Source organism: Phoenix dactylifera, chromosome 4 (genome assembly GCF_009389715.1).
Source record: "Phoenix dactylifera cultivar Barhee BC4 chromosome 4, palm_55x_up_171113_PBpolish2nd_filt_p, whole genome shotgun sequence".
NCBI lineage: Eukaryota > Viridiplantae > Streptophyta > Magnoliopsida > Arecales > Arecaceae > Phoenix > Phoenix dactylifera.
Genome location: NC_052395.1, coordinates 25,823,946 through 25,967,481, shown reverse-complemented (window position 1 = coordinate 25,967,481; position 143,536 = coordinate 25,823,946). Strand labels below are relative to the sequence as shown.

Genomic DNA, 143,536 nt, shown 5'->3' with positions numbered 1-143,536 from the left:
ACCAGGAGAGGAAGCTACCAACGTTACCTTGTTCGGTGGAAAGGTCGACCCGAATCAGATGTGTCGTGGATTTCGCGAGCTGAGTTGCAGCGCCTTGACCCGGACCTTCTGGAGCAGTACGACAGCCGACCCGATTTACACTCGACGGGGTCGAGTTTTTCTCACCTGGGAGGAGTTGATGGGGACATCAGCTAGGTCCCCATTTTATTTGCATATTTGCTTATTGTTATTTCTGGGTTTATTTGTGTTTTAGGATTTATTTGGGGTTTATTTTATTCTGGGCTTATTTGCATTTTAGGGCTTATTTGTGGGGAATTATTTTATGTAAGGGGTTTATTTTAATTGTTCTTATGGGGCCCTATTTAAAGGGAACTTTATGTTGATTAGGGTTTTAATGAAGAATTAAAGATTTCTTTCCCCCACGTTTCCTCTTCTTCTCTTCTCCTCCCTTCTCCTTCTTCTCTTCTTCTTCCTCCTTCTCTTCCCCTCTTCTCCTTCTTCCATTTAAAATTTGGTCCGGCATCATGAAGCTTTTATTGTTATAATAGTAGTTGGCTGTCTTAATGTCACTCATCATGCTTCCTTAAGCATGTCCTTTTTTTTCTTGAGAAGTGTAGTTTTCCTTCATATTTTTGGCAAAATGTTTCTTTTTCTTGATGTGCTCTTACTTACCTTTTTCCACCGATGAATTTTTCATTTACTTGATAGTAACTGTATTAAGGAAAACATTTGATTGGCCAGGGCAAATGAAAATTATGTATTATATGTTGTGCCAATGCATTTGATTGAGTGTGACATGTAATGAGATATTCTAGGATTGATGATATATTGTAGAAAATTAATGCAGAAAATTATGGAGGACTTGATGTTGACTTATGTATTATATGCTGTGTTATCTCCTTGATGTCATATCCACCTCTTGAGATAACATTATATACATTGTAGATTTTTTTCTTGGTTATCTATGAGTTCACTAAGAAGACATTATAGAATGATACTTACCATTGTAGGATGCTCCGATCTGTCATTCTGTATATCTACTGTTTCTTTGTGGTTCTTTAAAGGTAAGTGCACTATTATCCATTGCTGGGTTGCTTCAGTGACTTTATGATGAACCATGGAACCAGCTGTAGTTCCAGGAGAGCAGAAAATTGGGTGGCAGGTTTGGTCTTCAAGTGATTTTAGAATGTCCAATAAGGAAACCATTTTCTATTGGCACAATGGGTTGCCACAATGTTATGTCCGAATAATTGTTATTGATCAATGTTTCATTTTTAATATCTTTCATATTATTGCTCTTTCTTGGTTTCTGGAGTGTATACTGAGATGAAACAAATATTTCTCAGGAGATTCTATTTCATCACGCTCTCCAAATGTATCTAAACCTCCACAACTGTCGCCTTTAACAATTTTAGGTCTGCAACTACCTGCACGCCCATTAAAACAGATTAGCTTTTTCAGTGGCAAGAAGGAGGTTCAGAGCTCTGCAACTGTTCTTGGTTATGTTGCACATGTAAGTTTTCGTTTCTTTTCTTTTTGAAAAATTTACGTAGCTGACATGGCCTGACAACTGAATATGCATTTGTCTTCTGCTCATCTCTCTTAAATTTGAGTTCAAGTTGTATTAAAGTTCATGTGATTTTGAAATTTTGCATGTAGTTGTGTAGCAAAACACGTCATGCTCAAGAGTCTCACTTTGTAGAGCTATCATGGTAAGCAGGTAGAGATATCAGGGTCGGCTTGTTATTTATTTTCTTCCTTGCTTTGCAGGCTGTATTGCTTATTGCATCGTACCTTGATGTTCCTCTACGATATCCTTTGCGCTTGGGAGGCTCACGTTCATATATTCATGACTATGCTCCTTCAGTTGAGTCTATATCATCAGATTTGTCAGCAAATCCAATTCTTATGGGCATGAATGTAAAGCCTACAGAATTTCCACTCTTTCTGGAAGGCCAAGATTCTACAAGAGCAGCATATGCAATATTTTTGTTGAATAAGGTTCATCTTCTATGCTTTATTGTGCTTCTGTCTCTCTGTTTAAGGTAGAAGTTGGCATCAATATGTATCTCCATATGTTGCTACCAATAGGTTTGTCTAAATCTAACAAGTATTGGAAGTCAGATGGTTCACTTTGACTGACAGATGTTACTTCTTATCATTGCCTACATATTTGCTTATCTGGACTCTCTGGGATATCTGCTTTTAATTAAAGTATAATAATCACAAAGCCAATCAGTTGCTCACTTTTCTAATGAAACAAGAGAGGATATTTTAAGTTCTCTTTGTTCAAGAATAGCATGAACTTGTTTGCATGTCTTGCATGATTGCTGCTTCAAACAAAAAATGCTGTTAGTAATATAAGGAAGCAGGTGAGAATGAAACATCAGAAAAAGCCAGAAAACACAAAGGAGGATATGCTATGACCCAAACGGGCTGGCCGGGCTCGGGATCGGGCCGGGCTGGGGATCGGGCCGGGCTCGGGATCGGGCTGGCCCAAACGAGCTGGCCCAAACGGGCCGGCCCAGGTTAGGGCCCAACTGAGCCGGCCCAAATGGGCTCGGACCGGGCTCGGGCCGGGCTCGGGCCTTGTTCCTTAAAAATTTTTCGGGCCCCGGCCCGGCCCGAAGCCCGGAAAAAAAATTCGGGCCGGGCTTGGGTAGGGGTTTGGCCCGACCCGGCCCGGCCCACTTCCAGCCCTACCTCCGACCGCTACCAATCAGACCTTCTGATCTCTGATGATAAATCCTGCAACTTTGCTGCCTCAAATTTTGCTAACATTATTATCAAAGTTTACCTAAACAAGCCAGAAAATAAGAGTTCTTAGGATATGGATATGGTCCTAAGTGTTGTAAAAGCAGAACGGGAGTCCCAAATTTCCTCCGCCACAACCTGCATTCCCAAAAAATCATGAAAACCTCGACAGACCTACATCCTCCCAACGGTCAAATCCCTTATTCCGAACCCGAACCCGAATCCGAACCCAAACCCAACCCACCACTCCTTGCCTCTTCCCCACTTCCTCTCTTCCAGCCAACCAAGCCAAAGACACGGAACAAAAAGCGCAAACAGCCCCGACCCAAGCACAGAGAAACTCGCACCCATTGCACCCCCCCTCCTCAACGCTCAACTTTCACAAAGAGAATGGGAGGTCTCCGAAAGCTCTAACACCATGTCCTACTCCAATCTCACAGCGTGGGCATCCCCCAAACCCTCTATTCTCCCCGATTTCGATTCCCTTTCTTCCCGCTCCCTCATCGCCCCCTCCCGCTTCTTCCTGGCGTCCCCTTCGCCCTCCTCGCACCGCGTGCCGTCGAGCTCCCCGCACTGCGGCCTCCGCGAGCTCCGCGAGCGGATCGACTCCGTGAAGAACACTCAGAAGATCACCGAGGCCATGAAGCTCGTCGCCGCCGCCAAGGTCCGCCGCGCCCAGGAGGCCGTCGTCAGCGGCCGCCCCTTCTCCGAGACCCTCGTCGAGGTCCTCTACAACATCAACGAGCAGCTCCAGAACGAGGACATCGACGTCCCCCTCACCAAGGTCCGCCCCGTCAAGAAGATCGCCCTCGTCGTCGTCACCGGCGACCGCGGCCTCTGCGGCGGCTTCAACAACAACATCATCAAGAAGGCCGAGTCCCGCATCGCCGATCTCAAGCAGCTCGGCCTCGACTACACCGTCATCAGCGTCGGCAAGAAGGGCAACAGCTACTTCCAGCGCCGCCCCTACATCCCCGTCGACCGCTTCCTCGAGGGCGGCAGTCTCCCCACCACCAAAGAAGCTCATGCCATCGCCGATGACGTATTCTCCCTCTTCGTTAGCGAGGAGGTCGACAAGGTGGAGCTCCTCTATACTAAATTCGTCTCCCTCGTCAAGTCCGACCCTGTGATCCACACCCTCCCCCCCCTCCCCGAAGGGCAAAATTTGCGATGTCAATAGCGTGTGCATCGATGCCGCCGAGGACGAGCTCTTCCGGCTCACCACCAAGGAGGGGAAGCTGACGGTCGAGCGCGAGACTGTTCGCACCCCAACACCGGCCTTCTCGCCCATCCTTCAATTCGAGCAGGACCCAGTTCAAATACTTGATGCGCTGCTGCCACTGTACCTCAACAGCCAGATTCTCAGGGCCTTGCAGGAGTCGCTGGCGAGCGAGCTTGCCGCGAGGATGAGCGCCATGAGCAATGCGACCGACAATGCCATTGAGCTGAAGCGGAGCCTGTCGATGACCTACAACAGGGAGCGGCAGGCCAAAATTACTGGGGAGATCTTGGAGATTGTTGCTGGTGCCGAGGCCCTCACATAGTTTGGTTTGGCTTCTGGGATTCTTCTTTTGGCTCTTCTTTTGTTTCCGCTGCTAAGTCTTATTTTTGGCGGGCATTCTCAAATTCATTCCTCTAAGCCTGTTTTAAAAATGATTATATGTGATGGTAGAAGTTGAGAGGACAAGAATTGTGGATTCTAATGGAGATTGCATCATCCAAGTATCATTGTATTCTCTTCTATTTCTTTTTCATATTTTGTCTATATCTTTAATACATGGTTACAGTTTTGTAGGCTCCTTGGATTTGTTGATTATGTCAGTCATCACGTATCGATAAGTTACAAGAATGTTCCATGATTTAACTTAATTGGTGGTGAATTTAGACTGTCTGACATTGTTGAGCCTTCAATGTGATGCAGGCCTGTGATTCCGAAGCACTGTCAGTTTTCACCATTCCTTTATGCTTTTCTTTTATTTTGAACAGGTATATCTTTGCCCTGTGAACATATATTATAATTTTTAATATGCAATTACCAACTAGAAACCAACACTTGCTCTGATATTTTATATCTGAGATTGATTTCTTTTTTTTATCTGTAATGGTTCTTTCTGGGAGTTCTATTCAGACTGTCATTGCCTATAGAACTTGAATCGATGTTCTATCTATTATATAGTCAATATCACAATATCATGGAACCTAAGTTACTTGAAAATAGATTCCAATCTGAAACTAAAGTTGGGCTTCAGATTTCAGGCGGAGTTGCAAGGATTTATGATCAAATTATGGAAGAACACTGCTTCTACATCCATGACTGCATAGGAACAAAAAAGAAGAAAGGGAGTCCCGACTTGTTTGTAAGGTGAAACTAGGAGAGCATACTGACAATTTCTATTAAATTTTTGTGGTTTATGATGAGGATTGGGAAGGACAGATTTAGCTAAATTGCATGGGTAGATGTAAATTTACATAATACCTGTCCTTGACTATGGATTGGGCTTCTCTTTTGGTACCAACAGCCTAAAATAAGAAGGCTGGATTACAGCTCTTCTTGGTAGTGGTATTTTTTCTCATATTACATGATAAAACAACATGTGAAAGAACTATGAAACAAGGAAACCATACAAGGTTGGAAGGACTTTAGCCAGAGACGTGGAATAAAACTGGTGCAATAATATTGTAAGTTGATAAGTTACAAAGGGGTTTTGTGTTTTTTTTAAAAATAAATTTCATAAGAGCTAATTTTATCCATTTTCCACAGCCATTTTCTAAACTTCTTTGCAATTTAGCTTTGATCTGTTGCTCTTTGTCTTATTCTGTTTTAATTATCTTGTCTAGTGTGAAGAGGAACAGGATATCATAAAACATGACTGGAAAAGCGAAAAAAGGAACTAACTTGTCTGAATATTAAAGGGGTTTGCAAATTGTGGTTATTTTGAAAATCTCAAATCATCTTACATGGCTTATTGCCTACTTGTAATCCAACAGAACATGGCAGCAATTATCTTTTCTGCATAGTTTCTCAGATTAGCTGCAGAATTTGCTTGAAACGGATAATAAAAGAGCTAACATTTTAGAGCCAATATAGAATATGCATGTAACATGCGAGAAATTTTCTTCCACACTGTCAGTCAGCACTTGCATGGAGAAAGTAAAAGATGCTGTATTGAATCCTAATATTTGAAGTAGAAAATTTTCCCATTTGTTATCTGTGAGGAACCCTCATTGGAGTAAGCATTCGATAAACCCCCAGGATTGGAGTAATCATTCAACACAAACATGAGGATCTCTCCTCAGCTTTGGTCAGGGGGTTGCTAATTTTGCACCTCCATTTGTGCCCACAGAATAAATTTAATGAAGGATTATACAGAAGGATATAATTATACTTTTGGTTGCTTATTCCAAAATAATGAACAGATACTTGTTAACACTGAAAAAGGGGTGATGTAAGGGAACAATTGGAACTTGGTCTGCTGTTTGTTTATTTATTGTATTTACATTTTCTGCAAGGTTCTCATTGTCCTAGCATTTGATATAATATCTGTCAAAATTCTTTCCCTTAAGGACAAGAAAACCTTGCTGAGTATTTTCTATGCTCTGCTTTTGTCCAGTCACCTCCTATATATCATACTATTGTTGTACTTAAATTTTCTAGTGAAATTATGAGGTCCTGTGTATTGGGAAGAAATTTTAGTTTTCCAGCCATATATATATTGTTTCACAAGTTCACATGATGATATATGGAGCTATCGGCAAGGTACATACAACTGATGTCCTCGTATATTTTTCTTTTTTGGAAAGCTGAATTATTAGTTAATGTAGTGATAATGCATATTCTTAAGTTCCCTGATTGTCAATTTCTGGAAGGTTTTGTTGGGGGGAAAATGTAAGTTGTCACGCTTGCATGAACATCCAAGCAGACCCTCCGACCTGGAGGCGTCCGAGCGGACCCTCCAATCTGGAGACGCCCGAGCAGACCCTCCGACCTGGAGGCGTTCGAGCAGACCCTCCGACCTGGAGGCGACTGAGCAAACCCTCCGACCTGGAGATTCGGAGGCGCCCGAGTGGCCTCTCCGACCTAGAGGCGCCCAAGTGGCCTCTCCGACCTGGAAGCGTCCGAGCAGCCCTACCGACCCAAAGACGCCCGACTCGTGCGCTGTGGTCACATCCCTCCGCAGCGCGACCGAAAAACTACGCCTTGCCTTTGTCAACAATCGATGCGTATGACTCCTATAAGTATTCGGTTTACTCAACAATCAAAGCGTATGGCCCCTGCAGGCACTCAGCTTACTCAACAATTAAAGCGTATGGCTTCTGCTGTCTATGGACATCAAGCCCCTTACGGCAAACCTGCTCGGCTACAAATGATGGCATGACTCCACGATGATTTGAAAGCTTCGGCCTGATCTCCTACAGTAACAGCATTGATTCACATGATCGAGTATTAATTTCTACCGCATGTCCAATCGTACGACAGACTGTTTGTCCCGTCACATCATAGGTAACCCAGCCCCCCTCTATAAAAGGGGAACTTCTCCATTTTAAAGGGGGCTGTGAGATTGAAACTCTGAATATTCACTACTCCTTCCGTTCATACACTTGCTCCCTCGGACTTAAGCATCGGAGGGCCAGCGCCGGAAACCCCGACCACCGGCTTCTTGCAGGTCTCCTGGAGGACGTTGCGCGCCGCCAGACCGCCACCCGCCATTCCCGCATCGGAGCTCCTCCTCCTCAGCCGACGGCCGCCCTCGGGTCCAATTTTCAGCAACAGTTGGCGCTAGAGGAAGGGCCCGAGTTGTGGCCATGAAGTTGAGAAGCAAAGGAGCCTCCAATGCCTCCCGGCGTCTCGCGCCAAGTCCTGGAGACTCAGTCCAGAACTCACCACCAAGGGCTCCGGCGGATCCAGTCCCCCAAGTCCAACCAGAGCAGTTCAACCTGCTTGTTCAACAAGTCCAAGCACTCACTGCGGCCGTTCAAGACCTACAGCAAGTAGAAGACCAACCTCTACTCCCTCCTCACGAGCATGAGTCCTCAGGACGCCGCTCACGACGTCATTCCTTTGTGAAGCGTCGCCACCACCGAAGCTCCCACTGGGCTCGACCCCCAAGCCGGGAGGGCTTGTCGCGCATCTATTATCCTGAGAGCTCGCGCCGAAGCCTGACGCCTCGAGTACGGCAGCACCCATCTGAGGTGGGGTCTGCCTTATGCCGAGCTGCAACAGGAGTTCCACTCGAGCTCGGCAGAAAAGTCGAGAAACTCGAGCGGCAGATCGAGGCGCTCCACAGTCAGAAGGCAAGGCATGAAGATGACTTTGAGTTCACCACCAAGTCATCTTTCTCTCGCCAGATCGAAGATGAGCCGGTCCCACCGAGGTTCAAAATGCCTCAGATAGAGCCCTACAACGGGACCACCGACTCCCTTGACCACTTGGAGACCTACCGAGCCCTTATGGCACTGCAAGGGTCCTCGGAGGCCGTGCTCTGCAAGGCCTTCCCTGCAACCCTCCGAGGAGTGGCTCGGCTTTGGTTCTCCGGTCTGAAGCCGAGCATTGTGTCCTCCTTTGAGCAGCTCGGCAGGCAGTTCGCTGCCAACTTTGCTGCCAGCCGACGCCAGCGCCGAACATCGGATTCTCTCCTCAATATCAAGCAAAAGGAAGGAGAGTCCCTTAAAGACTACATCGACCGTTTCACCGCTGCAACATGGGAGGTTCGCGATCTCGACTAGTCAATTGCAATGTTAGCATTGAAGACCGGAGCTCGGTTCTACAAATTTCTCTTCTCGATAGAGAAGAACTTCCCTGCCGACTTTGTTGAAATGTTGGTCCGAGCTCGCAAGTACGCCAAGGCTGAGGAAGCCATGGCCTCTCGGCGGGAAGCAGCCGAACAACCTGCCAAGATGCAGAAGAAGCACCTCGAGGAGCGCTCCCAACTAAGCAGCAGATCCCCCTAGCGCGAGGAGAATCCTCCTCGGCCCAAAATTCCAGCTCGACAGAGGTTTTCCCTCCAAAAATTTGAGGAATACACTCCCCTCACATCCACCCGAGCTGAGATCCTCATGGAGATTGAGGGTCGGAGCTACCTCCGACCTCCACCAAAAACATGGCCGTCAGAGTTGCAGAAGCACTCGAAGAAGTATTGCCGCTTCCACCGAAATCACGGCCACGACACGGAAGATTGCTACCGGCTCCGTGACGAGATCGAGGCACTTATCCGCCGAGGTCAGCTGGGTCGGTTCGTCCGTGATCAAGCTAAAAGGAGGGAGCCAGAGGAACAGGACCCAGAGCCCTTTTATGAAGACCTAAAGGGGTGTTGATACCCCCCTCATGGCCACGCTGTAGTTATTGCAAAGTCTGACGTAAAAGGGTTTGTGGATAATAAAAGCACTACGGACATCTTGTTTCATGATGCCTTCCAATGGTTGTAAAGCAACTGGAGAAGATGAGCAACCCTCTGGCCGGCTTCACAGAAGGTCTCGTACCGGCGAAAGGGGTTAACGGCCTGCTAATCACGGCTGCGCGCGCCCCCCGAGAGAGTGCTGTGAAGCTAAACCTTCTCGTAGTCCCGGTCGGCTCGGCCTTCAATGCTATTATTGGCCGACTAGGTGCTCCCCGAGCTGTGGTCCCTATCTGCCACCACCTCGTGCAGTTCTCCGCTGGCCGAGCACATAAGGCTGCCGAGCTCAGAAGCCCGAGCGCAAAACACCTCCCCCAGAAATTCGAGCCAAAGAAAGCTGGTGCTAAGCCAAGTCCTAAGGGATTTCGAAGTTCGAGAGCTATCAAAATATCTCCAAAAGGTACAGGATGCCACTTTGGCTTTAAATAATTTTAATATTTTAACTATCTCTAGGTCGGAGAATGCAAAAGACGACCTCCGGATATCTACATCTCCAATGTCACCCCGATCTGAGTGGGGGCGCACAATCGCCAACGGACAAGGTCCGTCGTCTCCGGATATCTATATCTCCAACGTCGCCCCGATCTGAGTGGGGGCGCACGGTCGCCAACGGACAAGGTCCGTCGTCTTCGGATATCTACATCTCCAACGTCGCCCCGATCTGAGTGGGGGCGCACAGTCGCCAAAGAAGACCGCTGAGTCGACCTGAAGTACTTAACTCCAACTGCATAAGAGGTACACCCTACTTGGCACGTACATCTTCATAGATATTTGGCTATATTACAGGACGATCGACGACTAGACTACTTCCTTCGCCCGAGCCAAAAAGCAGCTCGAACTCGGAAGTCGGGGGTAGTGTTGGGGGAAAAATGTAAGTCGTCACGCTTGCATGAACATCCGAGCAGACCCTCCGACCTAGAGGCGTCCGACCGGACCCTCCGATCTGGAGGCGACCGAGCGGATCCTCCCACCTGGAGGTGACCGAGCGGACCCTCCCACCTGGAGGCGTTCGAGCGGACCCTCCCATCTGGAGGCATCCGAGCGGACCCTCCGACCTGGAGGCATCCGAGCGGACCCTCCGACCTGGAGGCGACCGAGCAGATCCTTCGATCAGGAGACCCGGAGGCGCCCGAGTGGCCTCTCCGACCTGGAAGTGTCCGAGCAGCCCTACCGACCCAAAGACGCCCGACTCGCGCGCTGTGGTCACATCCCCCCGCAGTGCGACCAAAAAACTACGCCTTGCCTTCGTCAACAATCAATGCGTATGACTCCTATAGGCATTCGGTTTACTCAACAATCAAAGCATATGGCCCTTGCAGGCACTCATCTTACTCAACAATTAAAGCGTATGGCTTCTGCTGTCTACGGACATCAAGCCTCTTACAGCAAACCTGCTCGGCGACGAATGATGGCATGACTCCACGATGATTTGAAAGCTTCGGCCTGATCTCCTACAGTAACAGCATTGATTCACACGATCGAGCATTAATTTCTACCGCATGCCCAATCGTACGACAGACCGTTTGCACCGTCACATCACAGGTAACCCAGCCCCCCTCTATAAAAGGGGAACTTCTCCATTTTAAAGGAGGCTGGGAGATTGAAACTCTGAATATTCACTACTCCTCCCGTTCATACACTTGCCTCCTCTGACTTAAGCATCGGAGGGCCGATGCCGGAAACCCCGGCCACCGGCTTCTTGCAGGTCTTCCGGAGGACGTTGCGCGCCACCAGATCGCCACCCGCCATTCCCGCACCGGAGCTCCTCCTTTTCAGTCGACGGCCGCCTTCGGGTCCAATTTCCAGCAACAGGTTTAACAACCAAATGGATGCAATTCACTGGCTGCATGGTAACCTTAAGGTAGATGCTATTACTGCATCATATGAACATCCACAGCTCCTTGGACCTCTTCATATAAAACCAAAGACTACTATATTAGGAAAGTGTTGGTATTGATATCTTTGTTAAATTCTGGTGGCTCCCTGGCTTTGTTGGTGCTCCAAATTTTCCTTTTGAAATAACTGTCAACACAACATTTTTGCAGTCATTAGAATTCCTTTTCACCAAATTGGGCAGTCCCAAGGAACTGTATCTGGCTGCAAAATAATTGGCTATTGCAAAATTCAATACAAAATAATATCAAAAGTCTTCATCAGCATACCTTTCTCCCATCTTCACATGACTACTACCACTGGCAGCATTTTTTGGTCTAGAACGAACACAATCAGGACGAAGAAGAATGGAACTCTTTTGGTGGCTGTAATAAATATTTTTAGGCTTTGTCGAAAACGTCCCATTGGAATCACCTATTGCATGTTATGAATTAGCTGCATCAATCCTATTGGATGAGAGCCCTCCTCTTCTAACATACAGGTCACTAAGATAAGAACGCCCATCTCATGCCATGTTTCTATCATCAATTCAAAGCCCTTACATTCCAAGATCAAAACCAGGCAAGAAGGTATAATATTCAGTTCATGCTTACAGGCCAATGATAACAGTTTCTCAAGGATCACATTTATTGCAGAACAATTGCTTGTAGTCTGCAAAGCAAGCACTATGAATGCTTAATTGATGTCGAGAAAATTGATCTATCTCAACAAGTCTTCCTTCAGAAACTGGAACAGTTGTCTTGCAAATGCCAGAGTACAAAGAATGTTCTCATAGATTTGTTTCCGATTTTATGTGGAACCTACCTTTGCTGCTGTACGAATAGCATATGAAGAAGGAAATATAACAACAAATGTCTAGGTTGATATTGAGCTTTTCTCCTTACGCGTTAGGTACTGAAGCTTTTTCCAGAATGCTATATACTCATATATTGGGCAAATCAACCTAAAACCGTGTCAGCCCCATGCTATTGTTAAGTAGATGGTGTAGGTAGGCGACTGATGAGTTATTGCAGACAAATTGTTGTGATGTTATATATATATTAAAAATTAGATGGTTGATATAGTACAGATACATTTAAATAAAATTAAAAATAGAAAATTATAAAGCGCTTGCACAATTCTTTTTCTTTAATCCATATAGCTTTTTTTAAATGATCGACCATATATAAAACCCTCCATTACCTATAAACTTACTTGATCTCAAAAGCTACATTACTATTCACCATGGTTAAGATGTTTCCAAACAAGTGGTGGCCCACCCATGCCGCCGGTGCCTCCAGCTTTTAGCCAATCATCGTAGCTTTTATCATCATTACGTGTCGAGCATGGCCCAAACCGGCCAGCCGAATCACCCAAAATCCAAAAGTCACACGGTTCGTCTCCACCAAAGTCTAAAACCACCAAACAAAATTTTACTGCGACCCATTGGTCATGGAGGACGATCCAGAGGCATCATCCCGTGCTCGACTCGGCTCTCTTTCCCGAGCACCGTTCACCGTATACACATTCCCAGGGAAAAAAAAGAGAGCAGCGGGCCCCACCACATCACTACTCTCGGGTGTTCCCCGTTCGTCATGAAACATCCGATCAGGCCTTCTGGAACACTCCAGGATCCTGCTGTATCTATCCGGCCCGAACGGGCGAACGGCAGACCATGATGCCTTTTCCCGCAACCCTCCTTCATTACGGTTGTATGTCATCACGCCCATCTCTCTCGCTCCACTCCTATCTCCCGTCGCCCTCTCCGATGGTCCAATCCTCATCAAGAAGACGACGACGAGTCTCAGTAACAGAAATCGCGCAGTCCAACATCACCGCCATCTCGTTCTAGAAAGAAGCGGTCGCGTTCTCGCCTTCCTCCTCATCTTCTTATCTTGATGTCACTCAATGATGTATAAAGCCATCTCCCCTTCGTCTGGACTCCTCAGGCTGGCTTCTTCTGGGATTAGGTTTTCCTCCTCCTCCTCCTCCTCCTCCAATTGTCCTCTTGTCTCCAGAGCTTTTGCTTCTTCTTCTCGCTTCTCGGGAACTTCTTCGTCTTCTTTGCTCGGCTCGAGGTCGATCGGATTCTCGAGATCCTGCTCTTCTTTACCCCGGCCTCTCGTTAGGTCGTTCGGCACTTGGCGGCACGGGAGTTGGAGGTCGCCGGTGAGTCTTAGGGCCCAGATCAGGAGCTCGGCGGCCGTGATCGAACGGTTCCGGAGGAAAATGGCCACCATGGGTATAATATTCGATTCTTGAATGCTTTTTTTTGATGAAAAGTCGATTCTTTATTCGTTTCTCTCTTTCTTTTCTAAGCTTCTGATCTTGTTGGAGGTCAATGTCTTGGCTGTTCTGGAATTTTTAGTCTTTTATACTCGTTATTCTAAGCCGGTGACGAGAATATTCGATTCTTTTTTTTCTTTTTTTTTGGGGGCGGGGGGTGGATTGGGCTTTCTGATTTTATTGGAGGTCAATTTCTTTGCTGTTTTGGAATTTCTGGAGGTTTTTGCTGGAGTTTACGGTGGAAAAACCACAGACTGGATGAGTATTTTGATTTCTGTATTTCTTTGTAAGAATCCGCCTTTTTTAAGAATTCCTTTTCAAGATTCTACCAGAATATAATGCTTTTATTTTATTTTTGATTAAAAAAAAGCATATAACGGCCTAAAGATTTTAATTTATTCCTCTGAGGAGTTCCGAAATTTTAATTCACATCTAAACATTGATAATTTATCATACAGAACATATCATGATTCAAGGACTCCTAGAATTGAATCTTGAATACTTTGTTTGTATCTAAGTCTGGGCATTTTTGGTTTGGATGGTAAAGTATCTGTATTCCTTTTAAGTTCTTGAGTTACTTTAAATGGTATGGATTATGTATGATGACCGCTTATATGCTTTTCTGATTGCTTGTATGTGAATATTCAGCTACTGAGAATCCGTTCAAGAACATACTGACTAGCCTTCCAAAGCCTGGGGGTGGCGAATTTGGGAAATTCTACAGCTTACCCGCACTTAGTGATCCAAGAATCGGTAATGCATCTGCTAATATCTCTCTTGGAACCGCTTTTGTCATGAAAAAAAACCCCCTCCTGGATCAGTTATTCTACTACATGAAAACATGTTGTCAGGAACATTGGTTTTACTATCAAGTTGCCTGACCCAATGTAGATTACGCAATGCACTTTGATCTGCATGGTTTTTTTGGCAGCTCCACATCCAATATGGCATATGAATGCAAGAACTGAGGCCATGAATGATTCTGTTGTTTTTCTTTTCTTTCCTGAAACTTTTATTTGATTACCATTCAGTAGCACTGCAGAGCTTAGTTTTTGAATTGTGAGGCTGCTGTTCCTGCTGCTAGTGTAGTTCATTCTGTGGCTAGGGGCTGAGTTGAGGAAGTGAGAATTTAGAAGATCCTATTTGGTGTGATTTTGGTTGTTGACACATATTGCATATGTGTGTGTGTGTGTGTGTGTCTATCTATCTATCTATCTATCTATCTATCTATATCTATCTGTCTATATATGCATACACATATACATATGCATATATATGCATGCACATATACATATATACACATATACATATATATATATGTATGCATACACATATACATATATCTACATGTACATATATACATATACATGTGTGTATATATCTATACCTATATATATTCATACATGTATATACATCTACGTAAACATGTATGCGTATACCCATATACATATATATATACACACACATACATACATATATATCTATATGTATGTATATAGATGTATAGAAATATATATCTATATGTATGTATATAGATGTATAGAAATATGTATATATATGCATACATACATAGATGTATAGATGTATGTATATGCATACATACATACATATGCATACATACATTCATACATACATACATACATACATCCATATATATATATATATTTTTTTTTTTTTTCGTTTGCAAATGAATGGATGGAAAAATGCTTGTGGAAGCTGATGCGATGCTATATGTTACTGAGAATGCTTAGTGCATTAGTGGAGATTTGAAGCTTATATAGTTAATGAAACTTTACTTGTTGCTTATTATGAAAAGAAAACAGAGAAAAAAAGGTTATGCTATGGGAACTTTCTTTTCCCAATATGCAAGTGATTTTTGAAGAGAAGTGCATTGACCATTTTTCTTTTTATGCATTGCAGATAAGCTGCCATACTCTATCCGGATTCTTCTTGAATCAGCAATTCGTAATTGCGATAACTTCCAAGTCACGAAGAATGATGTTGAGAAAATTATCGATTGGGAGAATACATCCCCAAAACAAGTCGAGATACCATTCAAGCCTGCTCGTGTTCTTTTGCAGGTTGATCCACGTGACTCATCTACATTATGCTGTCCCTAAAGGGCCTTATTTTTCTTGCTATTAATCAAATTTTTTTGTGCAGGATTTTACTGGTGTTCCAGCTGTTGTTGACCTTGCTTGCATGCGTGATGCTATGAACAAGCTGGGAAGCGATTCTAATAAGATCAATCCATTGGTGTGTTAGGTTTCTGTGCCCCACTGCCCCCGCCCTCCAAAAAAAAAAAGAACCAGCCTCTGTTACACCCCCTGCTGATATTTTTTTTATGTCTCGATTCTATCTAATGGTTTAGCTAATTCTTTCGTTTTTAGGAGAGATAAACATTTATGAGCAAGGCATCCATAAATTCTGTGAACTTTTAGATCACATTAGTAGCACCAATATGTGAATCATCCTTTCATGCTGGATGTGAGCCATTTATATTTTTAACTCCTTGTTCTCCTCCATACAGGTTCCTGTAGATCTTGTTATCGATCACTCGGTACAGGTAGATGTGGCAAAGTCAGAGAATGCTGTTCAGGCGAACATGGAACTTGAATTCCAAAGGAATAAGGAGAGATTCAGCTTTCTTAAATGGGGATCTACTGCTTTTCATAATATGCTCGTTGTTCCTCCAGGTTCTGGTATTGTACACCAGGTAAGAGTTTTAAACTATCTTAGAAGCTGTGGTGCTTTCCTCCTGTATTAAGTTTATTCCATATCAATCTTAAACTGATGTTGTAAGCATCATGAATCATGATTATTATGGTTTTTTTGTATTAGTTTTATCTGAAGGTGCGGTGAAAAAAAAATTCAGGTTAATCTGGAATACCTTGGCCGAGTTGTCTTCAACAGTGATGGCATTCTGTACCCTGATAGTGTGGTTGGAACTGATTCGCATACAACTATGATTGATGGATTAGGCGTTGCTGGCTGGGGAGTTGGAGGAATTGAAGCTGAGGCTACAATGCTTGGTCAGGTAAAGACGTAAAGTATCATAGAATAGGTCCCTTTATTCTCTTTAAAGGACTGATTGGTTAACCGGTATCTGTTCTGGATGAAAGTTATTATGTGGATTTAAAGTGTACTGATCGCTAGAGTAGCTTTCTTTTTAAATCTATTATGGTTAACGGTTTGGAAGACAAATGCCCCTTTTGCCTGTTTTCCACTTAAACTGCATATGGATGATATTCAGTCACTGCATATTTCAAGACCTAGAATTGTTCCTATAATTTCAAACTCTGTTGCCATACAATGCTATGTACATAAGTTACGCATCTGATATATGTTTTATATTTTAATTTTGAATATTCATTCTATGAAAAAAAATAGATTTAATTACTCGGAAGCTCCACAGTTTTTTTATAGTTATTCTTATCTTTTTGCCTCTCGTGGTCATTTATACTTAAACCTTTTTTCTTCTTTTTTAGATATGATTTCAGTGCTAACACATTGATATGTTTGTGACTACTAGTGCCAGTCTATGCATTATAAGGCATTGTTTGATATATTTATTCCCTAAATTTAAAGTTCTATTTTTTTGCTGAGAAATTGAGAGTAAAGGCGGTTTGTTGGAGAATTAAAAGGAAAAATCAGGGCGAGGAAGTAAGAAGAAAATAAACTCTACATTTTCTCTAGGAGGCCTAAAATATTTCTTATTTGGAAAACAGCAATTTTGGAGAAAATAACATATAGTTTAGTGGTTCAATACTTCAATCTTACCATATCTTAAAAATTTTCTCTGCAACTTTCTCTATGATCTTCTTAGTTCATCCAAAGAAGATTCCAAGTTTTGTTTTTCTTTTTTCTGCTGGTTCACTTTTCTGTTATTCCATTCTATCAGCAAGCGAACAAAGCTTGAGTCCTCGTCTAAATCTTTTTTCCCTTTATTTTTGTTAATTACACAAGTACATTCTTTAGAATAGTTTAGAACCAAGACCACCAAAACTACCAAATGCTTGAACCCATTATTCTTGCCATTCAAGCAGTCGTGGAAGCTGATAGTCTTCCAATGCTGCTTCCCTTTGTTTTTTGTGCTTCCTTTTCTGCCACAGGTTCTTATTGGTTCTTACTCTGCCTCTATTTGACCAAGGGAGGATATGATGAATAAAAGAGGGGAAATGGATATTTATGGGTCACCACCAAGCTTTCATATGATAACTAGAATCCAGGTTTCATTGACTGCAGTTGTATATTGTTCAGGCTTTTAGCCTATGCTTAGCTTCTTAAAAGGTGGCACTATTATGTCAATTTAATCCTTTTAAAACAGGCCTTCATTCTTAAGCAGTTATTGGTGATCTTCTCTTTTGCTAATCTTCTTCAGTACCTTAGAAGACAACCAGTTGATCAATTAAAGTTACAATTTGATTGTTAACTCCATTTCTAGCTTAATCTCAGACTAACTTCAATATGCAGTAGATTATTCCATAAGGAGTTCTTTTACTACACATACTACGAAGACATTTTCTGAAAACAACAGCAGCAGAAAAGGCAGCAAACCACGAAAACTCCCCACCTGACCCAAAAAAGGTGGGGTGGTGGGGGAGGGGGCAGGGGGTGGGTTGGCGAGTTACAGATCGATTTACCTCTTTAGGCCAACCTCTTTTAACTAATTGCCAATGGGAAACCAAGAATTATTTTGACAAATTGGATAGGTTAGGGTTTTCTGGCTGGGCTCTTGTTTGGGCTGCTTTCCTTTGACAAAGTGTACCCAAACGATTTCCTGGCAGACCTTGTTTGTCTTTCATTAATCTTTTTTTAATATGAATAAGTCAAGGTCTTTTTTGCTTGGAATGCAAGGTGAGGCTTTAATCTACCTCCATCTAACTGTATTTACCTATCTTTTTGAATAAGGTCTCTGGTGCTACCTCCCTCCTTTCATGGGAGACTTGAGTATTTACAAGTCAGTGAACATACTGTTTGCAATTTACATGCAAACTATTGGAGATTTGGAGTCTTTTTTTTGTGTGGCAATGCGAAATTTCTTTATAGATTAAGAATACAACTATTCTGCTAATTAACAACTATTCTGCAAATTAATTATTTTTTTGTGTTCAGATGTATTTTATTTGGCACTATATTTTGGCATTAAATTTATGCAATAGTTAGCACTTTTTTTCAAGAGCACTATTATTAATTTTTTACATTGTGCTGAAAACATCAAAAATCTTCACATTAGAAGGAAATTTATCAAATTAACTGATTAAGCAACATTTTAAAATAACCTTTCCATAGAGATAATTTGCTTGTTTCCTTGTTTCATAATTTACTCCATGCTCGTGCTTCTTCACTGGAATATTAAAACAAGATTTAGTTCTATGTTTGTAGTTTGTTTTAAGTGGCTAATGCTTTATTTATCTGATTTGGCAGCCCATGAGCATGGTTTTACCTGGTGTTGTGGGGTTCAAGTTGTCTGGGAAATTACACGATGGGGTCACAGCAACTGACCTAGTATTGACTGTAACACAAATGCTGAGAAAGCATGGTGTCGTCGGCAAGTTTGTTGAGTTCTACGGTAGATATCATTTCTTACTCATCGATTTATTAGCACTAATTCAGCACCATCCTTTTCTGAATCCTAAAACCTCATTATATAGGTGAGGGTATGGGTGAGTTATCATTGGCTGACAGGGCAACAATCGCTAATATGTCTCCTGAGTATGGAGCAACCATGGGTTTCTTTCCTGTAGATCATGTCACTCTGCAATATCTCAAACTGACAGGAAGAAGTGATGAAACTGTGAGTATTTCAAAGTTCTTGGTGGAACCTGGTGTATTTCTTCTGATTTACTGCACTGTCAGTTTTTACTCAACGCTTGTGATAAAGAGGAAATTGCTTGTCTTTCCATTTTCACAACTTTTTGGAAAATATTCTGGGTGAAAAAAAGAAACAAAGAAGTGCAGAGAAATTCCTGCATGTTTTATGGTCTATTACATCCTTGTTAATCTAGTTTTGTTATTGTGTGCATCAAAGAAGTTAAATATCTTTAACCAAATTTTCTATATTTTTTGGTGGGAGTTTTCCATTATTTTGTAGCAAGTTCTGAATATAGAACCATCTAAGCGAGGCTGGTTTACTAAATAGAAACCTTTTCTTTCAATTAATGTATATAGGTAGCAATGATTGAGTCCTATCTGCGAGCTAACAAGATGTTTGTTGATTATAGTGAGGTAAGCCTTTCTTTTTAAGAAATTATACATATAAGTTTTAAGAGTTGCATGACTGATGTGTTTTTTGCGAGTCAGCCTCAAGTAGAAAGAGTTTATTCATCTTATCTAGAGTTGGACCTCACAGATGTTGAGCCCTGTGTTTCAGGTCCAAAGAGGTAATCTGCATGCATAGTATTTCCTGCTGTCAATAGTTCATCTATAGTTTCGTTCCTGATTTGTCTCTGAAGTTTCTTCTACTAATATCTATGACAGACCGCACGACCGAGTTCCTCTGAAAGAAATGAAGGCAGACTGGCATTCTTGTCTCGACAATAAAGTTGGATTCAAGGTGATGAGTGTGAACTACATTGTAGATTGTTTTCTTCCAACTGCAGCTAGGGTTTCTATCCATACCAGAATCTGTAGTTCTATACAAATTGAGTATACCAATCATGGTATGCTGTACCGGTCAGTATCGGGCATACTGTTCCCGTACCGATGGGTACCGGTATCGGTACGCCAATGTTCCCGTACCGACACTCGGTACGCCTATACTAGTGCGGCGTTGGTACGGGGTTCGGTACTGGTACGGCGAATTTTGATACCAATGATAATTTTTATGCTGGAAGTCTTGTACATATAGATTAATGCATTATGCGGCCTTGACCACTACTTCATGTAGTCTTTGTTACACATCGGCTGCTTATAATTTCGCTAGGTTTCATGCTATCGGCCGATTTTAGCATATAATCCTAAATTCCTAATTGTTGCACCACATCTAATGATATTCTGTACTTTTTTAAATCAATTTTGTAGATATAAACCTGGAACTCAGATTGAATTTTATGCCTTATCATAATTTTAACATGGTACATATTGAAGTCAGATTGTCGACTCATATGCAATGCTAAGGAACTTGGGTGCATGTTTACTTGATTTTAGTTCAGTTGTAATCCATGTGGTTTACATATCGTAGTCACTGAGCACTTTGACTTTGTTATTGTCAGGGCTTTGCCGTGCCAAAAGATTCACAGGACAAAGTTGTGAAGTTCTCTTTTCATGGACAACCTGCAGAGCTCAGACATGGTAGTGTTGTTATAGCAGCTATTACGAGCTGCACAAACACCTCCAATCCCAGTGTCATGCTGGGTGCTGGTCTTGTTGCAAAGAAAGCTTGTGAATTGGGTCTTGAGGTTTGTTCTTATACCCAAATATATCATGGCCCAGGGCAAACCTGTTTTTCTTTGGTTTTGAGTTTTGCCTTCCTACTTTTTCGGTGTATTATTGACAAACTAAACATAGTTAACAGGTTAAGCCATGGATAAAAACAAGTCTTGCCCCAGGATCTGGAGTTGTTACCAAGTATTTGCTCAAGAGGTATATGGATTTGTAATGTAAAAACAACTCTTAAATTGCCATTTTCTGTCATATTACTCTTGTTATTCCATTAATACTTCACTTCTATTATTGAAGAGAATCTGAAATGTGGTTATTGTTTTTCCTAGTGGACTGCAAAACTATTTAAATCAACAAGGTTTCCATATAGTTGGATACGGCTGCACTACTTGTATAGGAAACTCTGGAGATCTTGATGAGTCTGTTGCTGCTGCTGTCTCTGAAAATGGTAGCACTATATTTTGCCTTTACTTTCATTACTACTTTTGTCACTATTTATTTCTTTTTCTCTACATGAATACACTACATTGTATATATTTTATGTGAATCTTATATTGATTTTCTTTGTATTGTTGTCACAGATATTGTTGCTGCTGCAGTGCTTTCTGGAAATCGGAACTTTGAGGGCCGAGTGCATCCCCTAACTCGAGCTAATTATCTTGCTTCACCTCCACTTGTTGTAGCATATGCTCTTGCAGGCACGGTAAGTAAATATTGGTGTTTGTGTTTGTGTCATCAACAATACTGGGAAAGCAGTTGGCTCGAAAGTGTTAGCATGTATTAGAAAAGATTCAGAAATATAAAAGTAACACAAGAAAGTGATCAAGAAACTGTTTCGATATGCATCCAAGAAACTGAACAATTTTTGTTCTTGACCATTTAATGTAAAGAAAGTGCTTGGATTAGCCTTACTTTCATATATAATGTACATATCCAAGTGCTAACATTATATGTTTAGTGCTATCATTTCATACCAAAATAGTGATGCTGCTTTTGTTTTCAGAATTTCAATAATTGTTGCTTGTTGAATACGTATGCTTAAAGGTCTTTTGTCAGCTGATAAAGCCTTATGGACTTCAAAAATGGTAGCAGCTATAATTAGTGAAATATAAGATTGTTCATTTGTTACTTCAACTGCAGGGCATTAACATCAAGAATAATGAAAAAATATTATAACATGGCAGGCAGGATGTCATCATGTAAACAATTCCAACAAAATAAGGTTTTGTTGTCTGGCTTTTGTTGTCAAATACATATATCCGAGTCAAACTTCAAAGTTAGCACAGGGTTACAGGATTGTTTGACATTCTGTAAAGTTTTTAAGACCATTAAACAAACTCCAAGAACAACAAAAACCAACTTCTGATTTGATTATGGTGAGATTTTTTTAGTGACCAGATTGGAGGTGCCATTCAAAGAGTCTAACTATATGTTGATCAGTGAAAAAAAATGCAATTCTGTCACCAAAAAAATGCAATTTGATGTTATAATGAGTATCCAAAATTCTGAATTGCTCAACATGCATTAGACTTATGGGTACATGTGAACTAGGGCTGGAAGTGGGTCGGGCCGGGCTGGGCTATGCCCTTACTTGAACCCACCTGAATTTTCTTTTCGGGCTTCAGCCCGAAAATTTTGGATAATCCAAGCTCGAGCCCAGGCCTGAGCCCGACCCGAATTACCCATTTGGGCCAAAAATAGGTCTGGCTTGAACCCGATTGAAGCTTAATATTTCATAATATTGCTTCACAAATAAATGAGCTAGTTAAAAATTAGGCTCTCTCCTATAACACAAGTAAATGATACATGATACATTATTCTTAGCTAAACCCATTTTAATTTGTTCTTTACTTCCTCATTATTCTCTCTAAATAACAGCACACAAAAACAACTTGATTCGGGCCTGAATTCAAGCCTCGTTTTGGGCATTGTTCGGGCTTGGGCTTGGGCCGGGCCAATGACATACTCGGGAATGAGCTTTACATTTAAGCCCAAATTCGGTCTAAACTCTTTTGGGCCAAGCCCAAAGCCCGGCCGATGGGCCTCGGCCCGGCCCAAGCCCATTTCCAGCCCTAATGTGAATGTTGCTTATTCTAGCTGGACAAAGAGATCAAGTACTCTGCTTTTATGCAATAATATATTTCTTACTCCTATGGAGAAAGAAAACTTGTATCTGCAAAATAGAAATGTAGCAACTGAATATTAAGTTTTTAGTGGATTGGGCCAGGTGGTAGTAGCTATTACTAAATCTTTTTTAATTGATTAATACTACTTTTGTTGTCTTGGCTAGTTTGCACTAACTGAATATTAAGTTTTTAGTGGATCGTGCGGGTGGTAGTTGCGTATGTCTAAAATTTAATTGAGGAATACTGCTTTTGTTGTCTTGGCTAATTTGCACTAAAAGATGCACATATATTTAAAGAGCATCTATTACTAAATCTTTTTGTTATAGTATATCAATAGTTTCTCCTATATTTTACCTCTCCTGGTTTCAGTTTCATGCATTTACTTGAGATGCTCACTTGCATTAAGTTAGGATGTTTGAGACAGATAAAAGTGGCACGGACACTTTATGATTCAAATAAATGCAGAAAGTCACTATGCTATGTGGGCTTATCTTGTGCTGATTCATATCTGTTGTTTCCAGTTCTTTTTTTCTTATTATTCACATATGCTGATCATAATACTTCGAATTGCAAAACATGTGGTTGGTATACCTATAATTTACACAATAGATAGGTTCCTATTCATGAAAACCACATTTATGAACAAAATATATTCTTTAACACTGTTACATTACGTGATACCAATCATGATTTTTTTTTTTTAAAGTGAACTGAATCTCTTGACAGTGAAGCTAACGATTAAATAAATAAGGTGTTCTACATATACGAATGTGTTTCATTTAACTTACATTATGATATCATTTATAGGTTGACATTGATTTCGAGAAGGAGCCAATTGGAATAGGAAAGGATGGGAAGAGTGTGTACTTCAAGGACATATGGCCATCCACTGAAGAAATTGCAGAGGTAATACTGTAAATCTTGAAGATATTTGTTAGCTTAGAACTGTCATATATGTTCCATACTCTTTTCTAAATGGGACACTAAAGACTTCTTATGTGTTGAAAACTCTCAAGGAATCATATACTCTCTCTTTCTTTCTCTCTCTCTTTTCCCCTTTTTCATTTGGGCAAGAACTGTGTCAACCTTTACATCCGCCTTCTCTTTTGGTGGGTAATATGAGGCCATAGGTGATTGGAACCCTAATGGCTGGATGCAAAGAAGGCCCATATGGCCGTACAGCCCATATTTCATCCATATTGCAGGTTTCACTGCCTGTGGCAATTTGTTGTGTACTACAGTTAGAAATAAAAAACTTGGATGCACATCCTGATGATTCAAATCCTAGATCTCCACCACTAGGAGGGTAACCAAGATTTGCCGGTTGGTACCATTCCATACCGGTGTCTAACCGGTACGCAGTCTTATACCATACGGACATTTGATATGCCTCGCCATCTCGTATTGTACCATGTACCGATATTGTAATAGGATGGTACCATTTTGGGGTCCGATTCCGAGACGATGAACCTTGAGGGTAACAAATCATTTGTCTTCAATGCTGCACCACTAGTGCACTTTTTGTATATGCTTTTCTTTTCCTCTAATATACACCTGTAGTTTAGAAAGAACACCACCTTTGTTCATCAACCATTTCAAATTTAAAATAATCACTAACCAAAAATGTGTTACCATTCAGGTTGTTCAATCAAGTGTGTTGCCAGACATGTTTAAGAGCACTTATGAGGCAATCACAAAGGGCAATCCAATGTGGAACCAACTATCGGTCCCAGCCACAAATTTATACTCATGGGACCCTAATTCTACCTACATTCATGAGCCCCCCTACTTCAAAAATATGACAATGACTCCACCTGGACCTCATGGGGTGAAAAATGCATACTGCTTACTGAACTTCGGTGACAGCATTACAACAGACCACATTTCACCAGCAGGGAGCATCCACAAGGACAGCCCAGCTGCAAAATACCTACTTGAGCGTGGTGTGGACCGCAAAGACTTCAATTCATATGGCAGTCGCCGTGGCAATGATGAAGTAATGGCAAGGGGAACCTTTGCTAACATTCGCCTTGTAAATAAACTCTTGAAGGGAGAAGTGGGCCCAAAGACAATTCACATTCCGACAGGGGAGAAACTTTATGTGTTTGATGTGGCAATGGTAAGTTTTTGGTACTGACTACTGAGCTTTTCCATTGGAGCATGTTCTGTTCATGTAATATTTGTATTCTTAGATGATTAGATTGGATATCCTGTGGTTTTTGATATGACAAGGACCATTGCCCATATCATTTCTAACACCAGTAGAATAATGGAGGGTTCTAGCTGTAAAAAATTGCATAGTCACAAGATTTCTGAATTGGTTCCACAAATATAGATGCTTCATTGGCAGATGTCAGACTATCCGTAAAGTTGACTGAAATTTACTGTTGCCTGTATTACTACATTGTGATGATTGGTTCTAGACCATTTTCCTTATTTCTTCTTTAATCTTTTGTGGTTTGTCTGGCAATCATTTGGTTTTGGGATGTCAAGGCTTAATTTAATGTTTGGTCTTTACTCCATCAAGCCAAGCATGCAGAAGTGGGAATTTCTGCTGGGGCTCCAATTATGTTTTGCTAGGAAATATTTTTTGGGTGTGTAGACTTCTTGCTTTTGCTGAAATTTTTGTTTTTCCAACTTTTCTAATGTTTGGTTCTAGTGCACTAACAATGATGTAAATGAACCTGTTAATGAGAGAATATTTCAATAATTTTCATATTTGGAAATAAAGTGTGAGATAGTTTCGAGCAACGTATGTCATACTGTATTGAATCATGCGGTACGGAACGTACCGCACCATATCGATTTGGAGCCGTATGTGGTACGGAGGGCATACTGACACTCGGTATGCCGAATCGGATGACACCAGAATGGGGCATACCATCCGTGGTACGAGGGGTATATCGAACTCGGTACGCCGAGCCGGGCTTTATATTGGGCATACCGACACAGTAATAGGGTGGCACGGTATGAGGCCTGGTACCGAGATGGCAGACCTTGGTTTCGAGCTATAGAAAGCATGTCATGTTCCACGTCCTTGATGGATGATTTTGTTTGGATCCTACAGCCTCATTAATCATCTATCATATTACAGCATCAACCAATTAACATCTGGGTTGGATGCTAGATTTATTTGTGATAACTTGCTTCACAGTGTAGGAACAGAACTTGATCTCCCTTTTTTATGTCATGCTGAACATCTTTTCCAGAGATATAAGGCTGATGGACATGACACCATAGTTTTGGCTGGAGCAGAATATGGGAGTGGTAGCTCTCGGGACTGGGCTGCCAAGGGCCCTATGCTGTTGGTTTGTCTCTCTTTAAAATTCAGTGTTTTCTTGTATGTTAGCAGGTTGTTCATTCTTATTTCTCGTGATTCTCCTGTAATGTTGTCTTCTTTTCCATATCAGGGTGTGAAAGCTGTGATTGCTAAAAGCTTTGAGAGAATCCACCGTAGCAATTTAGTTGGCATGGGTGTTATCCCACTGTGTTTTAAACCTGGTCAGGATGCTGACTCACTAGGTCTGACAGGTCATGAGCGGTATACAATTGACCTTCCGAGCAACATACATGAAATACGACCAGGTCAGGATGTTACTGTTGTCACAGATGCTGGGAAATCTTTCACCTGTACAGTACGTTTTGACACAGAGGTAATTGATCATCCTGTTGCATAGATACTAAATTACATGCTTAAATTGCACAGCCAATTAATTTTGATTTTACTTGCTAATATATTTCTGTCGGCCTTTTGTAATTAATTAACCGTTACAAAATAAACCTTGCTGTTCTCCCACGCATTATACACCTTAAATAAGCTCTAATAAGTATCAAAACTGTTAAAAACCCTAAGTCTAAAAGTGTTCTTGTTTAAGAATCGCACAATTGTTATCACAATATAGAAAATTTTCTCTTTTGATATAATGATCCAAGACTATGTGCACATTACATGTTGGATCTATTCAGCTTGATAGAACTAGATGTGTCCTTAGTAGCTGGAACCTTTTATATTTGGTGCCATACCTGCTTTGGGATTTTTACATTATCTTTTTCCTGCTATTCCTTTTATAGGCGCTTTCTTGTTCCTCCTCTTGTTCCGAAAATTTTTTCTTCTCTTGAGAGCGCTATTCCATGCTTCTGCACCAGAATATTCTTCACTATGACCAGGGATTTTTTTCCCCCAAGATTAACATGAGCCATGATTATGGCCAGCCTCATGAGGTTTGCTTTAATGGGGTAACGTTTCTCCACCTTTCCCATCTAGGGTCATGCTTCATTGGATTGGTTCGAATTCTTTCTGGCAACTTTTTAAAGGTCCCTCTCTTTCCTCCCGCCCCCTAGGTTTGAATTCTTTGCTCTTTTAAAGGTCTCTATCTTCTCTCTTTCCCATCTAGGGTCATGCTTCATTGGATTGGTTTGAATTCTTTCTGGTTACCTCCCTCCCTCCCTCCACACCCCCCCCCCCCCTTCTTCCCCTTTTCTCTTCAATCGAGACAGGTTTTGAATTTACTAAAAAACTGGATACTTTTAGATTAAATCCTCGGTGTTTTCTGTGTTTTCTGTGTCCCCGCACGGGTGTGTGTGTGTGTACATGCATGCATATCTTCTTTATCACTATCTGCTACCTTGTGATCTTTCTTTTCTTCTCTCTTTGTGGATATGAAGAAGGGAAGCTGGTTGGGACTTCGCCACCTTGAGCATCAGAATCCAGATAAATTCTTTGTGATCTGAAACCTATCAATTGTAGATTTGGTTTTGATGGTTAGTAGTGTTTTAAAAAGCAGTTCGAATATGTGGGCGATCAAGGGACCACATAATAACCTATCAATTGTAGATTTGGTTTTGATGGTTAGTAGTGTTTTAAAAGCAGTTGGAATATGTGGGCGATCAAGGGACCACATAATGCATATGCAATATGCAGGCTATATATATGGATGCATATATAGGTCCTATTTCTAACTATTTAAAAATAATATAGTATATTAAGTACAATAAGAAACAAGAATAATGATAACAATTTTTATGGATGGATAATTGCAATTACAACTAATAATTAGTGCTTATTTCTTAGTATGCAACACCCAATAGCCATAAATATAGCATATTCAATATTTTAACACTATTAATATCTAATAGCAATTAATATCCATCAGCTTGAAGCTGCTGCACCTGCATGGCCCAGATAAGAATAGGCCATATATGTAGCTGCTAAGTGGCCTCAAATATGCAACCATATGATGCTAATATAGGCCAGGTATACGGGTACGCAATGCTAAGTTGACCATCTTTTATGGTCTATATGCAGTATGATCACATACATTACTGCATATAGGCAGTGTGGCCTGGTCAAGGAACTACTTATACATATGCACAAATGCGGCAGTATCCACCACATTTTTAAACACCAATGGTTAGATCTGTAAGGAGCCAGGCATCTCCACCATTCGACTTGTTGCTGTAATCTATTTTAATGCCATATCTACTACCCAGCTTGTTGCGTCATCTATCTTCATGCCATATAAAATCAAAACCATACTAATGGGAAGCGTGCTTTCCATATAAATCAGTGTTGGAGACGCCATTACAATTCAATCCTTCCAGAAGGCAGGACAGGTGGAAAACATGAAAGAACGTGTATGGAATAGCTGTGGAATTTAGTGTAAATTGGTTTCTTAGCTGATTCCTTGAGCTTGCTGTGTGTTTCCTGCATATTTTTAGCTGTCATTTTTTCCCCTTCTATGAGACATCTCTCACTTCTATTTCCATGTCCCGTATTTTACGCATCCATTTTTCTTCAATGGCTACTTTTTTTTCTCTTTTTGTGGGAGGGGGGTGTTGAATTATTACCTGTCAAAAATCCCTTGCTTATTTTTCCTTCAAAGTGTTGATAGTTTAGATATGCCCTTTAAAAGACTGAAATCTGTATGTATATCCTTCGGGTCATGTTACAGTCACTTCATCATTCTAACCTTAGTTTAGCTAGGTTAAAAGTGAACTTGATGTGTGCCCTTTAAAAGACTGAAATCTGTATGTATGTCCTTCGGGTCATGTTACAGTCACTTCATCATTCTAACCTTAGTTTAGCTAGGTTAAAAGTTAACTTGATTTGTCCATTCACTGTTTTTATGCTATATATAAGTTTTGGAAACTTCAGGACAAATATGTGTTTGTGCCAATAGTATATATTTCCTTTTACACCTTTTGAACATTCCTATGAAGCATTTTTTTGTGAAGAGTACGGAAAAAAAAGGAAAAGAAACTTTAGGGGTATAATGGCAATGTAATATGATAATTTTTTATTAGTGAAAGGGTTTCCGATAGTACATATTTTTTTTCCACTTTTTGAAGGAAGCAATTAAGTGCTTTTTTTGAGGAGTATAAGGGGGTATAATAACAACGGAATATGATAATGTTAGTGTTAATGAAGGGGATTCATCAAACCACCCAAGCATGTATGCAAGTTTCGAATTTTTGGAGGGCCACATGTACAAGTCACTTTCTATGCTGAATATCAATAAGCAATTTCAAAGGGTTGTTGCAACAATTCCTTTTTCTGGTGTCACCGGATTGAATATTCTTTTCATGTATTTTGTAATTACTAGATTTCTAAAGAAATTATTGGACATTTTATATTCAGAAGTTCTATCTTTGTACGTATAAACAAGTGTGCCTACAGTGTTGAGTTAGGTAAAGTTGGAGAACATTCATTCTGTTATGGCTATGTGCTTTATTTTCTTTCCAAGAAAAGGTGCAATTAGCTTCATTCTGTTACAAAAAAATAGTAGTGCAACTACTACTAATTGCATGTGACAGTAATGGAAGCACTGTGCTATGCTGTGTCCATAAAAAAAGAAAAAAGAAAGAGTGAAGATCTATTATCAACTATGGTCATGAGTATCCTCAATATCATTAGTCATTAACTGAAACTTATAACCTTTATTGATGTTGGCCCTGCAGGTTGAGCTGGCTTACTTCAACCATGGTGGTATTCTTCCATATGTTATTAGAAATCTGATCAATTCTGAGAGCTGAGCAAAACATCTAGAGAGTTGACTTGAGGTGTTGGTATGCTGGGAGCAGCTCTTACCTTTGTTCTTGCAGGACTGTAATCTTGTTGTGAGGTGCGGTTGGTTGTTTCTGGCAGGAATTAGTTTTAGTAATAAAGTGATGTGCCAAATAAATTTTCCTGATATGCCTCACTGAAGCGGATAAAATCATAGGCCAATGATAGATACTTCAGTTTAATGAAAATATATTTTTGAAGTATGTTAATGTGTGTTGTTTTGTGGTAACTTGGTGGTGCGTTTGTGGATAAATGCTGATAATATGTTGGAATTATATGTTTTTTCTGCTGACAATATATTTTCTAACACAATGCTGTTAAGTATGTCTAATGCTGTGAGTCATGATGAAAAATGGCTTGGAAATCTCTTGCAATGTTGCAAAATCATGGTATCCCCTATCCACGTAATGAAGGTTCATGTGCTTGGCTGTTGTGCCTGTTGTAGGCCAAATTTTGATTGGAGATTAGCAATGGTGATATCTCCAGGTGTGCATTACATCAGTCATTACGTTCTCTCCTAGGCTGTGTCTGGTTCACTGATGGCGCACAAACTGGATTAATGGGGTCAAGTGTAATGCATGAGTAAAGAAATGGAGGGAGACGGTAGAATAAAGCTATTCCATTTCATCAGAGGCCTCCTGTTTTGTCTGGGTGAAGTGGATAAATACTGGAGTATTAACTGTGTGTTGATTTTTTTTTTAAAAATGTATCTCTTTTCCCTCTAAACTCTAGTTTGAGTGTAAGAATGATTGCCTGGCGGAATAGATTGGATTAAAGTTGTTTATTTTGCATAAACATTTAACAGCAAGGTACAGTAAAGATGTAAGCCTGAAAAGTTGATTGAAGTCCCCTTCAAATTAGTAATCTGCTTTATTAGCGGTGACCTAGGGCCATTATGATGAGCAAGTATTTTAGAGAATTGTTGAGAGATGTTGAAGCCTTTTTTCACATACAAGAGTCTGTGAAGAATTAATATTACTGATCAATTGATAAACGTGCTTGAGTGCTAAACCAATCTTCCTGGAATGAGCTAGTCTTGTCTAGCGGCGTGATGGAAATGCTTGAAGCATGGTCATTAAACCCGGACTGAACATCAACTTGGCTAAGGTTCCTGGTCGCCAGCTAACTGGTTCGATTAGTCTACCTTGGTCAATAGTATTTTTGGATCCTCAGAAAATTGGATTGTGCTCGTGATGGGATCATTTGCATGCAAGTTGCTCTTGCATGCAGAGATTTAAAGAGCATTCTTTTTTTTTTCTTGTGTTTTTGTTCTACTTTAACTAGATTACTATTTCTACAGGTATGACCAGATGTAACATATCTCCAAGTGAATATTTCCTTTGTCACTAATAAAGGAACAATTTAGTCCAGCCATATAATGGAACTAGAGAAAAACTCGAGTTGATTATGTGTGCTTAATTTTGCCACTTGAAAGCAAACTCGACACTGGACAATAAGAATCCTAGTTACAAAAAAAAGAACAATAGGAATCTTGATTTTTTCGGTCCTTTCCTTCTGATCCTATTTAAGATATATTGCAGCATATTTGTTGAACAAATTGCATGTTGCTCTATAAGAAGTAGAAGGAAAAATGCTAGTGTTGCTGGAAACTGGACCCGGGGGTGACCACTGGCTGAGGAGGAGGAGCTCCGGTGGGTGGTGCGTCGGCGGGCTGCGTCCTCTGGGGGACCTGCAAAATGCCGATGGCCAGGATTTCCGGCACCGGCCATTCGATGCTTAAGTTAGAGGGGGCTTTTGTGGAGAAAAAGAGAGTCTGTATGCAAGAATTAAAGTCAGAAGTCCCCCTCTCCCCTTTAGAGGAAGAAGTTTCTTTTTTATAGAAGGGGTGCCAGCGTTACCTGTGATGTGACTGGGCGAATTAATGGGTTACCGTCATGATTGGCGTGATCGTGTGAATTCCTTCTTAAAGTTGCTATGGGTGACTGGACGGAGTTGAGCAAGTCAATGAGTTACCGTGGATGGCCTGAGATTTTGAGTTGGCTGGAGGTCCGTAGAGATCGTGTGCATTTAATTGCTGACAATTGCTCAGGCGGAGATCGCGGGATTGGATCCCGGATGAGGAGGAGAGGTCTGCTTCAATCTTTGACTGGGTCTTCTTCGGACTTAAGATCGGTCGGGCTCAGCTTAGCCGAGATCAAGGCTGCAAGGCTGTGAGCTCTGAGGTCGGGCGCCTTGAGGTCGGGTGCCTCTAAGGTCGGCCGTCTTTAGGTCGGGCGCTCTGAAGTCGGGTGCCTTGAGGTCGGGCGCCTGAGGGTTGCTGCCGTGGCGCCCGTCATCACGTGCCGGCGATGCATCCACGTATTTTGAGACAATCCATTTTTCCTCTAACAGCTAGAATTTGAATTCTAGTGAAGCATGACTTTTATCTCTCTCTTCCATGGCTTGATTCACTGTTGCACTCCATCAAGAATGGAAACACTTCCAACTCTCTTGTCAAGTGAAAAGATGTTCGGTTCCTGCCTTAATGGTACCATGCTTCAGGTTTTGGTTCAAACCGAGAGATGATAGGCACAATTTATTAGATTTGCTTTTTTTTTTTCTCTCTGAGAGAAATGAGATTTCATGTAGTTCACACATATGACACTACTATTGCCTCAAAACCCTGCAGTGCAAGTTAAGGTGTGCCGAAAGGATGCTTTGGGGATGAGATTTTCTATGCTCTAACACCACATGATAAATTTTGATTGGATTACCGTACTTCAAACGTATATAAACCCAAGTATTTTCCTACAACATAAGCAGATTAAAACACATATTGGGATTCATGTATATATTACATGTGGTTGGTTAGACCTTCACAGCGTATAATCTTTTTTGACGCATGTACAGAATCAGATATTGTTGGTAACTCATGCACTTTGTGGCATTGCCTCATTATGTTTGTGCAAAAACTTCATTGATTCAACCACTACGAGTAGAGCCGAACATTGTAGATACCACACTCTTGACCCCCTGCGTGCCTTCTGGGGTTGTCATCTAATGAGATGCCCCTAAGCTTGGGTCAAATGCATCCTTAAGACCTCGATCATTACAAGCTATGCACTCTGACATGGTTCTTTTTCTACCCATTCTGGTTGTTCAAATGCTAGGACTTCGATGTCCGGATCCTCTGATGCCAAGTTCATGTCATCCACATGCTTTGAATTGAAAATTCTGGTTTTCCTGCTCCTTTGGTTCTGAAGGCAACTCCTTTACCTCTCGAACACTCCGACACTGCAGTCTTGGCATCAAGTTCAATTTTCGAATTTTAACATCCTCGGTACTATTTGCTATCTTGCAGAATACAATAGCAACATTTTAGTTCTCAAATGCTAGAAATTGGGCATCCGGGGGTTTGATGCTAGGATTTTAGCATTAAGAACGACACTCGAACGCTATTTTTTTGGGCATCAGAGGCCTTTTTATTGCCATGTGCTTCATGTATGCCGAAATTTTGAATCTGAATGGTAGATAAGTGGAGCTTATTCACATTGTATCCTCTACTTGGAAATAAATTCCTTCCTAAAGAGTGGGTGAGAGTATCTGGCTGTACTCATGTGAGAACTATATAAAATGCCGTTTTTACCAAAAAAAAAAAAAAGTCGGTGAGCTATGGGAAGGCCCTCGCATGGGCTATGGTGTCGAGAAGAGCAGAGGATTCCTGATGCCTCTCTCGATATGCAAGCGAGCATCAGGAAGACGAGAGATTGAGGGGAAGTGCTACTTCGTTTTTTCTTCTTCACGACTTGGCTCCCTCCTCCCCCTTCTCATCCTCTCTCCTTCTCTCCCTCACTTTTTCTCTTTTTGATTTCAATTTTGATTTCATACATACATTGTAGTTAATCCTTACGTAACACAACAAGGCGTTCACCTCCATTTTTTTTTTTTTTGGATTTTATTAGAGGGAGGAACGGTGGCCTCCACTTCTTCCCTCCCATCAATTCCCCTATCATCATTTATGATACGGTCAGTAAAGAGAATTGTATTTCCATTTGTTTTTACAATGTACATGAGCAGCCTTTATATAGACTACTTGGCTGACGAAATTTGGTAAGGCCAACAGTTTGGCACAATCAATCACAAATCAATCAAGATGAAGTTTAGTAAGGCCGACTAAGTTTGGCATAATCAATCAATCAATAGACCTAATCTGTCATATGATTTTAACAGACCCGATGCTGGAACCAATTATCACATGATCGGCAACCAAGCTCCATCAAGAGTGGAGAGCGACTCACCATGCTCTAAAAACATGCATTCATCAAAAGTTCTCGACACAACATCCAGAACAATTAAATATACAAGGTTTTCATGTTGTAGGTCGCCAAAGTCGGAGAAAATTGAAATAAAGTACATTACATAATGTGGCAAGAACTGTTAGATTTTTATTAAATAATGATTAAAAGTTTTCATACTTAAAATATATATATTATATATATATATGTTAATAAGGGAGTTTGGCTTGGTGGTTGGTGTGTTGTTTGGGTGGGGATGAGATAACAGGTTCGATTCCCATTCCCTCCTTTTTATTTCTATTACGTAAAGCTTGGTTTTCTTGTGCTCGTTGGGATGTTCCCTCGTTGTCCGAGCCGAGCTCGGTTCTCTTGTGCTCGTTGGGCCTGTGCTTGTCCGAGCCGAGGTTCTCTGCAGCCGAGCTGGGCATGTGCTTGTCCGAGCCGAGGTTCTCTGCAGCCGAGCTTGTCCGAGCCGAGGTTCTCTGCAGCCGAGCTGTGCCTGTGCTTGTCCGAGCGAAGGTTCTTTGCGCATGTGCTTGTGCTCGCTGGGCCCTGCCCCTGCTCGTCCGAGGTTCTGTGTGCCTGTGCTCGTCCGACCCACCTCAACTGAAGCGCGAAGAGCCGAGGCCGAGGTCGGACCACAGGTGTGATGAGCCCAGAGGAGCCGAGGTCGGACAACGGGTACGATGAGCCAAGAGGTGCGTGGGCCGTGCCTCGCACCCATAGCACGAGGAGCCACGTCGCTTCCTCGTTAGCACCTCTTCGCAACCGACCTCGCATCCGCTGGCCATACTCCCAGTGTTTTTTCAAACTTTCTTACCGGTTTTGACCGTTGGATCGGTTTTGGGTCGCGTCTGTCCCGAAGAAGTCTATAAATAGACCTCTTCGGATTAGACAGGATATATAAAAAATTGAAAACAGAGAACTTCTATTCTCCCGGTTTTGCTGTTTTTCTTTCAATCAACGGGCTTGCTGCATACTGATTCTGGGTTCGAAGGCTTCTTTGATCCGTGCAAATCATTGAGGCAGAAGGAACAGTGCGAGAGGCTGTTGTATCTCAGGAGTAGAACGCCATCTAAGCCTAGTGCACTGTAAGGCGGCGAAATCTACTTCAAGGAAAGTGACCAACATACCACGCCTCAGCATCTCGGGTTCCATTTTTCCACTTTCTCTATTTATTTTCTCTAAGCCTATTTCTGCCTATTATTTATTGAAGTAGAGTATTATAAATTTAAAATTTTCTGGGACAGTATATTCCCAACATTCTTGAAGTAGATTTTCTCCTACATATAATAGGCTAGTACTTAGAGTTACCCCAATGGCCAATGCAAGTGACCCGGTTCCTCCTGAAAAATTTAATGGAAATAACTTTAAGCGTTGGAGACAGAAGATGGAAATCTTCTTAACCGCACTTGGGTTATTTTCCATAATCTTTGACTCTCCTCCAAATGAGGAAGAGAATGAACCAGCTAGAACTTGTAATTTGGAGAAATTTAAGAAGAAAGACTACCTGTGTAGGGGAAGGATTCTGTCCTATCTTACTGATCCCCTTTTTGATGTCTACTGCACTTTTAAAACCTCCAAGGAGATTTGGGATGATCTTAATAAGAAATATGGTATCCAAGATGCCGGAATGGACAAGTATGCTGCTAGTCAATTCCTGTCTTATAAGATGGTTGACACCAAGCCCGTAGTTGACCAAGCCCATGAGTTAACAGTGATTTATCATGAATTAGGCTTAAGGGGAATGGGAATAACTGAGAGCCTTCAAGTTGCTTGTACCATTGACAAGCTCCCACCTTCTTGGAAAGACTTTGGGTTATCCCTGAAACATAAAACCGAGGATATGACAATGAAAACTCTATTGTCTGCCATTAGGATCCAAGAACAACACCTTGAGAAAGATAATGAGCAACTCATGAATCCTGAGCTTCTAACCAAGGTGAACTTTGTAGAAGGCCAAAATAAGACCCATAAGTTCAAGAACTCCAAATTTAAAAAGGGTGGACCTAGAAACAAAAGAAAACCTATGAAGCCAAAACATCATATCAATAAGAATGATCGGAAGCCGATTTGCTACAATTGTGGAAAACTCGGTCATATGGCTCGAGTATGCCGGATGAAGAAGAAGAAGTATCAGAACTATGAACATGCGCCTTCTCAACCTGCAAATCCACAAACCAACATGGTGCTATCCAGTATTGGTCCTACTAGTACTGATGATCGGTATGTAACTTTAAGTCCAGAATTAAATTTGGCAATTTGCTCTACCGATTGGTTAGTGGATACAGGTGCGAATGTTCATATGTGTACTGATCATACCCTTTTTACTACTTATCAGGTCCGGAGTGGCCTAACAGTAACTATGGGGAACTCCACCTCGGCACGAGTGCTTGGAATTGGAAAAGTACTTCTAAGGCTTACGTCTGGAAATGTGCTTACACTATTTAATGTGTACCATGTGCCCGATGGAAGGAAGAATCTGATCAGTGGATCTCTTCTAAATAGGAGTGGTTATTCTTTGTTATTTCAATCTAAGAAAGTGATTATAACAAAGAATGGAACATTTGTAGGCAAAGGCTATGAGTGTGATGGCTTGTATGTAATAAATAATGTATCTTTGGATTTTCCTTCTGATAACAATAATAAAATTGTGCTTTCAATATGTTCTTCATCTCTTTGGCATGCTAGATTAGGACATGTGAATAATAATACTATTAAAAGAATGATTAGCTCTGGTTTATTGCCTAATGTTTCATTAAATGAAAAGGAAAGGTGTCAAATTTGTGTTCAATCTAAACAACCTAGAAAACCATTTAAAATAGTAAATAGAAATTCAACTTTATTAGAATTAATACATTCAGATGTATGTGATCTAAATGGAACTTTGACTAAAGGGGGTAGAAGGTATTTCATTACCTTCATAGATGATTATTCTAAGTATTGTCAAGTTTATTTAATGAAATCTAAAGATGAAGCATTTGAGATGTTTAAGACTTATAAATCTTTAGTAGAAAATCAACTTGACAAGAGAATAAAGATTCTCAGGTCAGATAGAGGAGGAGAATACACCTCTAATGACTTGAATGAATTCTGTAGAGTTAATGGAATTCTACATGAAGTTACACCTCCCTATTCACCTCAGTCTAATGGAGTGGCTGAAAGGAAAAATAGGACTCTGCAAGATATGGTAAGATCTTTGCTTGCCAACTCAGGTTTACCTGAGGTTTGGTGGGGGGAAGCAATGCTTACTGCATGTTTTCTGCTTAATAGGGTTCTATTTAAAGGTTCTAATAAATCTCCTTATGAACTTTGGAAAGGAAGAAAACCTAACCTAAATTTTGTAAAAGTTTGGGGTTGTTTGGCTAAGGTTAATATTCCTTTAATCAAGAAAAGAAAATTAGGACCTAATACTTTTGATGCTGTGTTTCTTGGTTATTCTCTTAATAGTGTTACTTATAGGTTCTTAGTCATTAGTTCTGATATTAATGGCATAGATAAGAATACTATAATTGAATCTAAAGATGCTTCTTTCTTTGAAGACATTTTTCCATTTAAGGATAAAATAGAAAAACATTTAATAGATAGATCTAATGATGCATCTTGTAGTTCGCCATCTAATTCTCTAATTATTCCTAATAATGAAAATGAAAATGAACTTAATGATATTAATGAACTTGGTAAAGGAAAAAGAATTAGGAAAAAGAAAGATTTTGGATCTGATTTCTATATCTTTATGGTTGAAAATGATCCTAAAACTTATAAAGATGCTATGAACTCATTAGATTCTATGTTTTGGAAGGAAGCTATTAATAGTGAAATGAATTCACTTATGACTAATAAAACATGGTTTTTAACTGACTTACCACCTGGTAGTAAGGCTATAGGTTGTAAATGGATATTTAAGAAGAAATTAAGACCTGATGGTTCTATTGAAAAATATAAAGCAAGATTAGTTGCTAAGGGCTTTTCTCAGAAAGAGGGTATTGACTACTTTGATACATATTCTCCTGTGACTAGGATAACCACAATTCGTACTTTAATTGCACTGGCTTCAATCCATAATTTGATAATTCATCAAATGGATGTCAAGACTGCCTTCCTTCATGGTGATTTAGAGGAAGAGATCTATATGGATCAGCCAGGGGGATATGTGGCTCAAGGACAGGAAAGAAAAGTTTGTAGGTTAGTCAAATCCCTCTATGGTTTAAAACAAGCTCCTAAGCAATGGCATAGGAAATTTGATAAAATAATTGTTTCTTATGGCTTTAAAGCAAATGAATCAGATAAGTGCTTATATTCAAAGTTAGAAAATGATTCATGTATTATCTTGTGTTTATATGTTGATGATATTTTAATTTTTGGTACTGATATGAATATGGTGACTGATATCAAAACTTTCTTTTCTAATAATTTTGATATGAAAGATTTAGGTCAGGCAGAGGTAATTCTTGGTAACAGGATTACCAGAATACCTGATGGTATAATCTTTGATCAATCACAATATATTGAGAAAATATTGAAGAAATTTGATAAGTACAACTGTAAACCAGTGAGTACACCTTATGAGCATGGTTTGAACTTGAAGTGCAATAAAGGTGATCCAGTGGCCCAAGAGAAATTTGCTCAAATTATTGGGACACTGATGTATGTTGCAAATACAAGTAGACCTGACATTTCTTATGCTATAGGAAAGCTCAGTAGGTTTAATAGTTGCCCTAGTCTTAGTCACTGGGAAGCACTGGATAGAGTACTTAGATACTTGAGAGGTACCATGTATTATGGTTTACATTACTCAAGATTTCCCACTGTACTTGAAGGATACAGTGATGCTAGTTGGATCACTGATTCAGTGAACCGAAAAGGAACTAGTGGATACATATTCATGTTGGGTGGTGCAGCTGTTGCTTGGAGATCATCCAAACAAACTGTGATCACAAGATCCACTATGGAGGCTGAGATTGTAGCCTTAGATTCTGCAAGTCAAGAAGCAGAATGGTTTAAGAATCTTATGTCTGAAATACCTATTATGGAAAAGCCTATACCTGCTATCTCTTTGTTATGTGATAATGAAGCTGCAATTAATACTTGTAGAAATACTGAGTATAACAAGAGAAACAGAAGACACATTAGTGTGAGACATAAGACTATTAGATACCTAATTAAAAATGGTATCATAACTTTGGAATTTGTTGGATCTAAAGATAACCTAGCAGATCCTTTAACTAAAGGACTGGCTAGAAGCAAAGTCATAGAAACATCAAAGGGGATGGGATTGAAACCCATAAGGAATCATTGACAATGGCAACCCAACCTATTCTGACTGGAGATCCCAAGACGAAAGGTTCAACGGGAAAAACAAGTTGTTTAATGATTAGTTAGCACTATAATAAAATGACTTTATGTCATTTGGTCTCTCCCTGTGATGTGAGTGCTAAATACAGCAGAGGTATACGGAAGAGTTTAAAACTCTGAACGAGTCCGAGACTATGGCAAGGTGCTGTGCTGCGAGCACCTTTGGAGGACTCACCTATGTGAGTGTGACTGTGTGGCCGTAGTCTATGGGGATAAGGGTTTAACCCCTAGAGCACTCATGAAACTGAGATATTGGTGCATAAGGCTAGAAAAAGCACCACCTATGATGAACCCAGTATTTGCATTTGTCATGGGTGAAGTATATAGAAATCTGAACCAAAGGATTTGGTTCAAAGCTTTTTAGCTACCACTATACCTTTCAGATGAAAATATACTTTCACTAGGTAAAGGTTCAAAGCCGCAAGCTACCTTTATTGAAGTCGTGACATAAACAAGCCCGATTTGACTATTTTTTATTTTTGAAAACATTTTAATCAGGTAGGGGAATGTTAGATTTTTATTAAATAATGATTAAAAGTTTTCATACTTAAAATATATATATTATATATATATGTTAATAAGGGAGTTTGGCTTGGTGGTTGGTGTGTTGTTTGGGTGGGGATGAGATAACAGGTTCGATTCCCATTCCCTCCTTTTTATTTCTATTACGTAAAGCTTGGTTTTCTTGTGCTCGTTGGGATGTTCCCTCCTTGTCTGAGCCGAGCTCGGTTCTCTTGTGCTCGTTGGGCCTGTGCTTGTCCGAGCCGAGGTTCTCTGCAGCCGAGCTTGTCCGAGCCGAGGTTCTCTGCAGCCGAGCTGTGCCTGTGCTTGTCCGAGCGAAGGTTCTTTGCGCATGTGCTTGTGCTCGCTGGGCCCTGCCCCTGCTCGTCCGAGGTTCTGTGTGCCTGTGCTCGTCCGACCCACCTCAACTGAAGCGCGAAGAGCCGAGGCCGAGGTCGGACCACAGGTGTGATGAGCCCAGAGGAGCCGAGGTCGGACAACGGGTACGATGAGCCAAGAGGTGCGTGGGCCGTGCCTCGCACCCATAGCACGAGGAGCCACGTCGCTTCCTCGTTAGCACCTCTTCGCAACCGACCTCGCATCCGCTGGCCATACTCCCAGTGTTTTTTCAAACTTTCTTACCGGTTTTGACCGTTGGATTGGTTTTGGGTCGCGTCTGTCCCGAAGAAGTCTATAAATAGACCTCTTCGGATTAGACAGGATATATAAAAAATTGAAAACAGAGAACTTCTATTCTCCCGGTTTTGCTGTTTTTCTTTCAATCAACGGGCTTGCTGCATACTGATTCTGGGTTCGAAGGCTTCTTTGATCCGTGCAAATCATTGAGGCAGAAGGAACAGTGCGAGAGGCTGTTGTATCTCAGGAGTAGAACGCCATCTAAGCCTAGTGCACTGTAAGGCGGCGAAATCTACTTCAAGGAAAGTGACCAACATACCACGCCTCAGCATCTCGGGTTCCATTTTTCCACTTTCTCTATTTATTTTCTCTAAGCCTATTTCTGCCTATTATTTATTGAAGTAGAGTATTATAAATTTAAAATTTTCTGGGACAGTATATTCCCAACAAGAACTTTGCAGATACAGCCAGTAGAGATAGAGCCGAGCATCAACTTTGTCGGCATTTCTCGATTCTTAAATAGAATTAAGTGTTATTGGATAAACATGCTGCTCATGTTGATGGCTTGTGAATTTTGAGAAAACTGAAATAAAGTACGCAACATTAGCAAGTCACTATAATTTGGTACATTCAGAATAGTCCCTGGTGCTTAAACAAGAACTAGAGTTGTTGTACAACTTTTTTTTTTTTTTTCATGCTGTTAGTTGGTGAAATTCGAGAAAGCCAAAATGAAGTACAGAATGTTAGATGATTTTTATTATCCAATATTTTTTCTACTTTTGTTTTAGATGATTTCAAGTGTTTTTCTAGCTGATGCTTTATATTTAACAGAATATTGGATCAAGCTGCAAAAGTTCATAAACCGAAGCTGATGCTTTTTCTTCGAACACCAAGCGAATTAATTCCATTAAGGAATCCTACCGTGAATATTCTTTGCACGATTCTTTTTCCTTGTTGCCGCCCTTTTTGTAGCTTAAATTTTTCTCGGCCGAACCAAGAGTATTTGTTCCAAGACAAATTCTGTGTGTTTGCCTTGGAACTAAACTTAGTTTAGACTTCAGAAGCTCCTGAGAGCGCAAATTTGAAAACTCAGCATATTCCACCTTGTTGGCTAAACATTGAGCATCATGTCAATTTATTGAGGAACTGAAATATATTGATTAGAGTTAAATTTGAGAAGCCAATAATGAATTTTCTTCGATAGCCCGCTCTTGCACAACAGCTAGAAGGAAAAAAATCAAGATGCATGAGGGAATGTCAACAAAGAATAGCACTTTGTTTCTACTGATGACGCATCATGTAACAAATCATTTATCAGGTACTTGATCCAAGGAATCAAATTTATATAGCCAAACTATGGCCAATAAAAATACAAAACAATGGACAATGTACAAATTTTCTGATGTAAATTAGATACCTCAATGGTCGATTATACAACATCATAGTACTAACAACATTAATTGGGTAAGTTATTTCCGCGTGACATCAGTGTGAGCTTCAATTACACTTTCTCTTTCAATGAGGGAGCTAACAATGGTGTTATATGTGTACTCATCAGGAGACACTCCTCTAAGAACCATATAATCATGCAACTCAATGACTTCATTCGCTTCGCAGTTCCTACTGAATGCGGTAATGACAATCGTGTAAGTAATTTGATCTGGAAGCAGACCCTTATCAAACATCACTTTCAAAAGCTCTTTTGCCTGCTGAAAGCATCCAATCTTACAGAGAAAATTTATTAACACATTAAAAGTGACTGTATTAAACACAATGCCCTGCCTCCTCATTTCATGACATAAAGCTAATGCATCTTCAAATCTCTGGCTGCTGAGATATGCACTAAGCAGAGTGTTACAAGTTAATACATCAAACATTAGACCTGCTTTTCTCAATTCTTCAACCACCAACCCTGCAATATCCACAGATTCCTCTTTGCACAAACCATGAACAATTGAATTGTATGTGATGAGATTAGGCCCTTGTCCTTCCTTCACCATTGCATCATATACTTGAAGAGCATCAATCACTCTTTTTTCTTTGCAGTATCCATCTATGAGAGTACTATATGTAACAACATCAGCAGCCAGACCACATGTAATCATACATCCCAATAGGTTTTTTGCTTCATTGATTTTCTCATGCTTACATAAATAGTTGATAAGGCTATTGTAGGGAACCACATCCTTAACAAGATTCTCCTCTCTAAATTGGTTATAATAATCCACAGCATCTTGCACATATCCATTCTGGCAATAACCGTCGATGAGAATTGAGTATGTGAACTTATCAGGAGAGACACGCCTATCTCTCATGTCGGACAACAAGAAACGAGCCTCTTCCACATATCCCTGCTTGAAGAGCCAATTCATAAGCGAATTATACATGACAGCGTTAGGCGTCAAGCCTTTCTCCAGCATCTCATTAAACAATCCTAAAGCCTCTTCCATCTTCCCTTCCCTTGCATACCCATTGAGCAGAGTTGCAAAAGTTTCAACATTGGGCTCTATCCTTTTTCCCACCATGTCTTTCTTAACCACTTGCTCTGCAAACGGCATCTTCCCGACCTTACAAAGGCCATTAATGAGGCAATTATAAGTAACACAATTAGGCTCGATCCTCTTCCCTGAAACAACCCAAATCTTCTTCATAAGCTTGAAACCAAGATCGACATCGCCGTTTCTACAACACCCATCAACAAGCATGTTGAAGGTAACTATGTTGGGCAAAACCCCTCTTTTAAGCATTCGGTAGAACACCGAAAAGGCTTGCGATGTTCTGCGCTCCCTACAGAGGGCATAGACAACCAAATTGAAAGTGTTCACGTTCTCAACATACCCACAAGCCAGCATTTCCTCATACATCTTCCAGAACCCATTGCCATCTTGTTTCACCACCAAAAGATGATTCAGAAAGTTATTCCAAGCATGAATCGAAATCCAGAAATCCTTCTCTCTCAGCTTTTCAATCACCAAGTAAGCATTTCTTGTCGCGCCAATCTGAGTGCAAGCCCGAACCAGGGCATCGTATACCGCTGGGCTGGGATCGCAACTGGTGTCTAAAGCATTCAAGAATTCCAGCACCGCGACACCCCTTTGCTGCATCAAATGCTTCATGAGTGACAGGGCTTCTTCGAACATCCTCGCGGGGACTAAGACATGAATCAAAGCGGAATAGGTCTCCAAACAAAGAGAGGAGGACTTCTTTAGCTGCTGTTGCTCTGCCCAGTTGAAGAATTCCAGGGCCAACTGCGGCGAGCCTCGGGAGCGAAGGATAACCCGGCGGACTAACCGGCCGGTGAGAACCGCTGAGAATCGCTGCAAGAAGCCCCACCTCCTGTGCCTTAGATTCAAACAGATGGCTTCTAAGATGACTCCCTCTCCCCCCTCTCCGGCGGGAGGAGGAGGAGGCGGCGGCGGCCGTTTCGGGATCTGGGAATGGAGAGCTTTTCTTTGGATAGCTTGAGATGTTTTCTTTCTAAGGAAATGGAGTCGTGCAGAAGCAAACATAGAGGAGCATCCTCGGTGTTGTTTATTCCCGAAGGGGGCTTTTGGTGGAGAGAAACCTTTGGCTTCGGAAGGGTTGGGGTTTTTCACCAAGGGTTTTAGGGGTGCAGAGAAGGTGGTTCGGATTGAATCTTTCGCACGAAGGAGTGATTCTCTTTCTTTTGAGACATCAACCGTTGGATGGTGCAATATCCTTTCCAGATCTGTGCAGGCAGACGGAAGATGAAGATTGGCGTGCTTTAAAAGCTGTGTAATACGCGATCCGAAGGTTGACGTCGCCAGAAAAAAAAAAGGCCAACCTGAACCCGGAGAGAAGAGGTGGCCGATGGGATCCCTGGTTCATACCAGGCTCGATTCTAACTGGATCGTGGTTGTATCCTTTGCGCGTAAAAAGGATGCGCTTCCTTCGTGCCTGACAACCGTTGGATCATCCACCGCTGGCTTTGCCATCTGTGCAGGATGGCCATGAGGGTTCGGAGCGCTTTGAGAGCTGTGACCTTAGTCTTAACTTTGGTTTATTCCCATCCACCAAAAAAAAAAAAAAAAAAAAAAATCCTCTGATCTACGGAATGCACCGCGCTAGCATGGCGTGGAAGAGATTTCCCCAACCTTGATTTATTGTGGTGACAGTAAAATAATATAGTCGAATTCTAGGATGGAGTCCAAAATCTAGAGTTGGAATTATAACAGTAGAGATAAAGATGTATCGCATATAGGTTACTTGATATATTTCAACTAGCAATTGACATGGTTATAATCTCGCTAATTGTGTTACTGCCCTTGGCCAAAGATCTATGGGGATGCCAATCATCTTGAGTTTGAGAGGCCTAGATTTTTTTTCTTATAATTATTTTATTCTATACTTTGAAGCATGGTTCGTCGTACCAGTCCGAACCAAACAGTACGGAGCGTACCGTACCAGTTCGGTACTGATACCTGATATGGATGGCAAACTGATGCTCGGTGTACCAAAAAAAATTCATTTTGTACCATATTAATACTGTGTTAGTGTGGCACCAGCACGGGATCCGCTACTGAGATGACAAATCTTTCAAGACTTCTTTCCTCTTTTTTGTATCTACTTTACCATGAACATGAATCAAGAGAAATCTAAAGCCCATCTGGCCCTAGTTAATTCAAAATCATAAAATAAAGCCAGGTTTCAGCTGGAATCTCTCCCGTTCAAGTTCTCCAAAAATAAATTGCAAATTTTTCATATAACGAAGCGAGAAACCAACAATTGACTTGTATGTACTACATATTACGGGCTAATGTCCATTAAAATTCTCATTGACCAATACTAATACTAGGGCTTAATCTCAACAAAGATTTTAGAATACTCCACGTTGTGAACGTAGAATGAAAGAACCAATGATGACCTCTACGGAACACAACTTATGAGATACTTGTTGGCCGAGTCCCACCTTATGTGAGGTGGGACCCAACAATTTAAATATAAAAAAAGAAAAAAAAGGGAAACAAAAAAGAGGAAAGAGAGAGGTTAGGGTTTATTATTCTATTAGAGAGTAGATGAGAAGAAAAAGAGGGCAGCCGTCTTGGTGAAGTGCTTGTGGAATCCATCTTAAGGAGGAGGTGAAGATCTTATTCAAGACATCTCAAGAAAAAGAAGAACCTTGTGCAAACCTACATTCGGTGAGATTGTTCTCATTTTATTATTGGAGCCTAAACTCTTTTTCATATAAACTCTTTGTTTGTGATCCAAGGAAGAGATCCTTGATGTATGTGATCCTCTAGCTTAGCCTAGAGAAGATACTTCGTAAGCTCATTATTGTTGATAGTGGAGGTTTGTGGTAGACTTAGGTCCGGTGGTTTTTTTCTCACATTGGAGGGTTTTCTACCTAAAAATTATTGTGTATTGCTTGTGGTTTCTTGTGGTTTGATGTTTTGGTAGTTCTTACATTGATTAATTATTGTGGTATTCTCATTCTACTCACACAAAGATAGAAAATTTTTTTTATCTAGAGAAGGGTCTTTCTTTACAAGTGGTATCAGAGTAAGGTTTTGTGCCTACAAGGTGTTTGATAAAATTCTTGTGTGACTCGAATGGAGGATTCTATGGGAGGCATGATCAAATTGACAACTTCCAACTATGCCATTTGGAAACCTAGGATGGAGGATATCCTTTATTGTAAGGATTTGTATGAACCTATCCATGGAGATGAGGCTAGGCCAAAAGAGAAGATCGACAAGGAATAGGAGATAATGAATAGAAAGACAGTTGCACAAATTAGACAATGGGTTGATCAAATCGTGTTTCATCATGTTGCTCAAGAAACCAATGCCTTCTCTTTGTGGAAGAAATTAGAGATCATGTATGAGAGAAAAACTGTACAGAATAAAGCCTCTTTAATTAGGAGGCTTGTCAACTTGAAGTACAAAGATGGAAGAACTGTGACAGAGCACTTGAATGACTTTCAAGGGCTGGTGAATCAATTGACTACTATGAAGCTTGTCCTAAATGAAGAGTTGCAGGCTTTGTTACTTCTTAGTTCTTTGCCAGACAGTTGGGAGACTCTTGTAGTGTCTCTAAGCAATTCTGCACCTGACGGCAAGGTCACTTTGGATATGATAAAGGATAGCATGCTAAATGAAGAGGTTAGAAGAAAGAAACAGGGAATATCTCCTAAAGCTGAGGCTCTTGTGACAGAAAGAAGAGGTAGAAGCAAAAGCAAGCATCCTTACAATAGAGATAAATCCAGGGGCAGGTTAAAGTCAAGAAAAGGCATAAAATGCTATCATTGTGGCAAACTAGGACACATGAAAAGAGAGTGCAGAGCATTGAAAAGAGAGCAGAACACAGAAAAAGGTGAAGCAAAGACAGAGGAAAAGGATGTTACATCAGTTGCAGCTGATGCATATGTCATTATTGTTAGTGATGATTATGTCAACCTTGCATATAAAGATAGTAACTGGGTGATCGATTCCGGTGCTTCTTTTCATATCACTCCACATGGTGGTTTCTTCACATCCTATACTTTCGGTGATTTTGGTTGTGTTAGGATGGAAAATGATGGTTTATCCAAAATTGTTGGCATGGAGAATGTATGTTTAGAGACCAATACAGGATGCAAGTTGCTACTCAAAGATGTTAGACATGTTCCGGACATCCGCCTCAATTTAATCTCCATTGGCAAGCTTGATGATGAAGGTTATAGCAATCATTTTGGTGAAGAAAATGGAAGCTCACAAAAGGCTCTTTGTTGATAGCAAGAGGAAAAAAAAATAATACTCTCTACATGATGCAAGCAAAGCTAAATAAAGGAGAGGTGAATGCAATTGATGATGATTTCTTTATAAAGCTTTGGTACAAAAGGCTTGGGCACATGAGTGAGAAAGGACTTCAAATTTTAGCCAAGAAGGAGTTGCTACCAAATACCAAATGTGTGTCTTTGAAAACTTGCGTTGATTGTTTAGCCGGAAAACAACATAGAGTTGCATTTCATAAAACACCTATATCTAGAAAAATTAATATTCTAGATTTGATACATAATGATGTATGCATGATGGATAGTAGAGCTCTTGGTGGTGCACTTTATTTTGTTACTTTTATTGATGATCATTCTAAAAAGGTATGAGCTTTTGCTTTGAAATCCAAGGATCAAGTCTTGGATATATTTAAACACTTTTATGTCATGGTTGAAAAAAAGACAGGCAAGAAGCTAAAGTGCATCAGGGCAGATAATGGAGGTGAGTACAGAGGGCCATTTGAAAAATATTGCAAAGACTATGGCATCAAGCTCCAAAAGACAGTTTCTAAAACATCGCAAGAAAATGGAGTTGCAGAGAGAATGAATAGGACAACTGTAGAGAGAATCAGATGTATGCTCTCTCATGCAAAGTTGTCAAAACCATTTTGGGGTGAAGCTATGAGGACTGCAGTGGATCTGATCAACCTTTCTCCGTCGGCTCCTTTAGATGGTGATGTGCCAGAAAGAGTTTGGACAGGAAAAGATGTATCCTACAGTCATTTGAAGGTGTTTGGATGTAAGATATTGGTTCACATTCTAAAAGATGAAAGGTCTAAGCTTGATGGAAAGTCTAAAGAATATATTTTTTTAGGTTATGGCCATGAAGAATTTAGATACAGGTTGTGGGATCCAAAAGATAAAAAGGTGATCAGAAGTAGAGATGTTGTCTTCTTTGAAGATCAGTTTATTGAAGACTTTGGAAAGTAAGAGAAGCTGAAGTATTTGAACAGTTCTCCAATTAATCTTGATCCAGTTCCTCCACCAATGGTACATGATGATGATAGGAGAGATGTGCAGGATGACAGTGACCATAGTGATACAGGTGCTAGTGAGGGTTCTACAGGTGATAATGGTCATAGTGAAGCTTCAGAACATGGTGAGCTATCAAGTTAGTCTGAAATGACAGTACCAGATGTCAGAAAGTCTACTAGACAGCACAGAGCATCATCTAGATATCCTGCTTCAGAGTATGTTCTTCTTACAGATGAGGGGGAGCCAGAATGCATCCAAGAAGTGCAGAATCATAAGGACAAGGATAAATGGTTTCAAGCTATGCAAGAGGAAATGAAATCCTTATGAAAATCATACTTTTGATTTAGTGAAGCTTCCTAAGGGTAAGAGACCACTCAAGAACAAATAGGTATACAGATTAAAGGAGGATGAGAGCGGCTTAAAACCCAAGTATAAAGCAAGACTAGTTATCAAGGGCTTTGGTCAGAAGAAAGATATAGATTTTGATGAAATTTTTGCTCTGGTTGTGAAAATGTCATCTCTTCGGATTATATTGGGTTTGGCAGCTAGTATGGACTTTGAGATTGAACAGCTTGATGTGAAGACAGCTTTCTTGCATAGAGACCTAGAGGAAGAAATTTATATGGAGCAATGATGCGGAACAGGATCAATGCATGCGATCTAAAAATTTCTTTTTTTTTTTTTTTTGTCAAACAGCTTTTGTCCTTCATTCATAATATCAAGCCCTTTTTATAGGCATTACAAGGACTCATTTTTGATTTTTACAGCATTCATTCGGGATTCAATTCCTAGATTACTCTTTGGTTTTCAAAGCACAGTTGGCAGCGTTGCATGGGAGAACTCAATGGGGATGGGTGACTTGCTGGAAGTGCCTCGGAAAGGGGAAGAGTAGTCTTTGGAATCAGCTTGCTTGGGAGTTCTTTGATGTTGGAACCTTGGAAATCTTTGGAAAGAGGTGGATCTGTAGGCAGTTTCCAAGAGATCGCAGGATGCAATCGGAAAGGAAGAAGATCAGGAAACTTCCTTCAGCTGGTTTGCTGCTTCGGGAGGAGGTGAGCCACGATGGAGACTTTGAGGAAGTGGAGAACTTGCTGACGGAGAACCGGTGGACACCTTGGAAAGGAGGAAACGGCTGTTGGCTTCTTCGATTGGGATTTCAAAGAAGAAGTGGCTGGGAAGAGCCGGCTGTGGGGAGGAATCAATGCTTTGAAGTGTTGGGAAGAACCACCTGTGGGAAGAATACCTTGGGAAGAAGCTAGTTGCACATCTTGTGATGGGATTTTAATGAAGACATGGCTGACTTTGGGAAGAGCCACCTGGGGAGAAGACTTGGAGCTTGAAATGCCTGGGGAAGAAGCCTCCTTGGAACCGGTTGTGTGGGAAGATGAGTACGGTGCTTTGGAAAAAACAGGGGAGCTGATGGTTGTTTTGAGAAGGAACCGGTTGGGAAGATGACCAGTTCCTCTCTTTTTTCTTTTTTTTCTTTTTTTTCCGGGAATCAACTTCATATGTAGACATGGACTTTTGGACTTGACATAAATTTTTTGACTGGACTCACATTGGGTGATTGGACTGACATGCACTGATGGAACTGACTTAAATAAATAACTAGAGAAAAAAAAAACTGGACGACTCAAGAAATGTGGACTAGCAGTCAAGCCAAAGTGATGCTGGCTCATTGGTGTCCCCACCAAGCAATCTGAGGGGTTTAAAACTAAGGGCAAAGAATATCTTGTTTGCAAGTTAAAGAAAAGCTTATATGGGCTTAAACAAGCACCAAGGCAATGGTATAAAAAGTTTGATTCTTTCATGATGGGCCACGGCTACAAGAGGACAAAATCCGATCATTGCGTCTATGTGCAAAGATTTAGTGATGGTAAGTTTATCATTCTATTGCTTTATGTAGATGATATGTTGATTATTGGCCGTGATACTAACAAAATTAATAGGTTGAAGAAAGACTTAAGCAAGTCTTTTGCCATGAAAGATATGGGGCCCATAAAGCAAATGCTTGGCATAAGAATTTCTCGTGATAGAAAGATCAAGAAGCTTTGGCTATCACAAGAAAGGTATATTGAAAGGATGCTTGAGCGGTTTAATATGGAAAAGGCTAAACTGATTTCCTCTCCACTTGCAAATCATTTTAAACTCACAAACAAGCAATATCCTACAATTGAAAGGGAGAAAGAGGAGATGCAAAAGATTTCCTATGCTTCAGCAGTAGGAAGTTTGATATATGCCATGGTGTGTACAAGACCAGACATAGCTTATGCAGTTGGTATTGTGAGTAGATTTCTCTCGAATCCTGGCAAAGAACATTGGGCTGCAGTCAGATGGATACTTAGATATCTTAGAGGTACTTCCAAAGCTTGCTTATGTTTTGAAAATGGAAAAACTATGCTAGAGGGATTCACAGATGCAGATATGGTTGGTGATATTGATACTCGAAAGTCTACATCAGGATACATGATGACTTTTGCAGAGGAAGTTGTTTCATGGCAGTCCAATTGCAGAAATGTGTTGCTTTGTCCACTATAGAGGCCGAATATATTGCGGTGACAGAGGCATGTAAGGAAATGTTGTGGATGAAAAGATTCCTCCAAAAATTGGGCTTGAAACAAGAAAAATATACTCTCTTTTGTGATAATCAGAGTGCCATCCATCTTAGCAAGAATCCTAGCTTTCATTCCAGGTCGAAGCATATTGATGTGAGGTATCATTGGATTCAGGATGTGTTGGAAGAAAAGCTTTTACATCTAGAGAAAATCCATACCGATGAAAATGGGTCGGATATGATGACTAAAATTTTGTCTAAGAATAAACATGATATTTGTATGCTTAAGGTAAGCTTGGTGGAGCCTCACACATAAGGTGGGAGGGGGAGAATTGTTGGCCGAGTCCCACCTTATGTGAGGTGGGACCCAACAATTTAAATTAAAAAAAAGAAAAAAAAGGGAAACAAAAAAGAGGAAGAGAGAGGTTAAGGTTTATTATTCTATTAGAGAGTGGATGAGAAGAAAAAGAGGGCAACCGTTTTGGTGAAGTGCTTGTGGAATCCATCTCAAGAAGGAGGTGAAGATCTTATTCAAGACATCTCAAGAGGAAGAAAAATCTTGCATAAACCTACACTCGGTGAGATTGTTCTCATTTTATTATTGGAGCCGAAACTCTTTTTCATATAAACTCTTTATTTGTGATCCAAGGAAGAGATCCTTGATGTATGTGATCCTCTGGCTTAGCCTAGAGAAGATATTTTGTAAGCCCATTATTGTTGATAGTGGAGGTTTGTGGTGGACTTAGGTCCGGTAGTTTTTTCCCTCACATTGAAGGGTTTTCCACCTAAAAATTCTTGTCTCTTGCTTGTGGTTTCTTATGGTTTGATTTTTTGGTAGCTCTTATATTGATTAATTATTGTGGTATTCTCATTCTATTCACACAAAGATAGGAAAGTTTTTTTTATTTAGAGAAGGGTCTTTCCTAACAATACTGACCACCAAAATTCCGAGGAAAACTTGAGGCTTAAAACAGTCACAATTAATCTCTAATGGTCTTGGGCGAATATCTCATTGTAGATATCACAAAGGAGATAACTTTGGAGCTCCAGATCAAGAGAAGAAGAATATGATCAAGTTCTCGTTTTTTTTGATCCTGCAGCACTCAAAGGAGGCTAGGATTCTTGGTCTTTTTTTGTTTTTTTGGTGCAAGTGACAAAGATGATAAGAAATAGAAGAACAAACACTGAGCAAACTACTCAGGAGAACCAAAAATAAGTAAATCCCATGGCTTCTATTTGAAGTAGGACAATTAAGTCCCTAGAGTAAACACGATGAGAGCCTGTTCCCGCCAGAGTAAACATGATGAATCTGAGGGCTTGTTTGGTTCGCGGGAAGCACTTTTCCTCCTAAAAATATGATTCCTATGAAGAAGATTTCTAATAATAGAATGCCTGAGAATGTATTTTTGGAATGTTTGGTTAAACATGGAAAAGTGATAGATTTTCAGAGTGCTTATGTTTGGTTGACCATTCACTTTCCTGAAAAAGTTATGTGTAATTCTTATTATACCCTTAATAAAAATTGGGTCTTTAATACCTCTTTAATGCTGAAGGGCCTTTTTGGGAAAAAAATAAAGATGGAGTGATTCCCGCCTCATGGAAAAGTTACTTTTCCATGTTTCTCATGGGAAAGACTTTTTCATGAAATGTGGGAATCATATTCCCATGGGAATACAACATTTCCATCTCTTTCTTTTGAAAACTCTAACTAAACAAGAGGCATCTCATTATTTTTCCGTTGACAACACTTTCCTCCCTTCTTTTTCCGTGAACCAAACGAGCCCTGAAATCTAGGGCAGTGTTTCTTAATAGACTTTGCTTGAAAATAAAAAAGTTGGAATATAATCAAATTATATTGAATTGAAGTATTACATTTTATTAATTCAAATCAAAATTAAATGAACTTTCTAATTTACTAAGAGCGGTTTGATAGTTTGAGGCAAAAGATTATTTTCTCTTTCTCTAGAATTTTTTTATACTGAAGAAATTCTAGTTTTACTGTTGAAGCTGGTTTCTAATTTACCAAGGCTTTAGCCTTGGTAAAAAGCTGAGCTCTCTCCACAGGGTAACATATGGAGAGAGCATTCGTCCACAGTGTTTTATTATGATCACTCTTTTGGCCTCGGTGACTCATCCAAGGCCTTGCCGGATGCTCGGAGCCAAGTCTTGCTTCTTTCATTAATCAATTCACTTTATCCATCATCTTTGATTACTTCAAGGTAAAAATTTTCCAAACACACTCCAATATCACGGTTTATAGTTTTGTTTTAGTGCTCCGGAATGCAAGATTGTGGGTCTTGGTCTCGATAAAATTTTCATAGAGAAAATTAGCACTATTTTCCTTTAGTATAACCAAGCCATGAAAGTAATTCATGCTTTTGAATTATCTACCTACGAAAAAAGTTTCTAATATCTTTATTATTGGCTCAATAAAAAATGCCCATACATAGGTGAAAAATATGGGCAGACAGTAACTTCAGAAGGGCAATGACCAAATGACTAGACAATAGACACTATCAAGAGTTTTGCTTGGAAAAAATTAGTTCTTTTACTTTGCGATGTTTGCTGATTTGGATTTCGGCTTTGTGATTTTTTTTTAAAAAAAATTTGGAGAAAAGAAAATTGTGTCTGCTATTTGTATATTGCTATTTGATTTTGTGGGGTTTTTTTTGTGTGTGTGTGTGTCTAAAGTCTATGACTTCTGCGAGCATGACCCTAGCGTTCTCAGTCTCCTAAACTATTTTGGTGTGTTTCAAGTTTGTTGCGTTGGAGAGAGAATAATTCTTCTTCTTTCATCAGATACTTGATGAGAAATATTCTCCATAAGGAAGCTGTTGGTTTCATAAAGTTAGCATTCGGATATGCTGTTGCTCTTTCTCCTTATCATTGATATTTCTATTTGTTATCAAATCCATAACCAAATAGGCAACTAAAAACTAAGGATCCAAATCTTAGGTTGGGGGGTTGTGCAAGTCTTTCAATTTTCAAAAGAGCTAGCCCCAAAATCCTGCCTGAAAAATTGTGAAGATTGGCCTGCAGGTTGATAAAAATCTCTTGATCTGATACAGTGACAAGTAAGGCTACAAATGGGTCGAGTCGACCCATGACCTGACCTGACCTTTGTAGATCCGATCCGATCCGAATTGTAGGATCCACAGGTCTGGATCGGGTCCTAAAATTAGACTCGAATCATTTTCTGAGTTGGGTCTGAATTTACCGAATGGACCCCATCCGATCCGAACAGACCCAAAGAGAGAGAGAAAGAGAGAGAGAGGAAAAGCAAAAAAGTGTCTTTTTTCTTTTTTTGTGTGTATGGGTCATGGTACTATTGGTCATTTTTAAGTAAATTTATGGCGGGTTTTCAAGGCAGACAGAAAGGAGATATGGGTTTCTTAGGAGCTTGTTAGCTTGCTCCCATGGCCTTATTATTCTCTAAGGGATGGGAAATACTAGCCAATGAGGAGGAAAAGCTTTGTACCAAAATAATAAAAAAACAAAAAAGAAGGAGGAGGAGGACGAGGAGGAGGAAAATCCCCAAGAGGAGTAGGGTTCAAGCATGGAAGGATAGCAACAAGCATAGGTTTACAGAATCCAAAGGAACCTCGGCCCGTCAGGATTCTCTCTCGATCTATTACACTGTTGATACATCTGGTGTCTCGGTAGCTGGTTTTTTTCTTTTTCTTTTTTCCCTTCTGTTTTTAGTTTTTGTTTCTTTTAACTTTTGAAGGGAGAAAGTGAGGGAACACTGAACTAAATATGGGTCATGTGCCAGTTTTCTGCAATGGAATTGGATTTTGGAAGAAGGTATGGGATTTTTTTTGTCCTCCCGAGAGGGGAGAAGGGAGACACTACGTTCCGTCCAATCAGTCATGTAGATAAAAAATAGTGTGATATAAAATTTGGCTTGTAGACCGACTTAGTGAGCCATGGGTCATCTGTTCTGAACGTCAATTGCAAGTCTTTCCAGCCATGGGTCACCCAGCACCTTCTAATTATGATATGACTCAATTAGATTTGCCCAAATTTTTTTCCAAAAGCACACAGAAAGCTGTGACGTATGACCCGAACTCGATTCGGATCTGGATCTGACTCGAATCCTATTCGAATTCAAATCCGACTCAGATTCAATTCAATCCGATCCGATTTTCAACCGAGCTAGATTCGAATTCAAAATTAAAACTCAAACAAAAAATTGGATCGAGTTGGAGACACTCAGAATCCAACCAGATCCAATCCATTTGCGCCTTAGGTGACAAAAGGGCTAGCCTTAAAAAACAAGCTACAAGAGCAGCCCTGAGTAGCCCTGTAGATGATTTAGAGCAAGCTTCCTTTTTATCCCCCGGAAAGATATCAACGTTACAGCATATAAATTCTGACAAAAGTTACGTTTTGTCACTTCTACATTAACATGCACTAATCCTCAACCTCCATTTTCAACACTGAGTCAAACTAAAATTTATTACATTCATTCTTAGAAGAAATCTTGAACCTTATCCACGGCTACATCCAATCCAACCAATTCTAGAAGTCTTATCGACAAAGTCATACCCGTCAAACTTGGTTTTTGCTAGGAAGTACAAGAGCGAATCTATCACGCCACTTATCACGCCACTGTCGACGAGCCAGCAGTTAGATTGTAAAATCCCTTGGTCACATAACATTTAAAATCTAATAACAACCATCTAAAGGATAAGCAATCTAGTTAATTTGAGAAAAGTAATGGTGTAATTTCCATTTCCCCGTCCTTGTGATGCAGTGCGATGCCACTCCAAGCCAAAATGGCACACCAGGAGGAGCAGTAGAAGACTGTAGTTACCAAAATAACCACCCAGTTCCAACTACCTATCAAACTCCAAGGGCTTCTTTTGGCCAGCAGCTACCAGTCTCCCCTCCCATTCCCACCATCCATTCTTCTACCCACCCTCCACTTTCAGTCCCTGCACTTAAGTATTACTTAAAGAGCTGCTAAACCTCGATGAGCCCCCACACATCATTGCATCCTCTTCCAAGGCCGCCTCCTGCAAGGAAGCAGGGACCGCAGTGTTGGCTCTGAAGGGATTGCTGTTGGAGTCTCCTGCACTAGTTGAAGGATGGGCGACTTGGATCAATCATCTGAGGATGTCTCTGTAGATTCCAGAGGTACCATTTTTGCAACTGGTGTGTCTTTTCTCCTCTTAAAAGGAAGCCCCCACTTCTTGGTTTCCCTTCATTTCCTTGATCCCCTATTTGTTTGGGTTTGCTGTCCTCTTCCTGACACTCTGGATGTTTGCTTCAGATGGGAACAGTCAGGATATCAAGGTGGACTTCACAGAGGATGAGGAGACACTGATTGCCAGGATGTATGGTTTGCTTGGAGATAGGTTTGTGGACGCTCGCTCTGTTTAAGTTTGTCATCTAAGGGCTCTCTTGTTGACTGACCTTGTGGATATCCTTTTGACTTAGGTGGTCTCTGATTGCTGGAAGGATTCCCGGAAGAACAGCTGAAGAGATTGAGAAGTACTGGACCTCCAGATACTCGAACAGCGAATAACGATGGGCACTTCCTTCTGGACTACTTCTCAGAGGGTAAGGGCAGTTCTTTGTGTACTACTTCGGAGGGCAAGCAATTTTGGATGGTGGCCTGCTTCTGTGTCTCAGGAATTTCAGCTTGCATTCATGTCTGTGTAAAGTAGTTCTTGGGTCATTTCTGGTGTTGTTGTTTATTGCTATTTCAGTTGCTAAGAGAGAAGGAAATATCTTGTCTCCATGTTACTATTTTGTACAACAATCCTTCATATGTTGGTCTGGTCTGTAATAGAGAAATTAATGGAGTGCCATGGATTGCCACTGAATTCTATAGCTTTGAGATGGACTCATGCCATCCTACTGGAATCTTATTTGTCTCCAGCACTTCATGCACAACATGTGGATGCAACTATGCCTCAAGACAGAGGGCATTAAAAAAATGAAGAAGGAGATATTTCTCTCTCCTGTCATTATACCTAAACTGTTGTACTCTACAGCTAATTCGATACTATGTTTCCAATAGGGCCCTAATTCGATATTTTAATCCTATAACTTGCATTATCAGGATAGCAAGCAGGTAGATGGCAACAGGCTGAAAAGGGATTCTTTTTGTTCATATCGCAGATAATTAGACAGCGACACACTTGAGATATTAAGAAAATTGATCACTGCTTATCTGCTTCATTTCCACATTGATTCTTGAAGAGTTTTGAGGGTTAAAGAAATGTTAAGAAGCTCTAGAAGTGCAATTAGTCAAACATTGTGCCTGGGCAAGGAATATCATACGTAATCCAGTCTTTACTTTTGGACACCACATACATAGCAACCAGGTGTTGGAACAGTTAGTATTGTATGCCATTGGAAACTGCAAGGGTGTGGCCAGATTTTGCAGAAAATGATGTCAAACAATTAATTAGTCTGTCTGCAATTTAAACTTTTTTTCAAAGAAAATTAGCTCAAATAATTGAGTTTTGTTTGAAGATCAAGTCATCTGAGGTTTGCCAGTTGATTATATTAGGTTTATGTGTCTGAAATCCATTTTACCTGTATCATGTGGTTGAAATTGAGATCCATTTCCTCCCTTCTTAAAAAAAATGAAAGTGAGATTCATTTTTCTATTAGCAATTTCATACATTCAATTAAATGTGATCCTTATCAAGATGACATGGTGGTAGACAGGATGAAATCATTCTTTGCAACTTGTATTTGGGCTGCATAATATGAGAATTAACTGATAACTTTTTGAGAGAGCTTTCATTTAAGCTTTATGGGACACCTTAGTTGACTAGCTAGATTTTTCAGTAGAGCCCTTTTTTCTAGAGAGAGGATTTATTTGCATAATCCTAATTGCAAAAATTTCCTGGAACTTCTTGTTTGTGGATATAGTAATCCTGAAGCTATCAATATGTAGCCGCTCACAATAGCTATTAACCTGATCATTCTTCCTCGATGTGGAAACTTCCGGTGTGGGCATTCAGCATCTCAATTTTGGTGTATTGTCTCAATTATCATGGATTTTGGTTCAGCAGGGTGTCACCTGTGGAAGATATATGAGAATAGTTTGGGTATACCTATTAGTAGATTGAGTACTGAAGGCCTTTGTTGCATTAGCCTACAAGAATGGGATATGATCACTGCGAACTTAGATATCGTAAAGAAAAATCTCAAGGATTAATTGACACTAAATGTGCACTATGCTGCTCGTGACCTAGTGATAAGGATGCTGTCGCATTCAGTAACCATAGGACCTTACAAGATTCATTTGTTGTATATGAGCTCTGATATCTATCTACTGTAAAGATATACTTTAAATATTGATACTAAATGTGTACTAAGCTGCTCATGACCTAGTGATAAGGATGCTGTCGCATTCAGCAACCATACGACCGAGTGTTACGAGATTTGTTTGTTGTATATGAGCTCTGATATCTATCTATTGTAAAGATATATCTTAAATATTAATGCATACCAAGCCCTCACCAAGCATTATCAAAAGGGCCATTAATCCTATATATCTTAGGCTTCACAGTCCTGAATATCATAGGGGTTTAATAATGCAATAGATATCCCAAAGTAGATATAACACAAAAATGTTGCTTGGCTGGAGACTCCGCTAGAAACAGGCATCAAACAAGCCTTTCTTGGAGTAGTTTGACAGGAAAAAGAAAGATGTACCTGATAATAGCTTCATTTCCTACTCACAATGTGATAGTCAATGAGTGTTAGCCCAATCCTATGTGATACTCAATTGCTATATGGGATGGGAAGTTGAGTATGGAATAGAGTGGTGAGAGTTAAGTGGTAGAATCGAGACTGTTACTCAGTTATTATCACCTCCGCCTTGAGAAGACTCTTGGGACGTTCCGCCAACAACCAAGTTGTTCTGTAACCACTCCCAGCTAACAAATGAGCTGTTTCGAGTTGTTCTAACTTACCTTGATCTCAAGAATATACTAAACTATCCTTGTAATCAGTTACAAAACTCTCCAATATAAATATATCTCCTGTAACTCACCAGGTGTGGGACAGTGAGAGTTTCAGTAAAGCTACTGGTCATATCCTCTATGGGGACATTTGGTATGGGGTGATCGTCCTAGGATCAAGGATGATGTGCGTGGAGGTGATGAGATCACCGCGTTTGGTTGCACCATGATGATCCTACATGGTGGTGATCTTAAATCACCTTCACTCCTCAAATCACCCCCCAGCTCAGTGATGGGATACCCGTCCTTGAGGTCAGAAATTCAAGATCATCCCAGAACAGTGATCCTGGGTTGAAAGTTAAAGACAAAAATACCCCTCCAGTTAGCAGAAAAATTGATATATCAATATACCATCAATATATTAAGTCAATATTATATATATATATATTATGTTGATATTATATATTATATTAATGATATATATTATATTATAATATATTACTAATCATATTATTATCCTATTATTATTGAAGGATAATTTTAAATTCTAGTAGAAATATATTATTATTTTTTATATTTATATAATGAAAATATTTAATATATAACTATATTACTTCTATTTACCTTATTTTTCTAATCAAAATAATTATTAGTATTAAAAAAATCTATTATAACTATAAATAAAAATATTAATTCTATAATGAAAAGTAACATATTCTTATAAGATTAATAATTTATAGGAGTAATAAATATATTTTTATAGAATATATTAATAATTAATATATTGATAAATATATTAATATTTTATTATAATATATTTTATATGATTAATAAATATATGATAAGAGTTACTAAAAGTAGAATATGTGACAAAATTATGGAGTTATTATAGAAAATAGTATATTGACTTAAATTTTTAATTCACGAGAATTAAAAATACATAAAAAAATCTATCTAAGATATATCAAGGGCATTTGTGGTATTATGTGGTCAGTGATCTTGGATCCCCGTACCATACCAAACAAGTTACTCATGGATATCCGGAGATTTTTAATCACTGAACCATGGTCTACCAAACACATTGATCTTAGATCACCGGGGATCAAATCACCCCAACATTCGAATCACCAGAGATCTTAGATCACCGTGGTGATCCTGTTGGGGTTACCAAACACCCCCTATATGGTATCAGAGCTACCTTATCTCCATCGAGTTTTTTTTTTCTTTCTAAATCCGTCTGTGCCATGGCTGCTTCCTCCACTACTACCTTCCCGCTGGTCAATCAGTCCAACTCTTTTTCTATTGAGAACTCCTTAGTTGCCATTAACGTCTCCACTCAAATGACAGCTCGGCTCAACCCAACTATTTTTTCCTCCTGGAGTGCTCAGTTCAAGTCCCTTCTCCTTGGCTATAATCTCTATGGTTATGTTGATGGCACTATCACTAGTTCTTCTATCTCTTATGGTCCTTTCTCAACCTCCCTCCAACCAACCAGTTCTTCTTCTTCCCACTGGTTCTGCCAGGACAAACTAATACTGAGTGCTATACTGGCTTCTGTTTCGGATGCTGTCTTACCCCTCATACCGTCCTCTAAAATAGCAAGAGAAGCATGGAGCAAGTTGAACAAGCTTTATGCCAGCCGCTCCCGCACTCGTGTCATGCAACTTAAGGAGGAGTTAACTCTTCTTTAACGAGGTAACCAGAGTGTCACTGACTTTTTACAGTATGTCAAGACACGTGCAGATGAACTTGCCCTCATCGATTCTCCTCTATCTGATGATGACATCACTCTCTACGTTTTACATGGGCTTGGTGCTGAATATCGGGATATCGCTGCTCCCATTCGAGCACGAGAATCTCCCCTATCATTTGAGGAGCTTCACGATTTGCTGGTCAGTCATGAGGCCTACTTAAAATGACTTGAGACTTCTTCTCAGCAGCTGGTTGCCACTGCCAACACCACTCAACGCATGCAGGCCGTCATCGGGATAGCGCTACTCTAAACACCAACCATTGGATCACAAAAGTGACTCCAAGAACAAGTATTCCAGGCCTCGCTATGCTCCTAAATGCCAACTATGTGATCGTGTTGGTCACACTGCAAAACACTATTCCCAACTGCAATTTTCTGAACCAACTGCCAACTGCACTTCTACAACTTCATCAAATGACAAGTGCTGGCTTGTTGACTTGGCGACCTCCCACAACATCACTTCCAAGTTATCCAATCTTCACCTTCATTCTGAATATAATGGCACTGATGAAGTCGTCATTGGTGATGGCTCTGGGTTGCCTGTGACACATACTAGTTTGCTATCTCTTCCCTTTTCTGGCTGTATATTTCATATAAATGATACTCTGTGTTCCAAATCTTCAGAAGAATCTCATTTCTGTTCATCAATTTACCAAGGACAATAATGTTTTCATGGAATTTCATCCATCATATTTTCTTGTAAAGGACCGGAGAACGGGGAAGCTTCTTCTACAAGGGCCGTGTGAGCATGGTGTCTATCCTCTTCCGAACATGTGTGACCTCCAGCCATCTCCACAGAAACTTGCGTTTGTTCATAAGAAAGTTTCATTCGCTGGTTGGCACAACCGTCTTGGTCATCCATCTTCAAAAACTGTTTCTCGTCTTGTTTCTTCTCTTTCACTTCCTGTTAATAGTTCTATGCCGAGCTCCAGACTTTGTAACTCGTGTGCTGTCAATAAAAGCCCATAAACTACCTTTTAACTCCCATGGTTTGACGAGCACTGCTCCCCTTAAGCTCCTCTACACTGATGTTTGGGGTCCGTCTCCCTTTGCTAGTGTAGATGGCCATAAATATTATATCATCTTTATCGACCATTTCACCCGATATGTGTGGTTCTTTCCTATTAAACAAAAATCTAAAGTTCGAACTTTATTTCTCCAGTTTTACTGCATGATTACAACCCCTTTTAATACACGAGTTCGTGGGATATACTCTGACAATGGTGGTAAGTTCGTAGCCCTACAAACGTATCTATTCAACCATGGCATCAGCCATTACACGTTGGCTCCACACACTCCGCAACAAAATGGTATCTCTGAATGTCGCCATCGTCATGTGGTTGAAACTAAACTCACCCTTCTCACTCATGCCTCTCTTCCGCAAGCTTTCTGGTCGTATGCATTCTCTGCTGCTACTTATCTTATTAACCAGATGCCTACTCCATTACTTCAGTATAAATCCACGTTTCAAGCTCTGCTTGGCATGCAGCTGAATTATCTCAAGCTCCGGACCTTTGGTTGTCTTTGTTACCCATGGCTCAAGCCTTACATCACTCATAAATTACAACCAAAGTCCCTTCCATGTCTTTTTGTTGGTTATTCCACAAGTCAAAGTGCTTACTTGTGTCTTCACCTTCCAACAAATCGACTATATATCTCCCATCATGTCCAGTTTGATGAGTCTGTTTTCCCATATATTGAGTATTCTACATCACGTTCTCTGCCGCAGTCTCCAACTGGGTCTTGTTTGTCTCCTACATCCCCAATAACCCTTGTGTCGATGGACGTCTCCACTGTTAATCCACCCATGCAAGCAGGCTCTTCAGGTGATTCCTCCCCGTCTACTTCGGCTGCATCCCCTGGATTGTCCACCTCTACATCTGCTACACCTTCTGCTACTCGCAACGAGGGACACCCTTCGGCAACTGTGCTAGCCCGCCACCATAACATGATCACTTGTTTGATGAATAACATCTACAAGCCTAAATAGTTGTTTGCCGCAACTAAGTATCCGCTCCCACAAACCATCGAACCAACATGTGTCAGTCAGGCTCTTAAAGACCCTCGCTGGCGTGCTGCCATGTTTGAGGAATTCACTGCTCTCCTTCAACATGGGACCTGGGACCTTGTTCCTCCTAGTTCTGGTCAGAATCTTGTGGGAAGCAAATGGGTGTTATGGGTGAAACAGAACTCAAATGGCTCCATCAGTCAATTCAAGGCTCGCCTGGTCGCCAAAGGTTTTCATCAACGGCCCGGTGTTGATTACTCCGAGACGTTCAGCCCTGTGGTTAAATCTACCACCATTTGACTAATCTTATCTCTTGCAGTTATAAAGGGTTGGTGTCTTCACAAGTTAGATATAAACAATGCCTTCCTCTATGGCATACTTGATGAATCTGTGTTCATGAAATAGCCACCCGGTTTTGAGGATCCTTCTAAACCTCATTTAATCTGTAAGCTACAGAAGAGCATCGATGGCCTCAAGCAAGCTCCGAGATCCTGGTATCGATCCCTTCGAGAGGTTCTTCTCAGTCATGGTTTTCAGTCCTCCTGTACAGACACTTCTTTATTCATCTGTCACTCTGATGATATCACTTGCTACTACCTTATCTACGTGGATGATATTATCATCATTGGCAGTCACTCCTCTTTTGTTTCACAACTTATTACTCACTGAGCAAACGATACTGTTGAAAATTGTGTCCTAAAAGACAATCGTCAGCCTGTTGATAATTGAATTATATATGAATTAATAAAATTAATAAAAGTTTTTTGGCAATGTTTCATTACATATTTTGCATCTTCGTGAACTCAAGTAATGTAATGAAGTCCTTAGGACTCTATTAAACGATAAAGGAGGATTTATCTACGAGTTCTTAAACTAGTTCGTGACCAAATGATATGCTATCACTAGGACAATAGCATTATCAAGAATAGATCGTTGTGTGCCATATACATTGGTTGTCCTCTTAACCAAGAAGTGTAGAGACACTGATATGTCACACAGGTAAAGTATAGGAGTACACTTCACTGAACGTGACTAGTTTCGGAACGCTCTGCTATCAAGAGATTTTTCGAGTGCATATAGATATATGATCCCTCAGACCTGAAATCACCACGGTGACTTGCAAGCAACTCATTATACTTTGGTACCAGACTATCTGAATTTCTAATTCAATGATGGAAGGCTATTGGGTGCAGTCAAGTACTTGTGAAGTCGATGCGTGAGTCAAGATGGAATTGACCCCTCCTGGTGATAGGAGATAATGCCCTTGTGTTCAATTTAGCAAAATCTTGGCTAGGGTAATCCTTGTGAGGAGTCATAGGATTTGTAAAGTTGAAACACATTTTGGATGCACTGATTAAAGAGTTGACAGAACTCTGAAGTCATCCTAGGCATTTGGAGTCATAGGGATTAATTATACGGTAACCATAGTCCAAGAATTCTAGAATATTGCTTTGCAATTAGTCGGCCTATCCGGACGTCGGGTACCATTGCTAGATGGTCACTTCGATTAGTACAAGAAGTCGTTCTTGTGCTACTGGCTTAGGTTCGAACCTATGGGGTCACACGCATTGAAGTTTCAAGGTTAATCAATGGCTGATCGACAATTAAGAATCGTCTAGGGGTACATCGGTCAATCTGATTGACAAATTACCTTAAGCAAAAGTTGCAGTAAAATAATTATTGAATTACTGAAGGATTAATTAGCAATTAGATTGTTAATGAATTCAATTGATTAAATGATTGAGCTTAGGTTAAGCAAAATTGAATAAGATTCAATTTGGGCTACATCAGGATTTGACCTAATTGGATTGGGTTCGATCCGAGTTGATTAGACTCGATCCAATTAATCGAACTTGATCCAATTGGATTGGGCTGGACCCGATCCTATTAAAATTCCTTATTTGATAAGGATTCTAAGTTCAAAAATTCAGAAATTGATAAGAAGAAGAATCCCTAAATTTTAGGACCCTAACTTTCTTTTTTGGAGAAGAAAGACACCTCATCCTTATCCCTAAAATTAGTGGCACCTCTCCTCTTTATTTTTGGCCAATTTTTGGCATGAGGAAATAGGAGGTGTGGAGCTATTTTCTGAATAAATATGGTGCCTCAAACCTTCCTAAAGAGATTAGGATGAAATCCCAAATTTGTAGGGATATATGGCACAAAAAGAGAAGGTGGTGAGCGGCTGAAGTTGGGGCGCATGAACCCCTAATTTTTAGGAATTCAAAGTGCACCAAAAAGAGGGATAATCATCTCCATATATGGAGTAAAGCAAGCTTCTCGGAGTTGGAACATACGTTTTGATAAACTGATCAGAACGTATGGCTTCATTAAGAATGAAGAAGAACCTTGCATATATAAATGGGCTAACAGTTCAGTGATTGTATTTTTTGTTTTGTATGTGGATGATATTCTCTTAATCGGGAATGACATCCCTGCATTACAAGGAATAAAAGTTTGGCTATCATCACAATTCTCCATGAAGGATTGGGAGAAGCATCCTACATCCTAGGGATGAAGATCTATAGAGATAGATCTAAAAGGTTACTTGGGTTGTCCCAATCTACGTACATAGATACCGTGCTGAAAAGGTTCAGAATGATGAATTCCAAGAAAGGCTATCTTTCGATGGGCTATGAAATTCAGCTTTCTAAAAAGGATTGTCCGACAACTCCTCAAGAAAGAGAGACTATGAATAGAATTTCATATGCTTCGGCAGTGGAATCTATTATGTACGCAATGACATGCACCAGACCAGACGTAGCATACTCATTAGGGGTAGTGAGTAGATACCAGTCTGATCCAGGTAGCATCCACTAGAAGGTTATAAAAATCATTCGTAAGTATTTAAGAAATACTAAGGACCAGTAGCTTGTCTATGGAGATACTGACTTGAAATTAGTGGGATACACTGATTCCAGTTTTCAGTCAGATCAGGATGATAGCAAAAGTGTGTCGGGTTACATCTTTATCCTTAAAGGTGGTGCTGTCTGTTGGAAAAGCTTCAAGCAACATATTGTGGCTAATTCAGTGTGCGAGGCAGAGTACATTGCTGCATCCGATGCCGCCAAGGAAGCTGTATGGATGTGAAAGTTCATCACTGAGCTTGGAGTGGCACCTTCCATTGATGGTCCAATTTCACTATTTTGTGATAGCACTGGAGCCATTGCTCAAGCGAAGGAACCAAAAGCATATCAGCGGACCAAGCACATTCTGCGACGATATCATCTTGTTTGAAAGATAGTAGAACGAGGTGAATAGATCTTCAGAAGATCGATGGAAAGAAAAATCTGGCCGATCCATTTACTAAAGTCCTCGGCACCAAAGAGTTCAAAGATTAGAAGTCAAAGATGGGTATACGATAGTGTACCAATTGGCTTTAGTCCAAGTAGGAGTTGTTGGAAATTGTGTCCTGAAAGACAATCGTCAGCCTATTGATGATTGAATTGTATATGAATTAATAAAATTAATAAAAGTTATTTGATAATGTTTCATTGCATATTTTGCATCTTCGTGAACTCAAATAATGTAATGAAGTCCTTAGGACTCTATTAAACAATAAAGTAGGATTTATCTATGAGTCCTTAAACTAGTTCGCGACCAAATGATATGCTATCGCTAGGACAATAGCATTATTAAGAATAGGTCGTTGTGTGCCATATACGTTGGTTGTCCTCTTAACCAAGGAGTATAGAGACATTGATATGTCACACAGGTGAAGTATAGGAGTACACTTCACTGAACGTGACTAGTTCCGGAATGCTCTGCTGTCAAGAGATTTTTCAAGTGGATATGGGAATAAGTATCCCTCAGACCTGAGATCACCACGGTGACTTGGAAGCAACTCACTGTATTTTGGTACCGAACTATCTAAATTTCTAATTCAGTGATGGAAGGCTACTGGGTACAGTCAAGTACTTGCGAAGTCGGTGCATGAGTCAAGATGGAATTGAACCCTCATGGTGATACGAGATAATGCCCTTATGTTCAATTTAGCAAAACCTTGGCCAGGGTAATCCTTATGAGGAGTCATAGGATTTGTAAAGTTGAAACACATTTTGGATGCACTAATTAAAGAGTTAACAGAACTTTGAAGTCATCCTAGGCATTTGGAATCATGGGGATTAATTATACGGTAACCATAATCCAAGGGTTCCAGAATATTGCTTTGCAATTATTCTGCCTATCCGGATGTCGGATACCATTGCTAGATGGTCACTTCGATTAGTACAGGAAGTCGTTCTTGTGCTACTGGCTTAGGTTCGAGCCTATGGGGTCACACGCATAGAAGTTTTTAGGTTAATCAAATGGCTGATTGATGATTAAGAATCTTATAGGGGTACATCGGTCAATCCGATTGACAAATTACCCTAAGCAAAAGTTGCAGTAAAATAATTATTTAATTATTGAAGGATTAATTAGCAATTAGATTGCTAATGAACTCAATTGATTGAATGATTGAACTTAGGTTAAGCAAAATTGAATAAGATTCAATTTGGGCTAAATCAGGGTTTGACTTAATTGGATTGGGTTCGACCCGAGTTGATTAGGCTCGATCCAATTAGATTGGACTTGACCCGAGCCTATTAAAATTTTTTATTTGATAAGTATTCTAAGTTCAAAAATTCAGAAATTGATAAAAAGAAGAATCCCTAAATTTTAGAACCCTAACTTTCTTTCTTGGAGAAGAAAGACACCTCATCCTTATCCCTAAAATTAGTAGCACATCTCCTCTTTATTTTTGGCCAATTTTTGGCATGGGGAAAGAGGAGGCGTGGGGTTATTTTTTGAATAAATATGGCGCCTCAAACATTCTTAAAGAGATTAGGATGAAATCCCTAATTTATAGGGATGTATGGCGCAAAAAGAGAAGGTGGCGTGCGGCTGAAGCTGGGGCGCATGAACCCCTGATTTTTAGGGATTCAAAGTGTACCAAAAAGAGGGATAATCATCTCCTCTTAGCTGCCGTATTTCACAGAATTTTTGAAATTTTTATCAGCCAGAATTCGTTGGCTAAATAAGGTGTGAGGCGTGGGGGTCTTTTGGCTATAAAAGGACCCCTATGCCTAGGGTTTGGGTGTGAGAATTTTTTAAGAGACCTAGAGGTTCTAAAAAATTCTGAAACCAGCTGCCTTCCCTCTTCTCCTTCCTTTCCTTTATCTCCATCCTTCGTTCCTTCGAAGAAAAATCAAAAGTTGTGTGCTTCGAAGGAGAAAGGATCAGCCATTGCAGCACCTCTGTGCGAGCTAGCACTCTCGCGGAAGAAGATCTTTTTAGAGCTTCGCGTGGACCATCCGTAGAGGCCGGATGCATGTGCGGCTACACAAGGTGATCAAAGCATCATCAAAGTTCTTAAAGTAAAAAGGTATCAGATCTGATCTCATTAGAAATTAGGATTAGAAATCAACTAGGTTGCTGAAATTCTGCATGACTACATGTTAGACATAGAATCATGCATACTTGTTTAGGATAAATGTTTAAAATTCTGGATCTATTTTTGTTGTAGATATTTGATCTCTAACATATAGAAATTAAATAGTTTAATTCATGCTTATGCTGTAAAATTTTTAAAAAATATATGCATGCGACCACTAGGGTTCCCAACAAATTCTCTCTAAAAGACCTGGGCAATCTTCACTACTTCCTAGGCATCGAAGTAATTCCAACAGCCCAGGGTCTCTTTCTTTCCCAGTACAAGTATGTGCGCGATCTTCTGGATCGCACTAACATGGATGGAGTGAAGACAGTTCAGACTCACCAGCACTTCGCTCGTTCTTCATGATGGTTCCCCCCCCCCCCCCAGCCGATGCCACTGCCTATCGCTAGGTCATTGGTGGCCTTCAGTACCTGAGTCTCACTAGACCTGATATAGTTTTTGCTGTCAATCGACTTTCTCAATTCATGCATCGGCCCACAACCAACCACTGGACTGCTGTAAAACGACTACTTCAGTACCTTAAGCATACGATATTTGATGGTCTACTTCTTCGCAAGAACAATCCTCTAGAGCTCTGCACTTACACTGATGCTGATTGGGCTGGGGACCATGACACTCGCGTATCTACCACAACCTTCATCACATTTCTTAGACAGAATCCCATTTCCTAGATGGCTCACAAGCAACGTGCTGTCTCCCGCTCATCCACGGAAGCTGAATTCCGTGCCATGGCAGCTGCAACTTCTGAAACAATTTGGCTTCGGTCACTTCTTTCAAAACTTGGTATTTCGCTTTCCAGTCCTCCCAAGCTATACTGTGACAACATTGGGGCTAATCACTTATTCTCAACCCGATGCAGCACTCTCGCATGAAGCATCTTGAGATCGACTTGCTCTTTGTTCGCGATCTCGTGCAGAAAGGCAAGGTTAGCGTTCATCATGTTCATACTCTAGATCAGCTTGCTGATCTGCTGACAAAACCACTGGCTCGGCATCGTTTTCAACTGCTCAAAAGCAAGATAGGCCTTGCAAATGGTGCGTCCATCTTGAGGGGGCATATCGAGACTATTACTCAGTTACTATCACCTCCGCCTTGAGAAAACTCTTGGAACGTTCCGCCAACAACCAAGTTGTTATGTAACTATTCCCAGCTAACAAATAAGCTGTTTCGAGTTGTTCTAACTTACCTTGATCTCAGGAACATACTAAACTATCCTTGTAATCAGTTACGAAACTCTCCAATATAAATATATCTCCTGTAAGTTATGAGGTGTGGGACAGTAAGAGTTCAGTAAAGCTACTGATTATATCCCCTATAGGTAGTACTCCAAGAAAATGCAATGCAGCCACTCTGGTATCAAAAAGAAGCTCTAAACAACTATCCAACCATGCTGCACAAGAGGGTTGATGCTTTATGTCATAACCTTGCTATACATTGAATCAGCCCTATGAACTGTATCAATCCTTTTATGTCATGTGGGCCACCACTTCTATGTAGCTTGTGTTTTGCAATGAGGGGTGTTTATAAATTGCTTTTCTTACGAAGTAATTTAGCTATACCTTCCAACCGATTGCTATTTTATGTTTCATTCTTATTGATTCTCGATTTTGATTTCTAATTACCATTTTATATTAAATTTTTGTCATGTTTATAAGTTTGCATAAAATATGGATGCTATGTAAATAACAAACAAAGTGCATATAAAACCTAGGCTTAATGTATTGGACAAATATAAAATAGCTGTTAATATGCGAAACAAGTGTTTGGGCATTTTTTATCTCTCAAAAAAGAAAAATAAATTGAAGAAAGGGAGGTTTGACTCCTTGATCGACAACCATTACATATTTAGTTTTTTTTAATAAAATATTATATTCGATACCAATGTATACCATACCGTACAAAACTAGACAGTACGAGATGTACCGATGTACGGTATTGGGCATACCGATGCTTGGCTGTCGAATCGGTCACATATTGATACAGTAATAGAATGACACTTATATGGAGTCCGATATCCAAACGGCATACCATATTCGATGTTTTGATTTCAATAGGTATTTTATGTTTAATCTTTATTCATGTCCATTGGTGCAGACAAGACATGAATAATTATATATACAAATTCAAAAAACTTAAATATTTTATGCAAATTACTGGCTTAACTACGTATGGAGGCTAAAAATAAAAAAAAATATATATTTTAATGGCTGTAAGCCTAACAAAGAATTAGAAAGCTGAAAACTTAACGGTGGTTGTTGCTAAGTTTCCCTTCGCTTCACCGGCTTGGATCCGAATCAAGACTCACGCTATTGTAGCTATAAAGCCCTTTGGCGGCGGAGATAGAAAGAGAGAGGCAGGGGATGGAGTTCGAGAAAAGGAAGGCGCAAGCCCTGGCCGCCATGGCGGCGCCGCGGCCGGACAAGTCCCCCAAGGGCACGGTGGACGCCCCCATCGTCCCCCTGCTTGACGCTATCAATCGCCACCCCTCCTTCTTCACCACCAGCTCCTGCTCCGGCCGCATTTCGATCCTCGCACACCGAACCAACCCGCCCCCTTCTTCCGCCGACGCGACCGCGGGAAACCCTAAACTCGAGGCTGCGGCGCCCAAGAAGAAGAAGAAGGCCGGCGGAGGTGGTTGGCTTTTCGTCTCGCACGACTCCGCCGACCCGGAGGCCATCGTCGACCTCCTCTTCGGCGACCGCCGGGATTCCGAGGGAGGGGATCTGGTGTTCCGGTTCGAGCCCCTCATCGTGGCCGTCGAGTGCCGGGACCTCGCCTCGGCGCAGTCGCTCGTCTCTACTGCTATTTCTTGCGGGTTTAGAGAGTCCGGTGAGTGACGCTTCTTCTTTCTTTCCTTTCAAAATTGCATATTTCTTTGTGAGACTTCTTGATTTATCTATTTGGTTCCGATTTCCTGGAGGTTTAGAGAGTCGGGTGAGTGATATCCCCCCCTCTCCTTCCAACATTGTATCTTTCTTGGTGGCTATCTCGTTTTTGATCTTTATTATTGCAAATTAATTGGAAAAAAAGGTAGGAGAATAAAAGAGTTTTTAGAAGAAAGATTTAGTTGGGATTAAGCAAATTCTCGGCCACAATGATATTTGGAAAAAAATTCATGCAAAGAATAATTTTTCTTCTTTCTGCAAAAGGATGTAATTTTTCTTAATTACAGAACTTAATTTCAAAACCGTATCTTGGATCCTTTTTGTAGCTTTCATATAGAAGAAAGCATCTTCCCTAACAAATGTTTTCCTTTGGACTGAAACCCAACCGCTGCTACTTGAATACAAAGTAACAAAAGATATTTCAAAATTTAAAAGTGGCTTGCATCAGACTCTTGGTGCAAATTTGAACGTTGTATCGACGCAAAAAAAGGCAACCCTCCTAGCTAAATCTTCAGTTTTGCATGTGGACAGCGGCTGTTGCAGCTATCAGTTACGTTGATTACATTTTTTTGCCAACTGTTCATGGTGTTCAGCAATTGTGCAATATGTCTTTTGTCCAAACTCTGATTTGCTGGATTCCTGATATCTTGATGAGCTTACTCCCATAAGATTCTTGATAGTACTTGATTCTTCCTGAAATTTTTGGGCAGATTGGTCCCTGCTTCATTGACTTGTTCTTGTGCTTGTGCTGTGCTTCAGTTTCTTCTCACTTTTCTTTTTCTCAACTAGTATTGTTGAGGTCGGAGTTCCTCCGACTTCTGACCTTAGCCCCCACCGAACTGGAACAGGAAAAAAGACTGCATTCCCACGGAAAGTATTGTCTGCTTTGGGGATCGGTGGCTCCGGGCCCAGTGGGCTCGCTGAAGGGTGCCACCCCTCACGGTTTTGTTCTTTAAAAGGCGCCTTCTGAGAGAAGGGTAATCGAGCCCTCTATTTAAGGCACAGATCTTTTCGCTATTTAGTCGATGTGGGACTAAATCCGAGATCCTTTATTCCCACAACATCAGCCCCCCCCCCAGCGGAAAGGTCTGTGCCGAGGTCAAGGGTCCCTACCTGGCGCGCCATTGTTGAGGTAGGAGTTCCTCCGACTTCAGACCTTAGCTCCCACCGAACTGGAACAGGAAAAAAAACCGCGTCCCCACAGAAGGTATTGTCTGCTTTGGGAATCGGTGGCTCCGGGCCCAGTGGGCTCATTGGAAGGCGCCACCCCTCACGGTTTTGTCCTTTAAAAGGCGCCTTCTAAGGGAAGGGTAATCGAGCCCTCCATTTAAGGCACAGACCTTTTCGCTATTTAGTCGATGTGGGACTAAGTCCGAGATCCTTTATTCCCACAACAAGTATACTTCAATTTTTGTAATATACGGTTATCTATTTTAAATTTGGATTCTTCATTCTTATATAGTAGTTTAAAATGTAAGAGTTATTTTTACAAATATAACTATTAGACTATGGAAGCAGGTAGACATGTATAAAATCATGCATTTATATATGATTATCTTTTATTTGTCAAGTTTTTATTGATGCCACGAAATAAAACATATGGTTTAAGGATTTAAATTTTAAAGCATTCATTCTGTTGAATATAGCTTGGTCTCATGTCACTGCACGTGTTGACAAATTTCCTGGCAGTGTCTATGAAAGCGCTGGCTGTGCAGCCTCCTTTCAGCATATCTTTTTCTTGGTGTATAGTTTCCTCTTATGTTAAATGCTCCTCTTTCTTTATGCCCATTCTACATCTTTATGTTGCACTCATATCTTTCATTTTGCACTTTTTTTTCAGCATTCTGTCTATTTTTTGACAACATTCTCTTTCACTTAGGTATGACAAGCATACAAAAACGTATAATGGTTGCCATACGATGTTCTATACGTTTGGAGGTACCATTGGGCCAAATTGGTTTTATTATGATTTCACCAGAGTATGTTCGGTACCTTGTTAGGATTGCTAATGATAAAATGGAGGCAAACAGAAAGAGAACGGATGGCTTTCTTCATGTTTTGCAATCTAAGGTAAGGCCTAATTGAATATCTCCTTGTCCCCCTGTTTCATGGCACCATGTAATCAAGATGGTTTGCAAGAATATACACATGCAAGCATTACTTGGTTCTCTCCTGCATTATTATTGTTTAGCCACATAATTTTCTGGTAAATTGTCCTAAAAATTTGAGATGAAAGGGCCTTCCCTCCCTGATCAATGGAAGTACCCGATCCAATAAGAGTACTTTCTGGTGCTTTTCTGAGCCCACTGTCACTTTCAAGTGCTTTCAATCAAGTTGTTATCTTCTAGGTCAGTATCAGCAGTTTCATTTTGATCTCATATCAATGATTCTGAACTGCTTTTTGATTTGGCTGCCTTCTTCGAGACACCTTTTATCTCCTATTATTATTATTATATAGTTCATGTAGTGCCCTAGAAGAAGAAGAAGAAGAAGAAGAAGAATCATTTAGTGCATATAGTGCCAAGAAGATTTGAATTCACTCATTTAGTGCATGTAGTGCCAAGAACAAGAAGAGTCAAGTCTGTCTGTCATCATTCTATCATTGGATAACAAGATCAGATTATTGTAGTTGTCAATTGTATCTTGTATTTTGTCGATTGTCTGAAAATTTGAACTCACTCATTTAGTGCATGTAGTGCCAAGAAGAAGAAGAAGAACTAGAGTCAAGTCCATCTATCACCATTCTCTCATTGAATAACAAGATCAGATTATTGTAGTTTGTCGATTGCCAGATTAGTCTTAAAATTTGAATTCACTCATTTAGTGCATGTAGTGCCAGGCAAAACATATGCAACTATAGTGTTAAATCACATAATTAATAGTCCTGCCAATGGTATCATCATGTGCATGGATATAATTGATATTCAATTGGCATGTAACTTGACCTAGTACCTAGTTTCAAACTTTACATGATCACAAAGCTGATTGTGGGGTGTTAGGTGTGCTTCTTATATCAGACTGATCCTCTAAGTTCTGGGATTTGTTGAATTCATTTTTTTTTTAAAGAACGTTAGAGAAAAGAAATGGGCAGTATTGAGAGTATTAGTGATTTCGGTTTGGAGTATATTTTCTCCCAAAATAATTTTCTGAAAATCTTACATTAAGAAACAAGAAAAGCAACCCCTGTTGTCTACTTTCTCCCTTTCTCATTTTCTGTACAGTTAAGATAGATAGAAAGATAGAGGAACTGAGACAGAAAAGCCAGATGCTTTTGATATTTTTTTGTAGTTTTTATAGTTTATGAGTTATTTCCATTTATTTTAAAATACATTATCTTAACTCTATTTGAGGTTCCATTTTGACGACAATGGATCTTGAATCTTGATGGAGCTAACAGGTTCTCCCAGGACCAGGAAAGGAGGTGATTGATTCTAATAAAAAGGGTCTAGAACAGATTGCCGATAAAGGATTTTCATTAGATTTTGAAACTAAGCCTAATGTCGTATTGTCGGAGATATCAATTGAGAATGGCACTTCAAAGTCTCATACCGAAGATAATATCTTGGGCTTCATCAAAGATAGATGTGATTCCGAACCTGCTGGATATTCTGGAGAAGACAAATGCGCTGTTGCTTCCTGCAAGAACTCACTAAAAGTATCTGATCCTTTACATGACAAGGAAATTGGATACAGCCATAAAGAGATAGCTGACAAAGATTCTAACATAGGTAATAATCTGAAAGCCATTTTATGTCAGTTGTATATTTCTTTGCTCATACCCTGCCGTGTTTTTCTTTGATTTGAAGATGATCAGTTATTTAGTATTAGTGGCTTATCTTCTGCAGCATGATCACTGTTTAATGATGTCCTTTGTATGATATGTCTATGTGTATGTCTTTCTACACCACAATAAAGAAAACCTATTGTCTCTCTTTGCGGTACATTTCTTGAAGTCCTAGGTAATGCAATGCTTTTTCAAAAATGGCTAACATAAACCCACACCAACCTTAATTTCAAAATTATGATTTTATTATGGGAGAAAGTCATATCAATCTCTACTAACTGGATAAATTATTTTAGGTTTCAGCTTCTGTCAGTTATATGTTCAGATTAATACTGAAATGAATCCATCTTTTATAATCCAGCAAATCAATGACCTTTTCATGAGTCTTCCTTACATAGATTTTATTGCTGAACTGCTATTTCTAGTTAGGAAACGCAGCTGCTGAGCAGTCTGATGATCAGTGTTGTGGTATGCAAAAACAAAAGCAGCAAGTCTCATCACATATAATACTGGCTGCTTTTATCAACACTGACTCCTTTCTTTTATCACATGATTAATGCTGGTACTGGTATGTGCATTATCTCCTCACTCTAAGGGACTAAAACTTGAAGTTTCAGATTCATGAGAAGAAGAATGCTGAAGTAAGGTTGCATGTGGTGGGTGGTATGGAAATGCTTCTGATTGTTTCCATACGACAAAACTTGGCACAGTAACTTGGGAAATGAATACTTGTGCATATACCTTGCTTCAAAACATGAAATTTCTTGTTAATAAGAGATTGATTTTAACTTGCTATACTCAAGCTCTCGGATGTAGTTTTGTTTTGAAGGTTGAGTGGCCACTTCAACATTATGAGGCAACAAAGAAATATATAGTTGATGTCTTCAGGACTACATGACTACCTATACTAGACAAAGTTGGGGCTGATTTTTAATCTAGAGTTCCTATATAGATGTAACAACCATCCCTACCTGGAATTTCTGCAAGAAAATATTACAATTTCTTGTTTATTTTTTCCTCTGATAGAAGTTAGAAGTTTTTAGATCAAATTGCATTTGAATGTATGAACTGATAACCTGAATAAGCTGTAATCAGAAGGCCAAGACATAAATGAAACTATCTATTCATTAACAAGAACACTGCATGTGCAGCTCGAGAAGATGAGAACTCATTTATTCAATCTGTGGATACAATGCGTTGTGTTTGGTCCACTGAGTCTCTTGCTTTTGTAACTGTAAAATTTGCGTTGCTCTGTGTATATACTTATAGTCTTCACATCTCTGTTTAATAACGATATTCACCTTATAATTTTATTCGTTTATGTGCTTCAAATGATTAAAACCGCACCGCTCTTTTTTGCTATAGATTAAGTTGCAATTTATCAACAGAGTTGTCAGGAACACCAAAGTGCTTTCTTTCCGTTGTCATGTTAAAGATTGTTGGCGAGCCGATTGAGAAGCTCTTCCTCTGGGGTCAATCAGCTTGTGCTTCAAACAATGGAGGGCAGGAACATATCCTTGTCTTTGGTGGCTTTGGAGGCGTAGGACGACATGAAAGAAGAAATTGCTCCCTGGTGCTTGATCCCCAGTCTGGCCTGTTAAGTGAAATAAATTCTACAAAACCCCCATCTCCACGCTTGGGTCATACAGCCTCCATGGTGGGGAGAGAGATTTATGTTATTGGAGGAAGGGGTGGTCCTTCTCAAATTCTTAATGATGTCTGGGTTCTAGACACCACTGAAAATAGGTGGTCATTATTAGAATGTACTGGCAGTGCTTTTAACCCTAGGTAACTACCTTAACCGAGCCTCAATTTTAGACATATTGCTTGCAAGTTCTTTAATGGTGTGATATCCTTAAGTTATTAAGCTACCTTAGCAGGTTATTTTGCATTATTTTACCAATGAAATTTGCCAAAATCATCTTTCATCATACTTCAATATCGAACCTTTCTTTTTCCTTTTTTTTTTCTTTTTTTTGAGAACTATAAAGGTTGGAAAGTGAGGGTGGTACTACCAACTTGGCAAATGGGCACCCTCTTTTCTTTACATCATCAAGTCTCTGCAGAATGAATTAGGCAGAGAACAGTCTGAAGAGGTGGTGTCCCTCTACTGCAAGACATCCTGAACTTATTTTTAATATTACATTTCCAAATCATACTCATATATTAAAAAGATTCACTCTCAAAGATCTTGACATTGGTATTTTTGGTTCTTGACTCAAGTTAAAGAGTTGAGTCAGCATTGAGCAAAAGTAACATACCTCTTAGAATTGGAGTAATTTTTTCTTTTCTTTATGAAGCTCGGTTGGTACAAAAAAAATATTTGTTTCTAGATTATTGAGGTTTTTCTGATCCCTAATATCAATTGAGAAATTTTTATTTATATATTTTTATTTCAAACTGTAACCTTAGAGAATGCTTCAGTTCATACTCCATAGTGAAGTTTGTTCAGTATCAGTTGTAGAAATACTGCTAATTGCAATTCAGGTAGGAAACATGTGCCATAAATATATTTAGAGATGCGAGTTAATTTTCTCCTTAACATATCTGTTCTATGTTATACAGGCACCGCCATGCAGCTGCAGCTGTAGGCTCAAATATATATGTCTTTGGAGGTCTTAATAATGAAGTGATATATTCCTGCATGAATGTCTTAAACACTCAAACTCTTCAGTGGAGCAATGTTAGTATCCAAGGAGATTGGCCCTGTGCACGTCATTCACATTCTTTGGTGGCCAGCGGCCCTCAGTTGTTTATGTTTGGAGGTTATGATGGTGAGAAGGCACTAGGCGACCTCTACAGTTTTGATGTTAGAACATTACAGTGGAGAAAAGAGGAGACATCTGGGAGAGCTCCTTCTCCAAGATTCTCACATTCTATGTTTATCTATAAAAATTATCTTGGGATCATCGGCGGTTGCCCTGTTAGGCAACAGTATCAAGAATTGGCTTTATTGAACATGCATCATCTTGTCTGGATGCATGTGACTATTGACTCTCTTGGTGGAGACCTTTGGGTTCGCAGCTCAACCTGTCTTATTGGCGAAGATCTTGTTATTGTTGGTGGTGGAGCATCATGTTATGCATTTGGAACAAAGTTTAATGAGCCAATGAAAATTGATTTACATTTGTTAGAGTCTCTACACAACCTCCCTTCAGATAAGGAAAATAAGTCATTTTTACAGTTTCATGACACCCATGGAAACATGAATCTACAACAGGACAAGCATGTAGATGGCATGCTTGATAGTTCTGATGTAAATCTTAGGATTGACATTTCTACCAATGAAGATGGGCATGATGTGGATGGGGAACACCTTGTTATAAAACTTGAAAAAAAGTATGCTAAACCTGTGAAGGATATATTAAAAAAATTTGGATGGTTGGATCTTACTAGGAAGGTTCGGCCAAGTCAGGATGGATGTCATATTTATTTACCAGTTAGCAGAAATTTCTATGCCTTCTATGTGGAAGAGCAATTTAATTCAGTAAATAACTTTGATAATTTGGAAGCATTTTATCAACTAGGAGAATTTTCTTTGAAGGAGCTTTCTGTAAATGAGGTTTCTCAATCAACTGCATTGAATTTTTTGTTGTCATGTGGTGGTTCTTTACTAGACGATGATGTAGTCTGCATGAGAAAGGTTCACAAATCTCCTGAAAAGATGATAAAAGAATCAGTTTGCTCCATGCTGAGGATAAAAAGGATGCCTCTGCAGCTGTTGGAGCAGTTGCCTACAAGGTCTATTCTTTTGATAACATTTAATAACTGTATAAGTGATTTTGGAATTTAGTTCTAGTTCTCTCATTTTATGATTACTACACTTTGCTGTTTAGGTGGGAACATCTTGGGGATATTGTTGTGCTACCAAAGACATCTTTTAAGGATCCTATATGGGACTCTATAGGGAAGGAACTTTGGCCTATAGTTGCCAAAGCGCTTGGTGCTAATCGTCTTGCACGGCAAGTAAGTGATGTTAAGCTGCCAAAATTTCACTTTATCGTTCGTTTCTTTTGCATAGATCAGTCTGTGATTTATTTATTTACTTGGCCTAAATTTCTGCCTTGTACAATCAAATTGATTTTTTCCATAATATATATATACACACCCACACACACACACACACACACATATATATATTATGTATGTATGTATGTATATAAGTATTCTTTGGATGATTTGGGATTGCATGATTTAGGATGCAGGACTAGTCCACATCCAAGTCCACCTAATGCTTAGCCATTCTTCTAGCTAAACTAAAGCATCTAAGGCTGGCAACATCTACAATTTTGTTGGACCTTGTTTTCTTCATCATGAAGTTTTGAACTTGATTCTAACTTCTCTACCTAAAAGAACATATCACGCTTAAGGTGCAAAAGCAACATTTATAGGGCCAATAGCATTCAATTTTAAAATGGCATTGTACCCTAACATCAGCATAGTAAAAACTAACAATCTAGTCTACAGATGACTTCATACATAAGTAGTCAACAACGTAATCTTCAAGATTCGACCTATGTTGTAATGAATGATTGATCATTATTTATAAGTATTCTTTGGACATTCAAACAGCATGTGTCACTTATCATAGTAGATCTAGCATTATTAGTGTCATTATAATACCTTGAATACATATTACATAGTTAATTAGCAACACATGTTAAATCCTCATTTCTGGGATAAAATTTTCATAGATGTTTAAAATAGGAAATAAAGGAACTAGTAAACTAGATCCTATTTTCCTTCCTTTTTTTTTCCTTTTGGGAAGAAGATCTAGTTTGACGATTAAGCAGCTTTGTTACAATTTTGCTGCTGTGATGTTTGTATTCAACTTTGTTTAGCAACTTGGGGTAGTCTTAAAATCATTGAGAAATATCATTAAGAGGAAAGATGCTTCCTGCCTACTAGGTTAAATTTTCTAATATCAAAAACATCTTTGCTTCCCCACAAGAAAACCTTTGTAGACATTTTTTTTGGTTGACCTCAGGAATTTACAATCTCACAGAATAATCGCCACTGTTATCAACCATCATCCAAGTACCTTCTCTGAATGTGCTAGATTTATAATTTTCTCAATGTGTGCTTCTTCCAAAATTGTGCACGCATACTAGTTGCTTGAGTTTGTTCAATGAGTTATGACCAACCTGCTGCAGATTTTTGAGATGCTGTCAGAATGTTGACAGAGTTATTGTTGGACATGTGGGTGCTGTGCCCTTAAAGTTAGAAACATAAGCCTACATACTTCTTATCTCCATTCAATATCTGCATTTGTATTGATGTACTTGTGTTTTGGAGCAGTCTGTTTTCTTACGTACTTAATGACGTGAATTTACTGACTTTTTATCAGGGTCGAATTTTGCCTACTGGAACAAGAGACAGCACTCTTGAAATTCTTGTGGGAGACAATGGGTGGGTTACTCATCAAGAGAATGGAATCCTTTATACATTTGATGCAACAAAATGTATGTTTTCCTCCGGAAACCTTTCTGAGAAGCTTCGTATGGCTAGTCTAGACTGTAGAGATGAGATTATTGTGGATCTATTTGCTGGAATTGGATACTTTGTGCTTCCATTTCTTGTCAAGTACGGCTGGATTTCTCTGACCTTAGGTTGTTTATATATTTAATGCCTATTCAATGCTAAGTATTTTTCTGCCTGTAGATTGATAATAAAATTCTTGGCCAGGGCTAGGGCAAAACTGGTTTATGCATGTGAGTGGAATCCTCATGCTTTAAAGGCTCTTGAACATAATATCAATGCAAATTCTGTGGCAGATCGGTGTGTCATACTTGAAGGAGATAATTGTGTCACAGCACCCAAAGTAAATACTAATGTTTCCATGTTTTAATCATATATATTAATTTTTTGCCTAAAGGTATAAGCTTGTGAAAATTGTATTATGGAAGTTAAATGTTTCTCATATTCTGTGTTCTCTTATAAGTGGCAGATATATATTTTGCTTCATAATTTTGCAATATTACAACTGTGCAACATTAGTTTCTATCTTGTATAATTTGAACTATAGAATGAACATTTAAAATACCAATAAGCACAAATTCATAGGATTATCAATAATCTTAAGTTTCTGTTAATTAGTTTAATCTATATTTATTCATTCAGAACATACTTTACACTAGTACAAGGCAAGTGAAAAGGATCTAAGGTTTAAAAAAATAATCAACTTAGGTAGCCTAACTTGGTATACAAGTTTGCAAATCTTTTAAAAGAGTTGTATGTCTTAAAATGCTAGTCCAATACAAGTTTTGGCACCATACTGCAAACATATGCCATTGCCTCAGACTGCACAAGCACAATCCTTAATACTTTCATCCTTGTTCTCAAAGACAGCAAAATTTCCATGATATGGGAGATCAGGCTTTCACTGCATAATAACATAGTCAAGGTGCTCTTGCCGTTTTTTATGCTTTTCCTTAACACATAATCCTGAACTAAAAGTAACATACAACTTTCTGGACAACCGTTAAGAACAGGGTTAGCCCACCTAATATTTCTGCCCATAGGAGGGCCTGGCACTGAAGCATGTTTTTCCACTCCTAACCATGATGTCTTAGTCTCTAACCCTGTTTTTTTTCCTCCTGAAATCTCCTTGGATTCTCCTTTTCTCGAATATGACTGCCTTCATAAAGTCTCGAGCTCTGTCTTTCTTAGTTTCTGCTTTTCTACTATTTTTTTATGAATATTTGGTTTAATTCTGTGGGTCCCAGTTTCGGTCATGAGTATGAGCATTATTTTGCACCAATCAGAACGATGCTTTTGGACTATAAAATGAAATACTTTGTCAGATATTGTGATCTTCCTAGCTTTTTATATGGTTATGAGCAATAATAAAAAAATGTTCCAGACTGTCAATGGACCTAAATTTCATTCCAGGTTTGCCTAGGTGGTTTATCAGAATTAGTTGCTATTATGTGCTGCAATAGGTTCTACTTGTTACGTTACAACTGAGTACATGATTGAAAATTTTTTACTTCCTGAATCCTGATTTCACCAGGTTACTTGGTTTAGCTTAAGTGCCTTCTATGACCCTTCTTCTCATTGTCCAGATGTATAGCCTGAGTAGACAAGGGCATCGTTATTTAGTCTATTTACAAAGTTGAAGATGTTTTACTTGTGGCTAATGCGAATTATTTCTGCATTAGGGTGTCGCGCATCGTGTTTGCCTTGGTCTCCTACCATCAAGTGAGTGTAGTTGGGTTACTGCTGTGAGGGCTTTGAGGTAATGAATGCATCTGGCTAGTAATGTTTCTTTCACATGCTTGTTTCCTACTTACAGAATCAACTAATTTTTTGTGAATATAGTTTGTTCGGCATTGTCACTTTTATGGCGTTGTTTTGTACATTTTGTTTTAAAATAGTTATCCTTTAGGATATTGATATTACAATAACGTACATATTTGGATCATTGGAATCCAAAAGGGACTATTAATTAACTACCAAGTTTTTCCCAGCATTGTGCCAATGTGATATGATTGGATATTTTTATTTTTTATTTTCTTGAGATGGGTGGGTTGGGTTGGGTTGGTGGTGGAGTTCCATAGGTGTTGTTCTAAGATGCAAATTTAGTGGAATTAGATAAAAAATAAGACTCCACTCCATGTTGATGCTGACTGTGATCAGTTCCGGTAATCATGGATTTGTTTGACTGCTAGAGTGGCTAAAGATGAACTAGGCCGGTGCTTTGTTGTGTTGTATAAGTATTGCACGCCTTAACTTTTAAGCCTATAAGACAGCAATAGAACCTAAGTCAATAAGATTAGATTTGAGGTCCAAGTTTGTAGGGTTGAACTTGTGAAGTACCCATTGAAATAGTATGGACGCAAGCACTTGGCAGACCCCTTTAAAGTTAAGTTGAGGCATATCATGGCCACTGACATGCTCTCTAATGGGTTGGAATGGAATGGAAGGTGATGCTTACAGTGTCTGCTATTGAGGTTGTGACTTGAGTGCATGGGCTAGATTGAATATTTTTGTTGTATTGGAGTATGTTACCAAGATTCTCTGTGATGCTGGAACATGCATTAGAGAGGCAGAGGAAAATTATATGTATTGAAACCTTAAAGTGGCTCCAAACATAATGGGTTACATGCAAATGCGTTGTCTAAAATGACTATGATCTATCTATTCATTACATTTGTATTACATAAGGTGTATCTTTTCTTGCTTGAGCTTTTGAACAAGTAAAATAACTAATAAGAAGTTGCCTCCAGAATTAATTCTTTTTGTCAAAATAGAAGTTAACCCTGATACTGAAAAACAACGGCAGAGAGAAAAGGCGGGGTTGCGCCGGGGGGTGGGGGGCGTTGGGGGGGTGTGTGGGTGGGAAGGTGGTCGTCGCGGGGGCGGGGGCGGGGGGGAGTACAGGGCAAAGAGTTAGGATGCATATGAGCAAGCAGGACATATGAACGCATTTGTCCCCCCCCCCCCCCCGCCCGGAAGATTTTCAAAAAAAAAAAAAAACTTTTATAAAAGATGCTTCTCTTTACAATGCTATTTGGGGCATGGAGATGTTGGCGTTTGATAGTTTACTATGTCTGTTCATATATCGGGGTCCATTCAAGTCTTTGACGTCTATCTTCTGTGCCATTAAGTTTTGTCCTTTGAGCCTGTATCATATTAGTGTTATGCACAGTACCCTGCATTTTGTGCCCTGGTCTTATCAGCTGTTTTGCCAAACCTGAAATAAATGGTGTCCGAAGTCCTTATAACTTGTACTGTATCCTGGTTTCCAGGGCGGAAGGTGGTATGCTGCATGTGCATGGAAATGTCAATGACTCGGAGGAATTCTCATGGTCAGAATATGTTGTTAATTCCATAAGGAGCATTGCACAATCTGAAGGTATTGATAGGTCATTTAAGAGTACTTCGGCAGCATAGAAAGCTAGCTTGCTGTAATCCAAATTGAACATTTATATAAGTTCTCTGTTTCAGGTTTACATTGGGCTGTTTCAGTAGAACACGTAGAGCGAGTGAAGTGGTATGGGCCTCATATTCGTCATCTTGTTGCTGATGTAAGATGCAAGCAAGCGTAGATCCTTCACTTGTATGGGTAAATGCATATCAAGGAAATATAGTAGTGGCTGTTCTAGTGAGACACTTCCGGCTGGTTAATTAAATATAGCACTTGAAAACATATTGATCTACATACTACCCTCTAATTACGGCATGAATAAAAAAAATCATGATTCATTTAATTTTTTAAATATATATAAAAGCATATGATATAGGAAAATGTAAAACAATTGATATTTTTATTGTTTAAAAATAGTGGAGTCTTAATAATTATCAAATAAATAAAATGAAGCATGTATTCTTTTCTTAAATTTTGCACCAAAAAGATAAAAAATTATTTGTTTTTTATAAAAAAAATTGATTATTTAAGTAGCGGGTGAATGACATTTTCTGAACATTCTAGGCTTAGCTTATGTCGCTTGTAGTATGAACTACTTGTTGTCCTGGTAATCTGAGAGTTGATTAAATTTGTGGTTATAGGTTTAAATCTCAAGTATTTTCTTTCAACTGGTCCAGCCCTGTCTATCCGCGGTATTTGTTAATTAATCTTTCCAAAAGCATTTAATAGCAATGGGTTTCCTTCTTTCTTTGCGGGGAGAAGACTATTTTAAAGGGCTTCCTAATTATAAGGTATCCCGGTTCCATATAATTGCCGCAAGTTATCTATAATCATATTCGTATCATTTTATAAAGCTGGGTAAAGTTCTATCTATATCTAATAATTATTTCCTTCTTCTTAGGAAATTATTAATTTACAACTTCAAGGTTCTATTCTATTTTATTACTAGATAAGTTGCTTTTCTATTCAATAGTTGATTTTTAAAAGAAACTTAGAGGTAGAATTTTAGATTTTTGCACTATAATGAAATATCATTTTTCATGATAACTATGGCAATGCTTAACCTATTTAATTCATTGAACTTGATTTAACCCATTATAGATCGGATTAAGTTATATATATATATATATATATATAGTAAAATGATCAGATTTGGGTTTATTTTTTTGCTCATTTTATGAAAAGATCAAGTTCGAGTTTGTAGATTTCTGTTTTATCCTACATCCAGCCCGCCAGTATCCAGTCCAACCTTTAAATATCAAAATAATTTCTCTTATGCCTGCAGCCAAAAATGGCGACCGTTATTTCTTTTGGAAATTTATATTGCAACAAGTAGCGGTCGAGACTGGATTATATGTTTGAAAATAAGATTTACATTGGTTTTTACCCAAATAAAAAAGATTTACATTGGTTTAAAAAAATGTGAGAGATCAAGAACTGATTACTGTGAGAGATTTGAAATTAATATTTGTATTTTTGGGTAATAATACTTGTATCGATTTAAATAAATATTTCTCGTTGTCATGCGAGATCAAGAACTGAGTAGTGTGTGAGGTCGGTTTTTTTTTTTCTTTTTTTTGTTCTGTTTTTAACTTTTTTGTCAATGAGACACTGATCTTCAACACAGGAGAGTTCCCACAACCTTAGGGGAAAAAGAGGCAAAAAAAAGAAAGAAATTCTGCACCTTCTCGCGTCCAACTTCTAAATTTTCAAGCTGCTTATTGTCTTGTGTTCAGACCATACACAGAAGCATAAATCCTGTTAATATTTGAGATTTTTTACGGCACTTTATAACCCAAATGGAATATCTTCATATTGAACAAAGCCAACTTATTGCCACATCAATAATTCAGAGTACCTTGCCATTCTCCTACCTCTCAGAAAAATAAGAATACAAACCCTTCGTGATAGAAAAATAGTTCCAAACGTCACAAAGCAGAGCAATACAAAGTCTACCTCTCCAAAAACCCGAGATCTTTTGCAAGCAAACGCACAAGCCCGTTCCTAATTGCATGATACCCAAAAAAAGGCTAGGTATACACATAGCATCCACTATCTGAGACAAAGAAGATACAAGCTGAAATGTGTGCCATCTTCTCGGTGACTTCGTGATCTCAATGGCATTTGATATTTGACTTTCTTAACCTGGCTCAATTGAGCAGTGTGACATGACATGTGCCATAAAAGTCACATAAGCTTAACTGGCTGCTGAATTCCACCCTTCATCATTGCACAAAATTCCTCATAGTTAATCCTTCCGTCCTGCAGTCAAATTAAAATCAAATGAGGATGCAATTTATGTATATTATACTAACTTCAAACCATAATTATCTTACATTATCTGTGTCAATTTCTGATATTATTTCCTTGATGGTAGATGCATCACCAATTCCATGCTCCTTCATCGCTGATTCCAATTCATCTCTTGTAATAAACCTGGTTAATAAGCAAAGGGCAAAAGAAATGTCAGACAACTCCAATAGGAGAGTTCAATAAAAACATTTAAACAATTTAAATTCCGATTGATGGCAGCAGCCTATGGAAAAATCAAAAAGACACACCCACTGTTATCTTTATCAAAATACTGAAAAGCCCTGTATAGATGTTCATCTCGTTCAAGTCTGTTCCGATGCATCGTCGCAGTGATGAACTCAATGTAGTCAATGGTCCCATTTCCATCCACATCAGCCTGAAAGAAGATCACTTAGCACAAGAAGTAGGATAATGGTGATGAAAAATAAAAGAATGCAAATTTTGGTTCCTAATTATCATCTTACAGCATCCATGAGCTGCTTTACTTCAGCTTCTGAGAGACGTGACCCAAGTCGGGCCAATCCTGTCTTCAGTTCTTCATATGTGATGGTACCACTCTTGTCAGTGTCCATATTGATGAACATCTGTTTCAGCCCTTTAATTTCTTCTTCGGAAAGATTCTCAGCAATAACCTGCAAGTGGTTCAGATTGCGTTAAGTACTGCATCAGGACCATGCATATCTAATCTGGAATATTTTCTATAGACCAACCTTTAGTGCCAGCTTCTTGAGCTTGTTCATTGCTCTAAACTGTTTCATCCTAGAAAGAACAGCACTGTCTATAGGCTTATCAGATGCCTCTCCACCTCTGATCCATGGATGCTCTGAGCAGCAGTCACACCATTACATAAATATGATGATAGTCCAATAAATGTAGCCATAAGTACCAATATAGTTTAGCAATAGAAAATGATGAACTGCTTATACCGATACCTACCAAGAACTTGTGCTGAAGTAATTCTTCTCTTAGGATCCTGTGTCAACATTTTCCTGACAATATCTTTGGCGCTGTCTGATATAGATGGCCATGGATCACTTTCAAAGTCAATGTACCCTTGCAAGATGGCATCAAATATCCCTTTCTCCGTTTCTGCAAAACCAGCATATTCACATGGCAAAAGAAGATACATAAATAATAACCAGGCTTAAAAACACTCGTGTCCCCAATGGAAATGGTATAAGATAATACAAGCCCTTTGAAAAAAGTTGATATCAGTGCTATCCTTACCAGCCCAGAAAGGGGGAACACCGCTGAGAAGAATATATAAAATAACACCTGCACTCCATACATCTATTTCTTTCCCATAATTCCGCCGCAAAACTTCAGGAGCAACATAGTAAGCACTTCCAACTATATCTCTGTACACTTTTCCTGGAGTAATATTCATAGCAAACTGGTGAACATAATCTGATTACTAGAGTTCAAAAACACAACAAGACTCGGATGTATCAGAAAGCTTCTCGACAAATATCACAAATTAAAAATAACTCACAATCATGACTGATGTAAATTGTATGGAAGCTCCAATGAGAGCAAACTACAATGACAAGAAGCATGATTTCCACTACGGACAACACCAAGATGGCTTCAGCTACATGTTTCTAGAATGTATGATATCTCATATGATAATATAATAATTTGGAATTGGGGAAGCAAGATCATGTTTTTTATCCAACATGAAAATGACTTTCTGCATCTCAAAGTAATTAGTAGTCAGTTGAATTTACCTACGAGAATCAAATCCAATGAAGCTAAAGATCAGCATTCCCATGTCTTATCTACAATTATAGTGCAAACCCCTTGAACAAACAACCAACTCCATGTCTCCATTATCGTTGCAAGTGAAGGTCTAACTTCTTGAATCAGAAAGGAGAACCATCTTACAAATCAGTGCTTAATCCCAGAAGCATATGAAGTGTACTGTTTGTTAACTGACTTCTGCAAGTTTCACTTCTTATGTGAAGTATCTTATAGCTTGGTAGAATTTTCTATGAGCATTTATCGGTAATGCTAGAGCTGTTATGATAATTCAGATTTAACGGTTCTCAAAATTTTGTAAGACTTAGCATGTGTACATCCTGGTCTATGTAGGTCCTAGTAGCATGAGCGAAGGAAAATTTTGTAAGCAATCCCTAAGCAGGCATTGATAAACATTAGAATATGTAAGGATTATCTAATTTCCATAGGCTTAAATTCAGATTATTTAGATGTATAAGATAATACAATTTATTGTTGATTGAAGGTCCAGATTAATTTAAGTTCTTGGAGACATCTATAATATGCATCATGGAAAAGAATACATAACTTCCATTCATAGTGACTCTCGAAAAGAAAAATGTGGTAGCCCAATATAGCATAATTGTTACAACCCAAGCCTTATACCTTTTGGTGTCATGAATCACAAAGCCCCGGTTAAAGGAAGAGTGAAACCAACAAGATATGTGAACACCAATCCTTAGCCACCTTAAGCAATATTACTCGAAAAAATATTCTAAAAAAGGCAATTGTTACTTTAAGTAATAAATATTGACCAAAATAAATTAGATTCTGACCATCTTACATCAACTCTACCATCAGAGCTTCAAAGGTGTCACCAATTCATAATGCTGATCACTTCATCCATGATAAATAGGTGGTCATTAGGAAAAACACAAGCAACTCTCAATGATGAGGGAGAATTTCTGAATGTAAGCCGAGTATATTTTAATATGTCAAGGGATGATACATCTGTCTCATGTCCGCATCTCATCTTATACATCTAAATTTGAGGAGTTGATAATACCTATGCCATCTCATTTAGATACCTATGGTAACCATCATGTTGAAGATGTTTATGATGAAGCTCTGGTGGATGGAAAACCATAATTATTGAACAACAGGAACCATCAACAATGTAAAGCAATAAGATAACCATAATCAGCAAGCCTCGCTAGGAATCATGCATCCTTCGTAGCCATATATATCTAGTTTTCTACTGAGGCTACCTTTTCTTTCATTCAAAGTGCAGTTGGGTTATCTTATGTCACTCCCCCTTTTCTAACCTTTCTAAACAAATCCAAGTCCCCGTCCATATTGAAGCCCTCAGTTTTGTAGCAACTACACATACCATCTTAGTTTCTTCCAATTTTGCCCGTAGCTGGTGGCCATTCCTCTTCTTCCTTCCATGTCCTCCTCTACACCTTAACTTTCTCCAGTGGTCATCTAATGTGCTAAATTTTCTTTGTCCAATATTCTGATCCATAAGTTGCAAACTTTTATTCTTATAGAACTTATTCTTAAGTCACAACTTTGGCAATTATACAACACCAACTTACTCTCAAGTCCCAAAGGTGACAACCATACAAAACCACAAAACCATCTACTTCGTCCAGAAAACTAGTCTACATCTTCTTTCCTCTGTCAAAAGGTTCCAAGATAAATTTCTCTCCAGTATTTGAATTGGGAGATGATTCCCAAACAACCTCCTTAATTTGTTTCCTTACGGCTAATCATCCAAAATTGTCCTCCTTCATAAATTTCAGTGTTACCATTTTCACCAAATCTCACTCTCTTTCTCTCTCTCTCTCCCCCATACAGTCTTGGACCTCAACATTCCACCACCAAACTTCTCACTGTTACATTTGATTTGCCGAAGAACTACTTCAACAACTTTTTAATGCAACCAACCATCTGATTTGACATCATTTTTTGGTAAAGCTTTTAGCCTTCAACTTAACCTATTACAGTTTAACTTTAATAATTTTACACCAACAGCGGAGACTTCCTATGATAAACAATATGTCATCAACATCATAATTTGAAGTCAGTTTACAAAGCTGCACCTTTCCTTCCTTTTTCTTCTTGAGGAGACAACAGAAATTTTCCTCCTCATTCACTACCAAACCATGTAAGACCATCTATTATCGAGTTTCTTCTTCCTACGAGTAAGCCCTTTTCATAATATGCCCATTAAAACACTGATCTTCACTCCATATACATAATAAACCAATTCATGTTTACCGTTGGATGGTAAGCTAAAAAGAATAACAAATTGTTGGAACTTCTAGCCCCAAACTTTATTTTCTTTCTTGATCATTGAAGTTCAAAGTCCACATTTAGATAGCATTTTAAGGTGCTAAAGTCTTATTATAGGTAAATTCTTCTTTTTTTATAAAAAAAAGAGTTTAACAAGCATGGTTTGCCGTATCAGTTGGTACGGATGTATATCGACTGTACCATACTTCGAGGATTGCCGATTCGGTATCAGGTGCCGTACCGGTCGGCGACCGGTTCGACTCGATACTGGTTCGGTACCAGGCCCGTACCGAGAGAAACGGACCAGAGCCGGAGAAGGAGAAGAGAAAGAGAGAGCGAGCGGGGGAGGGAGGGAGAAGGAGAGCCACGGATGCCTGCAGAGGGCCGCGGGGGGCCGGCGGAGGCCGCGGAAAAAATTTAAATTTTTTTAAGTAAAGTATACAAATCGCTTGCCGACTTTACTTCAAAATTTTCAAAATTTTTAATTTCAAAATTTTTAAGTGAAGTTGACAAGCGATTTGCCGACTTCACTTAAAAATCTTCAAATTTTTTTCCACGGCCACGTCCCCTGTTTCGAAAGAAATAGGCGACACGGCCTCAGCCTCCGTCGCACCCCGCAGCTTCCGTCGGCCCCCTGCAGCCCTCCGCAAGCGTCCGCGGCCGCTTTTTCTCCTTTCCTCCTCCCCCCCTCGCTCTCTCTTTCTCTTCGTCTTCTTCGACTTCGGTAGCAAACTGGTTTCAAAGCTAGAACCGTACCGGTAGGCCATCTATACGGTTTGAAACGGACGGAACCGTCCGATTCGGGACAGTTCCGCATTTCTTGTACCACACTGATATACAGTAAGGAGGGTGTACTGAGTGTCGGCACGTCGAACCAGCTTTAGTATTCACAGTATCGACATAGTAATGAGATGGTACTGGTATGGAGTCCGGATCTGAGATGTCGAACCTTACTAACAAACATTAATGCAAAACAAATCATTTTAAAAAAATTTAAAAAGTTGGTTGGATCACAAGAAGCACAATTTTCTCATAGTTTCATTAGCAAGATACATGAAATCTCTAAAGTGAGTACAGTTAGTGACTATTTTGATCAACAATTCTGAATTGTACAATTTGAATAGCAGATCACCCATTTGACAACAATAGTTGCTTAACTTATAGAAAACAAATAAACACACACTTAGGTTGTGACTGCTACTAATGCTTCTTAATCGTGTTTCACAATTTATGTCACATTAACATGCATATTACAAGCCTATCAGCAAATTTATGTCAGCGAGTACTAATACCAAGGAGGTAATAATGCATGAATAATATCATATTTATCAAAAACCCTTCTCCATGGACCTCAAGTTATATCCAGGTGCCTTGCCAGAGGCACATTGGCATGCCTCGAAAAAAGCTCATAGTAAAGATTTAAGTACAAATTTGAAAGGATTCATATATGAAACCCAAAAGTTGAAACTTACTTTCCACTCATGATACCCCATAGTTGAAGAAAATGCAAAATGTTTTCATAATTCATTGTGATTCTTTTCAGTTTAAATACATGTAAGAGTTAAAATAATAAATATAATTTTGAAGGTGTGAATATCAATGTAACCAGCATGAAAGATTGGAGATGTAGTTTCCGAACAAAAAAGTGCAAATATTAGTTTGCATATAGTCGTGATGAGTGACAAAGTACAAACATCAGGAACATCCTAATAAACTACCAAGAAGTTTGTTCTCTATATTTCAATGAATATTCCAACACAAATGCAATACAACTCACTAAACAAAAATATTGGTTTCTCCATTTGCTAATGCTTCTCCTATGAAGAATCTCTGGCTGCATTAGTATTGCCATTTAGCTTAAATTGGAGCAACGTAAATGCAAGTTTCTTTTCTTGGAGACAATGGCCTCTTGAAATCTCTTATCAGCAGATGACTTGATCATAGGCAATTTCAAGAAAGCTTCTTATGTATATCTATTGACATTTAATGCAGCATAACGGAAATAAAAAGCAAGGCATTAGAAATTAAGCATCTGAGATGCAGCAGCGCCAAGACAAACTATTTGTGATGTAAATTTCATGGGAATATGTACAGAAATGAGGACCTAAGGAACTTGATGTTGATGGTCAACAGTTAATATAGGAAACTACTCGAGTCACCTTGGATCAGTTTTATGATTTACTAAAATGCGATGGATTAAGATGGTTTCAACAGAGTTAGACCACGGTGGCAAAAGCAGTGAATATTCTATTCGTGTGAACTTCTATGCCAGTTATATAGAGATATGCGGTGAGACATCAAAAAGGTTCTACAATAAACGGGATGATGTGTGTGCCATGGGAAAAAAACAGGTGGGGACATTTAAGCTTATGTAGAATAGCATTGGAAGTGAAATTGCGTCATGGCAATTCTAATTGCGTGGCAAAATTGCATAAATCAGAAGAACTTCTGAGAATCTCCTAGACCATTGCTGGTGAACGAGTTTCAGTTCCTATTCTCTTCCATGAAGATCCTTCCATGTCAAGCTACGAAAAGTACAAAAAAAATGGGGGAAAACAACAAGTTAACATTTATTTCCATTTGGACTCGTGTAGGACTCTGTTTGCTGAAAAGTTATGTAGCAAGCATGGTACTTAAAGGATTAAATGACAACAAACTAATTAGTAAAGATAAATCAAAGGATGGAAACAAGTGATCAAGTGATGGATTCTTTTTTTTTTTTTTTTTTCAAGAAAAGAAAGACCTGTGTTCTTTAATAGATTTCAAATTCAATGAATTAACAACAGTAATTAAATTCACAAAGTACCAGGAATAAATTTGTCAATTCATAAAGCAGTGAAAAAAGAGCAGCAAGAAGAAGATTGTTTTTACCATCCTCAATGAACACCGAGAGCCCGAAATCGGTGGCCTTGAGCATGGCCCCCTCATCCTTGGTGGCCAGCAAGAAATTCTCGGGCTTGAGGTCGCGGTGCATCACCCCCATGAAGTGGCAGATGTGCACGACGTTGACGATGGCCCGGCAGATGGTGGCGGCGGCGCGCTCCGAGTAGTGGCCCTTGGCAATGATCCGGTCGAAGAGCTCCCCTCCCTCGCACAGCTCCAGCACCAGATTCACCGAGTGCCGGTCCTCGTACGCCCCCTTGAATTCCACTATATTTGCCTGCCCCGTCAGGTGCTGCATGATCTGCACCTCCCGCCGGATATCGTCCCGGTCGTTCTTGCTCGACAGCTTCCGCTTCGAGATCGACTTGCAGGCGTACCGATTCCCAGTAGCGATCTCCGTGCAGAGGTAGGTCACGCCGAATTGCCCGCGGCCGAGCTCCTTGCCGAGGGTGTACAGCGACCGGACGTCCTCGAATGGCTTGCCGAGCACAGTGTCGGCAGCTCGCCCCGCGGCCATGGCCGAGGCGGGGGTGGGAATAGAGGGCTTCAGGGACGACGGAGGGGCCTGGCGGACCTCCGCAGGCGGCGGCGGCGGCGGCGACGGCTGAGGCTGGTTGTAGCCATGGTAAGGTTGGCTCGGCTTGGACTGTTGCTGGTGGAAGCTGTAACCATTGGCTCCTCCTCTGTGTCCTGGATCCTTCTCTTTACTGAAGCAATGGCCCATCTCTTCGCAAGAACCCCCAATAAACCAATTCAAGAAGAGGTGAGAGGGGAATTGGGGAGGACGATGGGATGGGATTTGAAGGAAATTTTAGAGCGTTCTTGGAGTCAAATTTGAAGAGCTTGGAAGCTGCAAACGAGGCTAAGATGTGGTAACAAGTTGGGGAAAGGATTAGACAACCAAACGGACCGAATCGCCGCCGCCTAATCGTGACTGCAACTAATTCAGAAGAAGCGGCAGCGTTCGTCTTTTCCAATCCTGCATCTCCATATATTTTTTTTTTCCTATAATAATTTTCTTATCCTCCTGATGCTTGTCGTGGTTGGAAACAGAAAGGGACTCCGCCTTGTGATAAATAATGGACCCCCATTGAGTGCGACGCTCAATAATGCTTTCAAGCGATACAGTCACGGAGGGTGCAACCACTATTAAAGTGGGGTGTATTTATCGGGTGCCGTTTTCATTAATTAAGCACATCGTAGTCAACGTGAAGACATGTCCGATCTCTAAATGCACCAACTGGAAATTTTAAAGTTTGGTCGCCTGACGCGGTTTTGCGTTCTTGGTCACCGGAGGTAACCTTAGGATCCGTTTGCTTAGTCAAAAAAAAAATCTCATCGATTTTTTTAAAAAAAATAATATTAAAATATATTATGCTTAAAAAACTAATTTTTATATATTTAGTTGATTAAAAAATAATAAATTTTATAGTTTATATTTGGTTGAGTATCCAATTTTTCTAAAAAAAATATAAAATAGGTTTTTTTTTTTGGGTATGAACACCATTCTAAAAATTCAAATTTGTGCGAATACCCTCTTAAAATCTATATTTATTTATGTATCCTCATAGAACACTATTTTTATACAAATACCCCTAATGTAACAGTTTTTCTAACGCTCTTAATAAAAAACCATATTTATTATAATTAAAAATAAAATAAAATTTTGAAATTATTTTTTTGTCCTCAATCGTAATTGCTTTATAAATATTTTTTTTTACACATCTACCCACTAAAAGCATTTTAGTCATTTTAATTTGAAACTAGCGTTAGATGGCATGGGTACATATACAGAAGCAAAAATATAAAAAAGTATAAAATAGCAAAATAAGTGTTTTATGAGTATACATGTGAATATTAATTTTGGAATAGTTTTTATGCAAAATTCGATATTTAGGATGGTATTCATGAAAAAAAAACCCTTATAAAATAGTCACCTTGCTCTTAATGAAAATCTTATTTTATTCTATTAAAAAATTTGAAAATATTTTTTTTCACCACGCTTCCCACGAACCAAGCGGGTGGGGAGAGCGTCGGCGGCAGGTAAGATGATTGGCGTCATGGCGTGTAACACGTGCCCGGCTCCCGCGGGCCGGGGGAAACGAAGGGCAACGTCATTTGACGGAGTTAGAAGGTGTTTGTTACAAGAAAATTCCAGCCTTTGGTCTTATCAACTCTCTAATTTTACCCAGGAAAATTAATACGCTCACGTGCTGGACCCGGGAGACCCGTCGCCAGGAGCCAAGGAATCAACTTCTCCAAATTTATTTATTAAAAATAGCGATCTTCAATTCCGTTGTGTTGGCTAAAGACTTTTTGCATGCTAATTTTTTTTTTAACCGTCGAAACAAGATATCTAGACTCAAATCTTACCTTCCTTGTAATTTACCGTCTCAACAAAATTATCTTCACTAAATAAATCCATCGAGATAAAAATTACCGAAATATCTTGTCATTTATTTGTAGAGTTACTAAATAACTTATTAAAGAAACGTTCATAAATAAAGAAATTTTCATGAGTATTTAATATGATTAATATTTTTTTGATATTTTTATGATTTGGATGTACTTCTAAAAGGATTCTCCAAATAGACGGTGAACATTATATTTGGATGGATAACTATTAATTAATTATGCAATCCTAATTACTAGACATTATCCTAATGGGAGAGAGCACAACAATTAGGACCAGGCAAGGACCACGACATGGAGGCACCATGAAATTTTAATTTCCCTTGGGCCTATAGACAAGGAGGGAACTTTATGCAACCTGCTCTATTTTCTTTTGTGAATTTGACTTGGCCCACAATTGTAAGATAAATAAAAAATCATCATATATTCCAATTGCTAATCTTAGGTATTGTAAGTTTTACCATATGTTTTAAAGGAATTAACTTTTATTGTATTTTTAAATCCCAAGTTTTATGAGAAAAAGGAGCAAGATTGCCAATTTCATTGCTATCCCAATGGATTGGATTGGAGAAATCAATATAAACAAGAATTGAATTGATGTACCAAAAAAAAAAAAAAAAAAAACAAGAGTTGAATTGTTGAAGTTGTCATTTCGTTATGTATGAACCTTGATGATTAATGAAAAACCTAGTGCATTATAACCATCACATGGATTGAGAAGAGAAAGGTTGTAGGATGTTTATTGTGTTGCCATGGTTGGGGGAAAGACGAGTAGCTTGCTTCATTCCAAAGTAGAGATGGAAAAAAAACAAAAGAAGTTACTCATAGCCCTTTTCCATGTAAACTCTAGTCAGGTTGCAAATAAAAAGCAAAAAATTTCGGGAGATATAGTTGGACCGGTATTTTGTCCCAATTAAAGATAACTTACAGGATACATCACCTTGAATGTATTGTTCTAGAACATGCATAATACGAAAAGTTATTAAATGTTTGAAATAGAAAAAAAAAATTGTGATGCTTATTATTAAATAGGTTAAGAAGTCACTGTGGTCAAAGCCTTTTGGACTTTGCTTAAGATAGCTAGCCATGTCATGGATAAAGAGATACACCATATGATGGACTAAGGCCCTGTTTGGAGGAGTTGTTAGTAGTAGAGCTTTTGGAAGTAGAGCTGTTTGAAGCAGAGCATTTATAAAAAGCTGTTTGCTATTTGGTAACTATATTTCTAATGTGTTGTGGCACTTTAATATATGTTTGGTAAACAAACTGAGAAAGTACTTTTGTGTGACAAAATGACCATAAAGAACATTACCAGTATTATATAATAGAGTATAATAAAATATAATATGTATTAATATATAAATATATGATATAGTATAATATTAATGTAATGTAATATAATATTATTATAATATAGTACTATAATATTATGTATTATAGAATAATAATTTAATATAATATTCAATTATTTAAATAACATATCAATGTATTATGATATAATGTAATATAATATTATATTTATAGTATAATAAAATAATAAATATATAAAATATTATAATTATTAGTGTAAATTAATTTTTCATCCTTTTAATGACCATTTATCTCTCTAACAAATAGAGAGAAAGGAAGAAGAAGATTGAGAGGGAAAGGAAGAAAGAAAAAGGCGGGATAAGGGTTTTGGAAAAAAAGTGTGATTTAAATGAGGGTATTTTGGTCCAAAAAACAGCTTTCCGATAAAGCTGAAAACAGCATTTTCGGAAAGCTCTAAATTGGAGCTTTTTTTCCAAAAGCTGTTTTCAGCTTCCCGCAAAAACTGAAATAGCTTTCCGAAAATTTTACCAAACACCATTTTTTATCTAGAAGTACTTTTGGAGGGCCAGAAAGTGCTTTTTGGCCCTCCAAAAGCTCCCCCAAATAGGGCCTAAAAAACCCTTTTTGATATGTATTCATCTAATATCCATTAAAACCTTGTTTAAAGACATGAAATATAGTTTATTTATCAATAGATTGCATGTACAAAAAAAAATCATCGGTAAAAATAATGAAGTACGAATAACAACCCCTGGCTAGTACATCAAATGGGCTACACACATCAGTGTGAACCAGGGTAAGTATTTCAGTGGTCCTCTCCCCATGTCCTACAAAGGATAGTCTAGCCATTTTTCCTTGAAGACAGGACTCACAAACTGGATATGACTCGTAAGTCAATGAACCGAGAAGCCCATCTTTCTCCATTTTGTTCATTTTGTCCTCTCCAATATGGCTAAATCTGAGGTGCCACAAATACTTCTAGTTTATCTCATCTCTGGATCTTTTGGATCCTATGGCACTCACTACTTGCTCAAGATAATTTACAGACACATCGACATGTAAGTGAGAGACTATCAATGATGAAACTACGTGCAAGTAATTTATTTCTAAAATAAATAGAACAGCAGTCTTTATCGAATGTTAAAATATGACCATCCTATACTAAACACGAAACAGAAATCAAATTCCTGCTAGCAGCAGGGACATATTAACAGTCTCTAAGCAATAAACTAAAACTAGACGGTAGTCGCAGAGGATAAGTGCCCACAGCTACAGCAGCAACTCTTGCCCCGTTGCCAATCCGAAGGATTACTGCACCTTCCGCCAACCTCCTACTTTTCTTTAGACCCTGCATAGTAGTGCACAAATGAGCACTAGAACCAGAATCTATAACCCAACTGAAGTAAAAGAAATCGTAAGGTTAGTTTCAATTACGAGCAAGTCTAACATACCTTCTGAAGGTGTGTCCTTTTTGTTCTTCAGGCTCTCGAGGTATGAAGGGCAGTTCCTTTTTCAGTGGCCGTCGACGTTGCAGTGCAAATATTTTTCTTTGTCATTAGCCTTTTTCTTATGAACTTTTTTCTTAGGCTTCTTGTCTTTCTTCTGCTTCTTTGCAGGCTTTTTTTTTCTTCCAAGTAGACTTTCTCTTGGAATCAGAAGTCAGCTCAGCAGTCAGAACAGAGCCCCTTGAACCTTTCAAGGTCCCCTCAGCAGTTACCAACATATTTAACAGTTCGGTCTTAGTGCATTCAATTTTATTCATATGGTAGTTTACTATAAACTGCCCAAATAAATCAGGAAGAGATTGCAGGATCAGATCTATCCGCAGTTCCTTATGCATGGTCATACCGAGCTTCTCAAGCTCCTCTAGGTCCTTGATCATAGTCAGACAGTGATCATGGATAGACTGCCCCTCGTGCATCGTTGCCTTGAAGAGCCTCTTGGACACTTCAAAGCGAGCTGTGCGACTCTGCTCACCATACAACTCTTGCAAGTGTGCTAGTATTTTTCTAGCAGTCTTCATATTCTCATGCTGGCATTGAAGTTCATTAGTCATGGATGCCATGATGTAGCACTTGACCCTAATGTCATCGTCCGTCCATTTTTCATGCGTCTCACGCTGTTCATCGGTCGGACGTGATGGTAACCTGGGGATATCATTCTCGAGTACATACCCTAGTTTCTCGCAACTCGAAATAATTTTCAGGTTTCTAAGCTAGTCTTTATAATTAGTTCTGGTCAGTCGGTTGGTCTCAAGGATTCAGGTCAAAAGGTTCGAAGCTGACATTGTGATCTGTAGAGAGTAAAGATTCTAGTTAGACTTTGTACTTAATCTTAATTTGTTCTAGGAACTTTTAAAACAAATATGCTCCCACTATTTTCTCGAATCCCTCATACTCCCCTGATGAAGAAATGAAAATCCTACGCGACTAAGGTTTCTAGTGGGTACTATGGTCTCACCGATTTACATGCCGCCTTACCTAACAGTTATTGATGACATATAAATGGATGAGTGTACAACTCTTGTACAATGCTTCTCAAGCAAATTGCAGTGGTATTTGGTCTCTAAGTCATGAAGATCTCACCTAACAGTTATTGACCCCATTACTTAGTTAAGTTAGACCCACCATATAACCGCAGAAATAAAGTCGTCATTGGGTTCTCACCTAACAGTTATTGGTGCCCAACCCCACCTTTACCTCGCAACATCTCATGTCTAATAGAGAGGTCCAGTCCTTCGATGCAACTTGCCCACTGTGTCCAGCTGAGACAAATCAACACCAAAAAAATCTTAGCAGCTCTATTACAATGGAAGACCTATGGACTTAATATTGTGAAATCATGTCTTAGTGTTTGCAACTTGAGTTCTTCATAAGAGATAATCGAACAATTAGCCAGGTAAGCAGGTGGGAGGCTCCCCTTACTCGGAGAGTAACGTCCTAATTAAGTAACCACCTTTTAGGCTTGCCTAGACACCAATTAGATCAATTAATCTAATATGACTAGCTCATGTTGGTTCACTCTCGACTGATTGGGGAGGTTTGTATTTAGGTCTCTCTCGATTGACTATTCACATCTCATGCAAATATATATCTACCCGCATAGACATAAGCATAAACATCCAGGCATAATATCAAAATAAAAATAACTGGTGATGATCATGGATCCAGGATGGAGTCATTTTATAAGCACATGCACGTCAATTGGTTTGATCGTCTTCAACTCTTAACTCGATCTTGATCCCCTAGGTCCAATTGTGATCAACTCCTTGATCCATCTTCAATCAACCCTTGATCTCGATCCGTGCATGTTAAGCTTGTTGATGTACATATTGATCAACCATCGACGTACAACACACATCACAGATTACATCCCAGATTGCTTTAAAAATTAAATAAAATAAAATAATAAATTACAACCCTTTTTCATGAGACATGCAGGTCTCTAATACATGAATTTAAGATGCACGCAGATATCTGAAAATTAAAATTACATGCCATCAGATAGCATCACGAACATCGCAGAATATTTCAACATATTCAAAAGGATTCATCCATGATCATCACCATACGCATCTCATGCATAAATATTATTTTCAGATCTGTAATTTAACTGATTATTTCATCTCATGACTTGCTGATTATGCAATATATGATTCTAAACATTTGTAATCACATTATCAAAGCATTAGAATCATTAATCTAAGCATCTAAAAATCAGCATGCAGAAAAATCAGCAAGCTGAAAATTCTGCATGCAGTAAATTTTAGCAAGCATAATCCTTTAAATTTTAGATCTAAAATGCCTTTAAAAATTTAATTCTAATCTTAATCTACATAGCCATGGCTCTGATACTACTGTTAGGATCTGTCACATGCCGCAAAAAATTTCAAAAATTTTTCAGATCTGCAGCGGAAGGGCATGCAAGATCCTGTTCATCACATGAACGTATTTTAAAACCATCATTTGTAGATGGATTAGGATTAAATTCTTTAAAACCATTTAAAAATTAATAAGAAGATTAGATCTTCACCTTGTGCGGGTAGATGGTCTCCACAAATCTGATTTACGTGGATTTGTTGAAGGTTCGATGGAAGCCGCACATGCTTCCGGCCTCTACGGGTATCCACACGAGGCAAAACACCGATTGAAGCTTTTAGATCTCCCTGGGGTGCTAGCTCCCTTGCAGAGATGGCTATTGATGGCTGATATCCTCCCCGCAGCCTTTTTCCTTTGCGTTGTAACCAAGGAAGGGGATGAAGTAGACCAACCAAGGAAGGGGATGAAGTAGACCACGCTAAGAGCTTCTTTTCCCTTGCTTCCTTGTGGCTGAAAGGAGGAATGGAAGGAGGTTCCTTGCTGCCAAAAATCCCAAGAAAAACCATGAAAAATTTGGAGCCCCTTTGAACCCCTCTTTTATGGTGTGTGGATAGAGATGAGCTCCTAAATTTAGGAGCTCATCTTTATCCCTTTGTGAATTCCAAATAGGAGGGGCATGGCCCCTCCTTTTTCCATCATGCCACCAGCCACTACGCCCCTCCCTCTTCTCCCATTTGGTTAGCCCCCACTTAATCTAATTAAGTGGGGAGGGTTGGGTCCAAGTGCTAGGATTCAATCCTATTCAAAATAGGATTTGCACCCATTTCAATTTCCTCTAAATTCTAATCTAATTAGGATTTAATTATACCATGACTCAATTAAACTCTTCAATCCTAATCCAATTAGGAGTCTTTTAATTAATTAGATTAAAATTAAAATTAATTAGGACTTAAGAAAATCCTAATCTAATTAGGACTTATTAAATTTCAGCCCTAAGGCAATTAGGACTTTAGAAATTCTACTCCAAATAGGACTCTAATTTAATTTGAAATCCTAATCCAATTAGGACTCCAAGTAGGACTCGTAATCAAGTCCAATTAATTAAATCCAATTAATTAAATTAAGTTGCAATCCGATTGCAATTATTTCTTCTTCAACTCACTAATTTTTAGCGGGTTAACCAATTATCAATCAAATTAATTTTTTATGATTCCTAATCACAATTCAACTATCGGATCGGTCAATATCTCTGATGTGTGTGACCCCATAGGTTCTATTCTGACTGATAGTAAGATATACTGCGATCTCTAACACAATATCATTGAAAACTCTTTTCAATAGGTTGAAACAATTCAAACTCAACTCACCAGGGATCATCGACCATCAAGATGGTCCCTATGAGTCTCACCATCCACCAGTGACACCTAGCAGCAATTAGTGGCCACCTAGCAGAATGGAATGATGAACCTCTAGGTGCATTTATCATATGATAAAGTCCTTCTATCATGGATCCCTACAGAACGGAGGTCATAGATAACTCGTCAAACTCCGTCGTCTGTCATATGTCTAAATTTATTCGACTTGAGTTCGAGAGTGGAAAACTCTTTCTCCACTGTATATACTGTCCTAGCCAAGGTCTTAGAACTCAGTCTTATAAATTACATAGGATCACTCCTCATGTATCAAGGTCGATAGATTCCATGTAGATGCATATCCTACTCCTACAGTGAACTTACTGCAGCCAATTTACACTACAAGAACCCATATGACTAGAGACCATTTATATGTTTAATCAAACTATAATAACCTCACTATGAGTAGCTGAATCACCGCAGGTCAAAAAACCAGTCACACTACTGCAACATCAAGCAAGTCACTGACGAGTGGATAGACATCCAAGTGACTTTTTATCTTGGTCACGCTCAGTACCCTTATTCTCTAATAAGCACCTGCACTATTACTTCAGTGTCTCTACAATGTGAACTCGAGTCTCATCCATCCATAAGGAAAGCGATCTGTACACTGATCTTATCGGATCGATCATCGTCCTCATGATGATCCATTGATCAGGAGTATTTAAAAATTAATCACCAATGATGCATGGCTCAAATTCTCAACTCTTGAGAATATGTATTATCATCTTATTAATTTCTTGGACAATTAATAGACACATAAACAATATGAATGTAAAAGATGCCATTTATTATTCAATAATAATAAAGTCAAGTATAAAATAATATCCCAGAATTAATAATGTGTCAGCCAGATTGGCTTCTAGGGCATATATCTAACAATCTCCCACTTTTACTAAAGCCAATCAGTCATATATCTAAGTCCCATCTTCTCAAGGTGGGCTTCAGGCTTCTGCTAACTTAGCTGCTTAGTGAGCGAGTCTCCTACATTGTCCGCGAAGTTTACTCTCTGCACCTAGACATATTTCTTCTCGAGGTAGTCGCGTATGAGGTGAAAGCGCCGCTCTATGTGCTTGGACTTCTGATGAGACTTTGACTCCTTAGCAAGAGCTATGGCGCCATTATTATCACAGTAGAGTGTGATGGCATCTGATAGCATTACATCTAGCTTTGCAATAAATTTCTTGAACCAAAAGGCTTCCTTTGCAGCTTCAGAGGCGGCGATATACTCAGCTTCCATGGTAGAATCAGCAATGATCGGTTGTTTGGAACTCTTCTAATTTACCATACCACCATTGCACAAGAACACATATCCAGATGTAGACTTTCTATCATCAATATCAGTCATGAAGTCTGAATCTGTGTATCCTTCTACCTTTAACTCTGATGCTCCTCCAAAGACCAAGAACAAATCTTTAGTTCTTCTCAAGTACTTAAGAATGTTCTTCACAGCTGTCTAGTGCTCTTCGCTTGGATTCGACTGATATCTGTTAGTGACACTCACAGCAAGTGCTATATCAGGTCGTGTACACAGTATGGCATATATGAGTCTCCCTATTGCAGAAGCATAAGGGATCCTGCTCATGTGTTGAATCTCGTCAGATGTGTTGGGGCATATCTTCTTGGAGAGATGAATCCCATGCCTAAGGAGTAATAGACCCTTTTTGGAGTTTTCCATGCTGAACCTTTTCAGCACCTCCTCTATGTATATTTTCTGTGATAGGCCAAGCATCCTTTTAGATCTATCTCTATAGATCTTAATTCCCAAAATATAGGATGCTTCTTCAAGATCTTTCATGGAGAACTCTTTTGATAACCATACCTTGACCGAGGTTAGCATGGGAATATCATTCCCAATTAGGAGGATGTCGTCCACGTACAGTACAAGGAACACGACAGTACTCCCACTAGTATTCTTATATACACACGGTTTCTCTTCATTTTTGATAAAATCAAACGATTTGATTGCATCATTGAAACGAGTGTTCCAACTCCGAGATGCTTACTTCAGTCCATAGATGGACCTTTGCAGCTTGCAGATCTTTTGATCTCCATCACTGAAAGTGAAACCCAAAGGTTGCTCCATATATATATCTTCATCAAGATATCCATTCAGAAAAGCAGTTTTCACGTCCATCTGCCATATTTCATAATCATGAAATGCTGCAATGGAAAGCATTGTTCGAATGAAATTCAGCATGGCTACAGGTGAAAAGGTCTCCTGATAGTCAATGCCTTCGCGCTGATTATACCCTTTCGCCACTAGCTTTGCCTTATAGGTCTCTACCTTTCAATCCGAATCTATCTTCCTTTTGTAGATCCATTTACATTCAATAGGTACTATACCTTCTGGTGGATCTACTAAGGTACAGACTTGGTTGGAATATATGGAGTCTATCTCTGACTTCATGGCTTCCAGCCATTTCTTGGAATCAATATATGATATAGCCTCATTGTAGGTATTGGGATCCTGTACATGTTTCCTATCTTCCATGAGGAATATTTTCTCGGTATCCTCTATAAGCATACCTAAGTATCTATCAGGAGGATGGAAGATCGTACTAGATCTACGAGGTGGAGGAGGTACTATGTGTACTGGCTCTATGTGAATAGGTTCTATAAGATCCATAACTCGTTGCTTTTCAGAGACTTTCTCTTCAAGCTCAATTTTTCTCCCACTGCCTCTATCAAGGATAAACTGTTTTTTCAAGAAGATGGCATGTCGGCTCACAAATACATTGTGATACTCTGAGACGTAAAAATTGTATCCTAATGACTCTTTAGGATATCCTATAAAACGAGCATTAATGGTCCTAGCCTCTAACTTGTCCGCATGTAGTCGCTTGACATGGGCCGGACATCCCCAAATCTTGAGATGACCAAGACTCGGCTTCTTACCATGCCATATCTCATACGGTGTGGTAGGAACAAATTTAGATGGAACTCTATTTAATAAGTAAATTGCGCTAAGTAAGGCATCTTCCCAAAGAAACATAGGTAAATCAGTGAAGCTCATCATGGATCGGACCATATCCAATAGAGTCTGATTCCTCCTCTCTAACACCTCGTTGAGTTGAGGTGTACCCGGAGGCGTCCATTGTGAGACTATGCCATTCTCCTTGAGATAGTCTCGAAATTTTTTACTAAGGTATTCTCCTCTTCGATCTGATCGAAGAGCCTTAAGAAATTTTTCAGTTTATTTTTCTACTTTATTTCTGAACTCTTTGAACTTTTCAAAAGATTCAGATTTGTGTCTTATAAGATACACATACCCACCTTCAGCAGAAGATTGAAACCCATCTTGAGAAGATGGGACTTAGATATATGACTGATTGGCTTTAGTGCAAGTGGAAGATTGTTAGATGTATGCCCTAGAAGCCAATCTGGCTGACACATTATTTATTCCGGAACATAAATTTGTACTTGACTTTATTATTATTGAATAATAAATGGACATCTTTTTCATTCATATTGTTTATGTGTCTATGAATCGTCCAAGAAATTAATAAGATGATGATACATATTCTCAAGAGTTGAGAATTTGAGCCATGTATCATTGGTGATTAATTTCTAAATGCTCCTGATCAATGGAACATCACGAGGGTGGTGATCGATCCGATAAGATCAGTGCACAGATTACTTTTCTTATGGATGGACGAGACTCAAGTTCACAGTATAGAGACACTGAAGTGATAGTGCAGGTGCTTGTTAGAGAACAAGGGTACTGAGCGTGACCAAGACAAGAAGTTACTTGAATGTCTATCCACTCGTCAGTAATTTGCTTGATGTTGCAGTAGTATGACTGGTCCTTTGACCTGCAGTGATTCAGCTACTCACAGTGAGGTTATTGTAGTTTGACTACACATACACATTGTCTCTAGTCATATGGGTTCTTGTAGTGTAGATTGGCTGCAGTAGGTTCACTGTAGGAGTAGGGTATGCACCTACATGGAATCTATCGACCTTGATAGATGAGAAGTGATCCTATGTGTTTATAAGACTGAGTTCTAAGACCTTGGCCAGGGCAGTATATACAGTGGAGAAAGAGTTTTCCACTCTCGAACTCAAATCGAATAAATCTAGACATATGATAGACGACGGGGTTTAACGAGTTATCCATATCCTCCATTCTGTAGGAATTTACGATAGAAGGACTGTATCATACGATAACTGCACCTAGAGGTTCATCATTCCATTCTACTAGGTTGCCACTACATGCTGATAGGTATCACTGGTGGATGGTGAGACTCATAGGGATCATCTTGATGGTTTACATCTAGCTCTGCAATGAATTTCTTAAACCAGAAAGCTTCCTTTGCAGCTTCAGAGGCGGCGATATACTCAGCTTCCATGGTAGAATCAGCAATGATCGGTTGTTTGGAACTCTTCCAATTTACCGTACCACCATTGCACAAGAACACATATCCAGATGTAGACTTTCTATCATCAATATCAGTCATTAAGTCTAAATCTGTGTATCCTTCTACCTTTAACTCTGATGCTCCTCCAAAGACCAAGAACAAATCTTTAGTTCTTCTCAAGTACTTAAGAATGTTCTTCACAGCTGTCCAGTGCTCTTCGCCTAGATTCGACTGATATCTGTTAGTAACACTCACAACAAGGGCTATATCAGGTCGTGTACACAGCATGGCATACATGAGGCTCCCTATTGCAGAAGCATAAGGGATCCTACTCATGCGTTGAATCTCGTCAGATGTGTTGGGGCACATCTTCTTGGAGAGATGAATCCCATGCCTAAGGGGTAATAGACCCCAGTTTTCCATGCTGAACCTTTCAGCACCTCCACTATGTACATTTTCTGTGATAGGCCAAGCATCCTTTTAGATCTATCTCTATAGACCTTAATCCCCAAAATATAGGATGTTTCCCCAAAATCTTTCATTGAGAACTCTTTTGATAACCAGACCTTGACCGAGGTTAGTATGGGAATATCATTCCTAATTAGGAGGATGTCGTTCACGTACAGTACGAGTAACACGACAGCACTCCCACTAACCTACTTATATACACACGGTTCCTCTTCGTTTTTGATGAAATCAAACGATTTGATTGCATCATTAAAACAAGTGTTCCAACTCCGAGATGCTTGCTTCAGTCCATAGATGGACCTTTGCAACTTGCAGATCTTGTGATCTCTATCACTGGAAGTGAAATCCAAAGGCTGCTCCATATAGATATCTTCATCAAGATATCCATTCAGAAAAGCAGTTTTCACATCCATCTGCCATATTTCATAATCATGAAATGCTGCAATGGCAAGTATTGTTCGAATGGATTTCAGCATGGCTACAGGTGAAAAGGTCTCCTGATAGTCAATGCCTTCGCGCTGACTATACCCTTTCGCCACTAGCCTTGCCTTATAGGTCTCTACCTTTCAATCCGAACCTATCTTCCTTTTGTAGATCCATTTACATCCAATAGGTACTATACCTTCTGGTGGATCTACTAAGGTACAGACTTGGTTGGAATACACTAATATGGTAACCTGAGGATATTATTCTTGAGTACATACCCTATTTTCTCGCAACTTAAAACAATTTTCAGGTTTCTAAGCTAGTCTTTATAATTGGTTCCGGTCAGTCAGTTGGTCTCAAGAATACAGGTCGAAGGCTTGAAGTATCACCAGAAGTTTTATCTTTTCTTTTGTTGGCAAAAAAGAAAAACATACTACCTTACTCCAATGTACATGTTGTATTGCAAGATCCTTTGCATAAATTTTCTATTTTTATATGTACAGGTGTGGACTTAGGTTGTTTGGTGATATTAAGTGATTAACTTCCAACTATTTGAGTGCACAGTTTTCGAGCATGTGCAGCGCATGTGAGATTTTCATTCCTAGTTAAGTTTCTGAGCTCTCTTAGTGAAAACGGTGACTAAATTATCTTTCTTTATTTGAAAAAATTTTAAATATAATATCTAATGTTTACGTGAGGTTGATCATATGATGGATGGACTTGGAGTTTGCTTTTCATATCAGTACAGTTGTAAATCAAAAACTTATGCAATGATGTCCTCCCTTCGGAAAAATGATCAATTACTTTCTAAAACAAGTGGAGGTGAACATTTGCATATGTTCGCTACAATTGTTGAACGTAGCCAATCAAAATGAAAATGATAATCCTAGCATTTTTTGAAGGGAAAACCCCACCATCGCAAATCCATGGCATGCCATTTACCATATGCGGAGAAAATCAAAGAGGATAAAAGGCCAACATGATAGAGAAATGGATCAAGCTAGGGCAAAAATGGCGAGGGTCCACATCCACTATCTAGCCTAATGCCATCCATCTCAAGTTGGAAGGGAGAAGGAAGGATCAGGGTTGAGGAGGGAGTAGCAACTAGGCAACAAAGATATTCGATTTTTGACACCTGTCCCATGTTGGACATGTAACCTTTGCCCATCTAATACTTCTCATTTAGGACTCGTACAGTTCGCGGAAAGAATTTTTGTTCACTGGAATATTTTTTTGTGAGAATATGATGCATGGAAAAATGGTTTTGATATGTTTGGTTGATGATGGGAAAGTAGCACATATTGGGCATCTACTTTCTGAAAAAGTTGTATGAAATATCTATTATATTCTTTATTGAAAAAACTAGTTCAGTTCACCCATGATGATTCAACCAAACTGGTTAACTAAAAGACATGATCTTTTGTGTCCAAAAGAGATATCTTTCTATAGACATCTCTCCAGCCCTTAAACTACCAATTGACAGGTATGCATTGAAGCTATATATATGTGTAAGGCTTCATTTCATAAGGAAGTGTGGGTTAAGAGATTCTCTGCAAGTGTTTTGGGCATTTAGGTTGTGGAAAACAATAGATTTTTGTTGGTGAAATCCGCTCCTCGACCAATGAATCAAACCAAAGGGAGAAACCCGTAAGTGATCCAAAATTCTTGCTTATGTAAATATGTTTTATCTTTCATTGGTATCAGAGCATGTTTGTTCGATTTATGAGATGTTTTGGAGTGGATATTACATGTTTTAACATCTAAAATTTATTGTTTTTGCACACACCACCTTGCATAGCCATTAATGGTATTTTTGTTTACACATAGAGTTAGGCCGTGATTTTTTGCATGAAGATACTATATGATATGTAGATGATATCTTGAAATTTTGGTGATATTTGGTGCATTGGTTTGAAAGATATAAGTCCATAAAGTTCAAAAAACCGAAACTATGAATCCTGATAACTTTCTGCACAGGTTGTTTTGGGAAATAAAATTTATATCAATAAAAAGCTCTTAAAACAATCTTTCTATCCATATATAATACAGTCAATTTCGTTCGCTATAAAGGGAAAAAATGAAGAAGAAAAAGAAAGGAGGAGGAAGAAGAAGAAGAAAAAAATAGTAGATTTTCGTTGGTGAAATCTGCTCTTCGGCCAGTGAATCGAACCAAAGGAAGAAACCCGTAAATGATCCGAAATTTTTGTTTATGTAAATGTATTTTATCTTTCATTCTTAATAAAGAAAAAAAAATTATTCATGAATTTTAATGACTTAAGAGTATTTTAGGAAGATTTTTTCTGGCTAGACCACGGAGCTGTGCCTATACCTTTGTGTAGTATTTTGTTTTTTTAATTTTGTTAGCTGTTTTCACACTCGTCAGGTGTGAGCCGCCGTTGTACCAAAAAAAAAAGTATTTTTAAAAAAAAGGACCTAATTTCTAACTGGTAGAAAAGTAGCTTTTTTATATTATTTTTAATAAAATATGAAAATTTTATTTCTATGAAAATGCTTTTTTTTTCTGAAAAAGACATTTGTTCTATTAAAATCTCTGATCAACCAAACAATTTTGCAAATCGTTTGCAATTAATCAAAGTCTTTGATTTTAACACGTGTCCCATGTTTGGACATGTAATATGTTCCCATCCAATACACGGTCCGGACTAAAAGAGATCATGCCATATTACGAAGGTTGCACGTAAAGATAGCCAATACACTGAACCACGATCTCGTCACCGTCCGCGGGAAGGTAAGCGTCTCTCTACAGCTACGTGGCCGGCAAAGGAGGTAGCATATCTGCATGGACCAGAGGATCGGCGGTGACGGGATCCGCTCATCTAAATCTTGCGCTTTTAACTTCTCTTTCCTCCGACCCTCGGAAGAGCTTCTCGAAAAACCACGGAGAATCTTAGGGCGCCTCTGAAGAGTCATTTCTCTGAATATTTTTCCCCTGAAAAATTCACTCCCAGAGATCGAGAAGAGGTATTCTTTGTTCCATATTAGATCGAATCTCGTCGCAATTTCCTATTTATGATGAATATTTCATGTCTCTAGACCAGTTTTTTCACTATATTTCTCCGATTCGTTTTCGGTTTTGGAAATCTCGATTTGAATATGTGAAACTCTATAATCTATTTAGAAAATATTTCTGGTGTTCGGTATCAATGAAAGAATTTGAATGGTATGAGATACAGTTTCTTTTTTTAGTATTTTGTGTTCTGATGACGATTAAGGTTTCGATATGGGTTCATGTGATGGTTTCGTTTCCAGTTAATTCGAAATTGGGAACCGATAGGATCGTGGCTCTGATTTTATTATGGTTGCTTTTTGAGTGGGTTTTGTGGATTCGGGATTTGAGTTTTCTGTCAGATTTGAATTTTCATTGGCATTGCATTTAGGCTGTGTTGATTGGATTTGATGGAATTTGTATTCAGATGGAAGAGGGATTAGGTTTTGTAGTTGTTGTGGTTTTCTTTATCGCAGCGGAATTGAAATATGAGTGCTTTCACTGATTAGATGAGGGTTACATTGGAGTGTTTTGCTTAAAAAGTTTAATTTTTGGGGTAAAGTTGTGATCATGTATCCATATGATCATCCTCTTCTTTTGTGATCATGAAGAAAGTGGGTGGTGTTGCGATTTTTTTTTCACTTTCCCCATTTTATTACCTGTAATTTTAGAGGTATTAACTGGAGGGATTATCCTTTAAGGCGGTTTTTGTAGGATGCTAAGTTGCAAGTGTCATTAAGAGATTATATTCTAGTTTTTCTTGTTTTTTTTTTCTTTTGTTGAAAATCTATTCGTTCCCAATTGGGGTAGTGGTAAGGACTACGGTGAATGCATTGCATACATAATGAGCCTTTTGTTTTGAAGAAAGGGGGTCTTAGATCATGCTTTGTATAGATAATAGATCTTTGAGGTGGCAGTATTTACAATGGTTTTATGAGTTATTAGCTACTTAATTTCGAAATGTCGGTTGCTACCAATGTGTTTAATTACATGCGGACAGATGGGGCAGTAATTTTTTAGAATTTAGACTCCGGGCTTTGTTAAAAACAAAATGTATTGGCTATTTTACTTTATTTTAGGGTTTGGAGAAGAATGAGTGGTAGAAATTGGGATTTGGGGCAGGAGGAAGGGAAGAAAGAAAGAAATCTCCTTTATGTAAGATTTGGCTGTTGGTAGAAGTTCTATTATTGATTAATGGGAGGGGGGGGGAGTTAGCAGGGCTTTCTTTCTTTCTTTTATGTTTTTTTTTTTAATTTTACATTATTATGCAAATTTATCTCATTGGATTTTAAAAATTTTTACATTTTGTAATGGCTTGCTATGCTTTTGATAGTTGCTTCCATATAATACAATCGAATAAGAAGTATGAGTTATTATTGTTTTCTTAAATGTAGACTGCAGAGAGTCTAAGGCAGATAGAATTTAGTTATATATCGTACTCTTTTGATTAGTTAGCATATAATTCCTTTATCTTTTTTTTTTGTGTCTGATATCTTTTATAAGGATGGATTTCGGTACTCCTGACAAGAGTCTGGAAGAGACCAGCAAAGAAGGGGCTCCATATGTTGGAGAGCCATGCCTTAACTTACTTGATAACAAGGACGACAAGGATGGAAAAACTTTTCAAGGTGAAGCTGAAGCATTGGATGTTAATATGCAAGGTTACACAAATCAGGAGCGTGCTGGATCACCATTGTTACCTGGTAATCCAGCTTCTCTATCACCCTCAGAGAAAGCTGAAGAATCTTGCTTACCAATTGAGTTAGATATGCAACATGAAGATATCAAGAGGATTGCAGACTATACAGATGATGGATTGAAGTCCACAATCAAGGAATATGAAAACCATGATAAAATGCAAGGGGCTGACTATGTTGGTCTTTCTGGTGAACAGCTTGATAAAAGTGCTAGTGGATCATCAAATATGTTGGAATCTAGAAATTCAGATGCATGCTTTCATAAGCCTGTCTTATCAGCTGATAACAATGATAATCCTTATGAAGTAGTGGATAATGGAACCTATGGCTATCAAAGTGCTAAGTCACCAACTTTGGCAGCAACAGAGAATGGAAATGTTGGAAACATATCAGGGAATTCTCAATCTGAAAAGGCTGAGCTTGGCAATGAGGAAATGGATCATGAGAACTTTAGTCATGTTATTGAAATGAAGGATAACGACTACCCTTTGGAGACAGTAGCTTCCAATAACAGTGGGATGGTAAGGGAGTGCACTGATCTGCATTCTCCTAGAAAAGTGCGAAATGGTACACCATCACCAGAAAGAAATATGTCTGATCCTATGGAAAGGTCTCCTAACAACCAACCATCTGCAAGTCAAGAGCTCCTCCCTCCAGAAAATAATGAGAAGAAATCAGCTCCTCCAATCCGATCTAAAAGGAGACGATCACCTTCTCCTGAAAAGCATGCTGTGGATCGGAAGAGAGCTTCTTCCCATGATCGATTATCTCCATCTGTAAGACGGAAATCTCCTTTAGGAAGGACAACACATCGAGATTCTCATCACAGAGATGATTCTCCAAGAAAACGCTTGTCAGCATCACCTCGAAGGCGAGATTCCCCGCGAAGGAGAGAGAGGTCTGAATGTCGATCACCTGTGAGGAGGAGGGATTCTTCTGGATCCAGAAGAGACAACCGTGGTAGATCTCGATCAAGGTCTCCCTACGCAAGGGATCGTTATCGAAGATCACCAAGGTATTTTTTTTTTTTTTAAATATCTCTACTGCTTCTGATCATGTGATCCACCTGCTTGAACATCCAAGGCTTTTAGCTTTTAAACCAATAATCATTAATTGGTTAATTATTGTTTATCTATTTCCTTTAGTTTGTCAAAACCTCTTGGTTGTGATGTGCTAGGAGAAGGCATTCTCCGAGGCGCAGATCTCCGCCGCCAAGTTACCATTCTCATCGTCGTTCTCCAAGGAGGCCTTGGTCACCACCTGCAAACCGCAGCACTGGAATCGGCAGGCCTGGAAGGAATTTATTTGTTGCAGGTTTCAGTTATGTTACTACTGAGAGAGATTTAGAGAAGAAATTCTCGAGGTTTGGACGTGTAACAGATGTTCGCATAGTTCGGGATAAAAGGTAACTTTGTATTTTTTAAATTAGTTCTAGCTATTCATAACCATCTCTGTAACAAAGGTTTGCACCAGCGTCAAAGTCATTGTAGGCCCACCCATTTTACATGTGGTTTTTTAAAAAAAAAATCATTTTGTCTTTATGGAGCATGTAAAATGGTTGTCTATTCCTTATTTAGTCCACATGCTTCTAAAATCTTATTATACCACATCTACCCAATTTGGCTATAAGAGGTGGATTTTGGGAGTAGGTTCACATTTATGGTTCATCTTTGTTTCTATGCACATACTTAGCACGTGATGTAGTATGAGAGGTATGAGGCCTGAAGAGTGAGTAAAGAAAGGGTGGAAGGAAAGATGAAAGAGAAGACTAAGTGGAAGGAAGACGAGATAATAATAAGTTGAATTTCTGATAATATTCACAAAAAAATGCATTTGGAGCTCTGCAAAACTTCTATTGTATAGACTGAAAACCACTCTAAATCATTCTCATAATAAACCTAGGATGTGCCAATTTGAAATACTTGGGTCAAGGTTGATGCTTTTTGTTAAGCAATCTAGCACTTCCTCAGGTCAACCTCTCACTAAAGAAATCATACTCATAATGAACCTATAACTTCATTCAGTCATAACCAAAATAGGACTGCTTGTTACTTAGGGAAAATTATAGCAATATACAATTAAATATCAGAGGTTATTAAAGCTCATCTCTGGACCACTAAAACTATTTATCATAGTAAAATCTGAAACTTTAATTGAAGACTCTGAATCTACTCTAGGTCTTCAATGTTTGTCATGACTTCTTTCTCCAAATTTTTTTTTTTGAAAAAATGAAAATTAAAAAATGTTTCCTTTTCTCTGCATGCCCAACTAAGGCATATATATCATTTGGTGGTATCAAAGTAGGTGTTCTTAGCAGTTGGTATTTCCATTCTTGAGAATCTAGATCTTCAAATCAAGCTTTGGACTTTTGCCCCTCTTTCATTGAGGCCGTAAGTTGTCTGAAATCTTAAATTGGTTTTTAATGCTTGTTTTAGCACTCTTCATTTTTGGTAATGTTCAAGGCTTGGACTGGTTTTGTACGTCTGTTGCTTAAATATTTCCCTTCTGCATATAGGTCAGGTGATTCTCGTGGCTTTGGTTTTTTATCCTTGGAAAGGGATGAGGATGCTGATGCTGCAATACGTGCTCTTGATCAGACAGAGTGGAATGGTAGAATTGTTCTGGTGGAGAAATCAAAGACATATGCTCGCTAAATCTTCTATCTTGGATTTTATTATACTTGGAGAGAGAGGGAGATGGCTGTTTTGTCAGCTCTATTTCATACCAATATTCCTTTCAGCCATATGACATTGGTTACAAGTATACGGCAAGTATTGTTCTAAACCAGACTCTTGATGCTGTATTAGGTCTATCTTTGCTTGGTTGGTATAGGCTAATTTTGACAGATTTTAAATAATTTTTGTTGTTTTACTTATCTGTTTAAAAAAAGTGTATTATATGTACATAATGAGGGTACTTGTTTCTGTCAGATGATAGCTCATGTGAAATCCTCTTTCAGGGTTTAGCAACAGTTAGAAATGAAAGTTACTGTACCTTTTGAGTCTGGGAACCTCTTCCTTAAAGAGTACCATGCATTACAAACATTGTGCATGATTTGAACCTGCCAACTCGATCCAGTGCCTTCAAGACTTGCTGGAATTGGCTTATTGGTGAAGACATACATTTTTGCAGCATGAATTTCTGATCAGTACTTATATGATGTCATATGTTTTAGTAGATATTTCTTGTGTTCTGCAGGCTATGTTAAAATTTGTTGAATCAAGCTTGATATCCTGGACCCTTCTTTGTTTTGGCACATATATGTACCCCAAATGTTTTGGCACTTTCGGTTCCCTAGCATGGCTTCTGAAGCTTGCCTGCACAAAACATCAGCTAACTCTGCTGTGCGAGCTAATGGTGAAGATGTGCTTTTCTGCGTTCTGATTCCTCAATACGGATTGGTTTTTGCAAGCACGTAATATATTTTGAAGATCTTCTTTTGCTGCAGGCTTGTACTTGTCCTTAACAATACCATATTATCAAGCCTGATGACCTGAACCATACTTTTGTTCAACACCGTTAGCACTTGGACATAGCGGTCTGATGTAGTACAAATCATGGTTTCAAACCTAAGCGTCATGGAGATAAGTTACTATCTAATCTGGCTGTCTGGTCTTGTAAACTGGTGTGAGAAAATGTGGCAATTGGTTGTAGAAATGCTTAGTCATAGCCTTTTTCAGGATCCTAAGCCCAACAGTACTTCTGAAGGTTTCTTTAGAATGAAATGATGCTTCTGCAGAGTCTGGCAGAAATTAATGGTTTTATGTGTGTTGAATAGCTTTTAAATTCATTTTAAGGGAATTTTTGACATTCATGGTGATATTAGGCTGCTTTTTCTAGGCGATTGAAGACCCAGCCCCTATTGTTCTCTCTCAGAAGTTGCAAGAAATAATTTTGTCGATAAAATGAATGCAAAATTAGAATGACTCATTTCTGTATCTTTTTAAGTTGTTTAAAATGTGATGGGAATCATTGTTTCTCTGTGCATGAATACATCCAGTGCTCTTTTTCATTAGCATGTTTTGGTGCCAAATCTTGCTTAAGGGCATTGCGAGGCTTCGATGAACTGCATATCATTACATCAAATCGTAAGATAAATGCATGCAGAATTAAGGTTCGCTTTGAAATTGTTGGAATCCTCCACGTTAACAAGCAGAGAGGTAGCTTATCTATATGCAGTTACTTTGTTTCATTGCTTCCACATGACCTGCCATGCAAAACTAGTGTGCCAAATAAGCTGTCCTGCTTGCACGGTCAAAAATGATTTAGCTAAACTGTGAATCATGGCTTTGGATTCACGTGTCCGGGAACTGCGGTCGTATTTGTCATGCGCCTGAAGGTGGTCCTGAAATCTGTCCAATATTTTGGGCTTCGTCTGTAACTTGAGGCTGACATTGTAAAGAATTAAGGTTATTCTTGCACACATGCCAAATTCTATGTTGATGTGAAGCTTTGTTATGATGACATGTCCTGGAACAACAAGGATAGTGTGCCGATTTAGACCCAAAATTTATCTCCACTTCTAAGTGGAAACATTGAAGATACTTCCATGGTTGGCCGGTGAAAGGTGAGAATCTCAGAAAGTGTGAGACAAGGTGGAATGTGCCATGTAGTTTGTCATCTCTTGACAAGAACAACAGAAAAAAAAAATGAAGATATTTTTTTGGATATATGTTCCATATATGCAGTTTTTGGTCTTTTGAGGACTTTCAACCGTGGTATGGACTTGAATATTTGATGAATTGTGTGGCTATCAAGTGATGTATATGATTCATAGCTGATAACCGTCGATGAGGATTAGGTGTCTACGCGATGGCTATTTTGGGTTATCTACAGTCTTGCTTTAGGGTTATTTGTTTCAGTTATTCTCTTGAGACGTATGTAGCTATATCATGGAAAATGTTCATCAAATTTGCGTTGGAAATATCCATGGATAGTAAGCTGATCATCCGTGATGCTTGTTCACACAATCCACACGCTGTCTCCAGGACTTGTTCAAGGCCTGTCCGTGATGCAGCAGGTAAATGCCCTCAAATCCGGGCTCGCTTTAGGATGCACATAAAGTATAGATACTTTTATTAACTAACCTTCTTTTTGTTGCTTGCTTGTTTTTCTCCCTCCTCCCCTCTATGTTTTAACTCGTTTTGCTGAACAGTGAAGAACTCTTGTTCTTTTTCTTTTTTTCTTCTTTTTTAAGAAACGGGAAGAGCGAAACCTCCACCGCTGCGGAAAACTCTTGGGTTGCCTGTTCCTTTAAAGGACCAACGACCTCCTCCTCCTTCTCCTCTCCCAGCACGACATATGATGATATATTTGAATGACGAATTCCAAAAAGATTAGGAATTGCAAGATCCAGTGTCTTTGTGATCCTTCTTTCTTCCCTGCGGTGCAGTGCAGCCGAATTAACTCCAGTTCAAGTTCAAGATTGTGTTGGTATAAAACAATGTTGTTTCATGTCTGGTTGGCTTAGATTGAAAGCTGGAGAAGAACCTTGTCAAAAGTTGAAGCCGGACAAATCTTCTGTTACAGAGTAATCTCATGGCGTTCAGACCCCTGAACTTGACAAGGCCATTCTTTGTTGCCTCTCCGGCAAAATTCGGTGTAAATGGCATGGGTTTGTGCATACTATCAATTACAGCTACTCGTTTCTGTTCTTCAAACGTGCATTTTAGTATACTGCTGTAGGAACGAGCAGTTGTGATTGGTGGTGTGTATGACCATATAGCGCATGCAATGTAGGAAATAATTTCTCCTATAGGTGTGTGTCAGGTGTGTGTCGGCATTGTCCCTTTTTTAGCAAATGAATGCTAATTCTAGTTAATTGCATAGATTGGAGTCTTTCAATAAGGAACTGCAAAACGTGTCTGATCAATGCCTCAGCAGTAACTAATGACGGACCTGAAGACCTCATCTGGAGACCTCTGGTTTGAAGGCCCGAGTTAGGAAATTATAGGTATTGAAGGTTTTTACCCATGAAAAAACAGCTAGAGTTTAGCACTGTTTTATTGCCCATGCAAGGAAAACTAGAAACGACTGGGTTCGGCTCTACCGGGAACGGAGGGAAGGAATTCACATAACTACAGTGATGTTTCCAGCGGAACTTCTTCCAAACTTCCAATACAAAGTTTTTTTTAGAAATTTAAACTATGGATGCAAATTCTTGTAACACCACAAATAATCAAGAATAAATAAATAAATAATAATAAACTGAGAAAGAAAAATTTAGCTATAGAGATAGAGAGACTACGTTGTCGTTAAAGGTAGATTTTGTGTTCCCGAGAATCAATAACTTGGCGCAACGATTCCGAACGCGTTTATCTTTAAGAATTCAACTATAACAACACCTCTATAGAGATATGCTCTCAAGTACAAAAATTTGATTGAATTGCTTTTGGTCGTGCCGTGCCTCAAGGATGAATATATGGTGGTATTTTTCAGAAAAAAGAAAGAAAAAAAAATAGAGGGGAGACAAATAGGAAGAACTTTTTCAGAAAAGAAACAAAGATAGAAATCATGTATTTATAAAAGAGTTTTACGAATGTTCTGGTCAATTGGTCAAAGGCAGCGACGGTAGCAGGGACCACTCAGGCATCCAATGGTAAAAATTCCAAGCATGAAACGGCTTTTTTTTTTTGTTTGTTTTTTTCTTTGGATGGATAAGAACAAAGAAGTTTGTGTTTTGAAAGACCAAAAAAAAAAGAAAAATATAACCAGCAAGCAGTTTTATCAATATCCCTCTTAGAAAGGACAATGGCATCATTGTCTGGTTTCATCCACAATTTCGGTAGGTGCTGGTAGACCTTGGATATGAAGAGTAATGTCCCTCTCAGTCGTTCCTTCCGCTTGACTAGAGTTTCCGCACACGCGGTTAGAAAGGCTTGATGGGCTTTGTTGTTCAGGATCAGCCAAGCTTGCAACACTTCGTTCATTCTTCTTGATCGCAAAAGACGAGCAAAGATCGAACAACTTGGAAATGTTGACGAGCCTTCTTGATATCGAAGTTTCATCAGTTCTTGCACCGCGAACATGCCAACGATCGTAAAGGAAGCAAACCACAGAGATTGCTAAAGCTGTTGTGGAAGGAATTCCGGTAATGAGGAAAAGACCCCGGAAGTCATCGAGTGAAAGGGTTTCTGAGGTGGCCGTGCTGCTATCATTAGAACAGACAATCCTGTTCCTGTAAAGCTTCTGTTCGATGTCATCGATCATCTTTAATATTGCCCTCGATATATCGGGGACGAAGGGTGATCCTTTAGGGAAGGCCTGTACAAATGAACAGAAAGAAAGATGAAGTTAGAGCTCTATAATTTTGGTGTTCGCATCCATGAATACAGAGGGAGAGCGAGTCTTAAGAAGTCTTACAAAACCAAAGCCATCAGTTCTGTAAACCGGTCCGACCATAGTGTATTTGTGACAATATTTGGAGAGGAAGACTTTGACGTAAGGGATCTCTTCAATAATGGCAGAAACACCACCTTCAGAACTTCCTTTAGAAAAGGCCTCATCATGCTCCTCAGCAGAATTGTAGGCCCTGAGTTTGGACTTGTCAATCTTCCATTGGCCTTGCATGGAGAAGCGCCCCATGTAGCCAATGTAACCCCCATTCCTTATTATCTCATTTACGTCGGTGACAGCAGGAGTAAGCTGCTGCATGGTAAGCATTGAGGCTAAGCTTGCAGAGTAGCTCGATGTCAAAATGAACACCGCAAACACCCAAATGATGACCACAACTCTGGTGAAGTTACCAAGCAGCTTCTCCCCTGAAACCATTATTTTACATATGACTATCGTCTTTAATGGCCTATCTTAAGCATAGAAAAATTTACAAGGTGGAGGAGAAGTTACTAAACTGTTCGCGAAAGCCAGTGTTGAAAAGGAGAAGTAGAGGACTCTGCCAACTTGATTGAGCAGAGGCCCCTTGAACACTTCGTTGATGCCATGTTCCAAAGTCCAGACAACGAACCCTGTGAAGACGAAGAATGCTCCACTTGCCAGCCAAAGGCTTGCTGTCAGCGGCTTCAAGAAGATCCATGCACTCTTTCGGTCATCCCTGACCGGCACCACCATGGACATCCCCAGGTCGGTGTAAGGTACCGTAAAATCCACGTACAAGGACCGGTTTGGTGTGATCGTCACATCGCCCACCACAGCATCAAAATTCTGTTCCTTCTTTTGTCGCGTTGAATCAAATGGAATGCCATTATGATAAAACATTATGAATTAGACCGTCAAATAAGCTAGGATGAAGCATAGCTTTGTTAAAAAAAATTCATGTCATATGGTACCGGCACTGTGCTAATGTGGCAATCGTACGAAATCCGGTACCGAAACGACAGACCATGATTCAGATAAAAAGAAGATCGAACTGACCTTAAGGTAGACCTCGTAGACGAGATCATCGTAACTTCCCTTCCATCTTTCCATCAGCATCCTCATAGGGAATGTACTCGTAAGGCACGACATAAGGCAGTGAGGCCATCACCATATCGAACACATCGATGCAGAACCCACTTCCATTTCTTTTGGTGAGGGGATTCCACTCCGAATTGACGAACTCCCTGAAGCCTCCGGATTTCACTGGAATGCCAATCCTTAGCTTCTTCCCGCTTGTCTGCCAATCCAAACCCACGGGCACAGCCAGCGTGTCCCCAGGCCACACAATGCCACCAAGACTCGCCTTAAAATCCATGCTCTTAGAGATTCCATGGGCTGAAGTCCAGAACCCAATCCTTTTCCGCCTATTCCCAATCACATTAACCATCTCAAATCCTGTGGATTCGAGTTGCCCATTTCGCAGATGAAACCTCCCAAACTTAGTGTTCGATATCAAATCGAGAAGTTTGGGGCCGGTCGATGAGAATCCAAGTCGCAGCAAGCCGGTCGTGGAGTGAGCCATGTTAGGCTCTTGATAGATAGAGCCTGCCACCCCAACACTCTCTGCAGCCATCGCTAGAGCCCACACAGTATCATATGCCCATAACCCCAAACACACCTGGATCTCCTGCTCTAGCACCAGGGTTCTCCTGGTGGAATCTCTTCTTCCATCTCGATTCGAAATCGTCGAGCTTCTTAGACTTCTGCACGTATGGGTTGATGCTCAGTACACCTTGCATAGCATCAATGGTAGAGGAATCCAAAGTTTTCTTTTCGGGTCAGATTTTGACCAGACATATTTTCCCATTCGAGAAGAATTAGGCAGAGCGATAGAAGGTAGAGTTGATGTAGAAGTCGAGATTTATTTTCCGAAGAATTTTAGCTTTTTCGAGTTTATTTCTACCAATTATATCTATTTTGGGAATATAATCCTATTAGAACTAGAAGAGGAATCCAACCCGAATTATGCAAGGGCAGACCTCGCCATTATAAATAGAGGTTGTGTACCTCGATTTTAGATCAATGAAAGAAAAGAGGACTTAAGCCTTACTTTCATAATTTTTCATCTTCTTCTAAATTTTTTTTGAGAGATTCAAGTTGAGCGGGTTGAGGAAATTCTTTCTTCTCCTAGATTGGATCAAAACTAACCATGGTGAGCTCATCTACCACAATTTCCACACAATACGCCAAGTGCTAGCTTTGCCGCCACAAAAAAAAATATGGGTATAGTTCTTACAATTTGTAGATTATGCTAAGAATTTTCATCTACACATTCTTGCAGATTTAGCCCTATCTTTAGATAATTTTCATAGTAGATAGTGGTTTCAACAAGCCCAAAAATGTCTTCAGCAAGGCCCAATAAGTTGGGCTTTTACTGGACTGAGATTGGGGTGCAATGTTGAGTTACTTAGCACTAAAGTCATGCAATATATTTTGTGAGATCACCTATTGGCACTATCACCTTGCACTTTCAACTACCTTGTAATCTAATTTAAATGCCAAGGAAGAGACTTTTTGCCATCATGTGAAAGTAAGGCTGCAAATGGGTTGGGTTGGCCCATGACCCGACCCAAACCGATCCATGTAGACCGGATCCAGACCTGATTTAAGGACCCGTAGGGCCAAGTCGGGTTTCAAATTTAAATCCATTCCATATTTCGTGTCGGATCTAAGTTTATTGAATTTTGATCCAATCAAACCCAACCTGACCTGATTGTTAACTAGGTCTAATTTGGGTCTTCCGACCTATTACCCGAACCTAGAATACCTCTTAACCCACAGTGGCGGCGCCGGCACGGGTGGGGGGGGGGGTGTTAAGCACTTAAGCCTATTGGCGCTTAGAGGTGAGAAGAGAAAATAATTTGGGCTTCCAACTTTGTTTAACAAAGAGGTATTTGATTCAATGAGATGCTATTATTAAGGCATAGGAAACTCAGTCAAGCTTAGGGAATAGTGATTTAGAAGGCCTTATTGGTAAAGTTGATGTTTAGATGGCTTGATGGTGATGTTGATTTTGGTATGTTAATTACCTTTTTTCTTAGTAAAGCCTTATAATATGCAAACGGAGGTTTATTTTCAATAAGGTTTATTTTAAGTGATCCTCAAGATACACCATTGTGTTACTTTCCAAGCTCCTTATTGAAAAAATATGGAAGATGGAGGTGATGCATGTAGCTCCTGATATAATCATGAGTTCGGAGGACTTTAGTCGGTATTGAGGCACATAATTTCTGGAAACCTATTTCATGGACTCCTCAACATTTTTCCAAAAAAAAAAATCTTAAAATTATATAAACCAGACAGCATTCTAGCTGAACGTGCTAGAATAGGGAGTCTAGATAAATTTGGTGCAAGCCTAATGTGAAAGTCTAATAATTTTAAAACAAAACATTTTAGGAGCTATACTACAGAATATTTGGCAAGGTTCCGGCCTTTTTTTCTTGTTAATGCATGGACTTATGATTAAATGAAAAGTATGAATTAAAATTTGTAACTCATTGCCATATGTATGATCCGGATTTGATTCGGACCCCAAATTTTTGGGTCGGGTCGACGCCGCTCTTGATCCGATCCTACTCGACCTATTTGCACCCCTATGTGAAAGAGAGGCTCACCGGCGGATGCAGCAGATACAACGTCGTCCCTTGAATTCCTGAAGTTGGGGACCAATCTTGTGCTATAATTGGGGTGTGCCGCATAGAAGTCATCTATTGCCATTGAGATGCAGCTCCGACTAATGTTCCCAAGCCATGAGCCCATATCCAAAATGATGCCTACATCAACAGTGGTTAATGAGTTAGAAGTGCTGCCATAAGCGAAGGCCCCCCATTCTAGTCCATGGCCTAGTGACAAAAGGATGAAGGAAAGATGGATATAGCTCTTCATCATATGCTTCAGAGCTTAAAGAGGAGCTGGGAACTAATGCAGGTTTATGAGGTTATAGTAGCAGTTCCCCTGGCATTTAAACCAAGCCCCAAAGTTTCCCTCCAATGCCAGCCCTACTGGTCAACCATTGATTCCAAGAAAATAACAGCATCCGGGATTCCTGAATGATCTCAGAGTTTCATATGATCAAATGGTTTACTTTGAAGATTGAACAAATGTGCGAAGGCAAGGGTTTCAAGAAAAGAACTAAGACTAGAGGGTCCAATCTAGACATCAACACGCTTAGAAGAAGACTCAAGGAACAATCTGTCCTTGGTGTCATTGGACCATCACAACATACCAACTCTCCCTTTCTAGTCATAATCCAAAAGTCCTGGGAAATTGCAAGCTTGGATCATCTACTACTACTTCTGGGATTCACAGAAACACACGCGGCGGCGGCGGCGGGGTGGTTGGATTCCAGAATTTAGCGGTCATGAATTGCTGTTCGAAGATACCGCCTTGAGAAGAACTTGCACTGGTGCTTGACATTTTCCAAGGTGGCAATAAGTAATAAGTAATTAAATTAGAAACAAGAAGTGATCTTTAATTCAAGGTGAGCCGTTTGAATATGAAGGTCAACACCATTTTCTTTTAAGTAATAAGGGTCAAGCACCCCAGATTCCATGCAGCTTCCATGATAAATTCCTTCAAATGTAGCTTGGAGGCTTTCTTGGAAGACATTCTCCCAAGCTTGTCGAGCCGCAAGGAATTTATCAAGCTATCATTCTTCACAGCGTGTGGTCCGTAAGGTGAATCAGGTAATCCCGAAGAAAAAAAGATTATTTGGAGCACTAAAGTTAAAGATGATTACTATCATCAAAGATTAAGATCAAGAATGATGCGAACACAAAATCTTCCAAAAAAAAAAGATAATCGAAGGTATTTTAGGGATTAAATTAAGAAGAAAAAAAAATCCTAACATTGGCCACTTGGTTTATGCTCTCCAATCTGTACATAACCCTCAGTAGTTGGGAGTTATAAGTGGGTTTAAAAAAATATAAAAAGAGAAGGGTTATATGGTAAAGAAATTCAAGATAAGAGTTGAGGAAAAGAACTTTTCGTTTTTATTTAATTTTACATTCATCATGTTTACAGATTTATATAAGTATAGCGTATTTGAAATTCAAATTTGAATGAATTTGAAATTCAAATTTACAGCTGTTATGACAGTTAAGAATTCTTTTTCCGGAGAGTCCAAATTTGACAGCTATTGTGATGACTAAGAATTTCTCTTCTGGTGAGTCCAAATTTGAATGAATTTGAAATTCAAATTTGAATGAATTTGAAATTCAAATTTGAATGAATTTGAAATTCAAATTTACAGCTGTTGTGACAGCTATGAATTTCTATGATTGCACTTCTCCTTTACTTGCACAGAAGACTCGGACTCTTCTGGTGAGTCTGTTCCAACATACGGAAAAATCATGGGCACCGTAAAAGAAGGGTTTGAGTATGGCTCATGACACGACACGAGATAGATCTTTCAAAGAACAAAGCTTTTTTTGAATAAGCCAATTCATTTGGGACATGCAGATCCATTCTTTTTCCTATTCAAAGGTCAGCCATTTGTCTCAGTGTTTTCATGTCGAGAATTTTTTGCAGTTTAGATAAATAACTATGTAGACTAAGGAATTTTTGAACCCATCCACCTCTATGAATTTTAAAGGTGTGATTAACCTCATCTTTTCTACAATAGACTAGATGATGCTTATGACTAAGAAATGTTAAAAAATGTCCCTTGCAAGATTTGTATTTGTTGGCGCTCTTACTGTTCGAACGTATTACAAACCCGCTAACGGAGACCCATCCGAGTGCGGTAGAGGAGAGTGGAGACAAACCAGATAGCAAGGGTTGGGGCGCGTGGGCATGATAATAGCATCCGATCAATTGAAAGATAGTCGAATATGAAGGATAAAAAATAGCGTAGATCTAGGTGCCATAATCTTAAGGGACTTTCACCATCATTACACCATCGTTCGAAGGATAAGGGGTGTAATTCTACGCATGGTAGAAGGATGTAGTATTGAACTATGGTGGAGGTATAACTTTGGGCTACGATAAAAATTTGAGTCATGCCTACTCTTAAGATAAATTATAGAGTAAAATTAAGATAAGATAAAGATGCATTGGATTAATTGTTGAAGGAACCCACTATGAAATATGATTTCTACTTATTATACTAACATATAGTAATTGTACACTAACAGTTTCTCTTACGTCTCACCTCCACTATTGATAGCTCTAGTAACTAATGCTAGTTATTCTTCACAATGCACGTTCGCCAGCACAATTACCCTGCATCAGTCACACCGATAATTATTTTCGTTTTGGCCTAAGATACAATTATGTATTTGATATAACTTCTGAGATTGCTTGAGTCACCTCGGTCTATTTTTATGTATTACGGTTCATCACAGCTAAGTTCTAGGTTTTCGGCCTCAGCCTGCATTTGACCGAACATTTCTTCTTCAATCTATACCTTCTCACTCAATAAAATTTAGCATGGTCAAACTCTCCCCAGTCCAACAAGGGCCATATGATTCTCACCCATTCTGGTTTTATCACACCTCATCCACGTGGTGCTTGCTCTGATCGTCAGCTATCTTGTAGATATAGAGCGTAAACAATACCCTCCACATCTCGCTGGCTGATGATCAAGAGGCTAACAAAATATTCGTCATCACCTTCTTGATACTTGCAGAGTAGAAATCCTGCAAGTATTATTTTGATTTGCTAACCAAGTACTACTATTGTACCAAGGCATTACTTCCACCATCTGTAATTTGCTCTATCTCTTCCAATTCTTTTGAGCCCTCTACTTTTGCCTTATATCTTCCTCCATGAAATACTTTCATATACTGAAACGATCTGCACGTTGTTCAAAGGATCTTTCATATCCATGAAAATCCAAGCATGATCATCCATATTAGTGGGAATTTTAATTTATCTTCAGACAAATTATGCCTCTCTTTTATAAATAGGTAATATTCATCCTTCTCTCCGGTGCTCATCCTTATTCCTCCTAAATGGGAATACCATTACAAATTAGAGCCCCATTACAAACAGCTAGCATTGCGGAATTGATAGGAAAAAAAACCGCGTGTCAAATAAAATAAGCCTCGACACATTGAGTAAACACAGAAAACAACACCATGCTGGTCGCAAAATTACATACATATGTAGAATTGTGCTCGGCCTAGAATCAGATGCTACATTTGCACTACCCAGATCTGACCATCAAATCATCACCAAGTGAGATCAGTTACGTCTGATTTTCTTGTCATTCGATCAGCGCCATAGAATGCCAATGGATCATGTACCCCCAATTCTGATACACGCCTACCTGAATTCCGAGCCACCCAAGGCCATATGTCCATGACCACAAGCTAGAGGCTGGCTTTAGACCCGGCCTAACTACATGAAATCCGGAGCCGAACCAGAGGGCACGTTCCACCTAGGGTCAGAACCGGAACTCACCCGGTTCGTATCGGACCGTTCGGTAGTAGCCGAGGATCGCCGCCTTTACCCCAGCGTTGCTAAAAAGGCGCCGATTAGAGCGGTCGACGGAGGCCGGCGGCGACGGCAGCGAGAATATTGGCTACAGGACAGCCACGAAGATGCGAACTCGGCAGCGATGAAACTCTAACTAGGTGAATCTCCATCAAATTCTGGATCTCTCTCTCGATTTCTTGATCGTATCAGTGGTGATATTTTTGGCATAAAATCGATCGAGGCCTGATAATTTTTGGATTTTAACTAAACTAATCGATCTAGGGAAGCTCCTCGGCTCGTTAAGGTTCTGAAAGAGATGTTGGATGGATTTGATTCCATGAGGAGCAAGGTGGAAACCCCCACCCAAAATGTTTTGCCTGAACTCACCCTCTCCGTCTTTATGCTCTTAAAAGAAAAAAAAAAGAAAAGACTTATTTAATATACAAGTGAAATAATTCTAACAAACAAATATCTTTCTTGGGTTTTTTGTTAGCAAAAAGAAATTCTTGGTAAGTTTTTTACTTTTTTGTTTTTCTCTTCTTTAACCTGGATTTATTCGGAGGTTTCTTGAAACAAAGTTTTTAAGGATTCGTGGTATAGAAATCTATAGTGTTATGTTGTCTTTCCTGGGTTTCTACCTGCAAAAGAAACTGTTGGTGAATTTTGCGCTTCCATCCTTTTTTTTTAGGTTTTGTCCTGAGTTTTTGAAAGAAAATTTGAGGATTACTGATAGAGAAATCTATAATGTCATGGTAGGATAGTAAGATAAGCATCAGAGAGTATCGATATATCAAAACTAAAGACAATATAACAAAAATTTATAATAGTTTGAAATTTTTTCCATATTGAATTATTCTTGATTTTTAGTTGATTTTCCAAATAAACAGATACTTTGTTCTACATTGTTTGCTCCTTAGGTGAGGCAAAAACAATTCCTAACAGTAGATGGGATGACCGGATGAGCTACCTAGTGGCAAAGCATCTTTTGCTTCTGAGCTACTGTCAGTCCATTGTTTTCTTCAAAAGGCAAAAGGGTTGTCAATTGAGGGCCATCATGTTGTCTGGAGCCTTCTCGACAACAGATTGTTTCTTGAAAAGGTCTCTGTCTTTTTTCCACTTTCCTTGATTTATGTTTACTTTTCAACTGATTGTTGATCATCTTATATTCTTAAAAAAAAATGTAATATTATTCATCCAATACATAAGAAGCTTGAATACCAAGATTGAAAGCTCATCCGGGTTGCTGGGAATGTTGCATCTGAGAAAACAGTAAGCATTGATGAGACAGAGAAAGATGAGACGCAAGAGGAGGAGGACCTGTTGAAGTATCCCCAAATCCTGATATGCTTGTTAGCAAGTTAACACAGGCTGCCCAGGTTTTCATGACTGTATTCATCTTTTCCTCCTCCAAAACTTGTAATTTCGATTCGTTATATGGTGGTCTGGTTTGTTGTTTGAAGTCCAATGCTCATATATGGTCAATCCTACTTCTTGCTGTGTCATCTGGAGTTTTTTTTTTTGGGTCATACCAGTTCATTGCCATGTTTGCTCCATCTCTTTGTCATACCAGTTCATTGCCACGTTACCATGCTAGACGGCACACCAGGGAAGTAATCAGCAGATTTGTTGAAGTTTGGAAGGAAGATTGAAAAATGGAGACATTAGATAGATTGATAAGGTTGGGAATCTTGTAATAGTTAATATGTCCAGATATTTTAAATTGCCTGGCTATGATTTGATACTCCAGTGAAACTCTTAGTTTTAATTGGTTATCATGTCTTCTCAATTTTTTTTTCAGAATTTTCCTAGTTAAAGTTTCCTCTACTTTGCTTGAATGCTTTGAGCTTTCAGATTCTTTTAGATGCTTGCAGAAGCATGTGTGTTCGTCTTGTGCCTTCTGCTTGTTTCCAGTCAAGTATATTCTTTTTCTTTCTTTCTGAATTATCGAACTACTTAATTGAAACATGACTATGATGGGAAAGCATTGTCTAGGTCTTTAGATATCTTAATCCTTTATGTTTGGAGTTGAATCTGAGTTATGTGAATGAGGGAACGGAATCTATACATGTTTGCAGTACAGTGAGGATAGATTCCTAAAACTGTGTTATGCTGCACTTTAGGTTCATGGAGGTGTCTAACGTCCCCCAAGGTTTGCCCATACAAGCATGGATGAGGATAAGAAAACAAAACAGGAGAAGCAGGCTTTGAGAAGGGAAAAAGAACTGTTTTGACAGGCAAAACAAAGTGCTTATTGCTAAAGAACAGATGGATGATTTCAAGATAGATCATAGGAGGTAAATTTTTGGTTAAGGTTCATATTGATAATCCGACTGAATGGTGGACTTATTAATCATCTGCTGCAATTTTTCTATAGGTGAAAGAAATCGTAGGAGCTGACAGCAGAGAGCTTACGAGGTACAAAGCAAAGTGAGGGGTGCGCATGAGACAGGAAGAAGAGCCTTTTACTCATGCACCAGTTACAAAACTGGACAAAAAGATAGAAAAGCACATGAGGAAGTCGAAAAATAGGTATGTAGAATCATTGTTGTCTTCTTTAAAGCAGATAAAGAGTCTTTATGTTTAATTTATAAAGACACCTGAGTTATGCTTGCTAGATGCTATGTTAGAACTTCTCTATACTCATAAAGAGGACTTCATGTTTCCGGACCTTTGTAACAGTATATTCGATATGCAAATCTAGAGAGAAAGTAGTGAGGCAGCTATAACTTGAAAGTTGGCAGTGAAAAATAATAGCAGAAAACACTTTGTAAGACATGTTCTGGAAACAATAAATGTCTTAGAAATCATAGAAAGAAAAAAAATCGAGGAAGTAAGAACTTACCAAGGAAAATGATGTAACGAACTGTTTCAACAAGTAACAAAATATATGAACTACAAAATTTTAAAAGGTTAATGCCCTCTCAACATCACACACGAAATACTTGAACTACACAAAGTTGGCTTGATTTCCCAATCTTTCAATTCCAAAAATAACTTTAATCAGAATACTCCATTAAATATTTAACATATTATTATGATAACCCTGATTAGATTTTTCTCTTAGAAGGCGTAAAACATGATAGACTTCTATACAAGAATAGATTCTAGCATTTTTGAAGTTTGAGAATAAAGGACGGAGTAAAGACAATACGTAGAAATAGGTGAGAAAATATGATTTAGCGAGAAAGAAGGAATTCAAAAACTTCTATGAAAGATATCTTGGTGTATCTGGACTCTTAGGAACTTTCAAGGGAAGAGAGAAAGACGGAGAGAGTTCTGAACCACAAGATGAAGGTGAGATGTAATGCATTCGAAAAAAAGTTAAGTATGAGTTAATTATTTTCTTATCGTTTTACAATTTGGACTTTAGTTAATTATCCCAAACCTAAAATATTGAGCAGCAACATGCAGCTGCACGTGCATCATAACTAGTGACAACCATAGGAGGATAAGGAAGGGGAATAACAGAATAGTGATCAATGTACACCTAACCCAGAAATAGGAGATAGATGAGTAGTCACAAAAATGGAAAAATAAAATTATGGTACTCTTCAGTTTTCAATAGATTGCATTGGAAGACAATGCGGTTCTTCATTTCTATGCCCTTTTCTTTTTGCCTATTCTTGCTGTGTCGATAACTCCTCTGTATATATTGCAAAAGAGCTATGTCCAGCACACTTGATGGACCTTTGTGCCAATGCTAAGAATTTGATGGAAGGACTGAGGAAGCCTTTTAGAGTACCGTTTACAGACCAATAGGGCCAACAATTATAATACCTCTCTTGAACAAAACATGTGCATTGCATGTGGAGAATAGTTGTGCATTAACAATGAGAAGGGGAAGGAAAAGAATCCAAAACCTTATTATTTTTTAATATCTCATTCTTTTTATGTTTCTAATTGTTGGTTTAAGAAATAATACAAAATCAGAGGGAAGCTAAAGTGATAAAGTTCATACCTTGACTTACACAAAATGGAAAATGCTTTGCCAAAATAAAGTTCTCATGACTCCTACGTAGGCATGTATTCTCAGCGTGCTTATCACTATTGTTTTCATTTTCTTAAACTTATCCTGCATGCTAAGAAAGTTCAATACTAGGAGCATGGAAAATAATTGATAACCATGCACTAAACTATCAAATCAAATATGAAAGTCTGCAATGAATTTCCAATGATCTAGGTTCATCCACATTTCATATTGAACTTGAGGTTATGTTCCTCATGGTGAAGTTTCATTTAACTGCTCAGAGAGCATAACCGTAATAAGGGCTAGACAATCTACTCAATATAATGTCTAACTTTTTTCTTCTTTTCATCATTACAAATAGATTATGTTGCCATAATCTTGACCATCTTGATTTCTATAATGATAACTTGAAATTTATGTAGTGCTGCATTTGTGGTTCTGTAACAGATTACTTGGCTCGATGAATGGATTCTGTGACAATTAGAACATTACCTCTAAAAGAGAAGGAAGACAACAACACTACTAGCTTCATGAATGCTAGTAGGGGAGGGAAAAATTTAAGAAGCACAAGGTAGATTGAGTTCAAGAGAAAATTTATATCTTAAATCACTGTTCTTTTCCTAAGGTTGCATGTTTTTACGTTGTCTTCTTTTTTTTCTCCCATGTTTAAATGTGTTTCTCTAGGTTACTGAAACATATATTATTAAATTCACCTTGACAGTTCTAAACAAGCTGATCAATGATTTTATTTTACCTGCAATTGTGTGTATGCTCTTTTGTTTTACTTAATTCTGAGTTACTATATTTATGAAGGAATAGTTACTGTTGCTGGTGGTCCAAACCGAGAACGATTGGCACAGCGGTGTGAACGGGGTTCCGTTCGGGTTGCCTTGGTTGGTGTTGATTGCGCTCCACTTTCCACCGGAAAACCTGCAAGCAAGCCTCGCACCACCACTGGGGTAGTGGGGGCCCTCCGACGATCAAGTCAGAGGAGATTGGAGGAGAAGGAAAGATAATAGTAGCAAGTAGGAGAATGCTCTGGAAGTTCTTGCTTACCCTCCCCCTTCTCCCCCCAGCCGCATATATACCAGGCTGGGGGGCCCTTTTGGGGGGTTGGTCATCGTGTAGCACGATGGAGCTGCCACTGACATGGCCGTTACAGGGCGTCGTGGGGCAGCGCTGGGTACGGCCATGACAGGGCGTAGTGGAGCTCCGCTTTGTACGGCTGTTACAGGGGATCGTGGAGCAGCGCCGGATACGACCGTTGCAGGGAGTAGTGGAGCAGAGGGCCGCGGCGTGCCTCTGGGAAATAGCCTGTCGTTGTCGAGAGATGTCCGACTCGGGGTCGGGCTGCGGAGACGAAGATGTCCGACTCGGGGTCGGATTGCTGGATCAAGGGGCAGCCGACTCGGGGTCGGGCTGCGGAGCCGAAGATGTCCGACTCGGGGTCGGATTGCTGGATCAAGGGGCAGCCGACTCGGGGTCGGGCTGCGGAGCTGAAGATGTCCGACTCGGGGTCGGATTGCTGGATCAAGGGGCTGCCGTAGTCTTCCTGGGCGCGCGTGCCGGTCACGTGGGGCATGGTGGCTAAGTTCCCCCGTAACAGTAGCCCCCCACTTCCGAGCCTGAAACCAGAAGGGGAACGGGTGAAGGGAGTGATGCTTCGAGATTGCCGCCATCCCTCGGAGAGGCGCGCGCGCTTCGAGCTCCCCGCCTTCTTTATGGCGTACGGCGGTTGTTGCTGACCTGGCAGTCTGAGGATTTCGGCGGACATCCCTCCTTAATGGCGTCGATTCGCCTTTGGGGCGCGAGCGACCCTTCGGCAGCCAGACGTCCTCTGGCGTCACCGAGGCGTCACCCACCTTTCCGCCTATTTAACCGGGGGCCCTCCTCCGTCCGCCTTTCTCTTTACAGACATCTTCGAGTTTCTCCTTTGCGCTGCCGCCATTGCCGTCGGACTGTTCGCTTGCTCCTCCTTTGACGCTCTCGGAGCCGTTCTTCCTTTTCTTCCGGTGAGTTGCCCCATTCTTCAATTTAAGGCTCTCCATACTTTCTCCTTTTGTATTTGGGTACTCCAGTCGTTCCGGTCCTTTCCCCCTTCTTGACCCCGTCCTGACCGTAGATTCACTGGCCATTAGGGATGGGCGAAGTGAGAGCAGACCGCATTAAGACGGAGCTGGTCGCTGAAGACCTAGATAGGTTCGTGGCTCGATACCACCTTCCCGAGGCCTGCAATGTTACGCTCCCGGGGCCTGAGGAGAGGATGTCCCATCCTCCTCCAGGGAAGGTCGCCATCAATGAGGGCATTCTTCAGGCTGGGTTTCGCTTTCCCCCCTCGGACTTAGTTGTGCAGGTGCTTCGGAGTTTAAGAGTGGCGCCGACGCAACTGGTGCCGAACTCATGGCGCGCCCTGACGGCCTTCCAGGTTCTCTGCCGCATGCACGAGGTTCCCGCCACCCTGAATGTCTTTTGGAAATGCTACGGCCTGAGCGGCCACCCCCAGGACAAAGGGTGGTGGTGCTTTGCGGCGCGGCGAGGGTGCGGCCTCGTCAAGGAGGCTCCTTCCTCCATTCACGGCTGGAAGGAGCGTTTCTTTTTCATTGACGTAGATCCCTCTTGGGGAATCAGGGCAACCTGGGAGACGCCGATGAAGTCCCCGATTGGCCTATCGAGGTTGTCGAGGGAGGAATCCGATGGCGTCGCCGTCTTGAAGGGGTTGGTTGCCGAGGGCCGGCTCCCCTCGGTGGCTTGCCTTATTTCCGAGGATACCTTGGTGAACGTTGGTCTGAGCTCGGTCCCCACTGACCGTGAGCCCGCCACCATTTCTTTTTTAGCTCTTTTCTCCTCTTTCGTCTCGTTCTTTCCTTCAGTTTCTCAACCTCCGACCACCTCGTCCTTTTTGCAGAGATCGACGACGTCATGCGGTCGGACAAGGCAACGGCTGTTGGTAGGACGTCCCTACTGGAAGCAGTCCGGAGGAAGAAACGAGCTCCTCCGAGCGGGGCCCCACCGGCGAAGAAGTCCCGCCGGCAGGCGACTCCGACGCCGACAGACGGGTCCGGACCCACCGATCAGGGGGACGCTGCGGGCGCGGACCGGGAGTTGACGCTGTATCAGCCCTTCGATGCCGAGACTACCGTTTCTCCGGAGGCATCACCCGGGCGCGGCCGAGATGGACGGGTCGGACGTGATCGGTCCCCAGCCCAGCCTTTGACTCGGTCGGCTCCGGATGATACGAGGAGGGACGCGCCGAGGCCCCGGCCGAGCGGGACCCTGTCAATTCCAGGGGCGGTCTCCGCCCCCAGCATGGTCAGCATGACTCTTCCCCAAGCGATGGGTAAGGGTAAGGCTGCGGAACCACCGTCCGACTCCGGGGAGAAGTCGGGGTCGGCCTTCACTTTCGCCGGCGCCCGAAGCCTCATCGAGACGGTACTGCTGGAGAAGGACCGCAGGCAGGTCCGGGAGATGAGGGTCCCTGACGTTGGGGCTGCCAGCTGCGTCTGTCTCATGTCGGTGAGTGTTCTTTTGGTCGCTTTCATCATTTATAGGCTCTGTTGATCCCCGCCTGACGCCCTCGTTTTTCCTATCTCTTAGCTCGCCCAGTACATGATCCGCCTGGAGGAGTGCTACGAGGAACAGGCGAGGCTTCTGGCGAGGGCCGAGAGCCAACTGAAGGCAGTAGAGGAGGGAGGTCAGGCTGCGGCGGGGAGGACGACCAGGGACCTCGAGATGAGGCTCCAGGTGGCCGAAGAGCGGGCACTCGGCTTCGTCACCCTCGAGAAGCAACTGTTGGAGGCTCAGGAGCAACTCAAGGTTGCCTCGGGTCTCGAGGGCGAGATCAAGAAGGCGGAGGAGCGGGCCGAGAAGCAGTCCCGGAAGGCTGCCGACTACCGGGAGAGGTGGGAGAAGGCCCAGCGGTCAGCCGACAACGCCCGCAACCGAACCCGGTCTCTTGAAGCCAAGCTGGGCGAATTGGAGTCGGCCTTGGAGAAGTCCCGCGCGAGCGACCAGGAGCTTCAGTCGCGCCTGGAGGAGGCTGAGGCTGCTCGCATTGCTGCCGAGGCGAAGCACAAGGAGGCTCAGGCTGATCTGCTGAGGATCTCCTCCAAGGCGGACGACCGGATTGTGGCGAAGGTCTTGGAGGCGAAGGCTCAGATTATGGAGCGGGCAGAGGCGGCACTGGCCGAGAAGAGTGCGGAGATCGGGCGTCAGGCGGTACAGGCTTATCGTCAGTCCGCCGAGTTCACCCGTGATATATCGGAGGCGGTACAGGCCTATCGTCAGTCTGACGAGTTCGTCCGTGACATGTCGGACGCGGGGTCCGACTCCTTTGTCTTAGGCTTCGAGGAAGGCCTGGCAAGGGTGACGGCTAAGTACCCCGAAATTGACCTGAGTGGGATCTCCCTTCTCGACTCCCCTCCGGCGCCATTGCCTGCTGCTTCTCCAACCGTCTCCCTACCCCCTGCGGACGTGGCCGGCGTTCCCGACCCGGGGGTTCCTCCAAGCTGACCTTCTGTATTTTCGTTCTTTTCTTTGTGTGTTGGCGTTTTGCCAAGTTGTATGGGTCTCGGCCCTGAAACAATGAAAGTTAATGCAAATAGAGTTTCTTCATTTCACTTTCGTCCTTCTTCTTTTTAACTCTTGGTAGCGTCTCGCTGACTCCCGACTCTTGAAATTCATCCGAGGGTTAGGCCTCAGGAACTTCTTCCGACGCTAAGCCAGGCATCCGAGGGTTAGGCCTCAGGAACTTCTTCCGGCGCTAAGCCAAGCATCCGAGGGTTAGGCCTCAGGAACTTCTTCCGGCGCTAAGCCAGGCATCCGAGGGTTAGGCCTCAGGAACTTCTTCCGGCGCTAAGCCAGGCATCCGAGGGTTAGGCCTCAGGGAATTCTTCCGGCGCTAAGCCAGGCATCCGAGGGTTAGGCCTCAGGAAATTCTTCCGGCGCTAAGCCAGGCATCCGAGGGTTAGGCCTCAGGAAATTCTTCCGGCGCTAAGCCAGGCATCCGAGGGTTAGGCCTCAGGAAATTCTTCCGGCGCTAAACCAGGCACCCGAGGGTTAGGCCTCAGGAAATTCTTCCGGCGCTAAGCCAGGCATCCGAGGGTTAGGCCTCAGGAAATTCCGCTCGTTAGTCGGCCAAGGCTGGCGCAAGCCGAGGCGACCGGTCGGGGCTTCAGGCTAGTCTGCTCCCGGGATGATCATCGGGTTAGCCTGGCATCCGAGGGCCGAGCCTCGGGAGATTCCGCTCGTTGGTCAGCCAAGGCTGGCGCAAGCCGAGGCGACCGGTCGGGGCTTCAGGCTAGTCTGCTCCCGGGATGATCATCGGGTTAGCCTGGCATCCGAGGGCCGAGCCTCGGGAAATTCCGCTCGTTGGTCGGTCAAGGCTGGCGCAAGCCGAGGCGACCGGTCGGGGCTTCAGGCTAGTCTGCTCCCGGGATGATCATCGGGTTAGCCTGGCATCCGAGGGCCGAGCCTCGGGAAATTCCGCTCGTTGGTCGGCCAAGGCTGGCGCAAGCCAAGGCGACCGGTCGGGGCTTCAGGCTAGTCTGCTCCCGGGATGATCATCGGGTTAGCCTGGCATCCGAGGGCCGAGCCTCGGGAAATTCCGCTCGTTGGTCGGCCAAGGCTGGCGCAAGCCGAGGCGACCGGTCGGGGCTTCAGGCTAGTCTGCTCCCGGGATGATCATCGGGTTAGCCTGGCATCCGAGGGCCGAGCCTCGGGAGATTCCGCTCGTTGGTCGGCCAAGGCTGGCGCAAGCCGAGGCGACCGGTCGGGGCTTCAGGCTAGTCTGCTCCCGGGATGATCATCGGGTTAGCCTGGCATCTGAGGGTTGTCAGGCCTCAGGAAATTCCGCTCGTTGGTCGGCCAAGGCTGGCGCAAGCCGAGGCGACCGGTCGGGGCTTCAGGCTAGTCTGCTCCCGGGATGATCATCGGGTTAGCCTGGCATCCGAGGGCCGTGCCTCGGGAGATTCCGCTCGTTGGTCGGCCAAGGCTAGCGCAAGCCGAGGCGACCGGTCGGGGCTTCAGGCTAGTCTGCTCCCGGGATGATCATCGGGTTAGCCTGGCATCCGAGGGCCGAGCCTCGGAAAATTCCGCTCGTTGGTCGGCCAAGGCTGGCGCAAGCCGAGGCGACCGGTCGGGGCTTCAGGCTAGTCTGCTCCCGGGATGATCATCGGGTTAGCCTGGCATCCGAGGGCCGAGCCTCGGGAAATTCCGCTCGTTGGTCGGCCAAGGCTGGCGCAAGCCGAGGCGACCGGTCGGGGCTTCAGGCTAGTCTGCTCCCGGGATGATCATCGGGTTAGCCTGGCATCCGAGGGCCGAGCCTCGGGAAATTCCGCTCGCTGGTCGTGCGCCTGTCGCTTGCCGCCCGACGGAATTTCTCCATGGCCAGCTGCGATCGTGTTTCTCCTCCTCTCCAAGCGTCGCCTGGGGAACACCAGATGGGCATTAAATGCTAATTAAGAGGTTACCTGGGAAATCGGATCGCCAGTTGCTGCTTGCGAGGAGTGTCAGTTAAGCGGCCGCGATACGCGCGTTCTTCGAGGCGGATGCGGCCTGGGGCGCGAGCGGAGATACGTGGACCTAGGGGTACAGGCCACCCGGAGTGTCCTGCACAAAGAATGCGATTAAGGAGAATGACGCTTAGGAAATCGCGGGAAGATACGCCTCGAGAGCCGGATCGGCTCCGGATTCAATGCGCCCGCATTTATTGGAGCCACCCGCATCGGAACGACCGGGGGGCCGCAGTTTGGCTATAAATATAGGTGCAGGTGCGATGAAGCCTGCCAAGCCGGAGCTGTTCAGGTTGCCATGGATCGTGGGCCTCCTCTCCGGCGCATGGTTGAGAGACCCCTACCGAAGGAACGGGAGACGCGCCCTTCGCGACTTCCGCCAACTAGCCGTTTCATCTGGGATCAACAAGGAGGTTCTCCCCGGCGGAACTCCGCTCTAGGCGTTTCATCCGGGATCACGTCTCCCCTCCTTGAAGTTCGGCCTCCCGATTGAGCTCCGCACCAGGCGCTTGATCCGGGACCGCGCCTCCATATGCTCTTCTCCCATGTATTCCTTCTCTCCCCTAACACTGGGGAGGACCGGAATATCCCTTGGAGGTGGCGTTCCCCTGGAGGCAGCGGGAGCTTCGTCTGCGGCGGCTCCTCGTCTTTTTCGTGAGGCGTGGATGGCGCCTCTGGGTAGGAGCAGTGTGGACTTCTCCTTCGTCCAGTTCTTCTTCATCCGCGCCGGCTCTTCGTCTTCTTCGTGAGACGCCGATGGCGCCTCCGGTTGGAAGCACCCACTTCCGGCGGGATTGCAGCCGCTTCGGATGGAGGTTTCGGGATCCCAGATCTTCAGCTCCTCGGAGTCTCCACCTCTTCTTTACTTTCTTTACGCCCTAATTCCCCTCTGGGAATTCCTTGTAATCACACGAGCACGCCATTGTAACCAGAAATTATTGAAATGAAAAGTGTTATACATTTTTGAACTGTCTTTCTGGCATTGTCGTTCTACTGGTAATACATCCGCAGGTTAGCGGAATTCCAGCTCCTTGGAATTTCTCGACCATCTAGGGCCTCCAACTGGTAGGAGCCAGGTCGGTTTACCCAGCGAACCCTATACGGGCCTTCCCAATTTGGCGCTAGCTTCCCACCTTCCGCAGGTTGAGATGCTTTAGCTCGCCTTAGCACCAGATCTCCGATTCTGAAAAGCTTCGGTCGGACCTTGGAGTTGTAATATCGGGCCACCCTCCGCTGATACATCGCCATCCGAACCTGCGCCATTTCCCTTGCTTCTTCCAAGAGATCCAGGTTCCCTCGGAGTTGCTCCGAATTGGCCTCGGGTCGGTGCGCGGCCACCCGAGGTGAGGGGAGTCCGAGCTCCACGGGGACAACGGCTTCCGTGCCATAGGTTAGGCTGAAAGGCGTCTCCCCGGTAGGGGTCCGATGCGTGGTCCGATACGCCCAAAGGACGTTCTCGAGTTCTTCGACCCAAGCTTGCCCCGTCCGACCGATTCGCGCTTTGATTCCTTGGAGGATTGTCCGATTTGTGACCTCGGCCTCGCCGTTGGTTTGGGGATGCGACACAGATGTGAACCGATGCTCGATCCCAAACTCCTCGCAGAAGTCACGGAAATGCTTGCTGTCGAACTGTCGACCATTATCCGAGATGAGGACCCGAGGTACCCCAAATCGGACAATGATGTTCTTCTTCACGAACTTCCGGACTTGCGCCTCCGTGATAGTGGCCAGCGGCTCTGCCTCCACCCACATGGTGAAGTAGTCGATTGCAACAATCAAAAATTTCCGCTGAGCTGAAGCGACGGAGAATGGTCCGAGGATATCCATTCCCCACTGGGCGAAGGGCCAGGGTGCAGTGATTGGCGCCAAGGGGACAGAAGGGACTCTCTGGACGTTGGCGTGGCGCTGGCAGGCGTCGCATTTCCGTACATGATCCTTTGAGTCCTCCAACAAGGTAGGCCAATAATAGCCCTGCCTCATGATCTTGTGCGCCAAGGACCTAGCCCCCAAGTGTGATCCGCAAACGCCTTCGTGGACTTCGCCGAGGACGTAGGTCGCTTCCGAGGGGCGGAGGCACTTTAAGAGGGGGGCGGTGAACGAGGTCCGATACAGCCTCCCTTCATAGAGTACGTAGTGGGCGGACTTCATAACAAGTCGCCGAGCTTGATCTTCGTCTTCAGGGAGGATCCCTTCGGCGAGGTAGGCGACAAGCGGGTCCATCCAAGACGGCTCCGGATCAATCGCCATCACCGCTCCAGCCTCGCCGATGCTCGGGGCATCCAGGGTCTCCAGGTAGATCGCCCTCGACAAGTTGTGCGCGTCTGCGCTCACTAAGCGGGACAACCTGTCGGCCCTGGCATTTTCACTTCTTGGGACCTGCTGGATGTCGACACTGCCGAGGTCGGGAATGAGTGCTTGCACCTTCCGGACGTAATTCTGCATGGTCGGGTTCCGGGCTTCGAACTCCCCACGGACCTGCCCGACCACCAGCTGGGAGTCGGTGAAGACCTTCAGGCGCCGGATGCCGAGCTCCTTGGTGAGTTTGAGTCCCGTGACTAGGGCCTCGTACTCCGCCTCGTTGTTGGTCACTGGAAATTCGAACCTCAAGGCATACTCGGCTATCACTCCATCTGGACTGGTAAGGACCAGCCCGGCCCCTCCACCTTCGGGGTTCGACGACCCATCGATGTGAAGCGTCCAAATCGGGAGGTCGAGGCTGGGTGTTTCCGGCGACCTAGGTTCCGCCTCCTGCACCGTGCACTCAGCGAGGAAATCCGCGAGCGCCTGGGCCTTGATGGCGGGTCGGGGCTGGTAGCGGATGTCGAACTCACCAAGTTCTATTGCCCACTTCACCAGCCGTCCCGCATTCTCTGGATTGCTGAGGATCTGCCGCAGCGGTTGATCGGTCAAGAGGGTGACAGAATGGGCCTGGAAATAGGGGCGAAGCCTCCTGGTCGCGGTCAGCAGCGCGAAGGCGATCTTTTCAGCCTTCGTATACCGCGTCTCGGCATTCCGTAGGACCCGGCTGATGTAGTACACAGGCTTCTGGAGCTTTGCCTCTTCCCGAACCAGTACCGCACTGACTGCAGTTGGGGAGACCGCCAGATAGAGGTAGAGCATCTCCCCTTCTTGCGGCTTGGACAGCAGGGGAGGAGACACCAAGTATTCCTTGAGCTGGTCGAATGCTGCTTGACATTCGGCCGTCCAGAGGAAGTCTTTCGGGCGTTTCAACACTTTGAAGAAAGGTTGGCAGCGTTCGGCCGATTTTGCCACAAATCGTCCGAGCGCGGCGACCCTCCCAGCGAGCTCCTGAACCTCCTTCACTTTGGTCGGAGGGGACATATCTTGGATGGCCTTGATTTTGTCCGGGTTGGCTTCGATCCCCCGCTGGTTGACAATGAAACCGAGGAACCTCCCGGCCGAAGCGCCAAAGGCGCACTTCGCTGGGTTCAGCTTCATGTGAAACTTCCGCAAGGTGGCGAAAGTCTCCTCCAGATCCGCGATGTGCTGGTCTGCATGGCGGCTCTTCACCAGCATATCGTCCACGTACACCTCCATGTTCCGGCCGATTTGCTCTTTGAAGATTTTGTTGACGAGGCGCTGGTAAGTGGCGCCAGCATTCTTCAGACCGAAGGGCATTACCTTGTAACAGTACAACCCCCGGTCTGTTATAAAGGCAGTTTTCTCCTCGTCCTGTGGAGCCATCATTATCTGGTTGTAGCCGGAGAAGGCGTCCATGAAAGGCAGCAGCTGATATCCGGAAGTCGCGTCGACCAGTTGGTCTATCCGCGGAAGCGGAAAGCTATCCTTGGGGCATGCCTTGTTCAGGTCGGTGTAGTCGACGCACATCCTCCACTTTCCGCTCGCCTTCCGGACAAGTACGACATTTGCCAGCCATTCGGGGTAGCTGACCTCCCTTATGAATCCTGCCTCCAAGAGTTTGTCTACCTCCTGGTCGACCACTCGGATCCGATCCGGGGCACAGTGTCTCTTCTTCTGTTTTACCGGTCGGTGGGTCGGGTCGACGTTGAGGGCGTGAGAAATGACCTCCGGGTCGATCCCAGGTACATCGGCCGCCGACCAGGCAAACACATCGACATTGGCTCGGAGGAATTCTACCAACCGGGCCCGAGCTCCCAGGTCGAGATTGACGCCGACCCGGATCGTCCTGTCCGGGCGACCTTCCTCGAGGGGAACTTCGATCACACCCTCGGCCGGCTCCCCGTGCCGCAAGGCCACCTCGTCTCTGGCGTCGAGGGACTCGACGCTTAAGGCTTCTACGGGCTTCTTCCCTTTGAGAGTTGCTAGGAAACATTGCCTTGCGGTCGGTTGGTCACCTCGGACCTCTCCAATCCCGGCCGCCGTGGGGAACCGCATGAGCAAGTGGTACGTAGAGACCACCGCGCGAAGGGCGTTCAGTCCGGGTCGTCCGAGGATAGCGTTGTAGGCCGAGGGAACACGGACGACCAAGAACCCGAGCCGCACCGTGGCTTCTGCGGATGCAACGCCCGCAGTCACAGGCAGCTCAACGACACCTTCGGCCGAGATAGCGTCACCAGTGAATCCTATGAGGGGGGTGGATGTTTTGTGCAACAATTGTCTGGACAAGCTCATCTTTTGGAAGGCCTCGTAAAACAAAATATCAGCTGAGCTTCCACTATCCACAAGAACACGCCTTACATCATAGTTTGCCATAGTGAGGGAGATCACCATGGCGTCATCGTGGGGGGTCTGAACCCCCTTTACATCTTCATCACAAAAAGTGATTACATTACTGACCCTCTGCCTCTTCGCGACGGCTGTCCCTGACGCTTCAGTCGAGCCCCCTGCGTTCCTCTCGGGCCGGGGGCAGCCCCCAGTGATAGTGTGGATCACGCCCGCGACGGGTCGATTCTGCTCCCGAGGCTCCTGAGGGGCCGGGTCGGCCGGACGCGGGTCTGCGGGGGGACGTCGGTCGTTCACATATCGACCGAGACGCCCTCGGCGGATGAGAGCCTCGATCTCGTCCCGAAGCTGGAAGCAGTCTTCGGTGTCGTGGCCGTGGTCACGGTGGTACTCACAGTACGCCCGAGAGGGCCTCCTCCCAGGAATCTTCTTCATCTGTCTCGGGACCGGGAGGTCCTCCCGCCCCTTGATTTCCATGAGGATCTGGGCCCGGGGAGTCAGGAGAGGAGTGTACCGGTTGAAACGTCGGGGCGGAGAACGAGGGCGTAGGGCGCCGTGGTTCCTCGCCGGCGACAGGCTTCTGCGCCGACGTTGAGGCGTCGGGCTCCTCCTCTGGCGTGCCTCTTTTCGCCTTTTCTTCCCGAGCTTTGGAGGGATCTCGGCGGCCTCCTTGCTCCGGTGGGCGGCCGCCTCCTCGGCGTCCGCATACTGGTTCGCCCGGGACAACAGCTCCGGGAAGCTCCGCGGCAGGCGTTTGTCCAGGGAGAAGGTGAGTCTGCCCTTTCGGAAGCCACGCTTCAGGGCTGAAAGAGCCACTTCCTGACTCAGGTTCCGGACTTCCAGCGTAGCCTTGTTGAAGCGGGTAAGATAATCCCGCAAACTTTCTCCCTCGTTTTGCCGGACATCAAAGAGGGAGTCGGAGACCAGTCGCCGCCGGCTACTGACGGCGAAATGGGTGATGAAGAGGCGAGTAAACTGGTCGAAGGACTGGATTGAGTTAGCCTCCAAGCCGGCGAACCACGCCCTTGCCGGGCCACGGAGGGTCGCCGGGAAGGCCTTGCAGAGGAGAGGATCTGATGCTCCGTGGAGGAGCATAAGGGTCCTGAAACTCTCGACGTGATCCCGCGGGTCCGCCGCCCCGTCATAGGGCTCGATCGCCGGCATTTTAAACCCCGGCGGATTCGGGGTCCGCAGGATCCTCGAGGCAAGCGCCGGCTGGGAGGAGATCTCCAAGTCGGCGAAGGGATCTTTGGAGTGGCCCTTCAGGACCTGGAGTTGTCGGTGGAGATCGTCCACCCGCCGGTCCAGGGAGCGCGACCGATGTGTGGGGGACAAGGTGCACCGAGAGGGGGACCGACTGGAGCGCGGGTTCCTTGAGGACTGGGGGGTCTGGGAACGCGCCCGGGCCCGCCTCTCGTACCCCGCGCAGCTCCGATGGGAAGGTCCCGGCAGAATGGACCGTGCTCGAGAATCTTCCTCGCGCCGGCGCTCCTCCCCATGGGAGAGGAAGGAGCGCGGGTTGAGGAGAACAGGTGAGCGCTCAGGGAGCAGCGGCTCCTGGGCCCGCTGCGGCGCCCGAGACATCACGCCCTGCAGGTTCTGCACTGCCTCCGCGAGGGTGCGAACCTGCTGGGCTAACTGGTCGAACTGAGCGGCTTCGACCATCTGAATGGGGGGTGGAACGGTGGAGTGTTGCTGAGAATGTGTTGGAGACGCAGCGGCCTCCCGGCCGGAGGCGCGAGAGGCCCCGCGACCGGAGGCATTGGAAGCTCCACGACCACCTCGCCGTGCCATTACGATCGCTCTGAGATTCGGCCCTTCCTCTAGCGCCAACTGTTGCTGGTGGTCCAAACCGAGAACGATTGGCACAGCGGTGTGAACGGGGTTCCGTTCGGGTTGCCTTGGTTGGTGT

At 41.0% G+C, this 143,536-nt stretch overlaps 8 protein-coding genes, 1 long non-coding RNA gene and 1 pseudogene across 22 annotated transcripts; 7 read left to right on the top strand and 3 right to left on the bottom strand.

The window, feature by feature from the left end:
• Positions 1-1,037: 1,037 nt before the first annotated feature.
• On the top strand, positions 1,038-2,180 carry LOC103721696. Its single transcript, XR_005511737.1, has 2 exons — positions 1,038-1,513; positions 1,771-2,180. It is a non-coding gene; the product is annotated as an uncharacterized LOC103721696 (long non-coding RNA).
• Positions 2,181-3,045: 865 nt separating this feature from the next.
• Positions 3,046-4,548, top strand: LOC103717622 (ATP synthase gamma chain 1, chloroplastic). The gene is given in 2 exon segments (XM_008806081.4): positions 3,046-3,894; positions 3,896-4,548. Coding segments are annotated over 2 exon segments (1,125 nt in total). The 5' UTR covers positions 3,046-3,172; the 3' UTR covers positions 4,299-4,548.
• An 8,151-nt stretch (positions 4,549-12,699) lies between these two features.
• Positions 12,700-30,171, top strand: LOC103717623 (putative aconitate hydratase, cytoplasmic). Its single transcript, XM_008806082.4, has 20 exons — positions 12,700-13,260; positions 13,953-14,057; positions 15,225-15,385; positions 15,468-15,560; positions 15,835-16,020; positions 16,180-16,341; positions 18,732-18,876; positions 18,959-19,101; positions 19,476-19,532; positions 19,608-19,687; positions 19,785-19,860; positions 20,519-20,704; positions 20,821-20,888; positions 21,017-21,135; positions 21,269-21,390; positions 23,621-23,719; positions 24,453-24,932; positions 26,023-26,121; positions 26,224-26,466; positions 29,771-30,171. Exons 1-20 carry the CDS (start codon positions 12,927-12,929, stop codon positions 29,843-29,845), a joined length of 3,033 nt encoding a protein of 1,010 aa, XP_008804304.2. The 5' UTR covers positions 12,700-12,926; the 3' UTR covers positions 29,846-30,171.
• An 11,901-nt stretch (positions 30,172-42,072) lies between these two features.
• LOC103717640 (pentatricopeptide repeat-containing protein At1g11710, mitochondrial) lies at positions 42,073-43,743 on the bottom strand. The gene has a single exon (XM_008806100.2). It carries the CDS (start codon positions 43,741-43,743, stop codon positions 42,073-42,075), a length of 1,671 nt encoding a protein of 556 aa, XP_008804322.2.
• Positions 43,744-55,789: 12,046 nt separating this feature from the next.
• On the top strand, positions 55,790-56,755 carry LOC103717624 (transcription factor CPC-like). The gene is made up of 3 exons (XM_008806083.4): positions 55,790-56,061; positions 56,180-56,264; positions 56,347-56,755. The coding sequence occupies exons 1-3, from the start codon at positions 55,995-55,997 to the stop codon at positions 56,432-56,434; spliced, it is 240 nt and encodes a 79-aa protein (XP_008804305.1). The 5' UTR covers positions 55,790-55,994; the 3' UTR covers positions 56,435-56,755.
• A 13,608-nt stretch (positions 56,756-70,363) lies between these two features.
• LOC103717625 (tRNA wybutosine-synthesizing protein 2/3/4) lies at positions 70,364-83,911 on the top strand. Of its 6 annotated transcripts, none has more exons than XR_005511734.1 (11): positions 70,364-70,859; positions 72,795-72,985; positions 74,313-74,643; positions 76,088-76,487; positions 77,265-78,440; positions 78,536-78,665; positions 80,047-80,161; positions 80,385-80,520; positions 81,860-81,936; positions 83,450-83,556; positions 83,649-83,911. XR_005511734.1 is itself a non-coding variant. In XM_039126010.1 (11 exons), exons 1-11 carry the CDS (start codon positions 70,391-70,393, stop codon positions 83,747-83,749), a joined length of 3,354 nt encoding a protein of 1,117 aa, XP_038981938.1. In that variant the 5' UTR covers positions 70,365-70,390; the 3' UTR covers positions 83,750-83,911. The 6 variants fall into 6 exon arrangements, 2 of the variants coding, with proteins under 2 accessions (XP_038981938.1, XP_038981937.1); XR_005511733.1 differs by having other exon boundaries at positions 80,047-80,308; XM_039126010.1 differs by having other exon boundaries at positions 70,365-70,859; positions 80,047-80,282.
• A 1,418-nt stretch (positions 83,912-85,329) lies between these two features.
• On the bottom strand, positions 85,330-93,807 carry LOC103717626 (calcium-dependent protein kinase 19-like). Its single transcript, XM_008806087.4, has 8 exons — positions 92,767-93,807; positions 87,109-87,252; positions 86,818-86,970; positions 86,592-86,704; positions 86,346-86,513; positions 86,130-86,257; positions 85,905-86,004; positions 85,330-85,830 (listed from the first exon to the last, which is right to left on the bottom strand). The coding sequence occupies exons 1-8, from the start codon at positions 93,500-93,502 to the stop codon at positions 85,756-85,758; spliced, it is 1,617 nt and encodes a 538-aa protein (XP_008804309.1). The 5' UTR covers positions 93,503-93,807; the 3' UTR covers positions 85,330-85,755.
• Positions 93,808-109,843: 16,036 nt separating this feature from the next.
• Positions 109,844-115,631, top strand: LOC103723485 (scaffold attachment factor B1-like). 9 transcript variants are annotated; one of them, XR_606645.3, is made up of 7 exons: positions 109,844-109,968; positions 111,497-112,705; positions 112,868-113,095; positions 114,206-114,461; positions 114,650-114,800; positions 114,889-115,047; positions 115,139-115,631. XR_606645.3 is itself a non-coding variant. In XM_008814402.3 (4 exons), exons 2-4 carry the CDS (start codon positions 111,498-111,500, stop codon positions 114,342-114,344), a joined length of 1,575 nt encoding a protein of 524 aa, XP_008812624.2. In that variant the 5' UTR covers positions 109,844-109,968; position 111,497; the 3' UTR covers positions 114,345-115,613. The 9 variants fall into 9 exon arrangements, 1 of the variants encoding a protein (XP_008812624.2); XR_001880370.3 differs by having other exon boundaries at positions 114,206-114,457; positions 114,889-115,631; XR_606644.3 differs by having other exon boundaries at positions 114,889-115,631.
• A 2,815-nt stretch (positions 115,632-118,446) lies between these two features.
• On the bottom strand, positions 118,447-119,904 carry LOC120110679 (glutamate receptor 2.9-like). The gene is made up of 3 exons (XM_039126267.1): positions 119,541-119,904; positions 119,053-119,450; positions 118,447-118,953 (listed from the first exon to the last, which is right to left on the bottom strand). Exons 1-3 carry the CDS (start codon positions 119,902-119,904, stop codon positions 118,447-118,449), a joined length of 1,269 nt encoding a protein of 422 aa, XP_038982195.1.
• Positions 119,905-126,751: 6,847 nt separating this feature from the next.
• LOC103723492 lies at positions 126,752-129,067 on the top strand (annotated as a pseudogene).
• The last annotated feature ends 14,469 nt before the right edge of the window (positions 129,068-143,536 follow it).

Excerpts from the sequence above, each read along its gene's own strand:
- LOC103717623 (XM_008806082.4), top strand. The coding sequence starts at position 12,927 with ATGATGTATAAAGCCATCTCCCCTTCGTCTGGACTCCTCAGGCTGGCT. Across the intron at positions 15,386-15,467 it reads CTGCTCGTGTTCTTTTGCAG|GATTTTACTGGTGTTCCAGC; the intron begins GTTGATCCACGT and ends TTTTTTGTGCAG. Across the intron at positions 20,705-20,820 it reads CTTGTGAATTGGGTCTTGAG|GTTAAGCCATGGATAAAAAC; the intron begins GTTTGTTCTTAT and ends CATAGTTAACAG.
- LOC103717640 (XM_008806100.2), bottom strand. The coding sequence starts at position 43,743 with ATGTTCGAAGAAGCCCTGTCACTCATGAAGCATTTGATGCAGCAAAGG.
- LOC103717624 (XM_008806083.4), top strand. The coding sequence starts at position 55,995 with ATGGGCGACTTGGATCAATCATCTGAGGATGTCTCTGTAGATTCCAGA. Across the intron at positions 56,062-56,179 it reads AGGTACCATTTTTGCAACTG|ATGGGAACAGTCAGGATATC; the intron begins GTGTGTCTTTTC and ends TGTTTGCTTCAG. Across the intron at positions 56,265-56,346 it reads TATGGTTTGCTTGGAGATAG|GTGGTCTCTGATTGCTGGAA; the intron begins GTTTGTGGACGC and ends CTTTTGACTTAG.
- LOC103717625 (XM_039126009.1), top strand. The coding sequence starts at position 70,391 with ATGGAGTTCGAGAAAAGGAAGGCGCAAGCCCTGGCCGCCATGGCGGCG. Across the intron at positions 72,986-74,312 it reads TTCATGTTTTGCAATCTAAG|GTTCTCCCAGGACCAGGAAA; the intron begins GTAAGGCCTAAT and ends TGGAGCTAACAG. Across the intron at positions 80,521-81,859 it reads ATTGTGTCACAGCACCCAAA|GGTGTCGCGCATCGTGTTTG; the intron begins GTAAATACTAAT and ends TTTCTGCATTAG.
- LOC103717626 (XM_008806087.4), bottom strand. The coding sequence starts at position 93,502 with ATGGGCCATTGCTTCAGTAAAGAGAAGGATCCAGGACACAGAGGAGGA. Across the intron at positions 86,705-86,817 it reads TACTTCAGCACAAGTTCTTG|AGCATCCATGGATCAGAGGT; the intron begins GTAGGTATCGGT and ends ACTGCTGCTCAG. Across the intron at positions 86,258-86,345 it reads TAAAGCAGCTCATGGATGCT|GCTGATGTGGATGGAAATGG; the intron begins GTAAGATGATAA and ends ATCTTCTTTCAG.
- LOC103723485 (XM_008814402.3), top strand. The coding sequence starts at position 111,498 with ATGGATTTCGGTACTCCTGACAAGAGTCTGGAAGAGACCAGCAAAGAA. Across the intron at positions 112,706-112,867 it reads CGTTATCGAAGATCACCAAG|GAGAAGGCATTCTCCGAGGC; the intron begins GTATTTTTTTTT and ends GTGATGTGCTAG. Across the intron at positions 113,096-114,205 it reads CGCATAGTTCGGGATAAAAG|GTCAGGTGATTCTCGTGGCT; the intron begins GTAACTTTGTAT and ends TTCTGCATATAG.
- LOC120110679 (XM_039126267.1), bottom strand. The coding sequence starts at position 119,904 with ATGTTTTATCATAATGGCATTCCATTTGATTCAACGCGACAAAAGAAG. Across the intron at positions 119,451-119,540 it reads AACACTGGCTTTCGCGAACA|GGGAGAAGCTGCTTGGTAAC; the intron begins GTTTAGTAACTT and ends TAATGGTTTCAG. Across the intron at positions 118,954-119,052 it reads GAACTGATGGCTTTGGTTTT|GCCTTCCCTAAAGGATCACC; the intron begins GTAAGACTTCTT and ends TCATTTGTACAG.